The sequence below is a fragment of the Manis javanica genome, chromosome 3, assembly GCF_040802235.1.
Source record: "Manis javanica isolate MJ-LG chromosome 3, MJ_LKY, whole genome shotgun sequence".
In the NCBI taxonomy this organism is placed as follows: Eukaryota; Metazoa; Chordata; class Mammalia; order Pholidota; family Manidae; genus Manis; species Manis javanica.
Window position 1 is genome coordinate 181,903,268 of NC_133158.1, and position 119,617 is coordinate 182,022,884.

Consider the following 119,617-nt stretch of genomic DNA (forward strand, 5'->3'; position numbering starts at 1 on the left):
CCACTCCAAGATTCCAACACCTTATGAACTTACCCACCTGATTCCTGCCCACAGCCTTCCTCCATATCACCGTGGCCCCTCTCTGCTGCCACTCCAAACTTCCTTCCTCTCTCCTACATAAGCAATTCTCCTCCCAACCCCACCTCACTGGGTCATTCCCATCAGCACAGAAGCATGCTGCACCAGTTCCCATATTTAAAAAAATTTAAGGCCCTTTCTTGATGGCATTTTTCCATCTCTTCCACTTTACCCAACAAAACTCTGGGGAAAAGTTATGTAGATGGCTGTCTCCAACAGCTCTTTCCATTTGTTCTTCTTCAGGCCTTTGCTCAGGTGTCATTTTCTCAGTGAGACCTTCCCAGCCGTAGTATTTCAGGTGGCACCCCTGTCCTCATCCTCTTCCCTACTTCATTTTTCTCTACAACTCTCATCACTTCCTAGTGTACTCTATAAGGCATGCATCTATTTTGCTTGCTGCCCACCCTGCCCCCCTGGAATTGAAGTCCAAATAGGACATGGATGTCTATTTTGTTCACTGCCATATCTCCAGCACCTGGGAAAGGGCCCAGGGCACCACAGGTTTCCAGTCGTGTTTGTTTAGTGCGTGAATGGGTGCGTGGTGAGGGCAAGGGCAAGGGCTGCAGTGGAAAGAGGAGGAATAAAGGGAAACCAGGGTGTAGAGTTAGCAAGAGGCCCAATCACATAGAGTCCAGGGGAGGGTCTTACTCCACAAGTGGCTCAGAAGGCTGTGGAGGGTTCGAAACAGGGAGGGTGTCTTGCCTGAGGATTTTAGCCCCAAGCAAGTTCACTATGGATTCAGTGAGACCAAGAAACGACAATGGAACGTTCTTGGAGTAAAAGGGTTTATACCTGGCTTTATACTCCTGGGGATAGGTTGAGCCCTAGAATCATGTCTGCATCTAGCAGGCTGCAGGTCCATAATCCATCTCTGTCCCTGCCTCTGCCCAGAGCACTGGGCAGAGCTCTTTACATAGTGACTCAGTCAATAATAGCTTATTGCCTACAGGTTTGGAAGCTGTAGCCTGGCAGCAGGCCAATTACATCATCAAGTAGTTTAGGTTCAGGTGAGGATCCTGGCCATAGGAACTTCCAGTTTCCCCACAGAGGGCCATGATCTGATTGATACCTGAGATTCTGGGCAGGTCAGGTTGAAAATTTCACATTTCACAATTTTTGCATCTGCATGCTCTTGAAAATAGAGTTAAAGACTAAAGGAAAGCTGTGTGTTGATAATGGTTTCTGTTATATAGGCACAGCCATGGGGAATGATCATTGCCTTGAAATGGCTTTAACTCGTAAAATAGAATATAGAACATTTCTCACTCAAAACAAAATATTATTGATAAGTACTTAAACAATACCATCTGGATTCTGCCTACTTATTGATAAAATATTTAGCTCTTTGGTATTTTGCTTTTGAAACAGTTGGTGCTAGTATTAACACAGTTTTGGAGATAATTAATCAACAGATGTTTCCAAGCACATGGCAGAGACAAAAACAGCCTAATTTAAATTACTACAGCTGGGATTCTAAATGTTAGGCACAGAATTTGAAAGCATGGCTGCCTGTTAAATGTTAAACAGCAGCCTTCTGGCCATGCCTAGCATTTCTAAGTACCCCTTTACAGTAGTTATTATGTGGTTTGATGCTCATGAGATACTGTGAATAAAGTAAAGATGTCTCTGGCCAGGATCCTCACCTGAACCTAAACTATTTGATGATGTAACTGGCCTGCTGCCAGGCTACTGCTTCCACACCTGTAGGCAATTAGCTATTATTGATTGAGTCACTATATATATAAAGAGCTCTGCCCAGTGCTCTGGGCGGAGGCAGAAATGGAGGGTTGTGGACCTGCAGACTGTTGGATGCAGACATAATTGTAGTGCTCAACCTATCACCAGGAAAACAAGCCCAGTAATAAACACTTTCACCCCAAGAACATTCCATTGTCATTCATTGGTCTCACTGAATCCATAGTGAACTTGCCCCGGACTGAAAACCATTGGCAAGACAGATGCCATCTTTATAAGCTTTTGTGTTTAGGTACAAGGTACTCTACTGACAAGCTGGTTTGGTCAGGAAATAAGCAGATTGTGGGTTCAGGTGTGTATGTTAGGTGGAGATGGCACAGGTGTTCCTAGAACTGCAGTGGGGAGTGGGGAGTAAAGTTCAGAGCTTTTGAGTATTTTAGGCAAGCCCAGATAGTGGAGGGTGGGGCAGTCTAGGATTATGGTTCTCTCTTTCGGGTCCAGGTAGCTGGCAAGCTAGGATGAAGAGAGTAGACTGATTGGCAAGAGGTTGTGGCTTGCATCTATGACTCCAGCATGAGGGTCCCGCTGTGAGAACTGAGCACTCAAGGAGCTCACTCTGAACTTGCTAGACTTTGCCTGAGATGGCCACCTGTTCCCAGTGCTTTCAGCTACATCCCCAGTCCTCAGGGGTCAAACAAAGTGGGCTGCAGCCTCCCAGCTGTGACAGATGTCATCACCTCTTTGGGTACCAAGGGCCACTGCCACAGTGCCTTGAGGAAGCATGGGTCTTGGGACTCTAGTGGTTTCCACGTGTGGTCCCTGAACCAGCAGCAGCAGCAGTGCCTGGGAAAACTTGTTAGAGATGCAGATTAGCGAGCCCACCCTAGAGCTAGAAATTAGAAACTCTGGGTGGTAGGTTCCAGTGACTAGTGTCTTACTAAGCTCCTGGAGGAGCTTTGTGTTGAGGCTTGGGAACCCCTGATTTAGACCAGCTTCAGGCACTGCTGGTGCTTCTGGGACCACTTTGAGAACCAGTGTTCCAGAGTTTTCATAAGCAAGTCACCCAATTTATGAGTAAATCCAGTCATTAATTAACATATTACTGAATACCTAAGGGCTGTTTAATAATGATTACCTGCAATCAAGAGGACTGTGGGCAAATTTTTAAAAGTTTATGTATCTATATGTTGTTCAAAGTTGTTATCATGGGTTTTCTATTCTTTATGAAGTTTCCTGTGTCATGTGAAACATACTAAATAAATTTGTATGTTTTTTTAAAAAGTAATCAAACATGTATTACTTTTGTAGATTTAAAAATTAAATGATTTTTAAAAAAGTATCAATACCTTATTCTACTCTGGTTCTTTACAGAGATGCTTCTCACTGTATTGGGCAAACAAACCGCTGAAGAATCTTGCTAAAATGCAGATTGTGGTTCAGTACACTGGGGACACATCAGAGATGCTGCATTTTACAAGCAGCTCCCTGGCGATTCCAGTCTATAGGCCCAGGAGACACACTCTGGGTTTACAAAATACAAAGCTCTTCCTTTGTATTGACAAAAATACCTGTTTGTTTTTTTGGCACTACCTTGGTAGACAGATTCACTTACTCAACCAGGCCCTGGACATACTGATATGTTCCAATGGGTTGGAACATCACCAGCCACCCAAAAATCCGCATGTGAACAGATAAATAACTATAAAGTGATCAGAATTGACCAGGAAATAAAGAAGGTGCTGAAAAGGAAGGCTTCTAGGAGGAGGTGATTTCAGTAGAGATGAGTAGTAGGATGACCCACGGAAGAAAGACAGACTCTGGGCAGATACCAAGAAGCTCCTGCAGCTGGGGAGCTGGGAAGTAAGGGCCCCACATCAGGTTAGGGTAGGCAGGACCCACCAGAGCAGGAAGGGTGAGCAGTAGGGAGTGATTTCAGTCTACATTCTGGGTAAGCAGGGAGTGTTTAAGCAGGGAAGTGACTGGGCTAGCATTTGCCTAAGGGTCACTCTAGCTCTGCGTGGGAAAGGAAGGCTCTCCTGGGTCACCTGAGTTGGTGCAAGGAACGCTGGGGCATGCGGGGGCGCCCAGTAATCAAGCCCGATGCCCCCAGAGTTGCGCAGATCTACTTGGGAGTCAGGAATACCCGTATTAATAAATAGCTACGAGGGCACGTGTTTTTATTGCTGCGCTGAGGACCTTAAACTCGCGCGCTTTGGGGAATAGCGTGACTTTCCTTTTTCCCACTTTCAGAAGACGTGGGCTCCCACGTTTGGCATCTTGGACACTTCCCCTTAGCCTCCCCATCTGCCAGAGGGCTTTGGGTGACACCCGCGAGGAACACCTCGGGTCCTCAGACAAGCCTAACAGCTGGCACCGCCCGAGTAGAGACGGCCTCCAGCGGCATACGGGGCTGGCTTCCCATCCGCAAAACAGGCACGGTGGGGAGGGCGCGCGGGACCTCGAGACTCTCGCAAACTCCAAGCGGCCGGTCCCGGGTCGGCGCAGCTGCCCAGGCTGCCCGCCAGCAGTCTTCGCGCGGAGGCCCCCGCCCAGCTCCCCGGGGCGGGACCGGACCGCAGCCCCCGAGCCAGGCCCCAGACCCGCCGTTGGCGAGGGGAAGTGGGGTGCGGCACCGCGTAATCCCGGTTCTTCAGGTCCGGAGCAGCGTGCAGGACGCACCTCCACGGGGCCACGCTGCCAGACGCAGGCCTGCCTCCGGCGCCCCCGCGCCGACCCCGCCCCTCGGCGGCGTCCCCGCCCCTCGGCCGCCTCCTCGCAGGCCCGCGACGTGCCCGGTTGGCGACCGAGCGGCGACGACCGCGTCCGGCGCGCTCACTTCCGCGTCCCTCTGCGCTCCGGCCCGCGCGCGCCTGGCCACCGCCGCCATCGGACAATAGGCCGCCCGTGCGGCCCCGCCGCCGGGAGCTCCCTGCCGCCACCCCACCGGCCCGTGCGCCCAGTGCGCCCCTGCCGCGCTTCCTTTCCGCGCCGGCCGGGACCACAGCTCGGCGGGCGTGCCGGGAGAGCCGCGGAGACCGAGTGTCCGGCCCCCGCGCCTTGGCTCTGGCCTCCGCGCTCTCCCGCGCCGGCGCCACCTCCGCCCCCCGCCGGCGGTTGCCGCTTTGTTGTGGGTTTCCAAGTTTGGTTGCTTGAGGAGTATGTGATTTTTTTTTCTGTTTTTCCTTTTGTGATTTGAAAAAGAGAAAAGACCGCTCAGCGGGGCGCTGCCAACCGCCCCCACGTGGATGCCTCCGAGGGAAGGGGAGTTGCAACAAACTTTGTCCAGCTGGCCTTGAGGACTCGGCTCTGGCCGCCTGGGGTCATGCCTCTCACGCCGGGCAGGTGGAAGGCTTTACCCGTCCTGGGCTGGACTTGAGCCGCGCCCTCCGCCGGCATCTCGCCGCCGACCCCCGCCGCACACGCGCCCGGCGCCTGGGGCCGGCCCTGACTGCGTTCCGCGGCATGGATAAGTACGATGACCTGGGCCTGGAGGCCAGTAAGTTCATTGAGGACCTGAACATGTACGAGGCCTCCAAGGATGGACTGTTTCGGGTGGACAAGGGCGCAGGCAACAACCCAGAGTTTGAGGAAACCCGCAGAGTGTTTGCCAACAAGATGGCCAGAATCCACCTCCAGCAGCAGCAACAGCTATTGCAGGAGGAGACCCCGCCCCGGGGGAGCAGAGGTCCGGTTGACGGTGGGGGCCGCCTGGGCTCACAGGCCCACCGGGAGGCTGCCGTGGGTGGTGCGGCCAAGCCCCCTCTTGCTGCCTCGACAGTGGGTTCTGGGACGGCCCCCAGCATCGCTGCTGGGCAGCCCGTGTACCCACCCCAGGAGCAGCGGGCCAGGCCGTATGTCCGAGGCATGAAGCACGGCAGCCAAGACTGTGGTTCCGAGGAGAGCCCAGCAAGTTCTGCAATGTCTGCCTTCCACAGGCTGGGCACCTGTGAAGATCCTTCCTGCCTCACCCACGGAGACTATTATGACAATCTCTCGTTAGTGAGCCCGAAGTGGGATGATGAACCAGGTGCGTCCCCCGACATCAGCCTAGAGGTAGGGAAGGGGCGGCCTGGTACCCCAGGGAGTGACCCACCACTGCTCAGAGCCTCCAGGGACCATCAGTTGTACCAGCCACAGCTCTCCTCAAGCTCCAGCAAGTCAGTTGAGAGCAGACAGGATGGTGGTGGTGGTGGTCGTCGTCGCAGTGAGAAGCCAGCGGGTCTTTGGGCCACAGCCTCCTCCCAGCGTGTGAGCCCTGGCCTTCCTTCCCCAAGCCCGGAGAATGGGGCCCTCTTGGGGCCCTCTCAGCCCAGGACCCCTTTCTTAGCACCCCTGGCTCTGTGCTGCCCCAGTCAAGGAGCTGTTGCAAGAACAGACCCAGGGGTAGGGAGTGAGGTTTCAGGGGTGGTGCCCAAACCCACTGTGGATCCTCAGCCCTGGTTCCAGGATGGGCCCACATCCTACCTTTCTCGTTCTGCTCCACCGTCCTCCCCAGCCAGCACGGATAGTTTGCAGCTGGGGGCAGCCCCTGGGCCGGGCCTCAAGCCTGTCTGCACGGACCCTGGCGTTGGTCCCAAACTCAGCCCCACCAGCCTTATCCATCCAGCAGTGTCCACCCCACTTGAGTTATCGTGTAAAGAAGGACCCACTGGCTGGTCCCCTGATGGCAGCTTGGGGCCTGTGCTCCTGGAGAGCCCCCCCAGGGTGAGGCTGCCCTGCCAGACCCTCATCTCGGACCCTGCCCTTGGACCCTCAACAGCAGAACTGAAATTAGAAGCTCTTACCCAACGTCTGGAGCGTGAGATGGATGCTCACCCGAAGGCCGATTACTTTGGTGAGTGAGAGGCTGGTGGAGTTGCCCGTGGTGGGTGACAGGGTCTCTGCGTTTGGGGGAAGCGCTGCCCATCAGGGTTGCTGTAGTTCTCGAGAGGTCCGCCTTTTTTTTTTTTTCTTCCTCTTTTAGCTGCTTCTGATTCAGAAACTTCAAAGCATCCCTAGGCAGAAAGCGGATCTTGTAGCTGGTGGTTACCCATGTATGAAGGGTGAAGTGGGGTGGAATTGCTCATTATTCAAAAGAGGGAAATGCTGTGCCTTTGGATTTCAAGGTTTTGGGTGTTGCTTAGAGCCTTTCATAATGACTGGTTCATGCAGGACTTGACTGGGAGCAGCTTTTCAGGTCCAGGTACACCTGAGTGTGCCATCAGTAGTTGGCTGGGCCAGGCAGGCCTGGCCATCGGAGGACCGATGGTTGAGCAGGGACTCTCAACGGCTGTGTGTGTGTGTGTGTGTGCAGGTGAAACACTAACAGGGTGACTGTTGTAGAGCAGTGGTTCTTGTGTGTGTGTGTGTGTGTGTGTGTGCGCGTGTGCGCGCGCATGCAGGTGAAACACTAACAGGGTGACTGTTGTAGAGCAGTGGTTCTCAAAGTGTGGTCTCGGCCGGCCAGCAGCATCCCTTCACCTGGGAACTGCTTAGAAATGGAAAATACAGGGCCCTACCCCAGATCTACTGCATCAGAGACCCTTGGGGTGGGGGAGAACCTGGCAATCAGAGCTTTCAGAGCCAGCTGGGTGATCCTGAGGATTGGGGAAATTTGAGACCAAGGCCTCCTAACTCAGGCGCCCACCCCAGGTTACACCCTCAGCCCACAGAGGGATGGAAGAGGCTCCGTGCTGGTTTACTCAAACTTGCAGGTTTTGTTTTATTCTCTTTTTAAAGCCACAAACTTGGAGACTGCTGGCTTCAGCTTTTTGTTTTTCTATGCACAGGGTTTGGAGGCAGCAAGAAAGCAGCTATCTTTTGTGGTGTAAGGATGTAGCCGTCTCATGGGAGAGCTAGCTGGAAAGACAGCCTATTTTTAGAAGGGTCTAGAGGGTTGTTTTTGTTTTTTTTCATTTTTGAACTCTGGATAATTAGGGTCTTGGTGTCCCCATATGAGGCCTGAGAGCACTGGGAAGCTGTGTCTCCATGGGGCGGAAGCTCTGCTGAATGGCGGGGGGCCAGGTCAGGGATGGCTGGAAGGGGAAGATGGCTGGCTTGCTGCTTTCAGGCTACTCTGTTCTCTGAGAAGGAAGGATTCTGTCCTGAGTGCTTTGAGGGTCAGGTCCGAGGCACCTGTTGTGTTCTTGGTCCTCCTGAGAGCCTCATGGAACCAGCTGTCACATCTTGCTGGGCAGTCAGAGGTCAGGGTGACTGTTGATTGGTTTATGTTTTAGAGCATGTAGCACCATCTTATTGTGAACTCTCTTCTCTTTTGCAAATTTCCCCCTGTGGGAATAATACTTAGCTGGTCATCTTTTGTTTAATTTTTAATTTCAAATTCATTAAACAACCAAATAGCAGTTTTATTTTTTCAGGAAGGCAAGTTTACACACCAGATCAAAACAGAGATAGTAGCTAACTAACACCATTCATTCAACTTATATCTATTGAGCACATGCTCTGTTCAAGGCCTTGGATACATAGTGAACAGGGCAGACAGAAATGTTAGTCTCCCTAGAGCAGACAGTGCAGTAGAAGACAGCAGATGAACAAAATAAATAAGCAAATTCTAGAAAGAGAAATAGGTAGAGGAGGGGATGGAGCCTTGGGGCTGGGGGCTGGGGTCATTTCTGGTTTTAAATCAGGTGGGCAGGGAGGGCCCCATCATGAAGGTGGCATTTGAGCAAAGGCTTGAAGGAGGTGAGGGAGTGGACCACGTGTCTGCCCAGGGAAAGGGTGTTCTCAGCAGGGCAGACAGCAAGAGCAGAGGTACCAGGCCCTGTGCTAGACACTTAACTTGATTTACTTGTTGCAACAACCCTAAGAAGCAGATTCTGTCCCTATGCCTCTTTCACCAACTAGGAAAATGAAGCCCAGGGAGGTTAGGTTACGTGTCTGAGGTCTCACAGGTGTTGCTGGGTGGGGCTGGTATTTGAGCCTCACAGCTGAGCTGTAGTGTCCATGCTTCTCACCAGCATCGCCAAACTGCCTCGCAAGCACAGACGGGCAAAATGTTTGTTTGTTTGTTTATTCATTCATTCATTCATTCATTCATTTTGTATCGCTTTTTAAGAATAATTGAGATGAACTCCACATAACAAAATTAACCATTTTAAAGTGAGTGGTTCTGTGGCATTTAGTGCATTCACAGTGTTGTGCAAACACTAACTCTCCTAGTTCCAAAACATTTTCATCACCCCAAAAGGAAACCCCATGCCATAAAGCATTGCGCCCCCCTTCCTCCTCTCCCAGCCCTTGGAAACCACTAATAGGCCCTCTGTCTCTATGAATTTACCTATTCTGGATATTTAATATAAACAGAATGATTTTATTTTTTGACTAAACATTACATTTACATGTAGAAAATGCACAAGACACAAAAACACAAGCAGTGATAAATTAATCTCCTCACCCATGTTTCGCACGTGTCCTGGGTGTAATGAATATATGTGTGTGAATCTGTCGGCCACAGTGGTGGCTCGCCATCTGCCTGGTCTTTGCCACTGAACAGTGTGCCTTGGCAGTTGTTCTGCACAAGCACATGTTGAGTTAGCCCCGTGTAACTGCTGTGTGGACGTGCCCCAGGTCACATAAGCAGCCTTCTCTGTGGACCTTCAGAAGGAGCCATCTGCAAGGTGCAAGCCTAGCTGTGGGATAAACTGCCAGGGTGGGATTGTAGGGCAGAGGGCTCTGTGCCTCTAAACGCTGCCTAGTTGCTCTCCGAGGCGCTTGCACCAGGTCCCCACTGCCCGTCGTACAGGAGAGGGCTTGCTTTGGCAGCCAAGCTTCCATCTGCTCTGTGGCCAGCCATGTGGCAGGGGAAGAAGTCTCTCTTCTGAGTGCCTGGCAGTCAGTTCTCGGCCTAGCCCTGCTGCGTGACCCAAACAAACCCTGGTCTCTTCTAGGCCTCAGCCATCAACTGTCGAGGTGGCTGGACCACGACAATACCTTTGCCTTTCCTGCATCTGGTAGTACCTGAAAGATTTTGTCTGTCCAACACACTACATTTGTTAAGTAATGATGAAATCTTACTTCCAAACAGAACAATGTCTAATGATACAGGGGACCTTGCCAGAGAGAGTAACCTAACTGTCACATCAGGGTCATTGTAGTTAGCAGCCAGAAGCAAAGCAAAGTAGATGTTGTGGTTGGTTCCCTGCACTCCTTTGTGGATCAAACAAAAGGTGTCCCAGTGGGTGTTTGACACTGTGGGAAGAGCTCGTGAATTCCTGCTACCACCTTTGAGAACACTTAGGTCTGAAGTTATTTCAGCTATTGAATCAGCAACTCTGTTTCCAGTTATTGATCAACGTGTCACTGGGGATTCTTCTGGCACTTTCCATGGTTGTCTTTGTGGATTTGGCAGTGTGGTCCCAGGGAGGCGTTTCTTCCCCCTCTTCCTTTTCCAGTATTCCTCTAGGGATTCTTTGTGTCTTTCTGTCCAGGAGGAAAGATTTAAGGACAAACTCCTGATGCTGCTTGGAGAATGTTGTGGGTTTTCTGCCTTCCCAGCCTCACTCTTGGAAGGTGCCTCCTGATGCAGGGTGGCTTCTGTTTTAACACCACTGTTTACACTGCAGAGGAAGTGAAGAGGACACCGGGTGTTAGTTTGCTCTTTTCCGGCCTTTTCCTGCATGGTTCCCTGTGTCTGCTCACACTGGTCCTCACCCACTTCCTAAGGAGAGAAGACACAAGCCGCCTGTCACAGGCCAGGTTTCCCAGGAGGCCCACTCTTCTACTTCAGTGTATAGGGGCTCCTCAGGGGTGCTTAGGTGATGGTCCTGTGTGGCGGGGGAGGGAAGGAAGCAGGCAGAGGAGGCTCCCCTGGTGGCAGGGGCCTGCCAGGCTATGGCGTCCCCACAGGAGGCTCAGGAGGTGAAAAAGCCCTGGAGCACTGTCCTGATTTGGGGCGAGATGGCCTGGTCTTCACTCAGCCCCCCCATGGATCAGTCATCAGATGTGGCCACCCAGGGAAGGGGATGACATCAGGGGAGGGGGCCCTGTGCACCTGGCAGTGCCTAAAGGGGCTGACAGATGAGCACCCCCCCCCTCTGCCCAGCTGCACCCCCAGCAGCTGGGCCACACAGTTCCTTCTATGCGGGGAGCTGGTGGGGCACTCAGCATCCACTGCAGCCCCTGTTGTCCCGTATGTAAGACCCCACTCACGGCGACCCGGGCATCATGGCTCCAGTGCTGGCAGCCACCCTTTGAAAGCCCACATCATGCCAGGCATTGGGTAAGTGCTTTGTGCTATTGTCACTTAACCTGCACAGCCAGGCACCATTATTCTCTGCTTACAGTTGAAAAACAGCCCATGACTTGTTCAAGACCACCCAGGTGTAAGTGGGTATCCCACACCCCTGGGAAATGTGTCTGCTGGTGTGGTGGGGCTGGGGCTTTCAGGTCCGAGGGGGATGCTGTCTACTTGGCTCTCCAGATTCACTCTCCGTCCAGCTGCTGCTGGGGCATCTGTGGGCTCCCTGCCCTTCCCGGACCTTCTTCCCTGACGCTTGGGACCCTGTGCCTGTCCTCTTTGCTGTGGGTGGGTCTGGGGGATTTGTCACTGTTGCCTCTTCCAAGGAGAGAACTGCACTCTGCCACAGAGGTTGGGGGTCTCTGCCAACTCTGTTCAGCACCAGCAGGGTGGCGAGGCAAGAAGAAGTTGGTTCCAGGGTTTCCTTCACCCAGCAAATGGGTGGACTGGCCCCCTCCCCACCCTGCTGGGCACAGAAGAGCCTGGCTCTGCCCTTAGTCTTCCTGTTTTCAGTGGATGTTCCTGCTGCAGTATTTGAACCCATAAAACTGCAACAGTCTTAGCCTGGGAGCCTGAAAACAGATGTGACTCCTTCTGGGAATGGCCCTGCCCCTGCCAGGGGCCAGGAGCCTGTCACCTTGATTTCATTTTACCAGCAACGCATGATGTTAAATAAGCAACCCAGCAAGGCACATGTAAATGTCCTCTCTGCTTCCCATCTCACAGTCTCTTAAACATTCAGCTGTATGTTGTCTCAATGACCTTTTAAGCACTTCTTATTTGACTTTATTAGCAACAAATACTTGAAATATGAGGCTTAAATTCAGCCTTGAATGAAAAATTGAGGGTGGTTTCAGAGCATTTTTCATATAAAAAGACATAGCAGGCCAATCCTGTAATAGAGTAGCTCCTCCAGAATTCCAGGAGAGTAGCCTGTGTGTACTCCTTAGACCCCAATTATTCCCCCAAATATCAGGTATTTCAGTAAGCTCAAACTAAGTGCTGAAGTAGAAGGAGATTGCAGAAGATCACTACCATGTGGCTCTGAGTGGGTCTCATGACCAAGTGTGATCACCTGTGGACTTCTACCCAGATTCCTTTTGGAGACATTGTGCCGTAACTTGAACCTACCGAATCCAGGCTTTCATTGCCATGGAAGTCAATTTCTGCTCTGCCAGCCAACGTTTGTAAATGGCACTGACTCCAGGTCTGTCTAGCCCTGGAGGTATATACCCTGAGATTTAGGGATACCCAACTCTTTAGAAATTGGGTAGCCTATGTGCATTTTATTTAATAGACCAGGTGAATCTTCTCTTCAAAATCAGAAAGGCACATATTCTTTAGCTTTTTATTGATTTATAATATACACATATTGTAGATGCTCACAAAGTGAACACACCCACATAGCCAGCTCCCAGATCAAGACACAGAACATGACCAGCACTGAAGAAGGCTCCCTCCCCTTGTACCCCAGAACAGTCACCACCACCCTCCAAGGATAACGACAGTTGTAACCTTTGACTGCAAACATGAGATTTTGAGCAGTTGGGGATTTGAAGTGAACTCTAATACCCTAAAACATTTACAACTGTATCATGGCAAGTTGTGGGATGAATGGAAAGTGCATGGGTGATCAGAGTGCCTGCCGCTTTTGCTGTGGAGAGCAGGGGGTCTGTGATGTCAAGGCAGCCAGCTCCATTGCTGCTCACCAGGCTGCCCCGCTCACTCAGTAATGGTGTCTGCTCCTGTGTGCTCAGTGGTCAGGGCTCAGACAGAATTGTGGTCCTCTGTATTCTCCTAAGGGATAGACTTGTTGTTACATGCTTCAGCCCTGTCCGTACCTGCCAGCTATCTCTACAGGATTTCTCTTCAGAGATATCAAGGGAGAGATGATGTGGAAGCTCCCAGACTTCATCCAGAGCGGTTTATCTGTTCACTGAGTGCATGCGTCAGTAAGGCACATGTATCAGGTCCTCGCCGTGCTCCTAGCACTGAGCTCGGTGCTGCACAGAAGGACACTAGAGGCTCAGCCTCTGGCCTCGTGCTTGCAGTGACACCCACACCTCCCTGTGGACAGCATAGTGCGTGGATTCCCCTCAGGGCGGCAGGCCTCTGGCTGTATTCCTGGCAAGTCCTGACACCAGTTTCTCAGGGCATCTGCCTTGTGCTGTCATGCTGTCTTTCTGAGGGCCTCCCTCCTTGGGATGGGATGTTTCTGCACTGTTCCTCTGTGGCCAGGAAAGAATGTCTTGTTTTTTCCATCCAGTCCTGTTCTTTCCATTAATAATCTTGAACATGAAACCAACCTTCTGACATGGCAGTTCTTGCCAAAGAGATCTTTTTTTTAAAGCTGTGTTTCTTTACATTTGTTGATTTATGATTCCCACATAGGAGACAGAACTGTGGAAGAAAGGCATGCATTTGGGGGAGAGGGAACCAGGTGTTCTGGGCCCGATCCTACCAATAGTCCCAGGTGTGGTACTGGGCAAGCTGGTCTTCCTCTGTCAGAGCCAAGACCACCTCGGAGAGCTCTTTTTGGCCCAAGTTCTATGGCTGTGGTTTGGGTACAATCCCGTGCCTGCATTTAGCTGACCAAATACCAAGGAACCGGGAAGCGTCATTGTCAGCAATGGTGAGAGCCTGGAAAGGCAGGGAGCTGAACAGGCTGGCCTTCTGTCCTCCTTCCAGACCACTACAGAATGAAAACACAGTTTTTTATTTTATTTACAGTTACATTTTCTACTGTGAGGAGTAATCATTTTTATTTTAGCTATCTGAAGTATATATACAATTAAAACAAGAACCATTAATCACTGATGTGCCTGCTACCCTTAGAATAACCAGTGCAAAGCTTTTCTGTAGAAAACCTCCAGTGCGTAGCAGTGGCTGAGCCCACTGGGATTCGGATGCTGCACGCTCTTGTCTCTTTGGTCAGATGTTGAAGTGTTGAAGCTAGATGTTGAAGCTAGAAGTCAGCTTGCTCTGCAGTGTGTCTGTTGAAAGTAAGACTACTTACAAATCACCTTTAGGAATCAGTCCACGTGGGGAACCGCTCGAAGTACAGTGGAAGAGCCTTTTGAGGCTCTTGTTCTAATTAAACCTGGAGTCCTCAGTGTCGGGGACAGCCTGGCAGCACTGGCCACTGGGCTCGCTGACCTTGTTTGGGCTGCCGTGTCCCGTGCTTCCTCCCTGGGCTCCTTTGATGTCCTTGGTGGTGCTGGGTCTCAGGCTGGGTCATGAGACACTGGGCAGTGGCCTCAGGGCCTGGCACTGTCAGGGCACCATTCATTGGGTGCTTGGTGGATGTCTGTTGAAGGAATTGGAGGGACTTCAGTTAGGGTGTGAGGGAGAAGGAAGGGGTTTTTACCTGGGGTTATGACCCTGAGATGGTTTTACTAAAATTTAAAATTTGTTGAACAGTTCTGTGCCAGGTGCTTTTCTAATCATGTCACGTGCATTAATTTGTTTAATCCTCCTGACAACCCTATTTCATTATCCCCACTTTATAAATGGGGAGACTGAGGTACACAGAAGACAGGTAACCTACCTAGTACATTTATTAGGGAACTCATTGAGTCTGGCTGCTGAGTCTGAGATCTTGTCCACCGTGCTCCACTGCTTCTCAGCTCATGGGAGCACAATGGCTTTCTGACAAAGGAAACTTCGGGGGAACCGGGGCTGTGAGTAGGTTAGGGCTGAGGCCTTCCCCCTCCCTGGAAGGCCAGGCATGGAGGGGTGCCCAAGCTGGCTGGAGGAGCTGGATCCCACTCTTGCAACCAGGGACAGAACCCAGGTTCCTCTTCAGCCCAGAGGCCTGGACGTGTACCATCCCCTCCCTGTAGGGCAGCAAGGGAACCACGGGGGCGCACAGGCCTTGATGCCCTCAACCTTACAGGTCCCTGGTTTCTTGTGTTCCTCTGAGGGTATGGGTTAGGGCAAATGGGCTGTGCTCTTGGGGTGCTTGTGGGATACCCCAAATGTTGTGGGCAAGCATAGGGGCATGCCATTCCACACTTTTCTTAGGGGCAGCCAGATGCCGTGATCTGAGGATCAGCATCCCCAGGCTATGTGTGGAGATACTTAAAACCAAACATTGGAAGAAACTATGCTTAGAGTCCATCTGGCAACCTTAACAGAAACCTTACCCTAAAGCAAAACAGGCCTCCAAAATTTCTGAGGCATGTCAACGGCAGGGCAGTGCTTGCAGCAAATATTTATATCTACTCCAGGTTTTGTTTTCCACTTGTCCCCTCCCAGGGAAACCAACTGGGCGCAGTATCTTGGGGTCCTGCTGGAGGGCGGGAGACTCCCTGGCCCAGTGTCTCCAAGGGAGCACTTCAGGGTCTGTGACCGGGTTATTTTAAGTTTGAAGAGCTGTGAGTTAGACTTGACTGAGTTCCCTCCTCGTCTCTTTTGCTCTGTGACTCATCTCAACGTGTCCTGGGGGAGGCAAGGGCTGGTTACTCTCAGTTACTGGAAGTCTGTTTGAAGTTTATCAGAGGCCTTCATCTTCTTCCCCTGACACATGCATTTGTCACATACAGAAAGTTTGGGAAGCCTGCCATGATGCTGTCTGTTATTCAAGAGGAGGGGTCTTGACTTTAGGTTACATATGCCCTGCCGCTGATCCTGGAGGTGCAGAGAGCCAGGGGACCAAGTGGACAAGATTAGGGGCAAACACATGTCCCAGGAGGCTCTGGGCTGCGCAGCACATGACTGGCTTTTCAGCAGGGTAAGACGGCAGCAGATTTGCTGTTTGTGGCCTGAAGCCCCTCTGACTGTAACAGCAGCTTCCTTGTTCTCCTGAGCCTCCCTGTCAGCTGAGCTCAGGGTTTCCTTTCAGCAGAGAGGAACCGAGTTGTGGTTGTATTTGCTCACATGATGGTTGGGGCTGGCCCAGGGGATGGAGCTGGAGGGTTTGCATCTGCTGAAATGTTGCCTGTTCTGTGCCTTTATCCACCCCCCACCCGCCCCCACCTTAGTTCACATTGCTTCCTGACGATGCAGTAACGTACTGAATTTAGAAAGAGGTGGATTCCAGGGCAGCCCAGCTGATGACTGGCCCAGCTGATGACCAGCCCTGGCTGGGCTCAGGGTGCTTTGCTGACAGTTGGCTTTACCTTGAACATGCTGGTGTCAAGGTGAGCAGACCGCAGGCCTGCCTGTCTGCTCCCTGGCTGTGCCAGCTTGGGCCCCTTGCTTCAACTTCTGTCCTTACCTTCCTTACATTATGGGGACTGGAGGTCCTGTGCTCATAATTCTGTTTCCTTTCCCATGTTGTGCACCTCCAGAGCCAGTTTTGGATTCAGGGCTATTAGCTGGGAGGTGACTCCTGGCTCTGTGGGTCACAGTGTTTGGACAGCAGACATGCTTCAGACACTGTGTGGAGGGCATGTGTGTGTTATTTGAACTTGCAGAAAAGCCAGCAGCAAAGAGGAGAAGGCTGGGGTGAGGAGGGCATAAAAAACACGTGTGAGTGGACACACCCTGGACACAGGCGAGTGCATGGTGACGGCAGGCCCTGCTGGGAGTTGGCCAGGTCCCCCGTGAGATCATATGTCAGCCAGGGTGACTCAGGAATGCCTTTTCCCACTGATGATGCTTGGTCATGATTGGTCCTGCTTATGAAATCAAAACTATATTCTTTTGGTAAAAAAATTTAAGCTATATGATAAAGCACCACATAAGAAATAAAATGAGGAAATAAAACCAAACACTGAATTAGTGATGACTCAAAATACAAAACACATGGAACCTGGTCTATAGAAGTTACTCTTGCCTATTTGTTGAATGAATGAGTCATAGTGTATATTTATAATGTTATGCAATCAGAATAAAAAATTGAAATGTTTTGGTTACAGTGCCACTGTTTGCTCAGCAAGAGTGGGTTGAAAAACAGTGGCTGCTATGAATGTAACTTCTTTAACTTGTGCCTGGTCGTAGCTTTGATGCCCTGTGCCGGTATTTTGTCAAACCCTGATAACCTATCAAAGTTGAAGGATGAGCTCTTGGGGCAAGTATTTGGGTGACATGACTAGCAGATGGTCCAGACACCGGGTTGAAGCTGGGCAGTGGAGGTGCTGAACTGCCAAAGCCTGTAAAATTGGGGAAGTCCTGTTCCTAAGGACAGCCTTGAGACTTGTCTGCATTTTGAGGAGAAGGGAACTTCAGTGAGACAGCATGTAACGTGGGCAAGTCTCTGGCTGTTTCCTATTGTGCTTGGCCAGGCGGACCTCTGGAGTCTTGGAGGTGGGGTTGTGGATGTGAACACTGATAGGTCACTGACGTTCCCGCTGGGTTTCCATGGCTCTCACTTGCTCCCCCACCCAGTCCTGTCCCAGATGCTTCACTTTGTCCATCACCACATCCAGTTCCAAGCCCAAATAACATATTCTCTCAACAGCCATTGTGATGCACCTACTGTTAACAAAGAGACTAGGATTAGTGGGGCTTCCTTTGTGCACAGATTTACTGCCTAGCTCCCCCTGCTGTGGGCTCCAAGAGAGTGGGGCATCTGTTCTGTCACCATTGTTACCACCAGGGCCCAGGGCAGCACCTGGCACACAGCAGATGCTTGTTGAATGAATGAGTGAACATGCTGGCCAGTGGAGGGAGGGAGAGTCTGCCTCCCCCCGGCGTGTCAGGACTTTGAATGGAGACATTACTGTTGTGATGGGTGCACTCCTGAGTCATCCCACACCCCACACTCACGAGCCAGGGGTGCTCGGGAGGCAGGGCTGGGCCAGGCGTCCTCATCCCTCTGCCGACCAGAAGCTCCTCAGGTGAGCTGTCCCGCCTGGTAGGAGGTGCCTTGGGTAGTTAAGAGCTGGAGGGACTGGGGGAGACCGGGTGGAAACTGCGGAGCTCCAGGGACCCATTCACCAGAGTCCTGGGGAATTTTTGGGGGGAGCAGGGAGGTGGCTGGCAGGTACACATGTTCCTATCTGGGAAGACATTCTTTTACCAAAATCAGAATTTGAGGAGCTGTTTGTGGGAATGAAATGCCATATAAGTGTGTGGGCTGTGGATTTGCCGTGGCTCAATCTGCCCTGGGCAGGCAACTCAACATCCTTGTGCCTCGGTTTCCCCAGCAGGACAACATGGATATGGTTGTTGTGAGGACTAAATTCACATATATTGGTGTTGTGCAGTACGGGGGCCACTGGCCACAGGCACTACTAAGCACTTAAGAAGGTAGCTGGTCAGAGTAAGACATGATTGAAGTATGAAATACACAAAGTGTGAAAATTTTGAAGTTTTGGTATGGAAAAAAATGTAGCTCACTAGTATTTTTATATTGATTATATGTTTAAATGAGAATAATTTGGATATATTGGGCTAGGTAAAATACATTATTAAAATTAGTTCACCTGTTTTTACTTTTTAAGTAAAAGCTACTTGAAAATGTAAAATCACACTTCACTTGCATTATTTTTCTGTTGTTGGGCTGTTTTGTAGGAAACAGTACGGTATGTGGTGATTGCTTATTGCATAAGCACTTAAAATTATTATTTTCTCAAAAATATGAGAGTATCTTTACCTTGTCCCATCTGAAAGCCAAGCTCAGTTGATTTGCTCAGACCCATAAATGCTGAAACAGGATTGTAACTGGTCTTATTGCCACACCCCCGAGCGAGCCCCCTGAAGCTCTTTGCCCAGTGCAGGGGATGGCCGGACCTGCTCACACAGCCCTAGAATGTGTGTGTTGAGATGGAGGAAGAAGTACCGCTGAGTCAGAAGCTGGGGTCTGCCCTGGGCGTGATGGAGCAGGTGGGAACTGTAGCTGAGCCAGTTTGCTGGGATCTGGAAACACACTGAGTTTAGGCAGCCCAGGTTGAGCGTCCAGAGAGACCCCCCTCCTTTTGATGTAGTTAGAGGCATGAAGAATGGTATTTCCTGTCCAGAGTGGGTAGGGAGTCCCTTTGGAGTCTGGCTCATCCTCTGCGTTGGCCTACAGGGGGCTCATGCCCTGCCCCTCTGGCCAGGCTCTGGAGGCCTTGCTGGGGCCTGGGGGTGGGTGGCCCAGTAGGGGTGGCTTTCCAGGTCACTTCCCAAGCCGAGTTGTCTGTGGCCTGTTCGGCCATAGCTGCGGCTTTCCTCCCAGGTGGTGGGCTTGCACAGAGGCCCTCTGTTGACTGGCCTTGGAGGCAGTTTTAGAGCCAGGAGCCCCTCCTCTGCCCATGGCCCACGGATGCCACCCCTTGGGTTTCCCATGCTTGCAGTGGGTGTGGGGTTGGGAGAGCCAACCCCCATCCATCTCTGGACAGAAGGAGTGTCAAGGAATTTGTGACTGTGTTTTTAAAAAGGTACATGCAGTGAAGTGCAGTTCCATGAGTTCTAACAAATGCATGCACCCATGTAACCTAAACTCCCATCAAGATGTAGAGCAATTCCGACCTTAGAGAGTTCCCTCATGCCTCTTCCAGTCTGTGCCCACCCCCAGGCAAACACTTTCTGATTTTTTCATCATTTGTTAGTTTTGCCTGCCTTAAACATAACGCAGTGGATTCCTCCGGTGTTCACATACAGTCCATCTTCATTATTCATGGATTCTGTGTGTGTAGATTTGCCTACTTACTGAAATTTATTTTTAACCCCCAAGTCAACACTCATAGCACTTCAGTGCTCATTTGGGGGCATACATGCCCACAGTAGTGAGGAGTTCGGGTTGCTCTGACCCGGGTCCCGGCTGAGGCTGAGTGGGCAAGTGGAGCAGGGGGTGCTCTGCCTGCTTGTTTCAGATCTCACACTGTGAACAGGTATCTTTCTCATGGTCTATTAGTGCCATGTTTTTTCATTTTTGTGCTCTTGATTTCACTGTTTAAATACCCCCAAGTGCAATACTTAGAATTAATTTAACACAAGGAACTTCCTGCTCTGATTTCTCCCTGAGATACCAGTGGTGTCTTGGTCTGGGAGTGTATCTGGCCCTGAAGTGCTGCCAGATATTCTAAACACAAGAAGGCTGTGTTGTGCCCTCAGGAGAAAGTACGTGTTAGATACTCTTTGTTCAGGCATGAGTCATAGTGCTTGGCCTGTGAGTTCAGTGTTAATGAGTCAATAATATATATTTAACAAGGTGTCTTTAAACAGAAACACACACAAATAAGACAAGGTTACGTGCTGATTAGTTGAAGAAAATGTGACCAGAAGCTGGCAGGAATCAAATCCTGAATTTCCTCTAGGAGCAATTCACTAATTTGGTAGTTTTGATGACTTTATGAAACATAACAACCTTGAACAATGAGAATCTAGTGCAATACTCTTTTATCTAGCTTATTTCACTCAGAATGTCTATGACATTCATCTGTGTTGTTGCATGTATCAGCTGTGTGTCCTTTTTTACTGCCAAGTAATATTCCTTATATAAATATACCACAGATGTTTCTCCATTTCCCTGTTAAAGAAGGTTTGTGTTCTTCCGGTTTCTGGCACTTATGAATAAGTCTGTGATCATTTGTGTGGACATATGCTTTCATTTCTTTTGGGTAAGTGCCTAGGAGTGGCATTGCTGGATTGTAAAGTAGGAGTATGTTTAACTTTTTCAGCAACTGCCAAAACAGTTTCCGAAGGGCTTGTGCCCTTTAAATTTCCCACCAGCAATGTGTGAGAGCCCTCCTCTGGTTCTGGACTTGAGCCGTTTCTGGAATTTCTTTGGGCCCTGCTCTGCTTGTTGCTATCTAAGCCACCTGCTCTCTGAGCTGGTGTTATGTGGCTGATAGCCTTCCAGCTTCTGTTGAAATAGTGTCTTCATAGGCGATTTTTGTTCCTTTTTTGGTAGTTACTGTGATCTCATCGAGGTTTGATTTTTTCCTCCAGCTTTCTCTAACACAGGAACCTTCTGTGGTTTTTGCCATTTTTTGAAACTTAAACACAGCTACTTTAGAAAAGTCAGAAAATACAAACAAAAGTAGAATGAACTTCCTTAGAGAATGAGACTTTATAATGAGAATTGCCCGTAGAGGGCCTTTTGGGATGTCGCTAAACCAGAGTTCAGAAGCCAGAGGATGAAGATTTTCTCTTTTGCTTGCTTGCTGGAAATGCTACTTCTGTAGGTTTCTGGAACTTCTAAGAGACTTTGTGTTATCCCAGCAACTGACTTGATGTTTTTGCAAGGCCAGCCAAAGTCTAATCTATAAGTAATTATAGAATCCAAATTGAGAGCTGGGGGCACCTCCCCTCCATGAAATAGAAATCTCTTCTCCAGACCTTCCTGACAGAACCCTCTTCATTCCTCTGGAAAACCAGCAGTTGGAGGGAGCTCACTCTCAAGGGGCAGCCAGAGACGTGGCAGGCAGTTTTGATGGTTAGGAAGTCTTTCTTTTGTCCTACCAACAGTCTTCCTTAAGATCCGACTCAGTCAGCCCCCAGGCTGATCCTGTTGAAAGAGAACCAGGTCTTCCCACATTGGGGCTCAGAAGGACCCCTTCATTCCCCTCCTCCTCATTGCTCACTCACGTAATTGGGGCTGAAGTCCTGAAATAGCCTGGGAGGCCCTGCCTTCCCTGCCTCCCTCCCAGCCCCGCCTCCTCCCTTCTCCCTTTTGCTTGGGTGGCAATGACCGCCGTTCATGGTTGTGCACCCTTTACTCTTCCAGCCCCCCCTTACTCAGGGCAGGTTAGTAGCTCAGGGCCTGCTCCTCCCCCCATAGACATCTTGGTTCTCTGAGCACCCCCTGCACGGGAGGTCCTGGGGTGTGTGTGTGTGCATGCAATGTACTGCAGATGGCTCACCTACTCTTCAGATTCTCAATGGGAGAGTCTTCAAAAGCAGTCTTCTTGTATTTCCTTAGAAAGGAGAATTAACAGTTTGCCTGGGTTAAATGATCAGACAAGCATAAAACTGATATTAAAAACCTCTGTTTTAGTGACAAGACTTCCCCCACCCAGATTGTTCCTGTGCAAGGCTAGGACCGATTACTGATGGAACGATGCTGGGTGAGCTGCAGAACTGAGCAAAGCGTGCTTTCCAGACTTACTGAAAACTATGGATGGCTTTGCTCTCTCATCGACCTGCACTGAAGCTGGAGACTCTCCTTGGCCTGGCTTTTCTGCTTCTCACTCCCTGGGACTGTGGGCAGCAGGGGAGGAAAGGGGGCTGCTTGGAAAGTGGAGAGGCTGACCCTTCCCCTCAGGCCCCACGGCACTCTCCCTGTCTCTTTTCACTTCTCCAGCACACCCTTTTCCCCTCTTTGGTGAATGCATATTGAAAGTATCCCTAAAATCATCCACTGTTACCTCTGAGGAAAGTTCAGTATTTTGCTTTTTCCCTTATTAGTAAATGGATTTTGATTCTGGCTTCTTTCGGTTTCTCCCTGGTCACAGTGGCTGTGGCATGGGGCCCTCACTGCTTGGAGTCACTGCTCTCAGAGCCTCTCCAGGCCGCAGCAGTCCCCTCTGACCTAGGTGTGGGTCCTGTGCTCAGCCTGCTGTGCTTTCTGGGGGTGGGTGTGGAACTGGGTCCTGCCCCAGAACAAGGGACATTAGTGGGACAGTTGGTGAAATTTGAATAAGGTCTGTAGATTAGTGTGTATATGTGTATGTAAGATATACATGGTATATGTAGTATCTGTATATCCGTGTTAATTTCCTGATTTTTGGTAATTGGACTGTGATCATACAAAATGTTAACATTTAGGAAATCTGGATAAAGAGTATATAAGAAGTCTTTGTACTATTATAACTTTTGGTACATCTGAAATCACATGGAAGAACCCTGAAAGGTGAATCAGCTTGGAGGGGTGGGGGTGGGGGGTGCTGGTGGTCAGTGAGAATTTTTGAGCAGGAGCATGCTGTGGTGGATTTGCATTATATTTAAAACATTCTTTAAATCTTAAAAAAAAGAAGACACTACTTCTAAATATGAAGGTATTCTATCTTCACTGTAGAATATTTGAAAAAATACAGAAGAGTTTAAGGTGTAAAATAAAAATCATCCGTAACCCTTGCTTCTCAGCATGTTCTCATGTATAAACATACTTAAATAAAACAGAATAGAGAACAGTGGGGTACATACTGCATGATGGCCTTGTTCATTTAACATTGTATTATGAACATTTTTCATGTCATGATGATTCCGAGGTTCTTGTTTGTGGAGTAGAAGAATAAACTCAGCAAACACTCAAGGTTGGAGAGCCAGGGAGAGGCTTTTATTGAGGTACAGTGAGAGGACAGGGCTCCTGACTCACACCAGGAGGGGACAAGAGAGCCCATATTTGTGTGTTGTCTATGGATTTTATAGACAGTTGAGGATTTTTGGGAACATGAAAACAGTTTAGGGGTATGGACTTGTTAAGTGGCCCTTGAATTTTTAGAATTAAATTAACATAAGGAACTTCCTGCTCTGATTTCTCAAGATACCAGCTGGTGTCCTGGTCTGGGAGCTTATCAAACAAGACTGCCTGCCCAGATCCCAAGGTGGACTGAGGTATTGTCTGTTTGCTAGTAAGCTAAGAATCTTACTCAAGGCAAATAGTGACTCTGTGGCATCTTACTATACTGATGGACAGTGACTGTAATGGGGTAGCTGAGGGACACAATAACATGGGTGAATGTAGTAACCACATTGTTTTTTCATGTGAAACCTTCACAAGAGCTTATATCAATAATACCTTAATTAAAAAAAAGTATCTTCTCAACTTCCTGGGTATCAAAATGCAATCTTATTTTTAAGATGCTATCCTTCCTTGCCTTTACCATGTTGTTTATGGCTGGGCTTGTTTGCCGTTATTAATTGCCCAGATTGCAAATGACCTCATCATGTCTGAAGGAGGAAAAAAACAGCATATAGGCCTGGGCCTTTTTAGCATGTTAAAGTGAATCTTACATATGGTTACAAACAATTAACATAATAAAAAAACATGGGCTACTTTCCTTTATCTGGGGAACATTAACTAATCTCACTGAAGAATGACTCTAGAGCTGAACGTTTAACACAAAGTTTTGTAGGGGGATTCCTTGCATGTAGTTACAGTGCTTTGACTGTAAATATCCTGCCTTTTTCCGGAGGTCCTCACCCTACTCTGACTACATTCATGGTCCCTGTATCAACAACAGTCCCCCAGAACCGTGTTGTCCAATACATAGAACTATTTAAAATTAATTAAAATTAAAATTAAAAGAAATTTAAGAACTCAGTAACTTACATGTACTAGCCACATTCCAAGTGCTCAACAGCTACTTGAGCTGTCATACTGGACAATAAAGAATAAAGCATTCTCATTATCACAGAAAAAGTTCTGTTGGACAGTGCTGCTCTAGAAGATAATTTTTAAAGATATATAGTATTTATTCACCTTTGTATGTACTTATATTGTTCACTGTTTTCCATACTTGAGTGTTTTTTTTTTTTTTTGAGAGGGCATCTCTCATATTTATTGATCAAATGGTTGTTAACAACAATAAAATTCTGTATAGGGGGGTCAATGCTCAATGCACAATCATTAATCCATCTCAAGCCTAATTCTCATCAGTCTCCAATCTTCTGAAGCATAACAAACAAGTTCTTACATGGTGAACGAAATCTTACATAGTGAATAAATTCTTACATGGTGAACAGTACAAGGGCATTCATTACAGAAACTTTCAGTTTTGATCACGCATTATGAACTATAAACAATCAGGTCAAATATGAATATTCATTTGAATTTTATACTTGATTTATATGTGGATCCCACATTTCTCCCTTTATTATTATTATTTTTATTATTTTTATTTTTTTATTTTTATTTTTTATTTTTTATTATTATTATTTTTTTGAGAGGGCATCTCTCATATTTATTGATCAAATGGTTGTTAACAACAATAAAATTCAGTATAGGGGGGTCAATGCTCAATGTACAATCATTAATCCATCTCAAGCCTAATTCTCGTCAGTCTCCAATCTTCTGAAGCATAACAAACAAGTTCTTACATGGTGAACGAATTCTTGCACAGTGAATAAATTCTTACATGGTGAACAGTACAAGGGCATTCATCACAGAAACTTTCGATTTTGATCATGCATTATGACCTATAAACAGGTCAAATATGAATATTCGTTTGATTTTTGTACTTGATTTATATGTTGATCCCACATTTCTCCTATTATTATTATTATTTTTATTTTTAATAAAATGCTGAAGTGGTAGGTAGATGCAAGATAAAGGTAGAAAACATAGTTTAGTGCTGTAAGAGGGCAAATGTAGATGATCAGATGATCAGGTGTGTGCCTATGGACCAAGTATTAATCCAGGCTAGACAAGGGCAGCAAGACATCCACGGATGCAGAAGATTTCTCTCAAAGCAGGGGGGGTGAGGTTCTGAGCCTCACCTCTGTTGATCCCCAAATTCTCACCTGATGGCCCCCCTGCGACTGTGCCTGTCTTAGGTTGTTCCTCCCTTGAGGAATCTTACCCGTCTCTGGCTAACCAGTCATCTTCCGGGGCCATACAGGGAAATGTAAAGTTGGTAAGTGAGAGAGAAGCCATATTGTTTGCAAAGGTTAGCTTTTTACTTCTTTGCAGATTTATGCCCTGTGGCTTCTATGCCCAGCACTTGTCTCGAGGTATCTTTACCACCTGGAGGAATTATGATACTCGGTAAATTCGATATGAGGCACGAATTCTATTTAAGGGTTGTAATTAGGAAGAAAGAAGAAAAGCTACAGATGTAGCATATGGAAGGAAACATGGGAGGATTGATTATTACTTTGACATATCTTCTTGTAGAGTACCTTAAGTATGTATAGGTTTTAAACTACTAACTAATTTGCACACACATATTAACATAATAGGAATACGGTGACATAAACAAAGCAAATCTATAATTACTATCCATCTCCAGTGAAGCCAAGAAAACCATTTAGGCACCCTAGGCCTTTGTGAAAATTTATCTATGATATGATGGATATTGTCCAACTGTACTTGAACCATCAGACAAATTAAAGCAGCCCATTTCTGGGATCTGTTCACATCCCATATGTTCTTTTAACCATAGATAGTCTATAGTCATGAGATTTTGGAGTGCTACAACTTGCACCCCTCCCAACTCCTGGTTGAGTTCCAACAGTACAGATCCGGTCAAATTCGTTGTCTCACTGTATGCACATGCCAGCCTAGACATCTCCCTCCTCATTCCTATGGCAAGTCCAGGAGACGGTGGGCTGGATGCAGCCACAACCGCAGCATCGTCCGGATCCCTGTGGAGGCTTTTTGATGATCATCCCCCGGCACAAGTCCCCCAGAGAGTGCTGATGCCGGAAGCTCCTCCTCATATCGTATCTTAGTTCATTTTCTGGGTATCCAAGCTAGGCCTTGATCTTCTGCATAGAAACAAACAGACCCTTTGCCCACACTTTGACATGCCCTCTGTACCACTGTGCAGAACTCATTGGAGGTCAGCACACAATAATTGCTTTTTTTTTTTTTTTTTTTTTTAATTAAGAGAAAGGAATATTATCAGAAAAGAGTACCTCCATAGCTGATCATCTGACACCCTTTAAGTGATCAACATTAAGGATATTTAAAGCATGCGTTGATCTTTGATTTACCAATAGTTTTATCCTGTTAAGGAGTAATCCCCCTTTTCTTTCTTTCTTTTTTTCTTTTTTTTTTTTTTTTTTAATTTTTAATCTACACTTACATGAAGAATACTATGTTTACTATGCTCTCCCCTATATCAGGTCCCCCCTAACAACCACATTATGGTTACTGTCCATCAGCTTAGCAAAATGTTGCAGAGTCACTACTTGTCCTCTCTGTGTTGTGCAGCCCACCCTCCCCTTTCTCCCTCCCCCCCATGCATGCTAATCTTAATACCCCTCTTCTTCTTCGCCCCTCTTATCCCTCCCTGCCCACCCATCCTCCCCAGTTCCTTTCCCTTTGGTACCTGTTAGTCCATTTTTGGGTTCTGTAATTCCACTGCTGTTTTGTTCCCATACTTGAGTGTTTTAACAATACTTTGATGAGTTTTCTTGTTTTTTATAGCAGCTGTATTAAGATATAATCCCCATGCCAAAATCCACCCTTGGAAAGTATATAATATAGCAGTTTTTAGTACATTCACAGAGCTGCATGTGACCATCACCACTAATTTTAGATCATTTCATCATTCCAGAAAGAAACCCTCTCCCCTAATCCTAGGCAGCCATTCATCTTACAGTCTCTGTGCACATCCATTTTTTGGCAGTATTTTGATTTTTTTCTCAGGAAAAATTCTGTTAAGTTACTGGATCAAATGGTGGATCAAATTTTTTAAGGCTTTTGCTACATCGCCACACCGCCCCGCAGGAAGGTTGTCCATATTTATTCTTGCACACCGAGAACGCCCTTTCCTGCGCACCCTCCCGGCCGCATCACCATGTTTCTCCCTCTGCCAGCAGGTCAGTGACAAGGGTCATCCCGCTTTTGCATCTGACCCCTGGTGGGATGGGAGATCTTTTCCCATGTGGATTGGCCATTCCTATTTCAGATTAGAGTTGAGTATGCTAACGGCAGAGTGGACTCTGTGTGGAGAGCCTGGAAGTCAGTGGAAGGACAGGGAAGGCTGTCCCAGCAGCTGCCTGGGGATACCTTAAACTCTTTTTTTCCTTCGAAGACTGGAGGGCAGGAAATGATTCAGGTCGTGGAGTGCCCTGGGGCAGAAGTGAACCTGCAGGTGGTCTGGCAAGGCTAGCTCTAGCTTACAGTGATTGGAAAATTGTGATAGAAACTTCCTTTCCCACTGTGATGAAGTGAAGCCATTGCCGGTTTTGAGCAGCTTTCAGAGTGAAGAAAGTAGACTGGCGCAATGACCCCATGCCCCAGAACAGCCCTAAATACTTCCTTTGTGGCTTGGTGAGAGTTTCACCCCTTATCGTGGGAAGGATGGGGTTTGTGGGAGCCGGCAGAGGCCGGGCAGGCCCGGGGGCCGGGTGGGATGCAGTTTATTGTGGCATCTTCATCCATGCTTCTCAGCCTTGGCTGTGCCGTAGCATCATCTGGGGTGCCTGGCCCTGCCTCCAGACCGGACCCAGAGCCTCTGGAGGTAGTGGAGGGCACGTGTGTTGAGTAGAGCCAGACTTGAGAAGCAGCCATTGCATGTGAGTCACATGTATAGCCTCTCGGGTTTTTTGAGAGCTGATAGTGTGGCTAGGAGGAAGGCTGTTGCTGGCATCATTGGTACAGCCCTGTCTTGAGCACTTGACTCCTCTTCAGCATTTCTTGACTCCCAGAGCTGCCCAGGTCCCTAGGCTGTGATCGTTGGCTGAGAAAAAGTCTTGTTTAACTTGTGTCTGGAATAATTCATTCAAATATGTTCCAGGCGGACCTGCCTTCTCCCAGCCTGCCCCAAGACTTTGACTGGATGTCCGGACCCTTGCCTCTACCCTTCTTCAGCACAGTAGGTCGTTCATGGCTATGCAGTCCCACATGATGGGCAGCATTCAGGCAGAGCTAAAGAGGATGCCCTGACATTTGGGGGCATGGGGGGCACCTCTGAGAGGCCTCCCTTTCACACGGAGAGAGGAGCAGTCACCCGAATGAGCCCCAGGTGTGTGCTCTGGGGCACAGGGCCACACCCATTGGCTAGCCCGATGGAACATTTTTTTTTTTTTTTTTTTTTTTTTTGCTGTCATATAGCTTGTTTTTTTTTTTTTTTTTTTTTTTTTTTTTTTTTTTGAGAGGGCATCTCTCATATTTATTGATCAAATGGTTGTTAACAACAATAAAATTCAGTATAGGGGGGTCAATGCTCAATGTACAATCATTAATCCATCTCAAGCCTAATTCTCGTCAGTCTCCAATCTTCTGAAGCATAACGAACAAGTTCTTACATGGTGAACGAATTCTTACAGAGTGAATAAATTCTTACATGGTGAACAGTACAAGGGCAGTCATCACAGAAACTTTCGGTTTTGATCATGCAATATGACCTATAAACCATCAGGTCAAATATGAATATTCATTTGATTTTTGTACTTGATTTATATGTTGATCCCACATTTCTCCTATTATTATTATTATTTTTATTTTTAATAAAATGCTGAAGTGGTAGGTAGATGCAAGATAAAGGTAGAAAACATAGTTTAGTGCTGTAAGAAGGCAAATGTAGATGATCAGATGATCAGGTGTGTGCCTATGGACTAAGTATTAATCCAGGCTAGACAAGGGCAGCAAAACATCCACGGATGCAGAAGATTTCTCTCAAAGCAGGGGGGGTGAGGTTCTGAGCCTCACCTCTGTTGATCCCCAAATTCTCACCTGATGGCCCCCCTGCGACTGTGCCTGTCTTAGGTTGTTCCTCCCTTGAGGAATCTTACCCGTCTCTGGCTAACCAGTCATCTTCCGGGGCCATACAGGGAAATGTAAAGTTGGTAAGTGAGAGAGAAGCCATATTGTTTGCAAAGGTTAGCTTTTTACTTCTTTGCAGATTTATGCCCTGTGGCTTCTATGCCCAGCACTTGTCTCGAGGTATCTTTACCACCTGGAGGAATTATGATACTCGGTAAATTCGATATGAGGCACGAATTCTATTTAAAGTTTGTAATTAGGAAGGAAGAAGAAAAGCTATAGATGTAGCATATGAAGGAAACTTGGGAGGATTGATTATTTCTTTGACATATCTTCTTGTATAGTACCTTAAGTATGTATAGGTTTTAAACTACTAACTAATTTGCACACACATATTGACATAATAGGAATACGGTGACATAAACAAAGCAAATCTATAATTACCAGCCATCTCCAGTGAAGCCAAGAAAACCATTTAGGCACCCTAGGCATTTGTGAAAATTTATCTATGATATGATGGATATTTTCCAACTGTACTTGAACCATCAGACAAATTAAAGCAGCCCATTTCTGGGATCTGTTCACATCCCATATGTTCTTTTAACCATATATAGTCTATAGTCATGAGATTTTGGGGTGCTACTACTTGCACCCCTCCCAACTCCTGGTTGAGTTCCAACAGTACAGATCCAGTCAAATTCGTTGTCTCACTGTATGCACATGCCAGCCTAGACATCTCCCTCCTCCTTCTCATGGCAAGTCCAGGAGATGGTGGGCTGGATGCAGCCACAACCGCAGCATCGTCCGGATCCCTGTGGAGGCTTTTTGATGATCATCCCCCGGCACGAGTCCTCCAGAGAGTGCTGATGCCGGAAGCTCCTCCTCATATCGTATCTTAGTTCATTTTCTGGGTATCCAAGCTAGGCCTTGATCTTCTGCGTAGAAACAAACAGACCCTTTGCCCACACTTTGACATGCCCTCTATACCACTGTGCAGAACTCATTGGAGGTCAGCACACAGTAACTGCTTTTTTTTTTTTTTTTTTAATTAAGAGAAAGGAATATTATCAGAAAAGAGTACCTCCATAGCTGATCATCTGACACCCTTTAAGTGATCAACATTAAGGATATTTAAAGCATGCGTTGATCTTTGATTTACCAATAGTTTTATCCTGTTAAGGAGTAATCCCCCTTTTCTTTCTTTCTTTCTTTTTTTTTTTTTTAAATTTTTAATCTACACTTACCTGAAGAATACTATGTTTACTATGCTCTCCCCTATGTCAGGTCCCCCCTAACAACCACATTACGGTTACTGTCCATCAGCTTAGCAAAATGTTGTAGAGTCACTACTTGTCCTCTCTGTGTTGTGCAGCCCACCCTCCCCTTTCTCCCTCCCCCCCATGCATGCTAATCTTAATACCGCTCTTCTTCTTTCCCCCCCTTATCCCTCGCTGCTCACCCATCCTCCCCAGTTCCTTTCCCTTTGGTACCTGTTAGTCCATTTTTGGGTTCTGTAATTCTGCTGCTGTTTTGTTCTTTCAGTTTTTCCTTTGTTCCTATACTCCTCAGATGAGTGAAATCATTTGGTATTTCTCTTTCTCCGCTTGGCTTATTTCACTGAGCATAATACTCTCCAGCTCCATCCATGTTGCTGCAAATGGTTGGATTTTTCCACTTCTTATGGCTGAGTAGTATTCCATTGTGTATATGTACCACATCTTCTTTATCCATTCATCTACTGATGGATATTTAGGTTGCTTCCAATTCTTGGCTATTGTAAATAGTGCTGCGATAAACATAGGAGTGCATCTGTCTTTCTCAAACTTGATTGCTGCGTTCTTAGGGTAAATTCCTAGGAGTGGAATTCCTGGGTCAAATGGTAGGTCTGTTTTGAGCATTTTGATGCACCTCCATACTGCTTTCCACAATGGTTGAACTAATTTACATTCCCACCAGCAGTGTAGGAGGGTTCCCCTTTCTCCACAGCCTCGCCAACATTTGTTGTTGTTTGTCTTTTGGATGGCAGCTATCCTTACTGGTGTGAGGTGATACCTCATTGTAGTTTTAATTTGCATTTCTCTGATAATTAGCGATGTGGAGCATCTTTTCATGTGTCTCTTGGCCATCTGTATTTCTTTTTTGGAGAACTGTCTGTTCAGTTCCTCTGCCCATTTTTTAATTGGGTTATTTGTTTTTTGTTTGTTGAGGCGTGTGAGCTCTTTATATATTCTGGACGTCAAGCCTTTATCAGATCTGTCATTTTCAAATATATTCTCCCATACTGTAGGATTCCTTTTTGTTCTATTGATGGTGTCTTTCGCTGTACAGAAGCTTTTCAGCTTAATGTAGTCCCACTTGCTCATTTTTGCTGTTGTTTTCCTTGCCCGGGGAGATATGTTCAAGAAGAGATCACTCATGTTTATGTCTAAGAGGTTTTTGCCTATGTTTTTTTCCAAGAGTTTAATGGTTTCGTGACTTACATTCAGGTCTTTGATCCATTTTGAGTTTACCTTTGTATATGGGGTTAGACAATGGTCCAGTTTCATTCTCCTACATGTAGCTGTCCAGTTTTGCCAGCACCATCTGTTGAAGAGACTGTCATTTTGCCATTGTATGTCCATGGCTCCTTTATCAAATATTAATTGACCATATATGTTTGGGTTAATTTCTGGGGTCTCTAATCTGTTCCACTGGTCTGTGGCTCTGTTCTTGTGCCAGTACCAAATTGTCTTGATTACTATGGCTTTGTAGTAGAGCTTGAAGTTGGGGAGTGAGATCCCCCCTACTTTATTCTTCTTTTTCAGGATTGCTTTGGCTATTCGGGGTCTTTGGTGTTTCCATATGAATTTTTGAATTATTTGTTCCAATTCATTGAAGAATGTTGCTGGTAATTTGAGAGGGATTGCATCAAATTTGTATATTGCTTTCGGCAGGATGGCCATTTTGACGATATTAATTCTTCCTAGCCATGAGCATGGGATGAGTTTCCATTTATTAGTGTCCCCTTTAATTTCTCTTAAGAGTGACTTGTAGTTTTCAGAGTATAAGTCTTTCACTTCCTTGGTTAGGTTTATTCCTAGGTATTTTATTCTTTTTGATGCAATGGTGAATGGAATTGTTTTCCTGATTTCTCTTTCTATTGATTCGTTGTTAGTGTATAGGAAAGCTACAGATTTCTGTGTGTTGATTTTGTATCCTGCAACTTTGCTGTATTCCGATATCAGTTCTAGTAGTTTTGGAGTGGAGTCTTTAGGGTTTTTTATGTACAGTATCATATCATCTGCAAATAGTGACAGTTTAACTTCTTCTTTACCAATCTGGATTCCTTGTATTTCTTTGTTTTGTCTGATTGCCGTGGCTAGGACCTCCAGTACTATGTTAAATAACAGTGGGGAGAGTGGGCATCCCTGTCTGGTTCCCGATCTCAGTGGAAATGCTTTCAGCTTCTCGCTGTTCAGTATAATGCTGGCTGTGGGTTTATCATATATGGCCTTTATTATGTTGAGGTACTTGCCCTCTATTCCCATTTTGCTGAGAGTTTTTATCATGAATGGATGTTGAATTTTGTCAAATGCTTTTTCAGCATCTATGGAGATGATCATGTGGTTTTTGTCTTTCTTTTTGTTGATGTGGTGGATGATGTTGATGGATTTTCGAATGTTGTACCATCCTTGCATCCCTGGGATGAACCCCACTTGGTCATGGTGTATGATCCTTTTGATATACTGTTGAATTCTGTTTGCTAATATTTTATTGAGTATTTTTGCATCTACGTTCATCAGGGATATTGGTCTGTAATTTTCTTTTTTGGTGGGGTCTTTGCCTGGTTTTGGTATTAGGGTGATGTTGGCTTCATAGAATGAGTTTGGGAGTATTCCCTCTTCTTCTATTTTGTGGAACACTTTAAGGAGAATGGGTATTATGTCTTCTCTGTGTGTCTGATAAAATTCCGAGGTAAATCCGTCCGGCCCCGGGGTTTTGTTCTTGGGTAGTTTTTTGATTACTGTTTCAATTTCTTTGCTTGTAATTGGTTTGTTTAACTTTTGTGTTTCTTCCTTGGTCAGTCTTGGGAGGTTGTATTTTTCTAGGAAGTTGTCCATTTCTTCTAGGTTTTCCAGCTTGTTGGCATATAGGTTTTCATAGTAGTCTTTAATAATTCTTTGTATTTCTGTGGAGTCTGTCGTGATTTTTCCATTCTCATTTCTGATTATGTTGATTTGTGTTGACTCTCTTTTTCTCTTAATAAGTTGGGCTAGAGGCTTATCTATTTTGTTTATTTTCTCAAAGAACCAGCTCTTGGTTTCGTTGATTTTTGCTATTGTTTTATTCTTCTCAATTTTGTTTATTTCTTCTCTGATCTTTATTATGTCCCTCCTTCTGCTGACTTTAGGCCTCATTTGTTCTTCTTTTTCCAGTTTTAATAATTGTGATGTTAGACTATTCATTTGGGATTGTTCTTCCTTCTTCAAGTGTGCCTGGATTGCTATATACTTTCCTCTTAAGACTGCTTTCGCTGCATCCCACAGAAGTTGGGGCTTAGTGTTGTTGTTGTCATTTGTTTCTATATATTCCTTGATCTCTATTTTGATTTGTTCATTGATCCATTGATTATTTAGTAGCATGTTGTTAAGCCTCCATGTGTTTGTGAGCCTTTTTGTTTTCTTTGTAGAATTTATTTCTACTTTCATACCTTTGTGGTCTGAAAAATTGGTTGGTAGAATTTCAATATTGTGGAATTTACTGAGGCTCTTTTTGTGAGCTAGTATGTGGTCTATTCTAGAGAATGTTCCATGTGCACTTGAGAAGAATGTATATCCTGTTGCTTTTGGATGTAAAGTTCTATAGATGTCTATTAGGTCCATCTGTTCTAGTGTGTTGTTCAGTGCCTGTGTGTCTTTACTTATTTTCTGCCCGGTGGATCTATCCTTTGGGGTGAGTGGTGTGTTGAAGTCTCCTACAATGAATGCATTGCAGTCTATTTCCCTCTTTAGTTCTGTTAGTATTTGCTTCACATATGCTGGTGCTCCTGTATTGGGTGCATATATATTTAGAATGGTTATATCCTCTTGTTGGACTAAGCCCTTTATCATTATGTAGTGGCCTTCTTTATCTCTTGTTACTTTCTTTGTTTTGAAGTCTATTTTGTCTGATATTAGTACTGCAACCCCTGCTTTCTTCTCACTGTTGTTTGCCTGAAATATGTTTTTCCATCCCTTGACTTTTAGTCTATGCTTATCTTTGGGTTTAAGGTGAGTTTCTTGTAAGCAGCATATAGATGGGTCTTGCTTTTTTATCCATTCTATTACTCTATGTCTTTTGATTGGTGCATTAAGTCCATTTACATTTAGGGTGACTATTGAAAGATATGTACTTATTGCCATTGCAGGCTTTAGATTCGTGGTTACCAAAGGTTCAAGGTTAGCTTCTTTAGTATCTTACTGCCTAACTTAGCTCGCTTATTGAGCTGTTATATACACTGTCTGGAGAGTCTTTTCTTCTCTCCCTTCTTATTCCTCCTCCTCCCTTCTTCATATGTTGTGTGTTTTGTTCTGTGCTCTTTTTAGGGGTGCTCCCATCTAGAGCAGTCCCTGTAGGATGCCCTGTAGAGGTGGTTTGTGGGAAGCAAATTCCCTCAGCTTTTGCTTGTCTGGGAATTGTTTGATCCCACCATCATATTTAAATGATAGTCGTGCTGGATACAGTATCCTTGGTTCAAGGCCCTTCTGTTTCATTGCATTAAGTATATCATGCCATTCTCTTCTGGCCTGTAGGGTTTCTGTTGAGAAGTCTGATGTTAGCCTGATTGGTTTTCCTTTATAGGTGACCTTTTTCTCTCTAGCTGCCTTTAAAACTCTTTCCTTGTCCTTGATCCTTGCCATTTTAATTATTATGTGTCTTGGTGTTGTCCTCCTTGGATCCTTTCTGTTGGGGGTTCTGTATAATTCCATGGTCTGTTCGATTATTTCCTCCCCCAGTTTGGGGAAGTTTTCAGCAATTATTTCTTCAAAGACCCTTTCTATCCCTTTTCCTCTTTCTTCCTCTTCTGGTATCCCTATAATACGAATGTTTTTCCTTTTGTATTGGTCACATATTTCTCTTAGTGTTGTTTCATTCCTGGAGATCCTTTTATCTCTCTCTATGTCAGCTTCTATACGTTCCTGTTCTCTGGCTTCTATTCCTTCAATGGCCTCTTGCATCTTATCCATTCTGCTTATAAATCCTTCCAGGGATTGTTTCACTTCTGTGATCTCTTTCCTGACATCTGTGATCTCCTTCCGGACTTCATCCCACTGCTCTTGCATTTTTCTCTGCATCTCATCCCACTGCTCTTGCATTTTTCTCTGCATCTCATCCCATTGCTCTTGCATTTTTTTCTGCATCTCTGTCAGCATGTTCATGATTTTTATTTTGAATTCTTTTTCAGGAGGACTAGTTAGGTCTGTCTCCTTCTCAGGTGTTGTCTCTGTGATCTTTGTCTGCCTGTAGTTTTGCCTTTTCATGGTGATAGAGATAGTCTGCAGAGCTGGTACAAGTGACCGCTGGAAGAGCTTCCCTTCTTGTTGGTTTGTAGCCTTTTCCTGGGAGAATAGCGACCTCTAGTGGCTTGTGCTGGGCAGCTGTGCGCAGACAGGGCTTCTGCTTCCTGCCCAGTTGCTTTGGGGTTTATCTCCACTGTTGCTGTGGGCTTGGCCTGGCTGGGGCTGTTCCTCCAAAATGGTGGAGCCCCGTTAGAGGGGGAGCAGCCAGGAGACTATTTATCTCCGTAAGGGGCCTCTGTGCTCCCTGCTGCCCAGGGGGTTAGAGTGCCCAGAGATCCCCAGATTCCCTGCTTCTGGTCTAAGTGACCTGTCCTGCCCCTTTAAGATTTCCAAAAAGCACTCTCCAAACCAAAACAACAACAGCAACAATGAGAGAGGGAACAGAAAGGAAAAAAAAAAGAAAAAACACACGATTTTTTTTTTTTTCCTCAGGTGCCGGTCCCAGGCACCCGCGCACTGGTCCTGCTGCTCTGTCTCCCTAGCACCAGGGTCCCTGTCCTTTCAAGGCTTCCAAAAAGCACCCACCCACCGGTCCCGCAGGGAAGGAACGCTCAATATTCTTTGTCCTCAGGCACTGGTCCCACGCACCCGCTCACCAGTCCTGCCGCCCTGCCTCCCTAGCACCGGGGTCCCTGTCCCTTCAAGGCTTCCAAAAAGCACTTGGCAAAAAGAGAGAAAAAAAAAGGGGAAAAACGCGCGATTTCTTCCGTCCTCAGGTGCTGGTCTCAGGCACCCACCCACCGGTCCCACAGGGAAAAATGCGGGATATTCTTTGTCCTCAGGTGCCGGTCCCAGGCACCCGCTCACCAGTCCCGCCGCCCTGCCTCCCTAGCACCGGGGTCCCTGTCCCTTTTAGGCTTCCAAAAAGCACTCGCAGAAAAGAGAAAAAAAAAAAGGGGAAAAACGCGCGATTTCCTCTGTCCTCAAGTGCCGGTCTCAGGCACCCGCCCACCGGTCCCGCAGGGAAAAACGGGGGATATTCTTTGTCCTCAGGCGCCGGTCCCAGCCACCCGCTCACCAGTCCCGCCACCGTGCCTCCCTAGCACTGGGGTCCCCGTCCCTTCAAGGCTTCCAAAAAGCGCTTGCCAAAAAGAGAAAAAAAAAAAAAAGGGGAAAAACGCGCGACCTCCTCCGTCCTCAGGCACCGGTCTCAGGCACCCGCCCCCAGGTCTCGCAGGGAGAAACGCGGGATATTCTTTGTCCTCCGGCGCTGTTCCCAGGCACCTCCTCACCGGTCCCGCCACCCTGCCTCCCCAGCAACGGGGGCCCGTCCCTCTAAGGCTTCCAAAAAGCGCTCGCCAAAAAAAAAAAAAACTGCTCCGGTTTCTCTCCACCCGCCGGGAGCCGGGGGGAGGGGCGCTCGGGTCCCGCCGGGCTGGGGCTTGTATCTTACCCCCTTCACAAGGCGCTGGGTTCTTGCAGGTGTGGATGTGGTCTGGATGTTGTCCTGTGTCCTGTGGTCTCTATTTTAGGAAGATTTTTCTTTGTTATATTTTCATAGCTCTATGTGTTTTTGGGAGGAGATTTCCACTGCTCTACTCACGCCGCCATCTTGGCTCCCCTCCGGTGGAACATTTTTATTTCAAACTTTATCATAACAAAGATACTCACTTGATCACCCAGACTGGCTGTGTGATCAGTTAAAGGAGGGCTCCAGGGTCCTCAGCCTGGCTGTCTATTAGCCAGGAAGGAGGCAGCCGTGAGGCGGGAATTCTGCTGCAAAACCTCCTACTAAAGGCTGCTTTGCTGACCTTATTTGTAAGTCCTGCCTTTGCAAGGGAGTGGGGAAGGTGCCATGGCCCTAAACCAAATTGTTTTTTGGCTTTAGATGTGTAGGAGATTGTGTAATACCAATTTAGGATAACTAACTTCACATGGAATGCTTCCCCAGGCTAGGCTGGCTAGTGTCTGCATCCAGTCAGTTACACTGTGTTACTGGTTCTCAAATAATCTTTCTAAAACTGCTGCAGAGTGCCAGGACATTCCAGGAGGCAGAGTGGGCTCTGTCCCACCTCAACCATCGTCGTTATATATATTTGAGGTTCCATTGATACTTTTTTTTTTAAGAAAAGTTTTTTTCCCTTCAAGCAGTTTGAAAACCACTGTTGTGCATAGAGACACCCTCCAGGCCAAGTTAGGCCCACCAGTGCTGCTGATATGGGGCTGAAAGAGCAACGGTGGCGATGATGACAAAGCAGTAATGAGACTGATGTCGAATGTCCTGAGTGGTGAAGCCTGTTTACTTCCCCTGAACTGAGCAGCTCTCAGCAAGGCCCGGGCACTGCTTTGGCCTCGTAAAGACATCCCACTCCAGGGAATCATGGCCTTAGTAGGGTTTGTCATTGATACCCAGTTCTCTTGTCTGTCATATGGAAGACTGTGTATAAAGCTCTGTATACAAAGCCCAAGGCCCTGGCCCACCCAGCTGGAGCCTCCCAGATGAGAACCAGTCAACATGGAAGGACAAATCAAGTGTTAAGGTAATATCTCTGTCTTCCAGGAGGTTCTGCTTGGGAGTGGCCTTTGCAGGTCTCGGCCATGTGGCCAGTGACAGCCTTGCAGCCTCTTGGCAGGAAGCCTGGGACTGTTGCAGACCACCCAGCCCCTTTTAAGCCCTGCCTGTCTAATGTATGCAGGGTCTCCCTTCTCCCTCCTTCCTCTCCAGCCACCACACAGGCTCCCTAGTGCAGAACTTCATGTTCTGTCACCTTCTGTGTCCCAGGGTCCCCTCTGGAGTTTCCTGTGTCCAGTCCCTTCTCCCTGCAATCCGGCTGGCTTGTTGCTGTCATATTAATACTCCCACAGCTGTCGTGCGGGATGTGGCTTCCGACCTCTGTGCCTTCTCTTACCTTTTCCTGAGCCCAGAACACCCTCCCCTCTCACGGCTCTACCTTTCGAATGCATTCAGTGCATGTTGGGCACCTTCTGTTTGTGGGAATACTGAAATATGCAGCCAGACCCCTGCAAAATGATTAATAGATAAAAGGAGATGCATACTGCTAGCCTTACCTGGCCAAATACCACAAGCCACAAAAGAGAAGTAGGTGAACTGAACCATTTTCTTTAAAATGGTTAATGTTATGGTATGAGAATTTTACCTCAATAAATTGCTTAAAAAAAAAAAAAGTAGGTGAAGTGCTTAAACTCTTTGGCATTTTGCCTCCTGTTGTCCATCTTTTAAAACAGGAAGCTGTCCTGGTCCTTGCCCTTTCCTGTGGGAATATTATGATTTTTAAATGAATCCTGTACAGCCACTTGGAAGATAGTTCAGTGGTTTCCTACAAAACTAAACTAATACTCTTACCATGCAATCCAGCAATTGCAGTCTTTGGTGTTTACCCAGATAAACTGCAAATTTACGTCTACACAAAAACCTGTATGGCTATTTATAGCAGCTTTATTTATTCATAATTGCCAAAACTTGAAAGCAATTAAGATATCCTTCAGCCAGTGAATGATGAATAAACTGTGGTCCATCCTGGTAATGAAATATTTTTCAGTGCTAAAAAGAAATGAGCTATCTAGCCATAAAAAGATGTGGAGCAACTTTAAACGGATATATGTTAAATGAGAGATGCCATTCTGAAAATCTACTTACTGTATGATTTCAATTCCATTACACTCTGAAAACGGCATTACCATGAAAACAGCAAAAAGATCAGTGGTTGCCAGGGTTTAGGAGGGAGGGAGGGATGATTCAGTGCACAGAGCATTTAGGGCTATGAAACTGCTCTGATTGAGACCACATGTGACAAAGGTGGACACATGTCATTATACCTTTGTCCAAACCTCATAGAATGGACAACACAAGAGTGAACAGTGATGTCAACCAATGGGCTTCAGGTGATTATGATGTGTCTGCGTCGGTTCATCAGTTGTATAAATGTACCACTCTGGTAGGGATGGTGATAGTGGGGGAGGCTGTGCATGTGTTGAGGTATATGGGAAACTCTGTACCTTTTCAATTTTGCTGTGATCCTAAAATTATTCTAAAAAATAAATTCTTCTAACAAAAATACCAGAAGGAAATAAGCCAGAATGATAAATGTGATGTTAAAAAGAAGATCTCCAACCCAATCTACTGATTATTAATGATCTTTCAGAAACCCACCCAGTTCCCCAGGCTCCTCTAGTAAACTCATGAAGATGAATCCCTGAGTGCAAACACTTTCTGCTGGGGTCCCTCCTTGCCCAGACCCCCCAGTCACATCTCTGGTGGGACAAGGCCTGGGCTTAGCCTCTGTCTGGAAGCTGAAGCTGAGAAAGGTCCGTGCTCCTGCCAGTGAGCTGGTATTTATGGATTTACTGATGCCCCCAAATGTGGAAACATTCAGTTTTGAGCCCTTGGGTTTTGTCTTCCTTCTTACTTGCTTAGCCCCTCTTATAAATGCAGTAGGGTGAACTGGAAAGGACACTGGGGTAGAGTCAGCCTGACTTTGTCCACTCAATCTTTGGACTTCAGTTTTTTCATCTGTAAAATGATAATACCTGTTTTGTGGGATTGTGAAATGAAGCAACACACATAAATTGTATAGCACAATGCTTGGCTCATATGATGCTTAATGCCCATTCTAAAGATAGAGTAACAGGCACTGGATTGATTTCCTGGCGAAAACAACCAAAAACCCGCAAACAAACAGAAAAACAAAAACTAGACAAAATATATGAACCAAAGGTTTTCTAGCTGAACCTCATTCAACAAAGGACAGTTGATTTGTAAGGGATGGGAAACAAATGAGGCGAGCTCTCTGGGTGCAGGCCCCGAGAGAGTCCCAGGTCTTGGCAGAGGGAGGGAGAGTCGAGGTGGGGCCCAGCAGACTCCTTGCGTTGAAGTGGACCTGAGAGTTTAGTGAGAATGAGGCGATGGGAGTTTATAGGACTAGCAAATCTTTACAAGGGTATATCTGATAAAGGATTTGTATCCCAAATAAATACGTAAGAAATTCTCATAACTCAACAGAAAGAAAAAAAATAGGCAAGACATTTGAACAGACCCTTCACCAAAGAAGACAGAGGGTAATAAATGAGCACACGCAAAGTTGCTCAGGCACACATCATCAGTTATTTATTAGAAAAATGGTAATCAGAACCACAATGAGATACCACTGTGGACCTACTAGAATGGATAAAATTAAAAGAACCATCTTTCCAAGTGTTGGCAAAAATGTGGAGAAGTTAAAGTTCTAATAAACTGCTTTAAGATGTTAGATTAAAAAAAAATAGCTTAGTAACTTCTTAGTTAAATATGTACCTACCATAAGACCCAGGCATTCTACTCCTAAGCCTTTGCCGAAGAGAAAAGTAAATATATGTCCATACAAACACTTGTATGCAAGCAGCTTTATTTGCAACAGCCCCATACTGGAAACAGCTCAGATGTCCATCAACAGGGGAGTGGACAAATTGGCCTGCCATACAATGGGATACTACTCAGCAATGAAAAGGGATGGACTCTGGGATGTACAGCAACAGGGATGAACCCAGAAATATGCTGAAAGAAAACAGACAAAAGAAAGCACATACTCTAGAGTCCACATGTATAGCCTCTAGAAAATAGAAACTAGTTTGTGACAGAAAGCAGATCGTGGTTGCCTGGGGAGGGGAAGAAGAAAGAAGGGGGGAGGAACAAAGGCACAAGGGCATGGGGTCTTGGGGATGGTGGATTCGTTCGCTTCCTTGGTTGTGGTATTGATCTCACAGGTGAGTACAAAGGCCAGACTTTACCAAATTGTGTACTTTAAGCATGTGAAGTTTATTGTACGTAACATACCTCATTAAAGCTGTTTTATAAAGGATAACCTTGCTACAGTTTGGAGAGTGGATGAACAGGCAGTCAGTGTAACTATAGGGGGGAGAGTACACATCCCTTCCTTGCTCCTAAAAGTTATTTTCCCCTCACTTTTTTTCCTTCTTTCCCCCCACTTTCCTCTGGGTTTCTGAACCTGGATCATTATGGTAATATGGGGTGACATCTTCTCCTTCCTCTGTTGGAGATTTCTTTAAAATCCTGTTGCTAAGTGACTACTTGAAGGCAGAGGGTGTCCAGGTGCCTTTTCCTCTGCGGAGCCCCATCCCAGAACTCACTTCTGTTTCTTCTCTGTACCACTGCCTCTCCCACTCAGGCTTCGGACAGCAGATGTGTGCATTTTCCTCACACTGACCAGTTCGCTGACACTGGGTGTCCTACAATTCAGCCCAGTTCTGACACTAACTGGAGTTACCACAGACCCCACAGGTTGAGGGCTCAGTGCCGTACGACTGCCCTCAGCCCCCACCTCAGGTTTGATAATTTGCTCTAATGACTCACAGAACTGGGTAACATGTTTACTAGTTTATTATAAAGAATGTGGCAGAGGACTAAGGTGAAGAGGTACACAGGTATAAGACTCAGAAGGGTCCAAGCGGAGGAGCTGCTGCCCTGTGGAGTTGGGGTGCACCATCCTACAGGCCATGTATTCGCCATCCTGGAAGCTCTCCAAACCTTGAACTTTGGGGATTTTTATGGAGGCTTCATCATGTAAGTGTGATCAGTTATTATTAACTCATTTTGCAGCCCCATCTAGGAGCCCACGCAGAGTTGCCTTGTCAGAACAAATGACACTTTCACCACCCAGAAAATTGCAAGGGATTTGGGACGCCAGTGTCAGTCAAAGACCAAACATTAGAAGGAACTGGGGGCAGAGACCAGCATATCTGTTTCTCACTGTTTCATAAGCTTGAGTATCTCCTCAGCCCTGGCTGCTTAGGGAACGTAGAGCACGGGGCTCCAGGTGAGGCTGGTCAGCTCACCTCTCAGCAGCCGCAGGTCCTGGGGTCCCAGTCACTTTTGTGACCATCCCTGAGGGCAGGGCCAGAGAGCAGTCAGTCCCTGGCTCGCAGTCCTCCTGCCAGTGTCTGGAGGGAGCCTGGCTCTGAGTGAGTGAGAGAGGCATTTGTGGGGTGAATGCTTCAGCCACAGTGTCCCTGGCAGAACGGCAGGAGGTCCTGTGGTTGTCCCAGATAGGTGACCTGCGTGCCCGTGACAGGGTAGAATGGGAGGAGGGCCAGGCGGTCAGTTGGTCTGGGGCAGGGCTGGGCTTGCTTCTGGATCCCTGAGCAAGTGGTGTGTGGGGGGTCAGGAAGGAGCTGCCTCTTTCTGGGTGACAGGAGAAGCCACAGCTGCGGACCAGGCATGCCCGGACCTCTGAGTTAGAACCTGGGCTCAGATTCCACCGCAAACCTACCCGCTGTGACCTTCAGCAAATCACAGCACCCTTCCTGAACTTGGGTGTGAGAAAGGGGGTGGAGCACTTTCGTGCACTGGATGGAAACTGCTAGCCCGGGGTCTGGTATGTACATATTGCCCAGCATATGAAATTTACTTTGTTTTTCTTTCGTACCAAAGGAAGACTAGATCTCTTTCCCTCCCATGAAAAACTTTATCCGTTAACCGCAAGCCACAAGGATGAAATCTTTTATCTACTTGGCTGCTTAGGGGATCTTCCTCACTCCGTGACTGACAATTTAGGGCAAAGTGGCTTCCTTCCTTGCTTTGTGTCTGTGCTTGATGGTCAGAGTGGAGAGAGAGGCTATCACCCCCCGCAGGACATGAGCGGCAGGTGTAAGAGAGAGCTAGGGGGAGGCTGATGGCAGGTCACAGCTCTCAGATACAGAGGAAACCAGAAGGGAGCCTTGCTCTGCTGGGAGTGGAGGAAGGCCTGAGGTGGGGAGATAGAGTCACTGGAAGGAAGCCCAGGGAGGCCTGCGCGGCTGTCAGCTCCCCCTGGAAGACGCTGTCCACCCTGCCATTCGTGGTATGAGCAGGAGTGGGAGAGGTTGTCTAACTTTATTCCCCAAACCCAAACAAGGTGCATTCACATATTTGCTGTGAGTCAGCAGCATCCCCTGACTCAGGTGTGTTTCATCTTTCCTGGTCAGCGTCCGGAAGGCTGGCCCTCTTCCCGCGCTCACCCTGTGGGCAAGGCGTGCTGCCGAGCCCCACTGTTCCTCTGCTCTTTGCAGCCAACATCCCCGCAGTGGGTAAGGAGAGGCCTCGTACTTCACGGGGAAGAAGTGACGCCGCCTCGGGGTGGTTTGTTCCCTGCTTTTGAGCACAGTTCCAGTCGCTGTCTGGTGCTCCGTCGGCGTGTTTTCAGTGCTTTGATCTCCTGGCAGAGCAGCCTGTGTTGTAGAGACTCAGGGTCAGGTCGGCCAGGGCGCCTGGGATGGGTGGTCTGGAAGTGGGCCTCGAAGTCACCAAGTAGTGTAATTGATGCTGCCTTGCCTGATACCTGGTGTTGTTTTAGAGAGTGTTTTTCCTCATCATCCGGTTGAACTATGCCCTGGCCAGTGCTCAGCAGATGTCTGTGTAATCCGCTTCTCTGTTCTTGTTTGTTGAGGGCATACAACATGCACTTTGCAGTGGCTGGGGATGTGCAGAGATGAGTGCGACAGGGCACCTGCAGTGGGGACAGGCGTGTGACCCAGCTGCAAGGGGGCGAGTGCCGGAGGGGGAGGAGGAAAGACTGGACGTGTTGCCACACAGAGAGTGATGCAACTCTAGCTCTGTGTTGTGGAGGCCACAGCTAGGGTATGGCCCTATCTTGAAGGCACTTCACATCACTAGCAGAGGCAGATGGTGCCCAGAGAGCCTGGAACTGCCACAGCACAATAGGTGCTGTGTCCAGGGATGAACATGCCAACACCATGGCTTCCACATGTTGGACACCCTGGAGGCCCCTTGGCCCAGCCTGCTTCAGTGGGCAGGCTTCTGGCTCACGACTGCAGCCCATTGGTTTCCAGAGTGATGAGCCTGCTGCAATGAGCCTTAAAGAGGAGTGGTAATGGCTGAACCATCCTCACTTCCCCCCAGCTGGGCCCAGCTCTGAGCATGCCAACAGAGGAATGTGGTTTGCCCAGAACTGATATAGTTCTGGACCTAAGAGCAGCCTAAGTTGTATATTAAATAATCAGACAAAAAGAGCTGCTGAAGCCTCTGAATTCCTTGACATTCTCAGCTGAGTAGTGATAGGGGCCCTCTATTAACTTTGCTGCTTGCTAGGTACAGGTGATGCTGGGGTTCTTGTTCACAGAGCCAACGAATGAGCTCCACAAACACTTAAGGTAGGAGAGCAAGGTACAGGCTTTTATTTAGAGATAAAGTGAAGGGACAGAGCCCCTGGCTCATGCCAGGAGGGGACAAGAGAGTCTGGGGTGGTGCCTTGTCTAGGGGTTTTATAGGCAGCTGAGGATTTTTCGAGAACATGAAAAAAAGCTTAGGGGTATGGACTTATTAAGTGGTCCCAGAATATTTAGAATTAACACAAGTAACTTCCTGCTCTGTTGATTTCTCCCTGAGATACCAGCATCTGGGTCTGGGGACATATGAAACAAGGCCACCTGCTCAGCCCCCAAGGTGGGCTTGTTGTGCCCAAAGTCATGAATCCCAGAAGACCGCCAAGGAGCCAACACCGATGCAAAAGCAAAGAGCCTTTATTCGAGCTAACTTGAGCTCAGTCTCTCATCTACACCAACGCAGTGGCAAGATTCCAGAGAAAGAGAGTGAGTTTCAATACCACAAAGGTTTTATGGGGTTCTAGGGCAGTTGGTGGGGTGATGGTCGTGCCTCTGGCTGATTGGCTGGATCTAGGGGTAGTTGGTGGGGTGATAGGTCATGGCTCTGGTCAATTGGCAGGGTCGACGGGTGGTTGGTGGGTGAGCTCTTCGCTGACTGGAGAGGAGAGAGACCAAGCTCGGATTGGGTGAAATAGGATCCAGGTCCTGATTGGCCGAGGTAGGATCCGGGTCCCAATTGAATGAAGTAGAATCTGGGAGCTTGCCCTTTCAGGCTGAGGTATTGTTTGCTACAGAGTAAGTTAAGAATTTCTGACGTATTAACTTCTTGGGTATTAAAATACAATCTTACCTTTAAGGTGGAATCCTTCCTGCCTTTTACTGTGTTGTTTATGCCTGGGCTTACTTGTTAAATTAGTTTGCCCAGTTTGCAAAATCACTTCATCAGATCTGAAGGAGGAAAGACAGCACATAGGCCTGGGCCTTTTAGAATGTTAAAGTGAATCTTACACATGATTATAAATGATTAGCATAATAAAAACATGTGCTTCTCTTCTTTATCTGGGGAATATTAACTGATTTCACTGAAGAATGACTCTAGAGCTGAATGTTTAACACAAGGGTTTTGGTAGGGGGTTTCCTTGCATGTAGTTACATTGCCCTGACTGCCAATATCCTGCCTTGTTTTTCTGGAGGCCCTCACCCTACTCTGACTATACCCACGGTCCCTGTCTCACAGGGATACTAGCTTTCCAGAAGCCCCATCCTACACACGCACATACATGCGCACACATTCACACTAATGCACACATACAGGCATACACAAGCAATTTTGAAGTCATGAAAGAGAAAATGTAAGGGAAGTGCATGGGGAACTTGCTGAGGTTTGGAAATACTCTTTAGCCTGATCTGGGTTTGCATTATGTAGGTCATTTGTCAGAACTCATTGGATGGTAGACTTATAATTTGTGTATTTCACTGTATGTAAATTTTATCTTGGAAAAAATAATGGTAAGAAAATAATGAACTCTTGTTAATGATACACAGGCTGAAGTGTTTGGGGTGAAGTGATCTGCACCTTACTTTGAAATGCCTCAAAAAGAATGTGGATTGTTGGATTGGTAGAGGAATTGACAGCAAAATGTCAGCAATTGTAGAATTGTGTGGTGGGCTTATGGGTGTATACCCTGTATGATTTTTTTTAACTTTTCTGCATGTATGAAAATTTCCATAATAAAATGTTGGGACAGAAGAACTAATATGCAGGTAACTATTGCTTGTGTTCTCTAAAGCTTTTCATAAACAAGTGCCCAACAGCTAGTTTTCTTGGCTGGCACCACGCTGTCCTTATGAGACAGGGACCGTGGATGTAGTCAGAGTAGGGTGAAGGCCTCTGGAGGGGGCAGGGCGGGATATTTGCAGTCAGAGCAATGTAACCAAGCAAGGAAACCCCCCTGCTAAAACTCTGTGTTAAACATTGAGCTCTAGAATCATTCTTCAGTGAAATCAGTTAATGTTCCCCAGATAAAGAAGAGTAGCACATGTTTTATTATGCTAACTATTTATAATCATGTGTAAGGTTCTCTTTAGCATTCTAAAAGGCCCAGGCTTCTGTGCTGTCTTTCCTCCTTCAGATCTGATGAAGTGATTTTGCAAACTGGGCAACTAATTTAGCAAGTAAGCCCAGGCATAAACAACACAGTAAAAGGCAGGAAGGATTCCACCTTAAAGATAAGATTGCATTTTAATACCCAAGAAGTTAATACGTCAGAAATTCTTAACTTACTCTGTAGCAAACAATACCTCAGCCCATCTTGGGGCTGAGCAGGTGGCCTTGTTTCATATGCCCCCAGACCTAGATGCTGACATCTCAGGGGGAAATCATCAGAGGAAGTTACTTGTGTTAAATTAATCCTAAATATTCAGGGACCACTTAACAAGTCCACACTCCTAAGTTTTTCATGTTCTTGAAAAATCTTCAGCTGCCTATAAAACCCCTAGACAACGCACCACCCCAGACTCTCTTGTCCCCTCCTGGCGTGAGCCGGGAGCTCTGTCCTTTCACTTTATCTCTAAATAAAAGCCTGTACCTTGCTCTCTTATCTTGACTGTGAAGCTCATTCTTTGGCTCTGCAAACAAGAACCCTTCCCCCCCCCCCCGCCGCCAGGCATCACATAATGGCCTCACCTGCTTCCTAAGGGACTATTGGTCAAGTGGCTTAAGGCCCTGGCTTAGTGTGTGCTTTGTGAGCCTCCTGTGGTTGGTGTGGCTGCATTTTTATGAAGGGGGTGTTAGCTTGGACTTCCAGTGAATGGTGATACAGTTTAATGGCTTGAAATGATAGGAACTCTGAAACAGGACTTCCTCCCCTGCAGGCAGAAGGCTGGGGATTGGTGGCCTGAGATTGGCCTGACAAACTCAGAACAGAACGCCTGCTGAGCCTCTGCTGACCGGGAACAGAACTGGTTACCTTGCTGGACCCTGGGGGAGATAGACAGATAGATAGATATGTATATAATTGACCTAAAAAATTTTAACAGTATACACTGTATTTAAATGTATTCAAACACTTTTTTGAGAGTAGACTTCTTTTTCACTTTTTCACCTGTAAACAAATGCCTGCTCTTATAATAATTTTTTTTTTTTAATGCAGAAAACACAAAGAAGTAAAACCAACCATAGTTTTATAACCTCAAAAAGCCACTCTACATTTTGGTGTTTTTCCTCCCTGAATCTTTTTTAATCTTGTGTGTTGATTACATAATTGTGGTGTTTTCCTTCGACTGTAATGAAGCAGTTCTTTGGAGGGGGGACTCCAGGGCCTCCTTTATGTGGACTGGCCCGGAGCCTGCGCTGTTGCTGTAGAGATTCTGGGTTGGTCTAGGCAGAGGGACTTCAGGATTATTCACAGGGTGAGATCCTGGGTGCCTTGAACTTCCTTAGACAGCTCATTTTATTTTGGAGCAATTTCTTGCTGAATGCAGTATATTACCATCTGTTAGTCTGGGGAGAGGAAATCTCAGGGCAAAATACCTCAAAAAACCGAAATCAGTCAAAGGGAGAAATAAAGTTTAAAATCCATTTATTGCTCACAAACTGCAGTCTGGCCCATCTCTCCCTCCTGCTCAAGCAGCAGCAAAACCAGCCCCCTTCCCCCTCACCTCTCCAGTACAGATAAGCCCTCTGTTGCCCAGGTGATTACCCACTGATATGGAGATGAACTTCTCCACCTCTGAGGAATGATGCAAATGCCCTAAAGCCATAATTCTTTCCACTTATGAACACCAGTTGATTCGCAGATGTAGCAAAGCCAGGTGAGATATTGTGTAAATGTTACAGTTTTACCTACACCATCCTTCTTCATATGCCTGTTTATTGAGCATTTGCTGGATGAAAGGCTTGTACTCAGCATTCTTCATGTATTCTCTCCCAGGAACCCTGTACGGAGGCTACCATTTCATAGATAAAACGCCAGACATCAGAGACTTTAAATAATCTTCTCTAGTCACATAGCTAGTAAATCGTGGAGTTACAGTCCAAGACAGGGCCTTCTGAAGGGCACTTGTAGTTGAGGCAGATGAACGCTTGACAACTTTTTGGTTTACAAAGCAGCCTTTGCTGCTGCTCCTGGGAACATGCTGGGCAGGTGGAAATAACCTCTTCTTCCTAATTAAGAACTGATGCTCAGAGAACTTACTAGGTTAATTCAAACCATGTGGGAAGCGAGTGGGTGGGAAGCTGAAGGTTAGAACCTCTACCTTCAGTTCCTGGTTCTTCATGTTGCCTTCAGAGTCAGGGATCTGGAGAGGGCAGAAGGTCGGAGGGACTTTAAGAGACAAGAGGGTGGGCGTACAGTGCTAAGGTGGGGAGCCCATGAGCAAAGCTTCGGAGCTGGGACCCAGTGGGGCTTGTTTGAAGGCGAGGGGCCAGGTGATGGGAGGCAAGGCAGAGCACTGGCTTTGCGGTCTGACACACCTGGGCTTGGAGCCTGATACTTTGTGTAAAAAGTGAAGGTAGCAAATCCTAGTTGGTTCCCACTGAGAATTAAAGGAAGTAATTTAGTTGAAATTGCCTGTCCTGCATGCTTGGCATATTATAATCCTTCTGTACTGTTTTGCACATTGTCTTATAAACAGTGGGAGCCTTTGAAAGATTGGTCAGGGGAATAGGTTGACAAAGTGGAAGTGTTCTGAACATTAGCATGCCAGTGTGAAGGACAGCAGGGGAATGGGGGCCTGAATTCCAGCCAGGTGGCATTTCCTGCAATTAAAAGGCTGATAGAGGGTAAGAGAGTGGGCGAGAAATTTCAAAGGAGTCATCTGCAGACTTGGTGATAGGCTGGTCTTGCCAATGGGCTTCAGCCCTGGACAAGTTAACTGTGGATTCAATGACACCGAGAAAATGACAGTGGAATGTTCTTGGGGTGAAAGAGTTTATACCCAACTGTATTCCCATGGTGCCAGGTCAGTCACTAGAATCCTGTCCACTCAAGGGCAAGTCTGTGTGCAGCAAGCTGGTCTCTGCCTCTGGGCCTCTCTGCCCCCTGCAGCTGTCTTAGTTTCTGTCCTCTTTTCTCCTGGAGCCCTGCAGCTGTGCAGCAGCCCAAAGCACTGGGTGGAGCTCTTTTTATAGGGTCAGTAACAACAAATTGCCTACATGTGTGTAGTGAGCTAGCTGACCAGGGCCAGGTGAGAATCCTGGCCACAGGAACCTTCACTTTCTCCACAGCTGGTTATGGGGAGGGATGGGCATCTCTGCTTACTGGCTTTTTTTTTTTTTACTCCATTTATACTGTTTCCCTCCTCACTCACTGCTGTGTTCTTGCCCTTGCAGGAGCCTGTGTGAAATGCAGCAAAGGGGTGTTTGGGGCCGGCCAGGCCTGCCAGGCCATGGGGAGCCTCTACCACGACACGTGCTTCACCTGTGCAGCCTGCAGTGAGTATGCTGGGGAGGGGAGGGTGGCCAGGGGTGTGCAGGCCAAGGAAGGGTGGGCAGAGAGAGCCTCCTTCGTGGTCCACAGGGAGGCAGGGCATGTCCTTTCAAGCACCAGCCTAAGGCCTGTCAGGGTAAGGACTTACACAGGGTACCAGGCCTTGCCTGGGGTGGACTTTGGTGATCAGTGTGTCTGAAGCAATCCCTAATTATACCACATTTGTAGTACCCATCAGGCCCAGAAGCCTTGGAGGGGAAGGCGCTGGGATTCACCACCGTCTGCCCTATTGTCAGCAATCTCCCTGCTGTGGGGGCCAGCTGACCAAAAGGCAGTGAGTGCCTGTGTTGGGGGCACACCGCACAAGTACCCATGCCTGTTAGCACACACTCCTGTGGCATCTTTCTACTGTGGGATACACATTATGACTCAAGCAGCAGATTTAGGAGACTGGCCTGTGCTCGGCTCGCCAAGGGGCTTGCTGAATCAATGGCGGCCACAGGGGAGGGTGTAACACACTGCAGGGTGTTTGTCAGCCCGACCAAGCCGTGACTGTGCTTGCTTTACGGTCTCCACCGAAGATTAGCTTGAGGAGGATTTTTGGAAAAGGTCCCGCTGATGTTCTTCTAGCCTACACGGAGGCTAGCAGCTATCAGTTAAGGGAGAACACCACAGCAGAGGCACCGAGTGTCAGGGATGAAGGGGCCTTTCTCATCATCTGGCTGGTGGCTCTCAGTTCTGGATGCCCATTAGAATCACTGAAAGCCAGTGACGCCCAGCCCAACCTGGCCAGCAGGATCAGATGCTCTAGCAGTGGGATTTCTGCAGTGGGGCAAGTGTACTGTTCAAATCTCCCCAGGGGACTGCACGGTGTGTTTGGGGCCGAGCACCCAGGATTAGTGCCGGACTCCTCATCTTAGAAGCCTCTGGAAAAGGGAAGAGGAGGGAACTTGCTCTTAGTTGGATTGTGGCACGGAGATTCTGTGGAGTTTTAGACTCTGTGGCTTCCCAGTCTAAAGTTAACCAGGTGGCGTGGACCTGCCTCCTGACCTGCCAAACCTTGTTGGTGAGTCAGAGGTCTAGGTTCTAAGCCTCACACTCAGTCCTCACTGCAATTTCCCGTAACACACATGTCTGAGAGTTTGTAGTTTGTGTCTTGATCAGTATTCACATTTATAAGATGATGAAAGACTGAAATGGATCAAAACGTCTACTGAGCCTCCTCAGTGGAAGTGTAGGTGTTGTCTGGTTATCGGATTCTCTGGGTCCCTGGGCCTTCCCTTGTCTCAGAGCTACATTACACTCTGTAAACTGTAGAATCCTAGTGTCAGCATAGGCTAGTTCTCATCCCTAACAATGCGAGCTCTAGTGGAGTTGCAGTTGTCGCCGCCCTGTGGAGACTGACCTTAATAAGCAAGTTCATTCCAGCATTTCTGAGGGCTTACACATTTATGGTTCTTTGTGGTCTCCCAGTTGTAGCATCTGATCGGCTCCCTCATTAAATGGTGAACTAAAAACACAAACGTCTCAGATTTTACTGGTCTGTACCAGAGTTGATCATACCTTCTTTTAAAAATTGTCTTTCACTTACGACTCCTCCAACTGTTTCTCAATGTTTACTCCATTTTCCAAGAAAAAGGAAAATACTAACTGGGAGCTGTTTTTCTTCTCAACAATTACCATTTGAACTAAGCAAAGTTGGTGGGAGAAAATCCTGTTGAAAAGCCAGTTCGTTCCCCCTGTGCCTGCGTGACTATCTGTGGGTTCCTTAGTGGGTTGAGTTCATCTTGCTTCACAGTATGACAAGCACACACTTAAGGAAGACACAGCTGGCTTGGGATTTTGCTTGTCTAGCATTTGAGGGGCTGTGGTCTGGTGTCTGTCTTACTGCTTCCTACTAGCTTATCACAGTCAGACTCAATTGCTCTTTCTCACTTCCATGTCTCTGATCACACTGCTTGCTCCCTCCAGACTCCTCTCCCCACCCACTTCATACACTTAAATTCTTTTCAACCTTTAGGACCCAGCTCAATGGCTGCCTCTTTCAGGAAGTCTTCGCTGTTCTACTAACAGGAAGGAACCTTTTCTCCTAAATTCAGCATGTGCTGCTTTCTTGCTGGTGGTCTCATGTAGACTGTGAACCACGCTCTATGTGACTGGTGACAGCAAGCCAGGCCTTAGAACAGAGCTGTTAAGGGAATGAGGACAGGGACTCCATCAGAGGGTGAGTGCAGCGGCATTCCTGTTTGCTGAGAAGCCTGTTTACATGCCTGCTGTGTGCAAACATACAGTTCTCCCTAGTGACGGAGCAGTTGGAGACTCAGGCATGCATCTGGCAGCTTCTCTTGGACACTGGAAGTAGTTTGCCTTTGTTCAGGTGACTTACTGCTGCCCTGTTAATGCAGGAGGAGGCCCAGACACAGCATGTCCTGGACCTGCAGGTACTTGAGTTTGTCTCTGTGAATGTTGGCACCATGGAGATGGCACGGCTAGGTCAGTGTACTCAGTCCCTCCCCTCCTCCATTGGTGGAAGACAAAGTGGGGGCCCACAGATGGGAACAGAATTTCTCAAGATTAAGAACCTAGCAAGGATGGCAAAACTGGACAGCTACATGCAAGAGAATGAAACTGGATCACTGTCCAACCCCACACACAAAAGTAAACTGAAAATGGATCAAAGACCTAAATGTAAGTCATGAAACCATAAAACTCTTAGAAGAAAACATAGGCAAAAATCTCTTGAATATAAACATGAGCAACTTTTTCCTGAACGCATCTCCTCGGGCAAGGGAAACAAAATAAAAAATGAACAAATGGGACTACATCATACTAAAAAGCTTCTGTACAGCAAAGGACACTATCAGCAGAACAAAAAGGCATCCTACAGTATGGGAGAATATATTTGTAAATGACATATCCAACAAGGGGTTAACATCCAAAATATATAAAGAACTCACATGCCTCAACACCCAAAAAGCAAATAACCCTATTAAAAAATGGGCGGAGGCTATGAACAGACAATTCTCCAAAGACAAAATTCAGATGGCCAACAGGCACATGAAAAGATGCTCTACATCCCTAATTATCAGAGAAATGCAAATTAAAACCACATTGAGATATCACCTCACACCAGTTAGGATGGCTGCCATCCAGAAGACAAACAACAACAAATGTTGGCGAGGATGTGGAGAAAGGGGAGCCCTCCTACACTGCTGGTGGGAATGTAAATTAGTTCAACCATTGTGGAAAGCAGTAAGGAGGTTCCTCAAAAAACTAAAAATAGAAATACCATTTGACCCAGGAATTCAACTCCTAGGAATTTACCCTAAGAATACAGGAGCACAGTTTGAAAAAGACATATGCACCCCTATGTTTATCACAGCGCTATTTACCATAGCCAAGAAATGGAAGCAGCCTAAGTGTGCATCAGTAGAGGAATGGATAAAGAAGATGTGGTACATATACACAATGGAATATTACTCAGCCATAAGAAAAAAACAAATCCTACCATTTGCAGCAACATGGATGGAGCTAGAGGGTATTGTGCTCAGTGAAATAAGCCAGGTGGAGAAAGACAAGTACCAAATGATTTCACTCATCTGTGGAGCGTAAGAACAAAGCAAAAACTGAAGGAACAAAACAGCAGCAGGATCACAGAACCCAAGAATGGACTAACAGTTACCAAAGGGAAAGGGATGGGGAGGATGGGTGGGAAGGGAGGGATAAGGGGAAAAAGGGGCATCACAATTAGCACACATAACTTGTGGGGGGGCACAGGGAAGGCAGTATAACACAGAGAAGACAAGTAGTGACTCTACAGCATCTTTCTACACTGATGGACAGTGACTGTAATGGAGTATGTAGGGGGGACTTGATAATGGGGGGAATCTAGTAACCACATGTTGCTCATGTAAGTGTACATTAATGATACCAAAATAAAAAACTAAATTAAAAAAAGAACCTAGCAAGGAGCTGGCACCCAAGTCTGAGACTCCAGGATCTGGGTTAGCCTTGCATGTCCCCACCTTTCTGGTGGGTGAGTATGTGTGTTTTCTGTTTTCCCATTTCATTTGTGAAAATAATTTAGCTTAAAACACTGTAGAGACATATTTCTGTAGATACACATGTACACACTTCTTCGATTTTATTGATATTTTATTAAAATGAAATGTTAGGATCTTACCAAGTTCACACACACACACAAGGAAAGGCCAAGGCTTGACTGATTTGACTGGTAAAAATACAACGAGCCACGTTAGGTTGAGACAGCTTATACTGTCATGCTGAAGGACATGCCAATGGTGCCAGCTTCCCAGGTCCTTGTCCTGCACACCATAAAGGAGGATATCGAGGCAAAAGGGCCAGAAACTGCAGTGTGGCTGGGGCTGAGCAGCCAGTCCTAGTCGTTCTGTTGGGGGCGGTGGGGCAGAGAGCGTGGCTCATCAGAGGTGAGGGACCGCCGGGCGCTCAGCGGGGGAGGAGCTGCTCTCATCGCAGCGGCGCCCCGCCTCCTGTCCTCTCGTGTCCTGGGAGGACAGCACGGTGTTCCTGGGCCTCTGTGGCTGGTGCAGGTTCCCTCTGGCGCTGCGGGTTTCCCTCGCAGATGCACACGCTGCCGGGGAAGCGAGCAAGGAGAGTTCATTTGTAGCCGTGAGAACATGACAACCGCAGAGAGAACAGTAAAGGCAGACACCTGTTATGCTAATCCACACGGGTGTTTTCACTTGCATGCTTTCCCTTCTTGGTTTTGTACAGATTTACACACATTTGTTAAAGTTGTGGTCATAGAGTATAAACAGTGTTGTATCCAGTTAGATTTAATATGTCATAAATTCATCCACATCTCTGCTGTCTTCATATTAATCATTTTAACAGTTGCATAGTAATCGACTGAGTCATACCAGTTTTGTGGCATTTAGCTCGTCTTGGGGTTCTTGGTCCTTACACAGAGCCCCAGCTCCTGTCTCTGTGTGCATATTTTTACCCCTCTGCTGAATTGTTTTCTTGGTGTTTGTTCCCAGAAGTATGCGTTCTGGGTGCGATGTGTTGGCATTTATGTGGTTTGTGAAAGTTCCCTTTTTTCCTGATGTGCCCCCAGGCAAGCCAGCATGTTTGGTTGCCTTGGAGATGTGAGCTGTGGGTCATCCACCCCACCCGCAGGCTTTGCCCTCCAGAAGTGGCTGTGCCCCCAGCTGGACACTCTCAGGAAGCTGTTGGCACGCTGTGGGATGGGAGGGAGGGTCAGCTGAGAGGGCAGGCATGGCCTTGGCAGGCGGCCACCAACACTTGTGTCTGGACACCGTGAGTCAAGTGGCCTGTTGGAGAAAAAGCTGGCTCCTCTCTGTGGCTTGAAAGAGGTAGAATGAAAAGAAACAGTGTGCTGACTTGTGGGGTCCAGTGGAGTTCTCCATGGCACCTTCCAGAGTAGACCAAGAGAGAAAAAGATGGCATGGCTCTCTATGTTCACTCCAGGCAGTTTTAGGTCCAAAAAGTAAGATTTTGTTCATTTTGTAAAGTCTAGACAAATTGCATCCTGGAGTCAAGGTGAAACCTGTTTGCCATGTCAGTGCTCACGGTTCTATTATTTTTCGTCTGTATAAGCTGGAAAATGGTGGACTAGGTAAGAGATTTGTCCCCTGAAGTCCGTAGAACATGAGGGGGCCCAGGTCCTGGGGGTGGGCACTGAGGAGCAGGCAGGCTGAGGCTGATGGGGACTGTGCCCAGTGCAGGCCTGAGCTCAGAAGGCCACTAAGGGCCGGATGGGGTCCACTCAGGACAGTGCTGAGATACGCAAGTCAAGGCCATAACAGGGGACTTTTGGTGTTGTGGCCTAGTGCTTATATTCCTGGGTGGAGATGCACTGTGATCTTCCAGCCGTACCTTTGGGAAGACAACACAATAAAACTAAGAATCTATGCCGTTGTCCATCCCACCTTCCCAAAAGTAAACTTCCGTGCTGGTTAAAGGCTGAATGGATTTTTTAGTGAAATATCGCATATTTAGGCTCAATCAGGGGACAGTCTGAGTTAGTGAAAAGCCTGCATCTAGAACACTAAAAAAGCACCATTCATTACCTAAGTAAATAATACAACTAGAACTAAACCCACTGTTGTGGAACAGAGGCTCTTGATGAGTGAATCAGTGACTAGTGGCTCATCAACCAGTAAGTTTAGAAGTACAGTAGGGTCCTGGGCAGCGCTTTTGTTTTGTTTTACAGAGTCTTCTGCCTCTGAAAGCACATTTACATTTTCCATTGACTTGTGTACTAGCTTGTCAACCCAGTGTTTGAAAATGCTCACAAATTCTGAAATAACTGAGCTTGGACAAGGGAGGTCTTCTTTTAATTCATGGCAGGTCTGCTTCCTTAAAACAGTCATCACAGTATTTACTCTAGTAATTTATAGGTGAGCTTTCTAGTTCACTGTCAGCCTGACCCCACAGCAGCTCACTGAATACTTGTAACAATCTAGTGAGGTCAGCCTTATTGTCCCCTTGTCTTGAAGATGAGCAGAATTTTGTTGGCTTGTGGTTGGTTACGTTGCTGTAACCAGGGCCAGTAGCATGGCTGGCCCTTGACCCAGAACCATAAGGGTCCACAGTCCTTGTTCCCAGCACTATATTAAATTACTTTTGCACAGAAATCCCCTTTCTCTCTGAGCAAGGAGAGGAAGGAAGCCGAAGAAAGGAGTTGGCTCTGGACAGGCTGTGGCTCATAGGATCTGAACTCTCTGATTCAGTGGTTGCCTTAGAGCCATGTGGTACCAAAGGTCGGGTTTTGGATACTCTCAAGTTGTGATGCAGAAGGGCACCCTGGGACTTGGCATAGGGGAGACAGGTCTCAATAGTGGGGTGTCCCCAAAGGAGAGGTGGATTAAAGGCTTTGATTAGAGGTCTGTTCCTTCTCGAGGCCTTTGATCCCTGACTTTCTGTGCCTTCGAGTCATCCCAGTATTTCTCATCATGTTCAGCGTTGATGTATGAGCTGAATGAGTCAGCTGCTTCTACGGAAAAAGCTGAAGATTGGGGATGTGAGAAAGGAAGAGTGGGCAGATACTGAAGGAAATGAGTGGGCGAAGGAGAAATCAGGAAGCCGCTGAATTAGATGAGCTGGGCAAAGGGCTGTGCTGGTTGGAAGCAAGCAGGGGGTGCGTCTACTTGGTGTGTTGTCAAAGTGTCTCCAGTAAACCCAGTTCTGCTGGGTGATCAGAATTGGAACCAGATGTGGTTTTCCAGGTGAGACTTGGTTGATCCAGTCAGAGGCCATGGAGTCTCTGACAGTGGGAGAACATTGGATTCTTTGTGCTGTGACATTAATGAAATCTGGGATTTTTGAGCTTCACTGTAGATGGTAACTCCAGGGCATGAATTGCCATATCTACATTCCAAGTGCCTGATACTGCATGCACATGGTTTTGGGTGGAAATCTGCAAACTTTTCCTTCCGCAGTCTCAGACCAAGAGTGATGATAACACGTGGCACCCAAAGTATCATCTGTCTCCTGGAGTCAAAGGAGAATGGAGAGGGCTCTGATACACCAGTGGGCTCTACCCCCTGATTAGTGTGAAGATGTTGCCCTGGGTACCTCATTTCAGAGCCAGAAACCTGGCTTTAGGGAGTAAGATCTTTTCTGGAGGTCAGAACTTTTTTCTGGCATCATAGGCACTGCTTGGGTCTCCTGGGTCTTCTTGTTGTGCTGAGACCATTTTTTCTTTTCTCAAATGTTCTGTCTCTCAAATGTCTCCTGAAATTTCTGTCTCCACCTTTGGCCTTATGATGGTTAATTTTATGTGTCAACCTGACTGGCTCATGGGTGCCCAGGTGTTTGGTCAAATTCTCTTCTGCATGTGTCTGTGAGCCTGTTTCTAGATGAGAGTAACAGTTGGTAGACTGAGTAAAGCAGATTGCTCTACCTCAGGCGGGTGGCCCTCACACGAGCAGTCGAAGGCCTGAATAGCCAAAACTGCTGAGACTCCTGAGAATAAGGGAATTTCCTCCTGCCTGACTGCCTTTCGACAAGCAGGGGCAACCTGTTTGTTCCTACCTTTTGATTGCAGCTATCCCATCAGCTCTTCCTGGGCCTCCACCTTGCCAACTGCACATCTTAGGGCTTGTCAGCCTCCTCAGCCATGTGAGCCAGTTCCTTATAAGTCGTCTTTCTCTCTTTCTCTCTACACACGTGCGCATATGCACACAGAGCAGGCGCGCACGCACACACACATCCTATTGGTTCTGTTCCTCTGGAGACCCTGACTAATACAGGCCCTCCTTCCTTCCTCCCTGTCTTGTCTCCCCTCACTGACCATGGTGCGTCTGTATCTCTGATGCAGATTGTAACATCAGCCACCATCTGTGGAGTATTCACTCTGTCTTCTCGCTTGACTCATTTACCTCCCAACCACGCTCATTTACATAAAAGGAGGTGAAGTGACCCAGCTCAGTTCTGGGGCCTTGCAGTGTGTGTTTTTTGCCTCCTCATCCATGGTCCTTACCCTTTAGGTCACTCATAGTCAAGAGGGGTCTGTGGTACCAGGCAGAGCCCTGGCTCCACCGCACAGATCCAGATTCCTGAAACCTATGGAGTAGAGGCCTGCGTGTGCACATGGGTGATGACTATCCCAGGGGCCCTGATGCAGCCAGCTGGGAACTTGGGGATACATGGAACACAGTAACAACAACTTGTAATGTCCCTCTCTGATAATCCTAATATCTGGGTCAGACTGCCATAGATTGACAAGTTTCTTCATTATGGGTTGTTTTCCAGTCTCTGCATGCCTGGTAATCTTTGCTTGGATGCCAGACATGAATTTCACCTTGGTGAGTGCTGGATATATTTTGTATTCCTTTAAATCTTCTTGAGCTTTGATCTGGCATGCAGATAAGTTTTTTGGAAACAGTGACTTTTCCAGTCTGGCTTTTTATGATTAGTTTGAAGCAGACCTCATTCTCAGGCTAATTATTCCCCATTCTCAGGGCAGCACCTTCCTGAGTATCCCCCTCAGTGCCCCATGGGTTCTGCGTTTCCCCAGGCTAGCTGGTGGGAGTGGCACTGTTTCCAGCCCTTGGGAGCCCGGGGCACTGTGCTTTGTCATCCTTTCAGACACTTTCCCCCTGGCCTTGGTTGGTGCCGTCATTCACACGTGTGCAGATCTGAGCTCTGCCTACGCTGGAAGGAGACACCCTGCAGGTCACCAGGACTTTTGCTCTGTGCAGCATTCTCTTTCCTGATCCAGATGTTGGTCTGGCATGGTGGGAATGGAAAACAAAAAGAGAATGGGTGTGTAAAACTATAAGGAAAAAAAGACTTGGGAGCGGCCAGTGAGCAGAGAATTGGAGTGGGGAGCAGGGTTGCTCACAGTGTGGTCAGTAGGAGAGAGGCACAGCACTTGAGACTTTAGAAATTTTAATAACAATATTGACAGAGTAAATTGTGTCTTGGATTTTATATGTTTCGTTTTCCCACATTAATGTATTTTATAAGGAAATAAGTCTGACATGGAAATTAGAAACAAAACAAAAACCTGGCCCTTTACAACAGAGGAATTTAAGAAAGGGGTGACCTGGGGAATTTGGACCAAGGGGGAGGTGGAGGCAGGTGAGACTTTTCGCTCAGGTTGGTTTCAGTGGAGGAAATTGAAGGTCGTGAAAGGATCCTGGCAGCAGTAACACTAAATACTCAGTGGGAGCCAGCCCTTTCTTGGGTCCCCCACTGTGGTCCCCTGGTTTGTCCTCTCCACACACCCTGAACCAAGGGACCCAGGGGTTAGGTGACCAGCCAGCCTCTCATTTCTGGAAAGCGGCACAGCCGAGCACCCACCCTGGGCATTTTTCCACAGTGCACCCCTTCGCCCTCTGAGATCCAGGCTGACGGTTTCATTTGAGCCAAACCAATGTGGTTGGTTTCTTTCTGTCACTTTGTATTAATAGGTTTTAAGAGTTTATTTAATTTGGAAGAAGCTGCTTAAAGAAGCAGAGGAGGCAGACCTTGAGCAACAATGTAATGTTGTCTGGCTGCCCTAGTCCCCAATGGCCATGGTATTCCAAATATTCTTCAGTCGGAACTGAATTCTGCACGTCATTTTATTTTAATTAATTTAGATCTACACACAGCCACATACGGCCGGCAGCCACTGTGCACAGCACAGGTGCAGCTGCCACTCGAGGCGGCATGGTGAGCACAGCCTGCCAGTCGCCGGCTTCTCCTCGCCCTCCTCAGGATCTCCTCGTTGTTGGGAAAACCTTGCTTTTTTAGTTTTCAGGGAGGTGTTTTGGAAACTGAAGTTTGTGGTAAAGTCTTCTAGCTAAGGGCCAATTACTTTTCCAGAACAGAGAAGTCATTTCTGCTTCTCGAGGGGAGGGAAAGTGGTGAGCACCGCAAGTTTAGTTTTATCGGGCAGATGAAACGGCTGCCCTCTCTCGGTGACGCCCCAACTGCTCTTCCCTTCCTCAGGCTGCCCTGGCCTCACCCACGTCCGCCTCTTGCCTTCTGAAGGTGCCTCTGGAGGGCAAATAGGACGTCTTCATTCTGTCTATGGGAAGTGGCTTTTTGGAGTGGATTCTTGATGAGGCTGTACATTTATTAGTCAATATTTTATAAACTGTTACTGGAAAATAAACAGCAACTTTGACTACTATATTCTAAACCTCTGGAAAAACTGTGCACGTCTCTAGCTGTTGCCTGGGGTTCCTCTGCCGGAGCAGGACGATTCTGAAACTAGAATCACAAAGATGTAACACTACCATCCTTCCCCCGCAACAGCTTCAGACTTAACGCTGGTTGCTCAGGGATGGTCTAGGTCTTCCCACTCTTGTGTGACCGAGATGAACCACATCAAGTGGAAACCCTGATTCAGAGGTGGGCCTGAGGCACTGCCTGACAGAGGTTCTCTGGCTGTGGCTGCTGACACTACTGTCTGCAGCACCTCAGAAAGACATTCCCAGGCCCCTCCCGGGCCTACCCAATCAGAATCTCTGGGCTTGGGGCTTACAGTCTGTGTTTTAACAAACCCACCAGGTAGTTCCAGAGCATGCTAAAGTTTGAGAACCACTGGCCTGATTTTCTGGTGTTCCCCCCTTGGCCATTCCGTTTCGCCTTGTTTCTCTGAGCACTGATACAGCCACAGCTGGCTCCTGGTTGTCACACCTCCAGGTATGTGTCACCTCGGCAAGTCAGTGAGGTCAGTGAAACCTGCCCCCACTCATGGGAACAGAGCAGGGAAGTGGCTTGATCAGAAGGCCAGAAAATCCTGTTTCGCCCTTCTGTGAGCAATCTGTTTTGGGATAAGGATAGTATAATGTGGAGAGCATAGTGTTTGGTGGCTTTGTCTCAGAGAGACCTGGGTTCAAATCCCAGCTCTTCTACTGATATCTAGCCACATGGACAAGTTTGCCTGACTGGCTTAGCACTTTACGTAACGTAGTAAGTGGAGTTGAACCTCCCATTGCTGCAGGATTCATGAAATGGCCCGGGCTGCCTACTGCACTGGCCAGCCTGGGCTTCTCAGTGAGCTGCGGCTGCGCCAGTGTCCTGGTTCTGGTCGTGGTTTGGTGCCACCTAGTGGTGGTTGGCTGCTCTAGCTTATATGTCGGTGATCCCAGTTCTGGATCCTGCCCTTGAGTGGAACTTTCAGAACAGCGGCCGTGATTCTAGGAATTTCCAAGTGAGTTGGTGTCTCTTTGATTGGTCAGATCAGGCAGGACAGAGCTAGAGAAGAAAACTCCCTCTGTCCCCCTGCTTTTCAAGACGAGGTTGCTTGCAGTTTTTGGCCTGGCCTCACCTTTCCCTCAGTGTGCCTGCAGTGGAGGTCATCACAGGAGATATGTACATGATGGTCAGGACAATTTAGTGAGATGCAAAGCACATAAAAAGTGTTTTAAAAAAATGAAAATTCCCCTCCATTTCCTGGTAGGAGGAGAGAAATTGGATTCTACCGATGTGCACTCAACAGGCATTAAGTAGCGCAGGGGGCTCATGGCACGAAGGAGCAAGCAGCGCTTCAGAGTAAGGCAAACCTGGGTTCCCATCCTGGCCACTTACTGCCTGGGTAAGTCTTTCTCAGCCTCAAAATATATAAAATGGAGGTAGTAACATTTAACCTATAAGGACTGTGTTTTTATGAAGACAAAAGGACATTCACAATTGGGAGCAATTCTGGATTGTCAGTCCCAGGATTCCCAAGCGCAGTCAGTTCCCTCATCCTCGCACTGCTACATGGGATTGACACGTGATGAGTTTTGTTTCTGCATGATTCTTTGCTCTTCCCTTCGTCAGACTACCCTGGCCTCACGTCCGCCTCTTGCCTTCTGAAGGTGCCTCTGCAAGGCAAATAGGACGTCATCATTCTGTCTATGGGAAGTGGCTTTTGGAGTGGATTCTTGATGAGGCTGTACATTTATTAGTCAATATTTTATAAACTACTGTTACTGGAAAAAAAACAGCAACTTTGACTACTATATTCTAAACCTCTGGAAAAACTGTGTGCACTTTCCCACTGGCAGAAACCTAGCGTAGTGGGGTGTTTGTGGGCTCCTCTGTACAAGGTATGTGGCAGGAACGGGGGCTTGTGATGCAGTAATATGTGTGGCTATGCTTTTAAACATTTTAAAAACTTTTTTAATATATGAAAGTTCTGAATACAGTATTTGAAACATAAAAGGCAACTACAAATGTTAGTTTTTTTCTCCCACTGACAGAATACAAAATAGTAAATTTGGATGTGAGATCCAGTGTGTAAAATCAGGTGGTCTTTTAAAGCTGAAGTAAAAACTGGAGTTTGGGCCCTTCAGACAGAGTAAGGCCCCACCCTCTCAGGTCTGTAGGGAAGTCTTGACCTCTTTTTTTTCCTGGAATATAGGAAAAGCAGATAGAGCCTCTAAGCCTCTTCCCTCATTGCTGGGGTCTAGACATGTGAGTGTCTCAGCTCCTGACACTGGCAGCAAGAGGTCAAGTCAGATGGGCAATCTTCAAAATGATAAAGTAATGCCTGTTCATTATTAAAAGTTTTGGGAAGTGTAAGTGTAGGGAAGTATAAAGAGGCAACTAGTGAACAACCCTCCTGGACCTGTGCTTGCACGAGCACATACATACACATCTGGTAGATACAATATATATCCATTGAGAGGCCCTGGCACTCTAGGACAGATTGCTTTTCCAGTCTTTTTGCTTTGATTTTCTTCTTTACATAGCTAGAATACACAATTTTCAGATCTTATTTTTATACTTGTCATATTATTACATAAGGGTTTTCTTTTAAAAATCAAAATACTATTTTCCAGATTATAAATACATAATTCTAGAAAAATTTAACATAAAAAAAGTATGAAGCAGCCAGAGATGGGTAAGATTCCTCAAGGGAGGAACAACCTAAGACAGGCACAGTAACAGGAGTCCATCAGGTGAGAAATTGGGGATCAACAGAGGTGAGGCTTAGAACCTCACCCCCCCTGTTTTGAGAAAAATCTTCTGCATCCGTGGATGTTTTGTTGCCCTTGTCTAGCTTGGATTAATACTTAGTCTATAGGCACAGACCTGATCATCTACATTTGCCCTCTTACAGCACTAAATTATGTTTTCTACCTTTATCTTGCATCTACCTACCACTTCAGCATTTTTATTAAAAAAATAATAATAAGGGAGAAATGTGGGATTCACATATCAATCAAGTATAAAAATCAAACGAATAATCATATCTGACTTGATTGTTTATAGTTCATGATGTGTGATCAAAACTGAAAGTTTCTGTGATATGACTGCCCTTGCACTGTTCACCATGTAAGAACTTATTCACTATGTAAGAACTTGTTCTCCATGTAAGAACTTGTTTGTTATGCTTCAGAAGATTGGAGACTGTTGAGAATTAGGCTTGGGGTTGATTAATGATTGTGCATTGAGTCCCCTATACAGAATTTTATTGTTGTTAACAACCATTTGATCAATAAATATGAGAGATGCCCTCTCAAAAAAAAAAAAGATTTATTAAAAGGTCTATTACAGAAAAAAAAAAGTATGAAGCAAAAAGTGAAGTTTCTAATATTATCTGCTAATAAACCTAATAGTAGAAAAAATCCCAAACATTGAAATGTATAAAGTAGTAAGAGAAATTCCCATTTAATATAACCGACTTAACACTAGACAAGTATTCAAATAAAAAACAACTTTGTAGTCTATCAGCACTAACCACTATGAGTTTTAATGTACAATCTTTCAGTTTTTTCTCTTTTGTATATCAGTGGTGTGTGTGTATAAGCCACTGAAATGGAATTGTACTATGAATAATCCAGCTTTTTTCACTTACTAATGGATTTTGAGTATCCTATAGTATAAGCATTTCCCAGAATCACTAGAGCATTTATTTGAGTGGTATTTTAAATGGCTACATAATCTTTCATCATTTACATGTACCCTGTTTGATGGAGTCATTTTCTCTAAGCCTGTCAGTTTGGATCTAAGTAAATATTTGTTCACATTTCTGGTTCTTTCCTCCTCAGCCCCACCCAGAGATCAGCATTTTTAACTTTCCTCTTTAGGGAGAGTTTATCATTTTATACTCATCAGAGGCTTACAGAAATATGCAATGACAGCAATCATAAACAGCTGTGATCATTTAAAAAATAATTTTTTATATCATCAATGAAAAAGTTCTTACTTGATTTGTGTTTCTTAGAATACTCAAGGGTTCAAAGCTTTGGCATTTAATGATCTTCCTCTGTGAGTTTTTGGAACAGAGATAATCTGATTAAGACAAAAAAATGCATGCCTAGCTCAGATTCCTCAGAACGTCCTGACCGCATTCTGAGGTTGGTGTTCTCCATGCTCTGGGTCAGAAGCCTCATCTCTCCCTAGCTGTACCATTTCAGGTGGCCCATTGTGCTCTCTAGTGGCCTGATCAGCAGCTTTGGCCTTGCTGCCTTCAGTAGAATGTGGTTCTCTTGTAGGAAATTCCTGAAGGGAGCAGAGAAACAAGGTAGCCCCACAGACCCGACTGGACCCGGGCTGTGCTTGCGGTCAGACATTGTGGGGATTGTTTTCCATTGTGTCTGGGCAGCTCCTCTTAGGGTGGACTGTTCGTGTCTTTCTTGTCATCTCAGTTGCTGGGAGGGACAGAAGGCAGCAGGTCGGCTGTCAGCCAGGTGCCTGATGGTGATGAAAAGTAGAGGACACTCTAGGTTATTGTTTTCTTTTTGAAAACTGTGAGTCCTCTGGGATCGTTTTATGGAGAGAAGAGTTATAAATAAGTAAAATAATTAACTTACATGGCTGTCAAGGGGATTCCATTGGTGAACCCCAACGAATTTGGCTGTATGCACTCATTCTTGTTTCCCTAGTTGAGCAGGGTAAGGAAATACTTGTCAAAGTTCTCTAATCCTCCGGAAGTGAGGGTAACTGACTTTGAGGGAAGGCCAGGAGGTTTGGAGAGCCTCAGTACCTGCAGCCTTCCAGCATATGCCCCGTTGCCCTCTTCACACTCCCTGAACTCCACTACAGTTTGTCTCAGGCTATAAGACTAATATGTGGTCACTGCAAGAAAAAAACAAATTAAAAATTACCCATTTCCTATACTCAAAAATAATGAATATTAACATTTGGTATATATCTGATATGTACAAGCATACATGTAGTTATGTGATCATATAGGCACACTTTTATACCTGTTTTTAAGTATTTCAAATATTGGTGTCATTAAATCTTTTTTGAAACAGTCTTTTTATGGCTGCATAATAGTATACATGCCATAATTCATTTAATAGGAATTAGACATTTAGTTGATTCTCATTTTTTGGTAAGCTTCTGTAAATGATGCTGAGGTAAAGGTCCTTTAAGCAATCTGTGTCCTCAAGAATAAAGTTCTGCTGTAGAATTTTTGGTCAAAATAACCTGAATTTTCTAAATTCTGTTGATATCTAATACCAAATTTTCTCGTAAAAACTTGTTCCAGTTTCTATTACCCCTTGCAGAGTGGAGAGTGTCTGTCAGTGTCATTACTGTTATTCTTTTTAACTTTTGCCAGTCTGATAGAGCATAGTGTATCATTTCAATTTGCAATTTTTATCAATCATGAGAGAAGTTAAAAGATTTTATTTTATATTGGTTTATAGTATCTCACCTAAAGAAGTTTTGTGTTTGTGTGTGTGTGTGTGTGTGTGTGTGTGTGTGTGTGTGCAGATTAATAAGAAGAACAGGAAAGTGCTATAGGAAATAATTTTTATTTACCCACCACCTAGAATACACAAACCTTTATATGTTGTCATTTTGACTTATTTTTTATAAAGAAAGTAAAATATTGTAAATTGTGCTTGACTTGGTTACAGTCCCATTCTATTTTTCCTCTTTCCCCAGAGCATATGCTGTCATGAATAAAATGTATGGACCCTTCAGTCCCAGTTTTCTACTGTTGCCACAGATGCAACCATCTATATACAACATATGGTACTAGTTTGTATTTATGTATGGGTGTGTGATTTAACTTAATATGAACTATCTATCATATTAATTTATCTTTGAGCAGTTTTCCTTATATGCATATCAGTATGTTCAATTCTTAATGATACCTACAAATCTAGTTCATTCATTTTGACTGTTGGGTAGTATTGAGTCCATTGAATATAACTCCAAATTGGACCTCAATGTATTTTTCAATTTTTCCATGTTGGTGAGTGTTGAAGGTGCTTCTGGATTTCTAGGTTTTCTTTTCAGTGTTGCAGTGAACATCCATACATGCATCTCTTTCTACCCTTTGGAAGATCTCCTCAGGGGCATCCCTACGAGTTTGTTGTGGGTAATGTGGATTCTTAGCTGTATGAGCTCTTGCCAGATTCTTCCCAAAGTGGTTGATCATTTGACACTCCCATCAGCAGTGTGAAAAGCTTCTTCTTGTTGCACACTTTCACCAAGACATGGTAGTGTCAGACTTAGTGGTTTTTGCCATCTGGGTCTGGGAATGAGATAGCATCTCATTGCGGTTTTAATTTGCATATCCTGATTGCTGGTGGAATTGAATATCTTCAAATGGTTATAGCCTAGAGTTTAACAGGTTTTTCTCCTCTGAACATTCCCTTTCTGTCCTTTACTCATTTTTTCCATTGGGTTACTTGTCTTTGTTGTATTAATAATTAGTATTTCTTTACATTTTAGATACTGGTACTTTATTATATGTGTTGTAGCTTCTGGTCCCTGGCTTGCTTTTCCTTTTATTTCTACAAGTCAGCATTTTTCTCCTCCATTGCCAAGCCCTCCTAGTATAAGGCTGAGTTGAAATTACAGTATATCCTCAAGGAGTATAGCATATACTCAGCATTGAAAGTTCGGTAGGGAGAGAGGGGCTAGCAGCCTGCGGTCCATTTCAGCATCAAAACCAGGAAAAATAGGAGGAATGGCTGTGGAAGAACTTCAATCCATAATAAAGAGATGTCAAATCCTAGAGGAGCAAGATTTTAAAGAAGAAGATTTTGGCTTATTTCAGTTAGCAGGTCAAAAATGCATAGATGAAGGGCACATAGACCAGCAATTAGAAATTACTCAAAATGAAAAGAATAAAGTCATCATTAAGAATATGGGCTGGCGTTCTGAGAGAAATCTGCTGCATCCGTGGATGTCTTATTGCCCTTGTCTAGCTTGGATTAACACATAGTCTACAGGCACACACCTGATTATCTACATTTGCTCTCTTACAACACTAAACTATGTTTTCTACCCTTATCTTGCATCTACCTACCACTTCAGCATTTTATTAAAAATAATAATAATAAAGAGAGAAATGTATCCACATATAAATCAAGTATAAAAATCAAATGAATATTCATATTTGACCTGATTGTTTATAATTCATAATGCATGATCAAAACCAAAAGTCTCTGTGATGACTGCCCTTGTACTATTCACCATGTAACTTATTCACTATGTAAGAATTTGTTCTCCATGTAAGAACTTGTTCGTTATGCTTCAGAAGATTGGAGACTGACGAAAATTAGGCCTGGGGTGGATTAATGATTATACATTGAGCATTGAGTCCCCTAAACAGAATTTTATTGTTGTTAACAACCATTTGATCAATAAATAGGAGAGATGCCCTCACACACACACACAAAAAAAGTACACACTTCCAATTGTAAAATAAATAAGTAACTGGGATGTAATGTATAGCATAAGGAATATACTCAAAATATTGTAACAACTGGGTATGGTGATAGCTGGTACCTAGAATTATCATGTATATAAATGTTGAATCACTGTGTTGTACACCTGAAACTAATGTAGTACTGTGTGTCAACTACCCTTCAATAAAAAATAATTATCAAAAAATAAAAAATAAAAATAAAAGCTGTGCAAAAGGGAAAAAAAAAAAGAATATGGGCTGGAATCTTGTTGGTCCTGTTGTTTGATGCCTTTTATGGAATGGTAAGGAAGATGAAAAAAGGAAATATTTTCTGATGCTTGATTTATTGGTAAAGTTATGTAATCCAAAGGAATTATTGTTGGGTTTGCTTGAACTGATTGAAGAGCCCTCTGGAAAACAGATATCACAAATTATTCTTCTTTTACTTCAGCCATTACAAACAGTGATTCAGAAACTTCATAACAACAAGGCATATTCAGTTGGATTAGCCTTGTCCACCCTTTGGAGTCAGCTATCCCTCCTCCCTGTTCCATACTCAAAAGAACAAATACAAACAGGTGACTATGGCCTTTGTCAGTGTTGCAAGGCCTTAATAGAGTTCACTAAGCCTTTTGTGGAAGAAGTCATTGATGACAAAGAAAACTCACTGGAAAATGAAAAGTTAAAGGACGAGTTACTGAAATTTTGTTTCAAAAGCTTGAAATGTCCTCTGCTGACAGCACAATTCCTTGAACAGTCTGGAGAAAGTGGAAATGATCCTTTAAGGTGTTTTGCATCTGAAATAATAGGATTTTTGTCAGCAATTGGACACCCTTTCCCCAAAATGATTTTCATCATGAAAGGAAAAAGAGGATTTGGGATTATCTTGAATTTGAGGAAGAAGACAAACAGTTAGCAGGGTCTATGGCTTCTCTGGCATATCTAGTATTTGTACAGGGCATCAGTATTGATCAGCTCCCAATGGTCTTAAGCCCATCGTACCTTTTGCAATTTAATATGGGGTGAAAGGAAAGGAGCGACACACAACAGCAATTTACCGGAGAGTTCTGCTTTATTAGGGAAAGGTGCTGGGATATATAGGATGGGGCATAGGGTGATTGTGGTGTTACTTCTACAGGGCTGGTGGCTGTTGGCTAGGTGCTGGGATTGGGAGGGGGGCGAGAGGTGATTGGGCTTCAGGTGGCGCCGGCGGGAACCGAGGACCCCGAAAAGAAGCCGGAAGTTTGCCATCTTACTGGTGGGGACCCTTCATTCCCCCCTTTCTCCTCTATGGGTTTGTGGGCGTTGCTTTCTTTCTGACTGCTTCCTGCTGAACAGGGGCGGAGAAGGGAGTGAGGGTTTGAGGATTGGGAGGAAAGGGTTGACAGGACTCCCCACAGTAAGGATGAGTAGATGTGGACTTCTTCAGGTTGGAAATCAATGAAGGTTCCCTGTAACCATAGGTTGAGGACCTGTTGATTCCAATGGTGCCAAGAGGATGTGGGTGTCAGGAGCCAGGCGTCTGCGGCCATTGTTTCCAGGAACAGTTTCCAGCGGAGAGAGGGGTCCATCTCAGCATGTGGTGAGGAGGTCACGTAAGGGTGAGGGGTCTTCCGTGGCCAGAAGCTGGTAGTTCCTGAGTAAAAGCTGGTTGAAAGCTTGATTAGAGATTTTCCCGACTTGGGATTTGATGAACTTTATTATACAGGGTAAGAAGAGACAGACAAGAAGAATGACTATTATGGGGCCTGCAATGGGCCAGAGCCAGGTGAGGAGGGGGTTTGTTAGTATTGACGAGAATGGGTTGGAATTGGAAGCAGAGTGGAGGCTGGAGGCAAGGTCAGTGAGTTTGGTGATGTCAGTTTCTACAATGCCGGATTCGTTGATGTAATAGCAGCACTCTTCCTGGAGGAAGACGCAGGTGCCACCCTTCTCGGCTGTAAGCAGATCTAGGGCCCGCCGGTTTTGAAGGGTGACTTTAGCTAGCGAAGTGACTTGTCTTTGGAGAGAGGCTAGGGAATCGGCAGTGGATGCCAGGGCTCCCTCAAGTTTGGCGTCGAGATCTCTAACTGCCCATAGAGAGTGACCCAAGGCTCCTCCTGAAAACCCCACCCCAATGGCTGAGGTGATTAAAGAGATACCGACCATGATGGGAAGGAAAGCAGCCCTTTTTGTGCGCGAGTGCAAGGGAGGTTGGAGCTCAAGGAATTCTGCCATGCTGTAAAGTGTAAGCTGTGGGATTAGGGTGACGAGAATGCAGGGTGTATCGGAGTTGAGAGGCAGTGAGTTGAAAAGGCTGCCATTACACCAAAAGAAGTGTCCCGGTTGTGTAAAAGTCTTAGAGCCGGAGGTAGGGGTGTAGATAGAGAGGCAGTGAAGTGCACTGGAGGGGGGTGGAGTTGGGCCTACACAGTGGTGGATGGTGAGATTATCTGGGTATTCTGGCTCCCATTGGGGTATGTCTGCCAGGGGACGGAGGGGTTGTCCTTCTGCATGGAAGGAGTAGTTGGAAATATTAAGGGGCACGGCAGCCAGCAGTGGGCGCTGTAGTGATGCGCACAAGAAACAATTGGCGGTGTTGAGGGTGTGGTTGAGAAAGATGGTGTTGTCTTGAATGAGCTGTAACCAAGAGTAGGAAGAATAAGATGAAGAGGCGCCGTCAAGAGTTTGGATAATGACCTTTTCGGAATGTCTGATATCTGATGCAACTTGAGAGATCTGGGAGCGAGAGGGAACATACTCTCGAGAGATATGAAGGGTACCGTGGGGGGTCGAGGACCCCTTGTAGTAAACTGAGGCTGTTACTCCAGCAGCCCATCGAGAGTCCCAGGGATCTGGGATTGATAAGGAGAATGAGCCGTTGGGATATTTCATGAAACGGTTGGAGGAGTAATACTGTGGGTACTGGAAGTCACCCATGTAGTGAATGGTGCAAGACCAGTAGGGGCATCCCCCGTAGGTGTCTGGCCATCGCCTGCAATAGGCTTGTCTTTGGTCATAGAGGAAGCAGAGGTAGGGAGAATAAAGGTAGCTGTAAATGAATACTTCAGTGGAGGGAGGAAAGTGGAGGTACAAAGGCTCAGAGCAGCCTTTCAGAGGGCAGTCTGATGTGGCAATGAGGGCAGTAACTTTTGTTTGATGCTGTGTGTAAGTCTGCTTGACTTTGAATCGCCATACAAAGGAGGATGGGGCGGCAGGGAAGACAATAGGAATGAGGGAAAAAAGCGAGAGAGCAGTAAAGGAGGAAAAAGTCATGATTCAGGTATGGATGGCAAAGAGGGTGCACGGGAGATGCGGAGCTTCAAGGGATCAGAGGGATGAGGCGTGGTAGAGTAGACAGCGTCTTGGGCTGTGTCCGAAGGACTCTGGATTGTGATTGATGGGTCTTGGGTGTCCAGAGAAGGTGAGTCTTGGGTATTTGGTTTCAACCTGGAGATATGAATCCAAGGGGTGACAGAGTTATCAGGCAGTGAGAGCTTGGCAGCCGAGGGGGTGCAGAGAATAACTGGGTGTGGACCTTCCCATTTCGGGGTGAGAGAGGGCTGATCCTCTGGTGACTTATAAAACACTAGTTGGCCGGGCTGTAAGACAGGAGGATTTTGGGAGGCGGATGGATCAGGAAGGAGCCAATCTTGATATTTCCACAATTCAGTGCGGAGGAGAGAGAGTAGTGGAAGGGCTATATTGGGAGGAATTGGTCCTTTGTGGGAAGGGAGCCCCGGGGGTAGAATCGGGCGGCCGTACATGATCTCAAAGGGTGACAAGAAGGAAGGTTTCTTTGGGAGGGCTCGAATGCGGAGTAGAGCTAAGGGAAGTAAGCGAACCCAGTCAAGGTGTAGTTCTAGAGATAGTTTGGTCAGGATGTCTTTTAGAGTCCTGTTGGCTCTTTCTACTTTTCCTGAAGCTTGTGGTCGATAAGGACAATGTAAATGCCAGGGGAGTGAGAGCGACTTGGAGAGGTTCTGGATAATTTGGGCAGTGAACTCAGGGCCGTTATCTGATTGGAGGGAAGTGGGCATCCCGAACCTAGGAAAGATCTGGGTGAGGAGGATAGAGGCAACTACGGATGCTCGTTTGTTAGTGGTGGGAAAAGCTTCAACCCATCCTGAAAATGTATCTACTAGCACGAGTAGGTATCTGGTACGTCGTACAGGGGGCATGTTAGTGAAGTCTATTTGCCAATCTGCAGCGGGGACATTACCCCTTGCTTGATGAGCCGGGAAGGGTCGGGCTTTGAGGGGGGTATTAGGGTTAGTGCGTTGGCAGATGGTGCACTTGCAGGTTATTTGGTTAAGTAGGGTTTTGTCTTCAGGAGAGAGAGGAAAAAAAGATTGTAAAAAATGGATTAAGGATTGGGGGCTGGGGTGGAACAGGTCATGTAAGAGGCGGAAGAGAGACTCTTTGTCCTGAGAGCAGAGGGCATCTTGTGATAAGGCTAAAACTGCAAGGGCAGACGGATTGTTGCCTGGTGCGTTTTCTGATAGGGCAACTGACCAGGCTACTCTGTCGGCCTTGTTGTTACCTCTTGCAATGGGGGAGTCATCTTTTTGATGTGATTTGCAGTGGACTATGCCTAGTCGGTGTGGGAGTTGTGAAGCCTCTAAAAGTTTAGTAATTAAGGCTGAATTAGTTATGGAATTCCCTTTTGTGGTGAGGAGGCCTCGTTCTTTCCATACTGCCGCGTGGGACAAGAGAATGTGGAATACGTACTTGGAGTCAGTGTACAATGTGAGAGACGTGTCCCGGGCCAGAGTGCAAGCTCTGGTGGCTGCAATGAGTTCAGCCTGCTGATTGGTTGTACCAGGGGGTAGGGCTCGTGCTTCAATGACATCTTTGAGGGAGACTACTGCATATCCTGAGTAGTGGATGCCCTCATGTTTAAAGGAGGACCCATCAGTAAACCAGATGAGGTCGGAGTGTGAGAGGGCTCCTTCGGAGATCGTGGAGTGGCATGGAAGGAAGTTGTGAAGGGCTTCTAGGCAATCATGCGAGGGAGTATGAGGAGAGTAGGGCAGAGGAAGAAGAGTGGCCGGATTTAGGGGCGGGCAGGGGAGGAAAGAAATGTTTGGATTTTGGAGGAAAGAGGACAGTAAGGTGAGGAGTCTGGAGGGGGGGAGAGTCTGTAAACTTTTGTAGGTTAAGAGGTCTTTTAGGTGATGTGGGGACAGAATGGTAAGTGGCGCTCCGAATGTTAGTTTATGAGCTTCTTTCTGCAAGAGCTGTCCAGCGGCTAATGCCCGTAGGCAGGGGGCCCATCCCCGAACTGTGGGGTCTAATTGCTTGGAGAGATAAGCTACTGGGGCAAAGGATGGGCCATAATATTGGCCTAGGACTCCTAGAGCTTGACTGGACCTCTCATGAATGTATAATGAGAAGGGTTTTGACAAATCAGGGAGATGGAGAGCTGGAGCTTTTACAAGGGCTTGACGGAGCTTAATGAAGGAGTGTCGGGGTGAGGATGATAATGGTTCTTCAGGGGGGCCCTTGCTGAGGTCGTATAGGGGTCTTGCCAACAGGGAGAAGTTAGGGATCCACGCTCTAAAATACCCAGCCAAGCCTAGAAAGGAAAGGATTTCTGTCTTGGTTTTGGGAACGGGCAGGTCAGAGAGGAGTCGTTTTCTGTCTAAGGTAATGGACTTTCTTTGCTGAGACAGAAGGAATCCAAGGTAAGTGACAGAAGGGGAAGAGATTTGAGCTTTGGCAGGGGATACTCGGTAACCTCTGGACGCTAGAAGGTTAAGTAGAGACGCAGTGTCAAGTTGAGACTGTTCCCACGAGGGACTGCAGAGCAGAAGATCATCTACATATTGTAATAAAGTGGACTCGGGGTGATCATGGTGAAACTGTTTGAGGTCTTGAGCTAGGACTTGTCCAAAAATATGGGGACTATCTCGGAAGCCTTGTGGTAAAACTGTCCAAGTAAGCTGAACAGAATGTCTGGTGTATGGGTCCGTCCAGGTGAAGGCAAAAAAATCTTGGGAGGAGGGGTCTAGGGGAATAGAAAAAAATGCGTCCTTGAGATCTAGGACTGAGAAGTGGGATGCAGAAGCAGGGATCTGCGATAAAAGGGTGTATGGATTTGGAACTAAGGGATGGATAGGGACAACGGCTATGTTGATGAGGCGAAGGTCTTGGACAAGGCGGAAAGATCCGTTGTTTTTTTTAACAGCTAATATGGGGGTATTAAATGGGGAGTGAGTGGGTCTGAGGTAGTTTTTGTTTAAGAGATCTTGAATGATGGGTTGGAGGCCTATGAGGGCTGAAGTGGTTAGGGGGTATTGGGCCTGACAGATATACTGAGAGGGGTCACGTAATTTGATAGAGGCAGGGGGACATAGGGCCATGGAGGGGCTTGTAATGTCCCAAACTTTGGGATTTACAGGGTGTATAAGGGCAGAACTGGAGCTTTCATTGGGTAGAGGGGGGTTGTCGGCTATGAGGGCCATCAGAAAGGGAGTACTGGGGGCTGTGGAATTGGATATAGTTATGGAAACGTGGAGGAGGGAAAGGATGTCCCGTCCTAGTAAGGGGATGGGACACTGGGGCATAACTAGGAAGGAGTGGGAGAAAGGTATGGGACTGTCTAGGATTGTGCATAAAAGGGGGGGGTTTTTAATGGGAAAATCTGTTTACCTCCTACCCCGACTATAGGAGTAATGGCTGGCGTGGTAGAGCCCCGGTATTCTCGCAAGACTGAGAAGGTGGCTCCTGTATCTAGGAGGAAGGAGATGGGGCGACCGTCTACTGTTAAAGTAACCCTGGGCTCCTGTTTGGTGATGGAAATGGTCGGGCGAGAAGCCCCCGGGCCCCGTCAATCTTCTTCTGCCAGCCCCACTACGGTGGGCTTAGGATGGGGGTTGTTCGTCCAGCCTCCCCTTCGGGTGGTTGGGCAATCAGACCCCCAGTGGCCCTTTTTGTGGCATCTGGGGCATGGGGTGGTAGGAGATCTGGGGGAGGGGCACGCCCTTGACCAATGTCCCTCTTTTCCGCACTTGAAACAAGCTCCTTGGGGGGGCTTGTCTGTAGAGGGGCGCCCAGGTTGTGGTTTTATCAGCTGGGCCAACATCTGGAAATTGGCCTGATCAGCTTTTTGTTTACGGCGTTCTTTCTCCTCCTCCCGGTTATGGAAGACTTTAAAGGCCACTGTTAGGATCTCAGTCTGTGGGGTAGCGGGGCCCTGTTCTAACTTTTTGAGTTTAGCTTTAATGTCGGGGTAGCTTTGAGCTAGGAAGTATGTCATAAGGACCTGTCTTCCTTCAGGTGTTTCTGGGTCCAGGCTGGTATACTGTAATAGGGCTTGAGTGAGTCTATCTAAGAACTCGGAGGGGGTTTCATCTCTCTTTTGAATTATGTCTTGGAGCTTTTGAAAATTGACTACTTTACGAGCTGCCTTTTTTAGACCTGCTATTAAGCAGGAGGCAAAAATATCTCGAGAGTGGAGACCCACAGCGGTGTTATAATCCCAGTGTGGGTCTTGTTCGGGGACAGCAGTGGGACCAGGGGAACAGGTGGGGTCAGTCCTGTGGGTTTCGGTAGCATGCATTTGGGCGAAGTCCCAAGCTCGTCTACGCTCCTCAGGGAGGAGAGTATTGGCCAGGAGCATGAAGATGTCATGATGCGTGAGGCTGTAAGACTGGAGGGTCCATTGAAACTCCCTGATGTAGGTCGTGGGATCAGTGGAAAAGGAACCTAAGCGTTTCTCTAGTTGGGCTAAATCTCCTAAGGAGAAAGGGACGTGAACACGCAAGATGCCTTCGGATCCTGCTACTTCCCGGAGCGGGGCGATAATTTTGGGAGGCCCTCGGGACCGAGTCTGAGGGGGACTGAAGGGTTCTGGCTCAGTCTGTGCAGGGGAAACAGGTAATGGGGGCAAAGCCGCGATAATTTTGGGAGGCTCTCGGGACCGAATCTGAGGGGGCAAAGATGGACGAGGCTCTTGGAACTTAGTTAGAGGGGGGCTGAAAGGCTCAGGCTTGATTTGCGGGAGGGGGGAAGGTGAGGGGGACAGAGGAGGAGGTGGTGAGGTGCAGGAGGAGATGGTGGAGGAGGGGGAAGGGAGAGGATGGGAGGCTTCTGCGGGGGTGGAGGCGGAGGCGGCGATAGAGGAAGGGGGAGGGGCTGTTGTAGGAGAAGAAGGGGAAGGGAGAGGATGGGAAGCTTCTGCTGCGGGGAAAGCGGCAGCGGTGGTGGAGGTAGAGGAAGGGGGAGGGGCTGTTGTAGAAGGAGAAGGGGAAGGGAGAGGATGGGAAGCTTCTGCTGCGGGGGAAGCGGCAGCGGTGGCGGCGGTAGAGGAAAGGGGGGGGCTGTTGTAGGAGAAGAAGGGGAAGGGAGAGGACGGGAGGCTTCTGCCATGGGGAAAGAGGCGGCAGTGGCGGCGGAGGGTGGAGGGGTTGTAGGAGGGGGAGGGGCTGAAGGGGGAAGTCTGTATGGCGGAGGCTCGTCGGCCGGGTCAAAGGTAATTGAAGAGGGACTGGGAGTGTGTGGAGGGGAGGGAGACGGCTTGCAGGCTAGGAGAACTTGGGGCGGGGAGCAGGTGGTGCAGAGGCTGGGATTTTGAGCTAGGAGGCGAAAAGCTTCGATATAGGGAATCTCCTTCCATTTTTTCAGGCGCTGGCAGTAGTTAAAGAGATTGCGAGTGATGTTAGGATCAAGAGTTCCCCCTGCGGGCCATTGGTTGTTATTGTCTAGGGGGTATGTCGGCCAATCTTGGGAGCAATATTTACGGAGAAGTTTTGGTTTTATATCAGGCGTCAGGGAGAGGGTAGCCAGATGCTTAAGCAGGCATTCAAGAGGTGAACTTTCAGGGAGGGATGAGGAGGCTCCCATGGCTAAAGGACAGAGAAGGAGACAAACAGGGGAAGACGAACGGAGATCCTCAGACTGGAGGCAGACCACAAGGAGACAAAATGGCTAAAGGACAGAGAAGGAGACAAACAGGGGAAGACGAACGGGGATCCTCGGACTGGAGGCAGACCACAAGGAGACAAAGGGCGTCCCCGATGATCCTTGGTGGTCTGCGGAAACTCGTATACGAGTCGGAATTTCTTGGGAAGTGTGGGTCGTCACCCAAACTTCCCTAAGAAGGCAGAGTGCCGGAGTCACGAGGTACCTAGCGCTAGGCATTTTCGGCAGGCCGAACAGGTTTCGGCTGACGGAACAGAAGGAGGAGGGAGCGGGAAAAGGAGCGTTCTCATCCGCAAAGGAGTCACCTCATTTATGGCTGTTGGGGGGGGGGGCTGAGAGTCTGCTGCAGCTGTGAAGGCCTGAGGTGAGGGTTTATGGCTTTTGGAGGAGGGGCCTGAGGGTCCGCTGCAGCCGTGAGGGCCTGAGGCGGGGAGCGTTCCCTCCTCGTCCCCGAGCGTCAGGGCCTTGCCGGACGATCACGGTCAATGGCACTGCGATAGCTCAGGGAAGAGTGGCCCACCCCGGGGGGGGGGGGGGGGGGGGGACTTACCTAAAGGCCAGAGAGGAGTGGTGAGTGTGATGAGCCAGCGCCGGAAAAAGAGGACAAGGGCAAGCTGCTGCTGGTGTTGGGGGAAGACGGGGCCCAGTTGGGGTGTCCCGTCTCCCGGGTTTCGGCACCAATGAAAGGAAAGGAGCGACACACAACAGCAATTTACCGGAGAGTTCTGCTTTATTAGGGAAAGGTGCTGGGATATATAGGATGGGGCATAGGGTGATTGTGGTGTTACTTCTACAGGGCTGGTGGCTGTTGGCTAGGTGCTGGGATTGGGAGGGGGGCGAGAGGTGATTGGGCTTCAGGTGGCGCCGGCGGGAACCGAGGACCCCTAAAAGAAGCCGGAAGTTCGCCATCTTAGTGGTGGGGACCCTTCATGGGGCATATTGAAGTCTTTTTGCAAAGAACAGAAGAGCCTGTTTTCTCCAAACGATTGGATCTGTTGGAGAATGGTTTATTAAGAAAAGAAGATAACAGTCTACTTCACCAGTATTTAGAAATCAAGAGTTTTCTTACTGTACCTCAAGGCTTAGTCAAAGTAATGACACTTTGCCCCATTGAGACACTGAGGAAGAAGAGTTTAGCTATGCTTCAGCTGTGTATTAAGTTGGATTCACAAGGCAAATATACATTATTTAGGTGCTTATTGAATACAAGCAGTCACTCAGGTGTGGAGGCCTTTATTATTCAAAATACCAAAAATCAAATTGATGTGTCTTTAAAGAGAACATATAACAAATGGTTTACAGGACCATCACTGATTTCCATTCTAGATTTGGTACTCTTTCTCCCAGAGGGTGCTGAAATAGATCTACTGCAAAACTCAGACAGGTGGGGTAACCATCACTAAGGGTCACCTAACAAATTAAGAATAAAATGGGAAACCCCTGCTTAGGGAACCTAAACTTAACTAATAAAACATAGTTTCCTGTGGAAAAAAAAAAAAGTTCGGTAGGGAGCACTCAGAGGGCTGGAAGAGGGACAGCAATGTGTCTGGCAGCAACAATTGGCACACACAGAATGGTCTGCCCGGCCAGGAGAAGGGGGGGCCTTCCTATTAAGTGGGTGACAGACAAGAAAGTGGATGGCCAGCCTCAGAGCCTCCAGCATTCCCTCCTAACCGCTACCTCCAGCCAGCCCCCCGGTCTGCAGCTATGTTCACCCGTGGCCAGGGGTACACTCTCTGCCTCCTCCAGCTCCTTATTCTGCCACGTCGCCTCAGGTCCACCAGCCCAACCCTCCCTCTATCTTCCTGCTGAGGAGCATTTTGGCTTTTCAGCAGTTTTGTCTTTTGAACTTTGTGTATGTAGTTTTTGTTGAATACAAGTTTAGGTTTTTGATGTCATATTTATGTGTTTACTTTTACAAGGTGTGCTTTTTATATCTTACCTAAGAAACTCTTTTCCATGCCAAGGTCAAAGACAGTTGCCTGGATTTTCTTAAAATAGCTTTTATTTTTCACACTGAGGTCTTTAATGCATCTGGACTGTTCTGCTTTTGTAGTTAAATTGACTTCCTTTTTTGCGGCTTTTCCTCTGCGTCAGTGCTCTCAGAGGCCTCTCTGAGCTCCCCAAGTCTGCGTCAGCGGTGTCCTCTCCACCACCTTGTGCTCCTTGCCTGCTCTGGGGGGTACCAGGCAAGGATGCTCAGGGGCCGCTGTGGGGGTCTCTTTGCACCCCCAGCGCTGTGAGTGTTTGTGACACTGGTGATTCAAGCTTCATGTGTGGACCCTGGTTCCACGGGCCTTGATTCCACTGATATTTAGGATTCATTCAGTTTTTGAAATTCCCATGGTGTCTGTTGGGTCTGTTTTGTGCCTGGCACTGCATATGTTCTCAGAGATGGGAATGCAAATCCGGGGTCTCATGAAAGTGCTCACGCTTACCTTGAACATGTGGGCCATTGTGTTTTTTCCTAAGGGATCAAAGGAATTGATAAATTATGTTATTCTGTTGGTGTCCTACCTTTATGGAAACTGATGTTACATCTAGAGAGGCTGGGTGCTTTTAATTTTTCCTATTCTTGCTCACCACATTTAAATTAAGAGAAAACAAGAAAAATCATTATCCTTCCAACAACATATATTTTCTATACTTCAGATGAAAAGAAGAGTTGCCCAATTTATACGACTTTCCTATAGGTTGTCCCCAGCATCCCTGGAGAACATATCAAAGGTCACAGTCCCAAATGCCTGTGGGAGCAGCCGTTTCACAAGAGACTGTTGCCCGGTGCCTCTGCTTGTATGTGCCTCTGCCATTGGTCTCCAGATGTCTCTCTGGCCGCTTTCTCTGCAGAGGAATTGCAAACAGTGGGTGTGGGGTGATTCCCAAGACCCGCTTGGTCTTCCTGCCAAGTAGCACCACCAGGGCCTTATCTCCTGGCCTAGCCTGCCCATTGCCAGAGCCACCCACAGCTTTCAGCAGCCAGAGGCTGTTATGACAGTTGGCACTTTTTGCATGTTTACTGCTTATTAACATTTTCTTTTTACCCGCCTTTGTGTCTTTTCCTTAGGCCGGAAGCTGAGAGGAAAAGCCTTTTATTTTGTCAACGGCAAAGTGTTTTGTGAGGAAGACTTCCTGGTGAGTTTGTCTCCTGTTTGCAGTCCTGACCAGAGTCAGGGTTGGGGGTATGTGGAGGCTGGGACCAGGCAGAAGAGGGTGCTTTCTCGTGATCCCCAGCATCGCTGGGAAACTGTGCTGCCTAAGAAAGGCGTCCTGGCTTTCCTTCTACAGATGCATGAGTGGACCATATTCTCAGGGCGAGTGACAAACCACAGAGCTTTGTGTTTTGAAGGGACTTAGGGTCACTCTCCTGTTCTCTCGTGGCTTTGCCCATGTCTGCCCACTCCACCCATTATCTTAAACCTCTGCACTGGGATCCAGGCCTCTGTTACTTCTTACCCTGCCTGTCTTCAGTGGGAATTCAGCCTTCCCCACCCATTGGAAGTCTATCGTGTGCAGTGGCTCCCAGGTCTGAGCTCCCGCTTTGCCCAGCACCTCAGGCTGGCTGCCAGCCTGCTGCTCACTGGCCAGGTCCCAGGGCTGCCTCCAGCTCCTCACACTGCACTTGTCTAGGCGGCAACACCGCCTTGCCTTGGGTCCTTGCTGCCGAGAATTGTGACCTAGGCTGGTCCTCCATCCTCCAGCCCTCCTCTTTCCTGTCTCTCCCGTAATTCAGCCAAGCGTTGAGCCTTCTGCCACCATGGCCTCCTTGTGGCTTGTCAGGGCTGTCCACACCACCTGCATGTCATCCTGGCTGCCCAGGTCCGTGTCGCCAGGGTTCCAGCATGTGCAGAAGCTCCCAGTGGTCCTCACCTGCCTGGCTCCCAGTGTGTGTCTAGCTCGCTCTGCTGCTGGCCACCTGCACACCCGCACAGCGTTGTCTTCGTGCCTTAGCCTGTGCATTTCCCCTGCTGTGCCTGGATGACTCGGTTGGTGCTCCTTGCCCCACCCCCACCCCCCACTGGGGCTTGCCCTGGCAGGTCTGTTAGCGCCCTGCATGATGCCCACTGCCCACCTACAAGGTATCCCCCTGCTCCTGACCGGAAGAATGCACATCCTTTCCTTTCCACCATCAGACTGTCACACAGTGCCAAGCCCTGCATCTCAGGGATGAGGAATGGGAGATGCAGAGATGGCTTGGGGCTAGCTTCCTGGTAGATGTGCAGTTTGATTCATTATGACTGTGTTTGCCAGTAACAGACAAGTAAACCCGAACTGGCTGAACCAAAAAGGATCGTTCCAGCAATTCCCTCAGGTGTCATTTTTTCTTTGGTTTTTGTGCAAGCTCTAGGTTCAGGCACTCTGTAATGGTAGCACTCAAGAGTTTATATTTCTTCAGTTTCAAATCTGATGGGCCTGGGTGCCTGTCGTCTCTGGGGGTCTCACGGGCTCTTGTTGGGCCACATGCCCATCCCTGGGCAAGTCATTTGTGCGGGAGGAAAGCGAGGCTCTGCCTGGCAGGTCTGAGTCAGGGCCCTGCCTGGAACCCAGCGTGGGGTCAGCCCCACAAGAATCCTGGGGACCATGGGATGCGGGTGGGGCTAGGCCCCAAGTGAAAATAAAGAACTGTTACCCCTAGAATGGGAAGGGGTGCCAGGCAGCAGAAACCTATACTTCATGGTGTGGAGTTGAGGAAAGTTTCCTTTTTCTTTGTTCTCCACCTTCCTTTTCATTACATTTCTCCAAATAAGTTGTTTACAATATCTAAACTTCTAGTATCTTCCAGAGTATAGTATCTACTGTGTTTCCTGAAGAGAGTTCCTCATTTCTTTTAGGATTCCACCCTGTATGTGTGTTGGTAAGGTAAAGGAGATGCTATTTATCAAGTTTCTTTGAAACTAGCTATAAAAGGCATTAGCTTTTTAGCCACAGTCAGCCTTCAATTTGAATCCTACCCTTAAGTCTTATAGGCTGTGTGACCTTGAGAACTTCACCTAACCTTTCTGAGCTTCCATTTGAGAAATGGTGTAATTGCAGAATTGTTCTAAGGATTAGAGTGGTGGTCTCAAACTTGAGCATACATTACAGTCCCCTGAAGGGCTTATAAAAACAGATTGCCAGGTCCCACCCCTTGAGTTTCCAATTCTTGGGTGGAGCCCAAGAATTTGCATTTCTTACAGGTTCCTAGGACTCAAGGAATGAGATGCACTGGATCAGAGATTAAAGTCTTCTATGCATGGCCCCTTTCTCAGAGCCTGTCATGTCATCAGTGCCCAGGCACAGTTGCTGGGGCAAGTGGTGTTAGTATTTTGATGACTTTTGTGGTAGAGATACGATATGACTCATCACATGGACATGCTGTCTTCAGGGAAATGACAGATTTCTGTACAGAGTGAGAAATTTCTTGTAATTTTCACTGGTGGGGAAGTGGCTGGATTCATCTGCTCTACCTGGATTTAACTTTCTTTTCTCTTTCCTCTGCAGTACTCTGGTTTCCAGCAGTCTGCTGACAGGTGTTTTCTTTGTGGACATCTGATCATGGACATGGTGAGTAGGGGCAGCTTACCAAGATGATAGCATGGTGGGAAGAGGAGGCATTCAGAGAAAAAAGAAATTAGCAGTTGATCACAGTGTTTTCTACCTTGATTTGTGGCTATGCATAGTTCACTAAAAGAAGACCTTATGGAATGCAGTTTGCTGGCTCTAGTAGAACTCACATGATTGGCTTTTACTGGTGGGAGCATCCAACCTTCCTCTGATTTTCTGTGGTTTTGTGCAATCCCAGGTAAGATGGCAAATAGAGCCTGTTTTTATCGCAGAAATCTCACCTGTCTTGAATTTGGGTGCAGAAAGTTGGATAAACTCAGTTATTTTTTCCCCCATGTTCTGCCAGACTCAGTTTGTTCCTGAGTTTTGGGGCCTGTCATTAGTCTGTGAGAATGGAACAAGAAGCAGATTTCATATATTCTGGTCCTTGCTCAGCCACTGGCTTTCTGGGCTTGTCTTGGGCCTCAGTATCTTTATCTCTTTAATCAGGACAAGTTTTCCTTCCTGGCCTCCGTATAGGGTGTGGTCGTGAGATTCATGCATACAGAATTCTTATTCTGTCTCGGGGATCCACTTGTTCACCACTGGAGATTGTCCTTTAAGAATTTCTTTAATATATTTTACCTTTTTATTGAAAAGCAACTCATAAAGGGTGCACATCGTTTAAGTGTACAGCTAAATGAATTGTTACGTATCATTTGCCCATGTAACCACACCCAGATAAAAACGCAGAACATTTCTCACATACCACACCCAGAGGTTCCGTATCTTCCAGTCCAGGCTCCCTTTCCCACAAAGGTACCCACTGTTCTGACCACTGTTGTGCCAGATTGTTTTGGTGATCCTGGAACTTGATGTAAATGGAATTATATGGTCTAGACTCCTTTGGGTCTGTCTTTTCTCACTTAGAAAAATGTTTCTGAGATTCATCCATGTTGTTTGCTGTGTCAGTAGTTCATTCATTTTCCTTGCTAAGTAGAATTCCATTGTATGGATATAGCGGTTTATCTGTTGTCCTGCTGATGGGGCTTGGGGTGGTTTCCAGTTTGGGGCTATTTATGAATAAAACTTCTGCAAGCACTCTTAGGCACATCTTTTGACATGAACACTCATTTCTGCTGGCTTTATGCTAACATGTAAAGTCCAGTGACCCAGAGCCTTCTCTGTCATGAAGAGAACCTGCTGTTGTCTGGGTTGTGCCATGCCACTGCAGAGCTTAGCCCCGTGAGAGGTGGTTTTTGTGCAAGCTCTAGGTTCAGGCACTCTATAATGGTAGCACTCAAGAGTTTATATTTCTTCAGTTTCAAATCTGATGGGCCTGGGTGCCTGTCGTCTCTGGGGGTCTCACGGGCTCTTGTTGGGCCACATGCCCATCCCTGGGCAAGTCATTTGTGCGGGAGGAAAGCGAGTTCCACCAGTTCCCCCAGGGGAGGCAGGCAGGAGCCACACACCCTCACCCCTGCCTTCCCCAAGTACTTGCCTGGATCCACAGGGATCCATTTCTTTAGTGGAATTTGCCCTTGATTTAGAGTCCTCTGATAAGCCTGCCATGTATGAGATCAACAATGTCCAGAGTTATGAACATAATCTTACCCTATTCTTATTTTGGGGTATCTTAAGCCTTCTTTGGGCCTCAGAGTATTTTCTCTGTCTATTGCTGCATGACAAACCACCCCATAGTTTAGTAGTTTAAAACAACAGTGATTTGCTATTTATCATGACTACATGGGTTAGGAATTGGGTCAGGAATGGGCAGGGTGATCCTTCTGCTCTGTGTGGCATTGGCTAGGGTCACTTATGTGGCTGTGTTCAGCTGGTAGCAGTTGAACACCCAAGATGACCTCTCACCCTCTAGCCTCCTTCACGGTAGACTAGTGTGGACTGACTGACAGCAAGAGAGAGGAGGCACAGGTTGCCAGGCTGCTTAAGTCCTTGTCCAAGAAGTCTCAGAACATCTTTTCTTCCTCATTCTGTTGATGAAAGAAAGTCACAAGACCATTCCTGATTCAAGGATTCTCCACTTCCTGGAGTGAGCATCAGCCTTACATGCAGGCAGGAAAGGAATTATGTTTTGGAGACCATCTCTACCACACAGGATAATGCGAAATTGAACCTGGACTCTTGCAGGTCTTCTCTGGGACTTGTCTGTCTTTTAATAATTGACATGAACACTCATTTCTGCTGGCTTTATGCTAACATAAAGACAGACTTTTAATAATTGTCTGTCTGCTGGTGACACCCAGTTTTAAAAACAGAACCCTTAACTATGGCCAAGAATTGTAATAGTGCAGAAGAAGATTCCTTCAGATACCACTTTTTAGTCTCCAGCAGAATCAACCAGTTGTCCAACTCTGCATAAATTGTCTGTGCCCCCACCTTGTTAACAGAGGGGAGTACTCTGGGCTTGCAGATTGGAACTGGGCATTTTCTCACGTTAAAAAAATTATCGCAACTAGTTAGAATGCAGCAAATGGCATCTTTATCCTACCACTCTTTAGGCATAGTATGACTTAAATTAACTTAAGGGTATCTTTCTGGCAAGACAGCTTTAGTCTGGGGGCCAGTGGACTTTGGAAATCCATCCGGGTGCTCCTCCGTACACAGATTGAGAGGGGCCTCAAAGCTTAGGGAGACACTGGAGACAGTGAGGAGCCTGGGAAGCTGGAAAAGCACATCAAGTCCTCCACTTGCCTTCCTGTGGCAGTGTGTGAGGTGTGGCCCTGGCCTCCAGAGGTGGCCTCGGGGCCCTAGAAGGAACTGGAACACAGCACATCCTTCCTATGGTTCTCACGGTACACTGACGAGGTGTTCCTCGGTTCCAAGTCCCCTTCCTTCTGCCTATTTGAAGGTCTCCCGCATGGCCCCGTGCTGGGGTGCTAATGACCATTCTGTATATTCCTTGTGGTGGATGTCGGGGGCAACCTTGCTGGTGTGGACTCCATGGTTCAGTTGTTTGTGCCAAATGTCATGTCACAGGGAATTTCAGAAGTGCGTCTTGTATTGAGTCAGCCCAGGTGCCCTCAACTGCAAATTGTAGAAAAATCCAGACTCACTTTAACTTGAGCCAGTGATTTTCAAACTTTAACGTGCATTGGAATCATTTTATTAAAACCCCAATTGCTGGGCCTTACCCTAGAGTCTCTGATTCAGGAGATCTGGTCTAGGGCCTGAGGGTGTGCAGTTTTAACACATTCCCAGTCATGCTGGTACTGTAGGTCCATACTTTGAGACCCGTTGACATGATAGGAGAAATGTTTCCTATCACCTAACAAGAGGTTTGGAGGCAGGCATTTCTGTAGTGAGTTAATTTGGTGATTCCCTAACATCCAAGGATGTCCTTTCCATCTCTTCCCTCTCCCACCCTCCTTGTTTCAGCTCCGTTCTGGTTTTAGGGTGGTCTCTTGGGGTTCCTGATACTGCATACAGATCAAAGGGTTCTGAGAGGAGGAAGCTGTGGGGGGCTTTCGCTTCACTGTGTTTGAGAATGACAGAAGAGAGGCTTTGCTTACACTGGGATTGAGATAGTCAGGTCCGAGTCACAGGTGCTGGGTTATCATTCTGCAGGGGCAACACTGCTCAGGAAGGGGCACCCATGAGGCACAAGTTAAGGGTTTTTTCTGAGCTTCTGCCTCTTCCACATGAAATTCCCTTTAATCTCCCCATGCATTTGCTGCTTCCCAAATCTGGAATGGATCTTCTCATGGCTCTGGTTCACGTAATTCCCTGCAATGAACTGTGAAAGTTTTTCGATAGGGAGCCCTCTCAGTTCCCTCCTGGAGGTCTGTGAGGCACAGGAGAGGATCCTCGGTGGTTTCCTCCTGTTTGTGCGTCTAACGTGATTCCCTTCCTGCCCGACATCACTTGAACATGGCCTGAGTGAACCTCGGATGAGTGTGTTCTGTGTGGTGTGAGTGCTCACATGGCCCTCAGCCTGATGTGTCTCTCCCTTCCACTGTCCTGTCGACCCCTTTCTGCTGAGCTCTGGCCTCTTCCTTTGTGCCCCCAGATCCTGCAGGCCCTGGGAAAGTCCTACCACCCTGGCTGTTTCCGCTGTGTCATCTGTAATGAGTGTTTGGATGGGGTGCCCTTCACTGTGGATTCAGAGAACAAGATCTACTGTGTCCGTGATTACCACAAGTAAGGCGGGACATGGATGGGGAGGTGTCCGCGTGACCCACGCTGACCTCGGCGCTGTTCCGAGGCATCTGCAGGCTGCTGTACCATCAGTCCACAGTCCAGCAAAGGCTCCATCATTTTGGGGGTGTAGCAGGGGCCTCTGGAGGTCAGTTGATCCAGTGTAAACAGGAACTGGTCAAAGAGTCATGTTTACTGGAAAAAACAACCAAAAAGCCCTATAATCAGATTCCGGGCTTGGCTTTTGGAGGAATCTGCCAAGCCATGTGGCTCCAGCTTCACCTGACTTCAGAAGGCACCCATTTGGCACTCGTGTCCACCACCCTGGGTTTGCCTGGGCCTGTACTGGGCCCCGTGAGGGGAGTAAGCAGATAGGTTAGTCGCCTTATCCCTAGTAGAATGAGAGGGAGCCAAATGTGCTTGTTACTGCTGGGAACACTCCGAAAGCCCAGCCTGGAGAGGGAGCTGGCTCTTTCTCGGAGGGCTGGGGTATTCACTAGAAGAGTGATGTGCAGGGTCAGCTGTAATGACGGCCACGCAGGCTCCAAGCCCAAGGCTCATTCTGGGTCTTACCTCCCGGAAATGCCACAAAATGCATTTTATGTCTTCGCTTCCCCTCTCAGGGTGTTGGCCCCCAAGTGTGCAGCCTGTGGGCTTCCCATCCTTCCACCTGAGGTAAGATGCTTTTTCAGACTTATTCTGGGGGTCTTCCATGTTCTGAGCTCATTTCAACCATCTGTGTCCCATTTTTACACCTTTTAAAAAATCCTTCTACAATCTCAGCTCTGAAATAAATGGTGTCCTCACCAAAAGCCCCTTCTCCTTAGTTCAGTGCCCTTCTTGTGATGTTTGTCCCCATAATCAGGTCCAACTCTTTGACTTGACAAACTGACAAACTCCTATATTAATCTGTTTAAGAATGAACCTTAAACATAGGTGGTATTTTCGTTGTTAGCTCTCACATTCCACAAGGTAGGACTACTCTCCTTCCCACGTCCTCTCATCTGCTGGAGAGGTGGCCTTTTTCTTAGCAGTGTCGTGTCCACCACCAGTGGAATGTTCCTCTCCTGAGTCCACTGCCTTGTTACTGCAGAACCTCGTCCATGGCATGTGCAGCCCAACAGGCCCCCCAGCTAGCCTCTCACTCCTGTTTTCCTTTGGTGCAGGGCTCAGATGAGACCATCCGAGTTGTGTCCATGGACAGAGACTACCACGTGGAGTGTTACCACTGTGAGGTAGGCCTCCCTGCCCAGGACCCCAGAGCCCATTTTAGGAGTCCAGAAAAGGCCTCCCAGACTGGCTGGTCAGCAAGACGTGGGCACGGCTGCCTTCCGGAATGGAGGAAGTGGGGTGAAGCCTGATTTGGAGGGGGACGCTGAAGCAGATGTGGATCTGAGGGTATCTTTATGATTTTCCCATGTTCATAGCTCCCAAGTCCAGAAACTGTCATGACCACCCTGCAGAGCAGGACAGTTATAGGGAGTGTGGATTCACGCACCACATTGTCAGGAGTGTGATTTGGGAAATACATTCCCTCTCCTCCAGCTCTTGGCTGTTCAGTCTGCCAAGATCCCCCTTCTCAGCCAGTGCCTGGAAACCATGAGAAATTCCCCTTAAAAATAGGCATATCCCTGGTTGGTATGAAGGTGGGTGGGGGTGCATCTGCCCCTTCTCTTTCCTTGGGTCACTTCTCACCAGTCTTTGTGAAAGGGGCAAACACACTTTAAGTGTCCATGGAGTTTCTGCCAGAATTACGTGGACTCACCCATGGAAGGACAGTAGATTTATTTTGTGAGGTGGTGGGTAGGGTGAACAGTCATGGGTGGGGTGGGTTGAGTGAGGCTTGACCCATTGCCAGCACTGAAGATGTAGATGGGAGTCACCATCAGTAGTACCCGTGTGCTGGAGGGAAAGGTGATAAAGACATTCACTTGACAGTTCCGTCCAGCAGAAATCTGAGAACCACCAGTCCGAGTCATGTGTGTAATCTTGTTCTCTAGTAGTCACATTAAAAAAGTAAAAAGCAGGTAGAATAAATCTTACAATAATTTATTCAACCAGTATATCCAAAATGTTATTTCAACATGTAGTCAATGTAAGAATCTTCCATGAGATATTGTGTATCCTCATCCTAAGTCTTGGATATCTGGTGCATGTATACACTGACATCTCATCTCAGTTCTGACCAGCCCCGTTTTGAGGGCTCCACAGGGACATGGTCTGGCGGCGCTGTCTAGACCATCATTGGGCAGGAGCTGCGCGGCTCTGCCCTGGCCTGTTCTGCTTGTACAGAGTCACACAGCACCCTCTGCTGGTAGGCGGGACTTTGACCTTCCTGTCAGTCTTGCGATCCCTTAAATGTTGCTACTACCTTCTGTGTCTGCCTCACCCCAGGACTGTGGTCTGGAGCTCAATGATGAAGACGGTCACCGCTGCTACCCCCTGGAAGACCACCTGTTCTGTCACTCCTGCCATGTCAAGAGACTGGAGAAAAGCCCCTCGTCTGCAGCACTGCACCAGCACCACTTCTAGCTGGAGCGTCTTACAGACCTCCTGGCAGGGATGAGGAGCCAGAGTTGCAGGATGTGAAGGCTGCCAGTTCATTCCCGGGGCCTCAGGGGGGTGGGGAGGGAAGAGGTAGGCAGGCGACTTTCTGTGTGTGGGGAGGTGCCTTTCCTTTAATCCGGGAAGTGAACCCTACCTGTCTGCTATGTGTACTTTCCAAGTGGCCTTTCTCCAGTGCCACACCTTCATCAGATTACTCAGGAGAACACTCCAGCAAGTGTGTGGAGTGTGACAGATTGCATCCGTGCAATTGAATGAATGCTCCAGTCCCGTCTGGGAACGGTACATGCTTCAGAGGGAAGGTTTATGCTGAGTGGATTTCACAGTGTCGTCTGAAGGGAGTTTTCAGCTGCCGACACATTTGGCTCTTTCCCTCCCCTTAGGAAATACTGATACCCAGCACCCCTACACCCTGCACACACAGCATGATTTAAAACTGTGCACACACAGACACACACACAGACACACCACCCACCCCACCCCCACCATGAATCACAGACACACACACACACACACACCTTAGGAAATACTGATACCCAGCACCCCTACACCCTGCACACACAGCATGATTTAAAACTACACACACACACACACACAACACACCCCACCACCACCACTCCCACCCCCCCACCCACCATGATTCAAGACTTCCTTCAGCCCCAGAACCTAAGTTCTGTAGAATGGCTGCACATTTTACATTCATTATGGCAAGAAGGAAGCTCTAACATGTGCCTTGTATCTTAGGGAAGAATTTACTTGGTCAACCAGAGCCAAGTTTGGAAATAAGTGACACAGATTTTCTCCTGGTACACTGACAGCATTCTGGGTGCCCCTGCAAGGCTCCCTTACAGGCAGCTGGGGGCCTGATGGAGATGTGCCCTGTTCTGGCAGAGTGTGCTTGGGGACAGGAACTTGGTGCGGGCACCAGGCCTCTTCTGCCCACCTCTGTGCCGTCTTTCCCTGGAGCTCTCAAGGGTCTGTGACTTTGGAGTCGCTCCTGCAGAGGCAAGTCTCAGGGTTTCTTGTGCCTGTATGAGCTTCCTTAATGGTGAGCCCTTTGGAAGTCCTGCCCACTTGCTGAGGGCTAGCCCCTTGTAAATGAGGAGAGAATTGTGTGTGTGAGATCTCTAAGCCAGCATGGGAGGGAGCGCCCCAGGATTAGTTCCTATGTTCATTTCACAGGTTTCTCTCTCGCCCAGATTTTGTGCAGGCATTATGTTTGAAGAAACCAGTATATAAGGTACAATGCTTTTGTCTGTTTTTAATTTTTTTTTTTTTTGTCATTTCCCTCCACTTTCAGTCTTCTACACATTAAAAAATACCTCACAGTTAAGAGCTTCACCAAATCGCAGATAAGGAGGAAATCAGCTGTCACACTGGACTCAGATAACCTCCTTTTTGGTGGTAGAAATCTCTGGCTTCACAGAGGCCAGCTTCCAGCAGGTCAGGGCACTGTGAACTGAACAAAGGGTCAGGTGGGAAAAGATCTGATTGAAATTGGGGTGCTGTTGCCTTGTGCATTTCATTATGCTGCCCCCACCCCCATCCCAGGTGGCAGGCGCTCAGGGAGGGCCACACACTGGCAAGACTTCAAGGCATCACTTCAATATGCACAGAAGAGGCTAAATTTGCCCTGCATCTCACACCCTGAGGCCGGAGGTCAATATCTCTTGATGTGTCAATGAGAAGATGCTACTAAAAAAAAAGGTGGGCTGGCATTTGCCCTTTCAGCCTGTGCGGAGGGCCCCATGGCCTAAGTCTTGTGGCAGAAAGGGGGCGGCCCTCTCACCCCCGCCAGCCCGGCTGGGGGCACGGCAGCCGGTGTCTGTTCTCCACCTCCTCACTTTATGCCCAGCTGGGGGCCCCGGGCAGCAGGGGCTGCAGAGTGTGGTCGGTGAAACCCAAAGGCACGTGGGACTTGCAGACTCTTCACTGGGCCCAGCTCTGCTTCTAAGCCATGTTTTGACTCACTGGTAGCAGTTGCAGTAAGAAGTACCGAGCTGGCACGGTGGATTTTCAGTTCCATTTTTATTCACTCTGTTGGGAGTCCTTTGTTCCAGACTGTGCTTTCATTGACTCCTTTTCACTGGCTGAGCCTCCTAAAATCCTGGGAGTGCATGCAGCTGGGGCAGTGAGCCCTACAGCCGCACCCCTCCCTTGCATCAAGCCGCCTAGCTCAGCACTGGCGGGGATGGTGGGCCTGTGAGTCTTAACTTGTCCTTGGCCAACCTAGGAATGTTTCTGGCCTTGCTGGTACACCTTTGCTCCACTTAGAAGTCAGAGTGAAGAAAATTGCCTTGGAGTCATTGTCAGAAGTAGCAGGGATTTGTTTGCAAATTGGGTAATGAGTAAGTTTATACATCTGTGGTTAGATTTTTAAATGAACTTTTAGACATGGTCTTATTGAGGTGATTCAGCTATCTCTGCACACACGGCATTTTAGATCATCCAAGAAGAAGAAGAGAATTTCCAAATACCCTAGAAATCTGAGCAGCAACTTGTTGCAGTGTCCCGGAGAGGGTACTGGGGAAGAATCTCCTGTCAGTTTTGTTTCTCAGGCCCTTCCACCAAAGCCATGAACAGATGTTCACTCACCTGGTATCTGAAACACTCTCTAAGTTATTAGCCAAATAGAACCATAATAGAATTGTATTTTTAGGCACCTGGAAAGCACCTGGTAAACCAGGATGAAGAAGTTTGTTTTAAAAAGTAGAGCAAATCACCCTTCCTGAGTTCCCTGGATGACTCCAGGACTCTAGATAAATGAGAATTATGGCCTGAGATCCCAAAGCCAGCCTCCATCCAGCCTTCTCCCTTCCCTCATTTTGTCCTTCCGTTTTGTGTCATCTGCCTAGCTAGGGCCATTCAAAACCTGCCTGGGTGGTCCGAGAAAAGCCTAGTTTGTCCTACTGTATCTGGATCCTTTTCTGATGTTATTCCCCCATCTCTCCAGGAGTAAAGGGTGATCTGTTCATTTCTCACCATGGAAGGGCATTTAATCTTGTCTGGATCCCATTTTAGCTGAGTCTGCTTACGTTGTGCCAGTGGTTTCTGGGTGGCCGAGGGACAGTCAAGGAGTTTGATCGTCTTCAAGTGCCACCATCACCTTGTTTCTGTGGGCTTGAGGCACAGATACAAAAGGAAAAACAGACCTGTTAGTATTTGAAAGGATTATTTGGAATTCTCCATCCTTTGTGGGTTGTTTAGTGTGCCATGTGCCATGTGTGTGGCAAGGGTGAGGGCTGCTGGTGTTCTGGCAGACTGCATGCAAGGCTTCACCCCGACTGCTGTTGTCTGATGCACTTGTTAAAACTGTCTGCCAGGAAGCCACGTATTTTGTACTCTCCTTTGGGCCAGGAATAAGTCCTAATTTCCCAATTACTATTTTACTTCAAAGAGTAAAAAGTTAACTTCATTTTAAAAAGTAATAGGAAGAAATTAGTTAAATATATTAGCTATCTATTATTCTGAGCCAGAACTGGTCAGATGTGGGAAATTTCCATATAGTGTATGAAAATTTCACTGTGCAGGGAAATTATTTTCCTCTGTGTGTCTTCTTTTACTACAGAATTATTCAAAAATGTTACTGTTACTATAAAATTATTCAAAATGTTGCTATAAAATTATTCAAAATTTTACTGTTACTATAAAATGATTCAAAATATTGTTACATAAAATTATTCAAAATATGACAAAACTGCATCAATTTGTAGACTATTAAACTGTTCTCCAACAGAATGATGTTTACTGGGTCTTGTGTTTGTATAGAGTGAGCTACGAGGGCTTTTTGCTAACTAGATTTGGTCTTTTAGAGCTTTGGATTCTTATTTTTTTCCTAGTTACAACTATAAAGTCTTTTTTAAAAAATTGTAGTTAATATTCAATATTATGTCAGTTTCAGGTGTACACCATAAGTTTCAACAATTTATATACATTACAAAATGCTCGCTATGATGTTACCAAGTGTCAGCATACAAAGTTATTACAATATTATTGACTGTATTCCCCATGCTGTACTTTTGATCTCTGTGACTAGTTTATTTTATAATTGGAAGTTTATCCCTCTTTCTCCCCTTCACCTATTCTGCCTATGCCCCAATCCCCCTCCTCTATGGCAACCACTGTTTTGGTTCTCAGTGTTTATGAGTCTATTTCTGTTGTGTTTGCTTTATAGTTTAGGTACCACATAAATGTGAAATCATATAGTAATTTGTCTAAATGACTTCACTTACCATAATACTCTGTAGGTCCATCCATATTGTCACAAATGACAAGATTTCATTCTTTTTTATGGCTGATACAATTCTATTATATATATGCACCATACCTTAGGCCATTCATCTACTGATGGACACTTAGGTTGCTTCCATATTTTGGCTATTGTAAATAGAACTGCAAAAAACAGGGATGAATGTATCTTAGAGCTCTGGATTCTTAAAGGAACGTGTGGGTGCTGAAACAGTGAGGGGACTGAGATTTTACCCCACTTGCAAGCTAATAAGGCAGCAATGACATGGTTTCATGGATGCTGGCAGAAGTTATGAGACTCCTAGTTCAGAGACAAAGAACAGTTTAGTACTCAGAGCAACAGTAGTAGAATTTCAGTTTATCAGCATTTGCACTGGTTCTGTGAGCCCGAGGGACCTGAACCCCTATGGGACCCCATAAAGAGGGCTAGATCCTGCATATGCAGTAGGCTGTTCCCAAGCTTAGGGAACCACAATTTTATAAAATGAGCGATAAGCCCACCTGAATTACTCCAGAGAGAGAGACACTATCTCCATTACATTTTGGAATTCCTGCATCTCCTCAGGACCTAGTAGGGGTCACCTGTGTTAGGAGGCTGTGGTTATAATAGTCTCGAGGGCACATGGGCCCCTAAGGTACACCACAGGTGGTGTTCACAGCAAGAATGCCACATCTAAATAAACAAGGGGCACTGCCAGCCTTTACTAGATCAAGTTTTGGTTTCTTATCCTGTCGGATAACTAACCAACACTGATGTTTATAAAGTACCCTCTGTCAGCTCAACACACAAAGAAGAAGGGAGGAAACCAAAGAAAAGGAAGCATGTGGTGTCCTGATCAGGAAGGAAGAGCACATAGAACATTCCAGGAGGTGACCGGGGCTTTTCTGCCTGTGTGACCTTGGGTGGGTCCCCTGTCCTCTAGGTGGTAGGAGACGGGGTGGGGTGGGGGTCCTAGATAAATAACTAGACTAGGAGTCAGAGGCCTTCCATCCCGGCTCAGCTACTTTCTGGACAGGCGACCTCAGGCAGGTCACTGCAGCTCTCAGGGGCTCATCACATAAAGAGACTGACCAGTCGTAGCACACGGGGTGAGCCTTCGGAGCTGTGCAGTGCTCAGGCCGGACGGCAGCACGCCTGTACCTACCTCCTGCGGAAATGGAGACGGCAGGGCAGTCCAGCATGGAAACCGAGCGCAGCACCGTACGGGTTCGTAGCTCACTGGCGGCAGCCCCTCCCCTCCTCTCGCTTCAGGCACGTTCCCGCGGTGCAGGGTCAGCGGTGGATATCGGTTCTGGGTTTTGGTTACTCGGTTTCTCTAGAGTAAAGCTTAAATGCAGTAGTACTAGGATCCACTTTGTTACCTTGGGGGCTGGAGGATCCTTTCTGGGGCTGGACAAGTGATGGAGGTGCGTCCGTGACAACACGTCTTAGAGGATGCTTACGGCAGGAATTAAAACCCAGGGAGTACATTCAATCCCAACTTAGAGTATCCTACACAGCTTACTGGAAAACCTTTCTGTTTTTATTAGTTTCCTGGAAAATAGGCAAAGTGAGTTGTAGGGAATGGCTGGAGTGTATTAAGTGTCCACATGTGTGGGACGTGAACCTATCCGAGGTCCCTTGTCTGGTGCATTAGAGAAGTAGACCCCAGGCCAGCGCAGGGGAAATAAGGTCTAAAGAGGTGAAAGAATGTGGCCAAGGTTAAGCAGCTGATGAACTGCAGTGTTTCAGGGAAGAAGGATGCTAGGGAAGGACCTGAGCAGCTGCCCTGACCAAGGAAGGACGAAGGAAGCAACAGGCTTGGTTTGTTTCTCTTGAATCCCTGGAGCTGCCTCCACCATGGTTCGTTCACATCCACGTCCCTCTTTCCCTGCAAGGACACACATGCACATTCACACACTGACACACAGCCCATGTGAGGATGTGGGAAGAGCTGAAATCAGCCCTGGAACTCCTGGATTCAGTCCTGGTTCAGCCACGCCCTGAAATTGTGATCGGAGCTGTCTGAGCCTCAATTTACTCACCTGTGAAGCGGGGATGCTTGGTGCCCACCTTGCCCCCTCAGGCACTGACAAACACAAACCCAGATGAGCCAATCCCACAGCCTGGACCAACCCAGGCTCCCCCACCAGCGGCAGAAAAATCTGGGCGGTCAGGCCCATGAGCCTGCAGGGAATGCAAGAACGCCTCTCTGCAGAGTCCTGGGTGGACCCTTTCAGCTCAGCGAATGATGGGAATTCATGGAAAACAGCAGACAAAGCAGCCGTGGGGATGGGGGAGCTTCCAGAGAGTCACATGACAGGGCCACAGGGATGCTGGGGCTGAAAACCAAAAGCCACTGGACTCCACAAACCCACTAGGCACAGCAGAAGCTGGGCTGTGATGAGCACAAGGCGAGTGGTGGTGGACATGCCCACCAGGGCCAGCTCCAGCATGCCCCTCCAGGGGCACAGGGCTTCCTTCAGGGGAACACGGACATCATCCTCCCTGGATAGCCCCTCGGCCTCCAGGACCAGTGCTGTGGGTGGTCTGGTCCGAGTGCCCAGAGTCTATGTAGGGATGGTGCCCAGTGGGTGTGCAGGTGGCGTGGATGCCCATGTGACCTGCTGGGCCCTAGGCATCAGCACTGTCTTCCTGCAGGGCCTGAGGAGCTCAGGCCTAGCCACAGTACCAGCTCCAGGCCTGGAGAGGGGCCTCAGTGCCGCTGAGGACCTGGGGGGTTGCCTGGTGGAATACATGACCAAGGTGCATGCCCTGGACAAAGTCAGCCAGGAGCTGGAGGCACAGCTGCGCAGGCACTCGGAGAGCAAGGCCGCGAGCTCTGAGGGCTAGGGCACCCTCAGGGCCTCCTGGGCCAGCAGCTGCCAGCAGGTGAGTGCCTGAGTCATGCCCAGGGGCTTTGGGTGGGGCTGGGAGAGGGTGCTGACAGCTGCCTGTTGTACCATCATCTCTGGGAAGGACGATGAGCAGGAATGCTGAGGCAGGAGAGTGAGTGGTCTGAGGCCAGGGAGACTGAGCATGGCCCTACCCTTTCTGCTCTAACTGCTCATGACCATGATAATAGTAACAGTGGCCACTATTTCCTGAGGTGTACTGGGAGCCTGTGCTGTCCCTCTATGTTCACAATCTTCTCTAATGTCCAAAGCAAGGCTATGTGGCGGTTCATTCATTGAAGGCATGTTTCCGATGAAAACCTGAGGCCCAAAGAGGTCCAATGATTTGCTTCAGATCGTGCAGCCCATAGGGGGATGGGGCTGAGGCTTAAGCCTGAACTTTTCCAGCCCCAAAGGTTGGCTTTGTCCCATCACCCAGGGCTGACTCTGTAACATGTGTGTTAAGAAGGGTTCTTACAACCGTCATCACATGGAATACCATGGAATAGCATTAAGAACGATGGCTGCGTGGAGGTGTGTGACCCATATCCATCTCTAACGGAGGAGTCCCAGAGAACCAGGGGCCACACGGGTAACTGGCAAGTCCCCACTACCCACAGCAAGAAATAAAAAGGAACAGGTGAAGTTATTAGCATAGCATATTTAACTCAATATATTTTAAATATTATTTCAACATATAATAAATATAAAAAATATTAATGAAAGCATTTACATTCCAATAGAATTCCCCGTGATGACTGAAATGTCTTGTATCCAAACTGTCCAGTCTGGAAACCACACATGACTTGGAACGTGGCTAATGAGACTGAGGAGTTGAAATTTTTCATTTTCCTTTTTAAATTTAAATAGCCACCTGTGGTGAGTGGCCATGTTACTGGACAACGCAGGACACAGGTTATTCTTCCTCCATAGCTTGAGCAGGACCTGCTCTCCAGGGTGACCTCTGCAGGGTGCTGGGCTGGCCGGCTTGTCTGGCCTGCAGCCTGGGGGCCTGCCCCTGGGACTCCCACCGGCACTGCACTTCTCATCAGGTCTCTACAGGCAGCTGGCTTCTCTCCTCTGCCCCCCAGCCCCGGGGTCTCTCTGGGCTAAATCAGCCTCTAACTCAGCCAGGAACTGCCAGCTCAGACCCCTGGCACCCTGGGGCCCAGCATGCAGCCCCTGCAGAGCTGGTCACAAAGCTGCATCCATGCAGGCAGGGTGATGTTAAGCAGACACACTCAGAGGCTCTGCACCGGCCCCTCCTGCCCCTGCCACCCCAGGATGCATCCCCTTCGCCATCAGTCTGGCCTGGCTGACAGCACAGTACACAGGACACACAAAGCCGTCCTCTTGGCTTTCCCCTGGAGCTGCTGCTCCGTTCACATCCATCTGTACAAGTGGGTTCCATCTCTGAGCAGCCTGAGGCCCCAGCCATTCCTCCAGGATTCTCTCCAGTCGTCCTACTCGGAGTATGTGTGTCCTGTGGACCATCAGGTCACCCCTAGATACTCCAATGTCAGCATCTGCTGGACAATTTCTTGCATTCAGATGCTGCACAGACTTCTCATGAGAAGTCAGGCATTCCAAATCTAGGTCAAGAAGTATGGCCACTCCCCTTGCTCCATACTCAACAGATACTGACTTAGTCTGGCGCCAGCTAACGACAGGGCCTTGGGCAACTTCTCAAATCTGAGCCTCAGTTTCCTTATCTGTAAAATGCGTATTATGGTGCCATGGCTATTCCAACAGGTCCATAGATAAATAACGTGCATGGTTCCTGCCTGCAGGTGGACCACAGACTGGCACCTCCATTGTGAAGCCCTCCTTGATCTTCTTTGATGATCAGCACTGTGCCTGAGGCCTGGGATCGAGGTTTCAGTGACTGAGCCCTGGATGGCTAGAATGGCAGTTGGGCACCGAAAGAGAGATTCCACCTGCTCTTTAGCATGGGCAACAAGTAGAGAACCAGGGGGGGCCTCCCTCCCTGTGAGGAGGTTGGGCTGGGAAGTCCATTTCATGGTGCTCCCTCAGGTCAGGCAGGGGGAGCAGGGGAGTCCAGACCAGGTGACAAGCATCATTTCCTCTTATGTTTGACACATTGGTAGACATCTGAGGGAAGAACTGCTTTCTGGGAGGGGGAAAAAAAAAAGAAAGGTGGCCTCTGCCCTCCTGGCTAACACAGGAAGCTCCTGGGGCCACTCTGGAAGCTGGGCCCCTCTGCCCTGGAATCTCCCCACGGCCTCCTGCCCCATCTGAGAGTTCTCACCCTCTGGCTATGAGGAGCCAGGCTTTCAGATAAACAAGGAACAGGAATGAGAGGGGAGAAACGGAGGCCAACATTGTGTGCAGAGTGTCACAACACATTTGGAAAGCAACACTAAGTGTTGGGGGCGTGGAGCTCACATTTTCACAGAGTCAGGAGAGCAGTGCTGGGGGAAACCTCCATCCTCACCCTGTATATGTCTGTGAGCCCTGGAGAAATTAAGGGCAGAGTCAGTCAGCTTCATGGACATGTAGCCAGTACAGTCCTGTAGAGCCACGTGCTCGGGGTTTAATGCTCTTCACTCATCATCTTGACATTCTTAAAACCTTACCTTTGAATTTGTGTTTTGCAGGTGAAGTCTAATGGGACAATGGAGCACGTGTCAAGGACTGAAAGGGGACCCACCTTCTCCATTATCTCTCTGGGATGCCTTCTTGGGGTTGCAGCTGCTGGTCCCATGCCCCTAGGAACCCCAGGGTTCCTCCCCTCTTCTGCCCACCCCACCCCAGCAGGGCCCAGTCACAGACTCAGGGGAGGCCAGGGTGGCATCTGGGGTGGAGCATAGGCCCAGGGCTGGCACTGCCACAGTGAACTTGGCAGGCAACTCAGGGGTGGAGGGTGAGCCCAGTACTCTTGGGGCCACTGTCCTCCGGGGGCTGGAGTGGCCAGCTTCTGGGAGAAGGAGATACCTGGCCTGACTTCCCTGCCGCAGGCTAGGACATGGCACAACAGTCTGGTTGCTGACAGGAAGGGTGACTCGGCAGTCTATGGGCCACATGGCACCTCAAAAGGTGGGGTGCGGCCCCTGGTGCCTATGAGGGTTTGCACTTGCCCTTGAACACCCTGTGCAAGATCCAAGGGAGGGCGAGATGAAGTCGCAGAGATTGACTGGGACAGGTAGAGAGAAAAACCATGGGGAAAGGACAAAGCTTTGTATTTACCACCTATAAAGGCACTATTTCCCCCTGCTTTTTGAACAAGGTGCTCCACATTTCATTTTTCTAGAATCCACAAATTGTGTAGTTGGTCCTGTTTGGGTTAATATACATGAAGTTCCTGTTCAGTTGCAGGCCTCTCTCCTGCTCCTCAGCTGTGTTAGACCCTGTCAGCCACTTCTGCTAAGCAATAAAAACAGACAAAACAGGGGGGAAACTCGCAGATGGTGGCCACAGAGGCTAAGGAGGACCTGACACTGCCCACTGCTCGGACAGAAAGCGGCCCTTGCCTTTCCAGTTTTGCTGATTGATCCTGACCTTTCTTACCAGCAAATGATGCTGATAATAAGCACTGGCCACAACATCAGACCCTTTCATCCTCAAACAGGCCGCCAACTGCAAGCTTGGAATTAGGCAGCTGCCCTGCCTGGGAGTTCCATAAAAGAAGAGCCAGGACAGAGGAGAAGCTGCAAGAAGAAGAAATCCAGCCCATGACGGCGGTGCTCGTGTAATCGCCTGGGCCTCCGGAGGAAGCGGGCTGGGAACAGGGCCAGAGGCACCCCCCGGGCTCACCCAGCCCGCAGGGGGCCGCTGCTGCGCCCGGACAGATGACAGTGCCGGCTGGGCCACCACTGAGGAAGACCCGCTCCGCGCCCGGCCCTTGCTGATGCCCCCCGGGCGGCTGGTGTGACCGTCCCGACCAGCCCAGGACGGAGGGGGCAGCGCCATCTTCACGCCGTGGGCGAGGAAGCCGGATCTCAGAGCCGCCCGTGTACCGGCGCTGGCTTTGAGAACAAGAGAGCGCTGTCCTTGCCCCCTGGGTGTGGTACACAGGGGTGGGTGTGACTCTACCGCAGAAGGGCCCCGGGAGAGAGGAAGGGTCAGCCCAGGCCCCGCAGGCACGCGGCTGCTCAGGCTGACCCCCCCTAACGGGGTCACGCTGGATTCCCACCCCGCACTCTCCTACGACTGCTCCGTCCCCCGAATATGTCCGAAACCTGCCTGCTTCTCTCTGCTGTCCCTACAATCACCCTCGTCAAGGCCACCACCATCTCCCTGGGCTCCTGCAAGAGTCCCCTAGCTGGGCCCTCCCATCCTCCCTCCCACAGGAGTCAGGGACCCCCCACAGCACAGTCACCCCTGCATCTGGCTCAAACCTTTCAAGGGCTTCCCAGCAAAGCTCACCTCCTTTCTGTCTGCCCCAAGGCCTTCCCTCCATGAGCTGGCCTTTGCCTCCTATCTAACTGTACCTCCTACACGAGCTGCTGATGGCTCTATAACCAGCCCAGAGCCTGGCACAGGGGATACAAGCCCATGTCCTGAAGAAATGAAGGTAACGATGAGTGTGTAGATGAATTAAAAGCTTCACAGAGGAAGCCATGCTCGAGCCAAGCATGCAGGTGGGTAGGACTTCTCAGGCAGCAAGGCTAGAGGCGTGGGGTGGTAAGACCAGGTGTTCCAGATCCAGGCACTGACACCAGCAGGGCTATGGCGGGATTCCAGGGGCAGCCCGTGAGGCAGCACGCGCGGGACCAGCAGAGGGTCTGTGCAGAGCAGGGTTCCTTCAAGTGCAGTGTGTCCTGGAAGCTCTGGAAACTTGGCAAAACCCAGACTGTCAGGCCCCCACTCCAGAGATTCCGACTCACCTGCCTGAGTAGGTCTGAGAATTCATACTTCCCCCAGGTTTCAGGTGCTGCTGATGCTCCTTGTCCAGGGGCCATACTTTGAGAGCCACCAGCATAAAGTGTGCCAAGGAAGCTTCCACGTGCAGGTGCAGAGGAAGACAGCTTCAGGGAGGGAAATTGAGGCAGCTGTCGGCCGGGAGCAGTGTGAGCTCACAGCCAGGTCAGCCTCCCTTTCCCCTTCCCCTGCCATCCCTCCAGAACAGAGCCCGTGCTACCACGACCCCTGACTGCCCACTCCCCTGGGGCTCACCCTGCCATTCTCCTCGACCACGCCGGGCGCTTTGAAGGCACCTTTGTTTCTTGCTCCTGCAAAATCTGTGGGTCCTGAGTCATAGTCCCTCAAGACCACCTCATCTCACACAGCAATTCCCACGGGTCTGCTTAGACAAACAGTGGCTTTTTTTTACCAGGAGCCCTGGTGTCATGTCTCCTTGATGGTCCATGTTCCAGCTCTGTTTGAGCTGAGGGGAGAGGAAGGGCGGACTTGCATGGTGATGTGCAAACGGCCAGCCTGCCCACCCTTAACGTCTAACGTAAGAGCAACTATTCCAGTAGTTCATACTTTTTCCTACTAGAAAAGAGGGCAGGAGTGGCTCCAGGGTCATGAGCGATACACCCGTATTCACATCATCAGCCCCATGACTGTATGCATTAACATCTGGTATTTTTATTACCTTTTCTTGTGGAAAGAAAAGGATCAGAGAAGTGAAGTTAATATGCACCCACTTCCACTATAAATCCGAGAGGACTGGTAGCTAATGAACATCTCTCACAGCTTTAAATACAAATGATCTTTCTTCTGCAGGGCCTGACAGTTAAGCTCAGCAGCCTAGTCCTCCAGGCCTTCAGGGTTGGACCCATAGATCTGCCCCAGCTCCTGTCAGCTTACAGGGCTCAGAAATGAAAACTTGGGGGTTTGGGTGGGAGACGGCTTGGTTTGGTCTGATTTGGTGAACATCCTCATGTTCAGGCAGGAAGACATTTCTTTACCTTCGTGATGCAACCTAAATAGGAACCAGGAGTCCTGACTGTTCCATGTTGCAGGAGAAATAAAACAATCCTCCGCAACACAGTCTCTTTTTTGATCCTGATGTCTTTCAGTTTCCAAAGTTGGTGACTAAAAAGAATCACACTTCTGAGTCACATCGACCTGGTTTGGCATTCTGGCTCTGCCCCTTTCCAGCTATGTGATTTTGGGCAATTTACCTAAGTTCTCTGAGCCTGAGCATCCTCATCTTTAAAATGAGTGCATTGCAATCAGTGTTAGAATCATGAGCATTTAGTGAAGTCTTGAATGCTAACTAGTAGCGTGTGGGGCACGGTCAGTAAGCTGGTGTTTATTTAACCATCAGCTCTCTGTGCCAGTTTCTCTGGTGTAAATACTCTCACCATGGCTGATATCAAGCTACCAACATGCTGTCACTGAATGCAGAGTTGAGAATAGAGGCACAGGAGCACATTATATAGTGTTTCCACTGTCCAGATACAATAGAAGCCAATAATCTGAAAAGCAGAGATGACAGAGTAAAGCAATCAGGAAGCAATGAGTACTTATGACCTCTGTATTTTGAGTATAACCTGTCTTTTAATATAATTTATGTAATCGTAAATTCAAGTAATTAAAATTTTCATGATGGCTGTGTTTCACAAACCAGCTCACAGAACTCCTGAAACACTTAGCAGTTGGTTCCAGCCAGCCAGGACAAGCCACTTCATCACACGTGGAGGTGGTCAGTAAGCCTGACTTCCCTCTCTGCTTCCTTTCCTGTCTGCAGTTTTCCCCAGTAGAGACAAAGATACTCCCGGTTCCACTGCAGGCACCACGTTTTACTTCTGGCATTGGCCCTCATCCCCATCCTCAGCCTGTGCTAAACCTCAGCCCGGATTCCAGCCTCATTATGCCGCCTGATGGGCCTTTTCTACAGCTGAGGAGGCTGAGCCACCACTAGCAGCAGGGACATTCTGCTCGGCTGAGATGCCTGCATGACAACGAAGTGCTCTCTGTGGCGGAGTGGCAGGCTGGGGGTTTGTTCTGTCTGTGAAGGATTAGGGAAGCACAGCTAGCAAACATGTTTTGGCAAGTCAAGGCCTGTAATTAGCCTCTGCTTGCAGCTTGAATAAGCCCCTGGTTGTTACTAAACAACAGCTAAAGCAGGAAGACCTCCAGCTTCCCCAAACCTAGCTCTGCACAAGCCAGGTAGGACAGACATTGGATAGAACTACCAGTCTGCCAGGCAGCATCCAGACCACCCCAGAGAGAGTGCCTGTCCCCAAGCCCTACTGCAAACAAGGGGCAGGGTGCTGAGCAGCCAGCCCATCACCTCACCCCACCTACTAGCAGTCAGCACTTCTTCCCCAGTGGTCTCGGATTGCTCCCTGCATCCTCTTATTTACAAAGTGTGCAATCAACTGGGGAAATGTTACAGATCCACCCACTAGGTACTGTTGCAGTGGGGGCAACGCAGAGCAAAGAGGGAGAGGAGCTACCTCCAAATTCTATCAGCGCTTGTTCTGGATGGTGGGATGTGAGGTGGTTGAGTTTTCAGCCATCTTTCTGCTTCTCCAGAATTGAATGACTCTACATATGACTCGCATATATCTGACAGACACTCCAGTCATTTTGTTCTTTACTTTTTCTGTCCATGCCTGGGTCCCAAGGTTAAAAAGGAGAAACAAAGAAACAAACCTACGCTGCACCAAGGTGAGGCATTGAAACTCCCCGGCCCTGGCTTACACACGGCCCTCTGTATTGGTCATTTTGTATTCTTTTTCTTAAAGGCAGCCTCCCAAATCCTATAAACTCTGGGCCCACATCCACCAGTATTTCCCCTACAATTTAAAAGCCATCTTCTCTACAGTGGTAGTCTTTGAGCTCATGGCCTGGGCGCCTGCTATGGCTTGGGGTCCCGTGCTAGGGTAGGATATTTACCATGGGCATCATTATGAGAAATCTCATGGTGATTCGCCTTTGGCTTTAAATTCGACATCTGCAAAATGGCATCGCTGAGAGTCCACAGGCTGAGAAAGGGGCTCCCAGCTGGGGGCTGCAGCGCTTGAAGGAGGATGAAGAGGAGACCTGGTGGGAGCAGCCAGAGCCAGTCCTCAGGGCGGCTAGAGCCCTCACCCAGCCAGAGCTCTGTGGATGAACTGTATTCAGTGATTAACTACACTGTCCTATTGTCTGTATTCTTGATGCTGTGGCGTCTGGGCCCTCATTGGCAGGGACAGGCTGCCTGCCTCTCACAGTGCTAGCTAATCTTAGATAGTAAACACTTGCCCTGAATGTCTTTCATAAGCAAACCAGCCAGTCCAGAGTCTAACCCCCACCTGCCTCCTCTCTCTGCCCTTACACTCCAGGAGGCAATATTCCTCTGCCCCAAGTCATCCCAGGTGGCCAGGGACCACCCCAATAGTAGAGAAACTGCTGAAATGACTCAACTATCCAACCCTAAACCTGACCAGCCCCTTTCCCTGCACATCCCTCCCTCCCCATGAGAACCTCAGTTGAGGATCTTGCCCACATTTTTGTCTTGCCCCTTTTGCTTCCTGGCTGATCTGGATGCTTCCCCACGTGGCCTGCCTGGTGTGGCTCTGCCCCCTCTTTGGGAGCTGTGGCTAATGAAGGATCTTTTCCATGTCAGTCATCTCCTGATCTTTGGCCTCACCATACCTGAATAAAACCGAAATCCCAGGTGCACTTTAAAGCACCCTTCCGTGGGGCTTGGCACAGGGGAAGGCTCACAACTGCTCACCGGTGGTCCCATCATCCATCTGCACCCGTGTTCATTCAGCTAATATTGACGGAGTGTCTGCTACATGCCAGGCCTTGGGTAGACACAGCAAGGAACAGGCGCTGTCCTTGGGAGGAGCCACGCCAGCAGTGAGACGGGGCTGCAGTGGGGAGGCTGAGGGGCCCAGGGCTGGGCTGCGCCCCAGCTGTGTGTGAGGGCAGTGCTCCCTCTGGGTGAAGTGCGGTCATCTCGCGCTGTCCCACATCCCTGAACTGGAACACCTGGTCTTCTGTCTGCTCCTGCCCGGCCCCGGGGCCCCTGGGGAGCAGCAGCCTCAGTGCCCTCCCCTCCCAGTTCTTCCTCGTCCCACTCTTGTCTCTGGCCTCTCATGCTGGATGTCCCCTTCCTAGCTAGTAAAGATCTGGAAACTCACTGGCTTTTCGTTCCCCCAGGGCCTCTGAGCCCAGCAGAGTCCGCGGGAAGTGAGGAAAAACCCTGCAGTGACCTTGTGTCCCTTGGTGTGTGTGACCCTCCTAGGTGGGCGAGGCAGTCTTGGAAAACGCCCAGCTCATGCTGCAGACAGAGGCTATCCAGGCGGGCGCAGAAGACTTTAAAGAAAGGTAACGTCTACAGCAAAGGGACAGTCCCTCTGCATCCCCAGCCTCCTGGGCAACCGGGAATGCTGCTCTGGCCTCTGCAGCACTCGCCCCCAGCCACGTGGGGAGGCAAGGGGGACAGGAGAGGCCCCAGAGAATCCTGAGCCAAGATGGCCTGGCTCAGACCTTTCTGTAGACACAAAGGAGGCCCCAGGGCTCAGAGATTTTTACCAGTGTTACTCACTTAGAACAGGGGCTCTCACAATCTAGTGTGCTTTAGAATCACCTGGATATCTTGTCAGAAACAGACTGCTGTTACCACCCACCCCCTCCAAGAGCTTTTGATTCATTATGTCTGGGGTGGGGCCCAAAGTGTATGTTTCTAACAAATTCCTGATGATACTAATCCTATTGGTCCTGGGGCCACACTCTGAGAACTACTGGTTTACAACAGTGCTTCTCAGTCATGACTGCATATCAGAATTACCTGGGCATTTAAAAAGGCCAGCGCAAGCCCAGTGACTCATTAAACCAGAGTCCTGGTGGGTGGAGCCCAGTACTCAGTATTTAGAAAGCTCACCAGCCTGGAGAACAACCTCTTTGAAGTCTAAGTGTTTCCTAAAATATGGTGTGTATACGGCTGATGATTATTTTAAGTGGTATAAGGATGAATATTTTAATAGTTATGTATTTATTTTATAGTCATTTTTTATTTATGATCCATGAAACTATTTTTCCACTATATGTATGGTAGCAATTTCAATTTTATTTAATATAAAAAGCTTTTAAGGTTTATTGACTTAAGATATAGTTTTTAAGAAGATAAATTTAAGTAACAATGTAAAGTAAATAATGATGCAGGAGATATGCATCAGACAAAATCATGAAGGCAAGTGAGTTTTGGGAAACACTGCTCTAATGGAGAATCAAAATGAAGATGACCCTTTTATGAAGGAGAAGCCATTTTGAGAATATTCCGTGGGAAAGGCATCCTGCATGTTGGGCAGTTTGACAGGTGATAAGATTGTTATTCAAGGGAACACTCCTAAATTGCTACAAAGAGGAAAGGCATATAGTCAGGAGTCTTTGGGGAAGACCATGATTCACTGTCCTTATCTGAGGGTAAGAAGAATGTTGTGATGAAAAGGAGAATCACCACCATCCATCTCTTCAGACACTGAGTCATGTCCTTTCTTTAAAACCAAGCTTCTCCATCTGCTCAAAGGATCTCCATTAGTAGCCTTTCTGGAATTAGGAAGACAGTCAACCAGCCAGGCCTGCTGCCTTGACCAGGACCGTGATAGCCAAGGTCACAGGAGCACAAAGCCACTGGCAGCTTACTGAGCAATTAAAGCTACATGCCAGTAGACAAAACCGTTTGTCCTAAATTCAAAGTTGAACTGAAGTATGAAATTAAAAGAGGACTTGACTACAATTTCTTTTACTCATTCATTTGCTACATATTCACTCATACATATATGCCTTCATCCAGCCATTCAACTGAGCAGAATGTAAACTCCTGAAAGCAGGGGCTAGGTCTGCTTTGTTCCCCATTGTATCAGCAGCATCTATAACAGTACCTGCCAGGCACAAGGCAGATGCTCAACAAATATTTGTTAAATGAATGAATGAATGAATGAGTGAGACAAACAGATGTTTGAATATCTGCTGGGCCTCCCGGCAGGTGCTGAAAATGAAGTGGGTTGGACCTTGAGGAGCTCATACTCCAGAGGAAAAGTCAGAGGAGTGCGCAGACAAGAGCATTACAGTGAGGTTGTGCCGTGTCTGACATGAGCAGAGGTGAGGCTGGGACATGAAGTCCTGCCTGGGAAGGTTGACAGAGCACTGACGCCTGATTTGGGACCTAACTAGGAGCTGACAAGGCAAATAAAGGAGGGAGACCTTTCCAAGCAGTGCGGAGAGTGTGTGAAAAGCAAGAGGACATGAGAAAGCGTGGTGAGTTAATTGAATTCCAAGTTGCTCGTTGTAACAGGGGCATATGCGGGGAATGAGGGACAACCCATGCAGCTTGAAAACCGGGAAGGACCCAATCCTGGAGGACCACATCAGCCACCCCAAAAAGCTTTAAGATCTAAAAACAGAGAAGAACCACAGAGGGGTTTAGCAGTGGCTCACTGACCAGTTAGCTTTAAAGGGTGCTTTGCATTGGTGGAGAGGAGAGGCAGCGCGAATGAGCAGCAGGGAGAGAGAAGCACCGCTGGAGGGCCAGGGTCTGTACTGGGAGCAGTGGCTGAAAAATAAGGTGAGATCAGATTATCGAGGAGCCAGAGGACGACATTTAAGGCTTCTGAGAAGAAGGACTCCATGTGGTGGAGGATGGTCGCCCTGGGGGCAATACTGTTTCAGTTTTATGTAAGCAGGGCCGCGGTTCTCTGAAGGCCACGCAGGGCTGGACATCTGGGATGCTCGCACACCCTGGGCTGGCTGAAGACTTGCAGCCTGAACACGGGAGCCTAACCAGGGAGCGGTTATTCTCGGGAAAGGCACGTGAGAATGGCTTTATCGGGAAAGGCACGTGAGAATGGCGTTACCTGATAGGTCTGGACTTAGAATGTTAGCACGCAGATGAAACCCAGCAACCCTCCGTCATAAACCGATGCTGTGTTATCCCGGTTGGCACGGCTCCTATGACCGTCAGTTGTCCATGAACCGTCATATCGCGTCCCGCCACCTAGGGCGACGGCAGGAGAACGATCACCGAAGGCCTGGGTTCGTTAGGAATCTTTATTATGGGCGTGAAAGACAGAAGGAAAAAACAACCACCACCCCACTTCCTCCAGGGCAGCAGCTTATATAGCATAACCCAACCAATCAGCTGACTGATCACACGCCAGGTTCAGTCTTATTGGGAACATGTGAAAAGCATGCTATGAGCACGAGCACGGAAATGGGGACAAGCCAATCATGGAGACTTCCTTATGCGCTGAGCTGTAGGGCCAGGAAGGGTGGTGTCTAGGAAGCAGGCGCCATCTTTAGGGCGTTGTCCAGCTAGAGTGGGGCTCAGCCTCGGCCGTAGGCCGGGCCCCCACACGTCAGAGGTTCATGAACGCGGTAGGTCCTCGCTGGACAAGCCGGACGACAGGTGCGATCCTAGCTGGGTTTAAGGATAAGAAAACCGGTCACCAGGGATCGGCGATGACTAAATGAACTCTGTCCTTTGAGGCAGTGATTTAGAATGAAAGGGAAGAAGGGAAAAGAAAGGAAGGTGAGGAGAGGAAAGGAAACAGACAGACAGAAACAGGGAAGGAGGGAGAAAAAACAATAACGAAGAGTTCTAGGAAGCTGCTGAGAAGTAGCTAGAATTCAGTAATTAAGGGACTTTTCTGGAGTTGGAGACAAACTCAGACGGGAGCCGCAGCAACATCAGTAACTCCCGCAAACGTTCCCGAGCGCCGCCCACGAGCGCACCGCCGAGGATCGGGGGTGCGAGAGGGTCTGGGTCGGGGTCCCGAGCAGCTTCCAGTTAGGTAGGACAAGGGGTGGTTCATGACCGAGTGCAGCACTGGAAGGTGGCTGGGGCTGCAGCAGCGGGACGCCCGGGACGCTCCTGGACCCAGAAGGGCAGATCGGTTTTTTCTTGGCTAATTTTAAAGCGTGACTGGGAGGTGAGCAGGAGAAGAAAGAAGGCACGTGTGAGAGGGAGGAATGAGAGGAAGAGTGACGATTCTGGGGGGTCCAGCAACATCATGATGGCGCCCTGGAAGTAAGGTATTGGGGGTAGAGGGGGGAGGCCTCCACAGACTTGATGCTTCGCGGTTCCTTTCAATAAATGTCCTTATATCCCCATAAGCTGGGGGCAGAGAAGGTTCTAAATTCTGAGTTGGGGGTGAAACAATTCAAGTTAATTAGGCTCAGCTGCCAGGTTAAGCAGGAGGATTTGACTGAAAAGGAAAGATTTGATTTCTGTGCTTCAGAGTTGATTAAAATGTTTATTGATGTATTTCAACAATGTTTACAAAATTGAAAGAGAGGAGTATTTTGCACAATTTACCATGATAGAAAACTAACGTTCTAGAGACAATCTTAAGCACTATATATGCCCAGATATGGTGAGAGGAAAAGAAGCTACCAAGTGTATTAACTAATTAGCAGATTTTAAAAATCCAGTTTTCAAGGTGTATGAAGTTTGTTAGGCATTTGTATTTTCAGGTTTTGAGCCAAATACTTTTATTTAAAATATGTATTATCTCCACACAGCTTGTTATGGACATTAAATATTCAAAATATCTCACTGATTTGAAATAAAAATTAATTATAAATATTTAATCCTTAAACATAATTTTTTATTTCCAGTTTATATGGCTTCACATGCCCTTTTAGAATATCTGGTGTCCATGATGAATGATAAGAATAACAATTTACTAATAATAAATATGAAACAAATAATAATAGCACATGAACTTTTATCTTTGTGACATTGCATGTGCAAGGAGCTACATGTTTCTATATTTAGCTTTTTTTTCACATCTATAAATATGGGGATGGGCTAAAATAATGTTCTGTGAATAACTTCTGCATGTCACAGTCCTTTATTTTTCAACTTCCAAACTGATGAAATAGTATATGAGATTTTAGAAGAGGACATAGAGTCCCAGCCAGAGGGTCTCAGGACTTCTTGAAAAATACCACATAACTTTGTATTGCCTAAGGCTAAAAGCCAGTTCCATTTTTTGAAGACCACTTGTTTTTAAAAATTCAGTTTTTGCCAGACATAAGAGGAAAAACTCATTTTGTTGTAGTTTATTGGGTCTAACGTTTCAGCACTTAATATTCTACACAGTTCCAGATTTATTAAGGGATATGTAGTCACTCTCCAGTGGTTTGGTAAGATTGTTGTTTTTCATAAACATCAGGGAAGAATTTGATGCATCACCTCCAAACCTATTTTACGTCATAAGTCACAATACTTCTGAGTCAGTGCTTTAATATCTTCACTCCCTATCCCTAATGTCCTATGGGAAGATAGTGTCAGAACATGGAGCCCATAACTTTTAGTTATATTATGGACAAATACTATTAAGGAATTTTAATACTAATATATAGTGGGTCCAGTTGCAGCTTGTAGAAGCAAAATATAAATCTCTCTGGAGGAATATACCATCAACTGGGCCTCAATAAAGTCCCAGAGATAAAGTTTCAATAAACATGAGCTCACAATAAAAAATCACAATATAGACAAGAAATAAGGCTATGTAAGAGTCAGGAAGTATAATAAAACAGAACTATACCTATACATAGCCATCAGGAATGAATTAGAGCTTCTCGAAAGGGAACTCTGTATACTGTTGAATTTAGGTTTTAAGATATTCACCATCCAGTTTAGTTGGAAATGTTTGGAGTAGGCAGTAAACTAGCATGTGGCTACTTGTATGTAATTTAAAAAGAAGAGATTCTGTCTTTCATTATACACAAAAGTTCTTCCAGACAGTTCACATAGTAAACATAAAACTCAAAACTCTAACAAATATTAGGAAAATTATTCAAGGATATATTTATGCTTTCAGAGCAGGGCAGGGATTTGTAAGGAACACCAAAAACAGAAACCTGAAAGAGAAACTATAAAAGATCCAATATCATAGAAATATTTAAACTTCTGTTCTATGAACAATATATTGACTAATTAAAAATAGAAAAAAATAAAGAAAATAAAGAAAATATAACCAACAAAACATTAATGCCCAAGATATATAGGAAGCATTTGCCAAAGAAGAAACTACCAGATTTTAAACTGGGCAAAATAAATAAATCAAACTGAAACGACAAATGGATAATAATCTTAAGAAAATGTGAATAATAATTGGGATAATAACATACTAATTAAGGTGAATACTCCATAAGAATGAAAAACTAAGTTGTGTAACAGTTTGTAAAATGTATAAAGGAATAGACCCTCTCACATGTTGGTGGTGGTGTTAGTACAGAAATGGTATGATCTGTTGGAGCGACAATTTAACGATGCTAATTAAAATCCAGAATGCCACCCAAAAATTTCCACATACATTTTTTCTATCCAAAAGAAATACTGCATTTGTGTATAATCATCCATTATGGAGAATATTAACTGAATATTCACTTCATAAGAGAAACAACTTCTATGATATCAATAGGGGAACGATTGATTAAATTATGGTTCACCCATACTGCAGAATATTACATAGAATTGGTAAGTATGAGATAGTTCAGTTGGTACTGACATCATTTTCTAAGATATAGTTTGTTGTGCTGTTTTAATATTTCACAGCAAGAAAGCAGTGTTCATGTATTACTAATATAATTTTAAAAATAGAAAATCCCTGACTCCGACTTTTTCATTAAGGATATTAAAATTTTCATAGCACAAATACCTATGTGCTAAAGAACTGTAAAAAGCTTTAAAAAATTGTTCAACTTTCACAAAAGCAATATAAACAGAACTATCACATTAAAATTGTCATTTGGGCAGTGAAACTGGCCATTTGTTGTTTTTACATGTTTTGAGACCACTGTTTCAATCTGGTGGAAGTTTTTTTAGAAATTTGCAAGTTTAAAAAATAGAAGTGATAGTAGATTAAAGAGGGCACACTGAGAGGAGAGACAGAGGCTTCCTCCTAAAACTGGATACAATTAGAAAATATAGTTGGCGCAACTAATCCTGAGAGAGCAACAGGAAAGAGGACGGCGCCAGACTGCACACACCAGGAGAAGAGAGCGGACCTCCCTGAAGGGGGTGACGCACCAGAGCTGTGGCTCCGCGGGACCCGAGCCCCTCCCCCAGCCCAGCTCACGGGCGGGAGGAAGAGAAACTGATCAGGGAGGGAGTGGAAGGCTTGGGGCTGGCTCCGGAGATCTGCGCTGGGAGCACAAACCTACATTTCGTGGTGCTTTCATCATACTCTTCTGATTACGGGGTTGGAAAGCTGGGTCAGGCGGAGTTACTGGGGAGACTGGGATTCCGGCCGCTTGTGGAAAGCAGGGATTCATATCCTGCTGCTCCAAGAGGAAAGCTTCTATCTGTGCGCTCCGCCCACTGGTTCCGGCGCTGGAGACAGGCACCGCAGCCCGGAAGCGGGGAACAGCTCTTTTGTCCAGCCAAGCACCAATACCGCTCCCCTGCGACCTCCGACATTGCTTCAGGGGCTGAGCAGCTCCAGAATAGAGCTTCTGGACACTAGAGGGCGCCATATACAAACATGAAACGCCAAAGGAACGTGGTCCAGAGTAAAATATAACTCCGGTGAAAGACTTAAATGACATGTACCTTACGACTCTTCCTGAAAAATAGAAGTGAATTAAGTGCTATAGGTGAGGTTAATATAAAATCATACAACTTGAAATAAAATCTATTTTTGGACACAGCAATTGATGACATTGCATGGTCTGAAGAACAAAGTCTAGATTCTTTCACAGATGTGCAAAAGGAGTGGGTTCAGTGTTAGTTCATTTATCACTGGGGTTGGGTCCGAGTGACTGGTACTAAGCCTAGGTTGTTTGCATTTCAACTGGCTTTTAATGAACAACTCAGATATCTTAAGTGATACTGAAAGGTGTTAATGGCATAAGGAGAGCTCTCATTAAATGCAAACCACCAAGCTGGTTTCTTACTGAGGCCAGGACATAACATAGGCTAAGAAATAATAGAAAATTAATTTGGGGGCAGAAAAAGGTTAACAAAAGAAGACAGATCATGAGAAAACAGATTCTCTAGGGGGCACAGGCATCTACCTTTTAAGGGAGGACATAAACACCAATTGCGTATCAAGTAGAGACACTGACAATACCAGGATGCAAAAAAACATCCTGTCTGAACTCTCAAGTGTCATGATCTGGCCCAGAGTTTCTCAAGTCATGCTGCCAGTGGACATTTCTCAGTACAATCTACAGTTTAAAGGAAAATGTGACTTAATATCTTTGATTTAGACTCTCTGAATATCAGTTCATTTTAATAAAATTCCCAAGAGATTTCTTTACATTCTAATTGACTCTGGTTAACTATATCATCTTGAATTTTTGTTTGCTAAGGGAAATACCGTTGAATTTTAGCAGCTCATCTGTACCAATATCTGTGTTTGGAGAAAGCCAGGAATTGGGCTGGAATGGGGTCGAAGCTTTAAGTTTTGGGTATGGGGCAGTCAGCATGGAAATAATTAACAATATAAGGCAGAAGAACACAAACAAAAAGTACTGAAAAATTCACATTAGCGAAAAAGTCTCTTTATACAGGGAGAAATGAGGAAAAGTATTCTCAAGTGGATCTTATGATCCTCCCTTTCTGTTATAGGAATTATTTGTGTGAGGAGAACAATGTGTAAGATCTGAGTCGAATTAATCCATTGAACACTAAATGACTGAGTAGCTCATACAGACCAGGCACAAAACACAGATATGAGATGAGACTATAATCTTGCTTTCAAGAAGCTCATAGTTTAGTGGAAAAGATGGACATGGATAGAAATATATTGAGATAAATACTAACAGAGCCATAGAGATCACTATGCATGTATTCTAGCAACAAATTCACAGATTGCCTACTGGTTACTATGTACCAGATAAACCGGTGAACAAAATTTTGGTTTCTGCCCACATGTGACTTTCATTCTGGTAGGGAAGACAGACAATAAGTACATAAACACATACATAAATAATTACAAATTGTGGGAATGAAGAAGAAAAGTAAGGGTTGCTCTGGGATTACAGGGACAAAGGAACCATTCAGTATAATCTTTAAAATGAAATATCTAACAGGATTTCAAAAGAATTAACTCTGGAATCTGGCAAGGTATTTCCTGAAATGTTTGTGTTTCTAGGCTGTCAAATGATTGTAGAGATCTTTTCCTGTCATTTTTGTAAATCAACTTATAGCAACGCCTGAACAACTGTGGCTGACAGTTCTTTCTTGTGAGGAATGTTCCAACCACATAATTTTGTTTCATTCAACTCAAGCTTAGTTTTTTAGACCAGCTGGGTATTATTGCTTATGTTTTTTACAGTCTTCATTTATATATATAAAATAGTTTACTTCCCCACAGCAGTAGATTTGATGTCTTCTATGCCCAACATAACCTGGGCTTGAAGAGCAAGAAGACAAGACAAATCAGTTCATCAGGACCAGAGAAACAGTGTAATAGAAACACAGCTCTAGATATGTGAGTAGTTATTACAGTAAGAGAAAACAGGCTTGTAGAGAATTGCTCACCACTTTGATGGCCCCCTATGTAATCACTTTGAGAAATACAAAACTACAAAATAGAAAATGCTTAGAATGGCTTAAAGGGAAGTTGGTGTTCTGAGCCATTGACACCAGAATAACAGATAAAATGATTCTAGGATGTCTTCTTCAGATACTCCCACAAATGCAATCCCTCCCCCAACTGCAAGGGCAACCTCTAAATAATCTATGTGAGGATTCTGCCATGTTCCATACTGCGTAATGGTCCGTTTGTATTGTTGACAATTTCATAGCAATATGTGCTCTGTATGGAGGATATGTTCAAAATACTTTCAAATGAATAAATGAATGTTGACATACTATGAGTCATTGAACGTAGTTGTAGTTTGTGAACATCTGAAAGTATTCTCGTTCATATACAGACTCACATGATCAAGCACACATGCACTTTGATGATAAACAAGCCCAGGTTAAATCTTATATTTGGAACTTACAAATTGTGCTACCTTGAGAAAGTGACTTACCTACATTAAGCTTCAGTTTCTGACTTTTAAAAATAGAGAAATTAATAATAACTATCTCTTTGGCATGTTGTAGGTATTACCTGGAATATTACATAAAATAACTGTATACTGAATAACACTCAAAATGGCACTAGTTTTAATAGAAATTTAAAACACAGATTTTGTCAGGGAAAATGCATTCTATAAAACTTCTATGAGATATATTTATAATCAGGGTGAACTATTTTAAAGCACCTCTCTAAGATGTTTCCAGGTCCTTTGAATTGATAAACAGCTGTAAGTTCAGTAAGTGCAAGGCAAGTGAAATCGCATACCCGGTGCCTTGCAGACATTCAAGGAATGTTATTTGTGTGAATACATAATTTCCCAGTTTTTGTTAAGGGGATCAGTCATGGATTGCACTTCTGAGGCATAAACTTAAATTAAGTTCTAAAAAAGTCTTTGTGCCAGTCTGCCATATCCATATTTGTATGACCTGTCAATAGAATATTTTTGTAACTGAGACTTGAAGAATAAGAAAAGTGACCTGTCAACCTAAAATGACAATTGAAGCAAAACACGAATGGGTCTGGTTATTCAGTAAAAATGAGTAAAAAAACAGCTTCTCAGCTAAAACTTCAAAGATGTCACTAACGGTTCTTGACTTACCTCTCCCAAGCCCCACTACATATTTTCTTAATTTATATTTTCTTCTTATTTTTTTTCAATTCAAAGTCTAAATACACTCATACTAAACCCTGCTAAAACATTTTCCCAATTCCCAGCTTAAACAAAACAAATATGGTTTAGACATGTTTACTGTGTTCACTGTTTCATACTGTACAACAGAATGCACTGAAAGAAACATTCTCAATAGATGCACAAAGCAGTCTATGACACTCAAATTACATTCTTGAGAAAAGTGGTGGACTCACACAGAGCCAAAGATTCCTAATTGTGTATGACTAAATCTATCCCTCAAATCCCTGTAGCATTCATTCATTCATTCATTCATTTTTCTATTTATTCTGTATTTCATAAAATATGTGTGCTTTTGACTTTCTCATTGTTCATGCTTGGAATAGCATTTGATCCTAGTACAGTCACTGGGATATTCCTATATCACAAAGCCAGTATCTTCTGTATATAGATATTCTTCATTTATGTGAAGCAACGGGAAGAAGCCTACACGTATTTCATACTATATATGTGTGTGTGTGTGTGTGTGTGTGTGTGCGCGTAATACCTCAGAAGCAATCCTTTGTGTCCATTTTGTTCCTAAGAAACACCAAGCACACACATGCACACAGAAGCCCATTAAAATAAGTGGTTTTTCATTACTTTTAGAAACTGTTGGGAATCCAGAATCCTTTCCTTTCTTTCCACTACAATATAAAAGTAACTTGTGAAATGTTATTAATCCCATGCTCTTGGAACAAACAAGAAAATTCCTTGACAAGGCAGCTGGAGATCATTATGAAAAATATTGCAATAGGAGGTACAAACAGTATATGTGTACCAAGCCCACATACTGATGCAAGCAGAAAAAATTGTGCAGCTTAATCTTGGCCATAGTGGCGTATTTCAGCTTGAGAGCTGTCTAGACTTTTGTTGAAAATACTGTAAGAGAGAAGCTATTAAGAGTGAAAAAAAAAACATCTATAAAAGCTCTTTCTCTCCTTCCTGAAAATAAAGGGCATCACTTGTCAAGTTATCTATCCACTTAATAAATGCTTTAAGACAAGCATTCAGGTTATGCTGTAACATAAACAGTTTGCCATCAGAACCTATAATTTGTACCTGAAGATAACAAAAGAAGAATTGTACTCAATTATACTTGGTTTTGGTTACAAAGAGTAAATATTCTTATAAAATGCACCTGTAAATGGCTAATCAAACAATACACCAAAGTTTTAGTCTCTGGTACTACATAATTTTCTCCATATTTTCTATTCTCATTTATAACTACAAGTATGTTTGAGACAAGATTCTAGAAGATTGTGGGATGCAGTTGAAGGATACAAAGGGTATTTTTTAATCATATACTTTACCTTTGAAAGCACTACATTTATTTATGTGACAGTTTTGAAATTCAATTCAAATGCACTCAACAAATATGAAATGGAGTATTACAGATATGTTTATGCATCTGTTCACCAACTCAGTATTTGTCAGGCACCCACAGTGCACCAAATCCCGTGAAAGGCACTGAGCTTCAGGAACGGCAGGAGAGAACTGGACCTGCCTTCACAAAGTTTACCATTTAATAAAAACAAATATTCCTATTGTATTTTATTGTGTATTGCTTTATACCATGTAAAGCATTGTCCCAAACATGTGTTATCTACTTAACCTTTGAGTTAGGTGTTGTTATTCTCAACATATCAATGAGATTATTAAAACTTGGAAATTATAAGTCTGGGAGGTTCAGAGACAATTACAAATACATATACAGTACAGTCAACCACAAAAAAAGTCATACAAGTATATTTTATCGCACTTAATGTTTTTTTAGTAAGATTTCAATCAGGAGACAAGAAGCAGACAGTAGTTTCAACAGGGAAAATTTAAAATAAACAATCATTAACTATAACAGGAAATGGGAGTAACAGTAGGCTCAAAGGAGTAAAGAAACTGTAAGAAATACAGAAACAGCAGAGATAGGCAGCAGCTTCGGCCTCTGTGGGTAGCATGGAGCACCGAGAAAGAAACAAATATGGAAATGGGCTTCTGCCCTGCAAGGCTAGAACCCAGCCTCACTGGAGGGGGTGCTGCTTCTTTACTAAAAACAACCAAACAAATGTAAAAACAGGGCTTGAGTCATATATTTCTTAAGAAAATTGGATTGGATGATGGTTGCATTATGTTTGGAATGTAATTGGCACATACATAATGCTCATTTGTAGACTACTGCTGTTATCATCTATTGAGTTACTTTTTCTATTAAAAATCCTTAAATATTTAGGCTAAAGAATAAAAATGGACAAGCTTCATGGGAAGAAAGTCAGTCATATACAAAGCAACAAAGTAAGCTGCACTGAGTACTCTCCTACATGTGTAATGCTAGAAAAGAGCACAATGACTCATGCAGGATTTAGGATGAGGAGATTATTAATAAATAATGCTATAAACAATCTAGTTGTTTATGTGTATAGGCAACAGAAAAATAAGACAAAAAATGTCTAGTCACAAAAAGTTTATCTACTTGTAAATGCAGATTGTCCTACGGCAAATGAGAGCATGTTTCTTATTTGAAAAAAAAATTAGATATAGTTTATTGTTTTGTTCTGTTATAAATCTAGTATGTGATTTTTCTATTAGGAGCTAGAGGCAGTTTAAAGAAAATAAAGATGACTGACATTCCTACTCAGAGACAGGTGCATTTCCTCCTAGATTTTTCTCTATGCATGCACTTGCACATAAGCATATAGAAATATTCATTTTAAAAAGCTGGTGCTCTGCAAGATGTATAGTGGCATGCTACATTCTGCTAGATGTGTGGTGGTATTTGATTGTGGTTTTATTAGTTACAAATTCTTGGGAGGGTTTCAAATACATAATCATTCTGTGAGTAATGATGGTTATACTTCTTCCTTTCTAACTATTGTGTCTCATATTTCTTAATCTGGCCCTACTATCCTGGCAAGACACTCTAGTATGACACCATGCAGAAAGGGTGAAAATAGACATCCTCATCTCATCCATAATAAAGACAAAGCATTCACTTTTTTTTTTACTTGCTAAGTTTGAGAAAATTTATTTCAATGGGGGTTATTATTTTTTTTGAGAGGGCATCTCTCATATTTATTCATCAAATGGTTGTTAACAACAATAAAATTCTGTATGGGGGGGTCAATGCTCAATGCACAATCATTAATCCATCTCAAGCCTAATTCTCATCAGTCTCCAATCTTCTGAAGCATAACGAACAAGTTCTTACATGGTGAATGAATTCTTACATAGTGAATAAGTTCTTACATGGTGAACAGTGCAAGGGCAGTCATCACAGAAACTTCCGGTTTTGATCACGCATTATGAACTATAAACAATCAGGTCAAATATGAATATTCATTTGATTTTTTATACTTGATTTATATGTGGATC

The 119,617-nt window shown here is 46.7% G+C and overlaps 1 protein-coding gene and 1 pseudogene across 8 annotated transcripts; both read left to right on the forward strand.

Moving 5' to 3' along the window:
- Window positions 1-4,594: 4,594 nt before the first annotated feature.
- On the forward strand, window positions 4,595-93,247 carry LIMD1 (LIM domain containing 1). 8 transcript variants are annotated; one of them, XR_005060758.2, is made up of 9 exons: window positions 4,613-6,607; window positions 50,181-50,282; window positions 80,334-80,401; window positions 82,748-82,810; window positions 86,817-86,947; window positions 87,568-87,619; window positions 88,111-88,179; window positions 89,339-90,952; window positions 91,061-93,247. XR_005060758.2 is itself a non-coding variant. In XM_037016199.2 (8 exons), the coding sequence occupies exons 1-8, from the start codon at window positions 5,236-5,238 to the stop codon at window positions 89,474-89,476; spliced, it is 1,995 nt and encodes a 664-aa protein (XP_036872094.2). In that variant the 5' UTR covers window positions 4,613-5,235; the 3' UTR covers window positions 89,477-93,247. The 8 variants fall into 8 exon arrangements, 4 of the variants coding, with proteins under 4 accessions (XP_073088615.1, XP_036872094.2, XP_036872097.1 ...); XR_012129590.1 differs by having other exon boundaries at window positions 89,339-90,514; window positions 90,810-93,247; XM_037016199.2 differs by having other exon boundaries at window positions 89,339-93,247.
- LOC140848144 (glomulin pseudogene) lies at window positions 68,619-70,830 on the forward strand (annotated as a pseudogene).
- Window positions 93,248-119,617: the final 26,370 nt, after the last annotated feature.

What these genes read in the sequence shown, in the direction of transcription:
- LIMD1 (XM_037016199.2), top strand. Translation starts at nt 5,236, where the DNA reads ATGGATAAGTACGATGACCTGGGCCTGGAGGCCAGTAAGTTCATTGAG. An exon ending in TTCCCATCCTTCCACCTGAG is followed by an intron (nt 87,620 to 88,110) that starts GTAAGATGCTTT and finishes CCTTTGGTGCAG; the next exon opens with GGCTCAGATGAGACCATCCG. An exon ending in TGGAGTGTTACCACTGTGAG is followed by an intron (nt 88,180 to 89,338) that starts GTAGGCCTCCCT and finishes GCCTCACCCCAG; the next exon opens with GACTGTGGTCTGGAGCTCAA.